General features: G+C 49.0%; 49 non-coding genes across 49 annotated transcripts; all 49 read left to right on the top strand.

Moving 5' to 3' along the window:
* Window positions 1-66954: 66954 nt before the first annotated feature.
* On the top strand, window positions 66955-67027 carry TRNAA-AGC (transfer RNA alanine (anticodon AGC)). The gene has a single exon. It is a non-coding gene; the product is annotated as a tRNA-Ala (tRNA).
* Window positions 67028-67815: 788 nt separating this feature from the next.
* TRNAY-GUA (transfer RNA tyrosine (anticodon GUA)) lies at window positions 67816-67905 on the top strand. Its single transcript is given in 2 exon segments — window positions 67816-67852; window positions 67870-67905. It is a non-coding gene; the product is annotated as a tRNA-Tyr (tRNA).
* Window positions 67906-69032: 1127 nt separating this feature from the next.
* Window positions 69033-69105, top strand: TRNAA-AGC (transfer RNA alanine (anticodon AGC)). Its single transcript has one exon. It is a non-coding gene; the product is annotated as a tRNA-Ala (tRNA).
* Window positions 69106-69893: 788 nt separating this feature from the next.
* On the top strand, window positions 69894-69983 carry TRNAY-GUA (transfer RNA tyrosine (anticodon GUA)). The gene is given in 2 exon segments: window positions 69894-69930; window positions 69948-69983. It is a non-coding gene; the product is annotated as a tRNA-Tyr (tRNA).
* A 1127-nt stretch (window positions 69984-71110) lies between these two features.
* TRNAA-AGC (transfer RNA alanine (anticodon AGC)) lies at window positions 71111-71183 on the top strand. The gene has a single exon. It is a non-coding gene; the product is annotated as a tRNA-Ala (tRNA).
* Window positions 71184-71971: 788 nt separating this feature from the next.
* On the top strand, window positions 71972-72061 carry TRNAY-GUA (transfer RNA tyrosine (anticodon GUA)). Its single transcript is given in 2 exon segments — window positions 71972-72008; window positions 72026-72061. It is a non-coding gene; the product is annotated as a tRNA-Tyr (tRNA).
* A 1127-nt stretch (window positions 72062-73188) lies between these two features.
* TRNAA-AGC (transfer RNA alanine (anticodon AGC)) lies at window positions 73189-73261 on the top strand. The gene has a single exon. It is a non-coding gene; the product is annotated as a tRNA-Ala (tRNA).
* A 788-nt stretch (window positions 73262-74049) lies between these two features.
* TRNAY-GUA (transfer RNA tyrosine (anticodon GUA)) lies at window positions 74050-74139 on the top strand. Its single transcript is given in 2 exon segments — window positions 74050-74086; window positions 74104-74139. It is a non-coding gene; the product is annotated as a tRNA-Tyr (tRNA).
* A 1127-nt stretch (window positions 74140-75266) lies between these two features.
* TRNAA-AGC (transfer RNA alanine (anticodon AGC)) lies at window positions 75267-75339 on the top strand. The gene has a single exon. It is a non-coding gene; the product is annotated as a tRNA-Ala (tRNA).
* A 788-nt stretch (window positions 75340-76127) lies between these two features.
* On the top strand, window positions 76128-76217 carry TRNAY-GUA (transfer RNA tyrosine (anticodon GUA)). Its single transcript is given in 2 exon segments — window positions 76128-76164; window positions 76182-76217. It is a non-coding gene; the product is annotated as a tRNA-Tyr (tRNA).
* Window positions 76218-77344: 1127 nt separating this feature from the next.
* Window positions 77345-77417, top strand: TRNAA-AGC (transfer RNA alanine (anticodon AGC)). Its single transcript has one exon. It is a non-coding gene; the product is annotated as a tRNA-Ala (tRNA).
* A 788-nt stretch (window positions 77418-78205) lies between these two features.
* TRNAY-GUA (transfer RNA tyrosine (anticodon GUA)) lies at window positions 78206-78295 on the top strand. The gene is given in 2 exon segments: window positions 78206-78242; window positions 78260-78295. It is a non-coding gene; the product is annotated as a tRNA-Tyr (tRNA).
* Window positions 78296-79422: 1127 nt separating this feature from the next.
* TRNAA-AGC (transfer RNA alanine (anticodon AGC)) lies at window positions 79423-79495 on the top strand. Its single transcript has one exon. It is a non-coding gene; the product is annotated as a tRNA-Ala (tRNA).
* Window positions 79496-80283: 788 nt separating this feature from the next.
* TRNAY-GUA (transfer RNA tyrosine (anticodon GUA)) lies at window positions 80284-80373 on the top strand. The gene is given in 2 exon segments: window positions 80284-80320; window positions 80338-80373. It is a non-coding gene; the product is annotated as a tRNA-Tyr (tRNA).
* A 1127-nt stretch (window positions 80374-81500) lies between these two features.
* TRNAA-AGC (transfer RNA alanine (anticodon AGC)) lies at window positions 81501-81573 on the top strand. Its single transcript has one exon. It is a non-coding gene; the product is annotated as a tRNA-Ala (tRNA).
* Window positions 81574-82361: 788 nt separating this feature from the next.
* TRNAY-GUA (transfer RNA tyrosine (anticodon GUA)) lies at window positions 82362-82451 on the top strand. Its single transcript is given in 2 exon segments — window positions 82362-82398; window positions 82416-82451. It is a non-coding gene; the product is annotated as a tRNA-Tyr (tRNA).
* Window positions 82452-83578: 1127 nt separating this feature from the next.
* On the top strand, window positions 83579-83651 carry TRNAA-AGC (transfer RNA alanine (anticodon AGC)). Its single transcript has one exon. It is a non-coding gene; the product is annotated as a tRNA-Ala (tRNA).
* Window positions 83652-84439: 788 nt separating this feature from the next.
* TRNAY-GUA (transfer RNA tyrosine (anticodon GUA)) lies at window positions 84440-84529 on the top strand. The gene is given in 2 exon segments: window positions 84440-84476; window positions 84494-84529. It is a non-coding gene; the product is annotated as a tRNA-Tyr (tRNA).
* A 1127-nt stretch (window positions 84530-85656) lies between these two features.
* On the top strand, window positions 85657-85729 carry TRNAA-AGC (transfer RNA alanine (anticodon AGC)). Its single transcript has one exon. It is a non-coding gene; the product is annotated as a tRNA-Ala (tRNA).
* A 788-nt stretch (window positions 85730-86517) lies between these two features.
* On the top strand, window positions 86518-86607 carry TRNAY-GUA (transfer RNA tyrosine (anticodon GUA)). The gene is given in 2 exon segments: window positions 86518-86554; window positions 86572-86607. It is a non-coding gene; the product is annotated as a tRNA-Tyr (tRNA).
* Window positions 86608-87734: 1127 nt separating this feature from the next.
* TRNAA-AGC (transfer RNA alanine (anticodon AGC)) lies at window positions 87735-87807 on the top strand. The gene has a single exon. It is a non-coding gene; the product is annotated as a tRNA-Ala (tRNA).
* Window positions 87808-88595: 788 nt separating this feature from the next.
* On the top strand, window positions 88596-88685 carry TRNAY-GUA (transfer RNA tyrosine (anticodon GUA)). Its single transcript is given in 2 exon segments — window positions 88596-88632; window positions 88650-88685. It is a non-coding gene; the product is annotated as a tRNA-Tyr (tRNA).
* Window positions 88686-89812: 1127 nt separating this feature from the next.
* Window positions 89813-89885, top strand: TRNAA-AGC (transfer RNA alanine (anticodon AGC)). Its single transcript has one exon. It is a non-coding gene; the product is annotated as a tRNA-Ala (tRNA).
* Window positions 89886-90673: 788 nt separating this feature from the next.
* On the top strand, window positions 90674-90763 carry TRNAY-GUA (transfer RNA tyrosine (anticodon GUA)). Its single transcript is given in 2 exon segments — window positions 90674-90710; window positions 90728-90763. It is a non-coding gene; the product is annotated as a tRNA-Tyr (tRNA).
* A 1127-nt stretch (window positions 90764-91890) lies between these two features.
* On the top strand, window positions 91891-91963 carry TRNAA-AGC (transfer RNA alanine (anticodon AGC)). Its single transcript has one exon. It is a non-coding gene; the product is annotated as a tRNA-Ala (tRNA).
* Window positions 91964-92751: 788 nt separating this feature from the next.
* Window positions 92752-92841, top strand: TRNAY-GUA (transfer RNA tyrosine (anticodon GUA)). The gene is given in 2 exon segments: window positions 92752-92788; window positions 92806-92841. It is a non-coding gene; the product is annotated as a tRNA-Tyr (tRNA).
* A 1988-nt stretch (window positions 92842-94829) lies between these two features.
* On the top strand, window positions 94830-94919 carry TRNAY-GUA (transfer RNA tyrosine (anticodon GUA)). Its single transcript is given in 2 exon segments — window positions 94830-94866; window positions 94884-94919. It is a non-coding gene; the product is annotated as a tRNA-Tyr (tRNA).
* Window positions 94920-96046: 1127 nt separating this feature from the next.
* Window positions 96047-96119, top strand: TRNAA-AGC (transfer RNA alanine (anticodon AGC)). The gene has a single exon. It is a non-coding gene; the product is annotated as a tRNA-Ala (tRNA).
* Window positions 96120-96907: 788 nt separating this feature from the next.
* TRNAY-GUA (transfer RNA tyrosine (anticodon GUA)) lies at window positions 96908-96997 on the top strand. The gene is given in 2 exon segments: window positions 96908-96944; window positions 96962-96997. It is a non-coding gene; the product is annotated as a tRNA-Tyr (tRNA).
* Window positions 96998-98124: 1127 nt separating this feature from the next.
* Window positions 98125-98197, top strand: TRNAA-AGC (transfer RNA alanine (anticodon AGC)). The gene has a single exon. It is a non-coding gene; the product is annotated as a tRNA-Ala (tRNA).
* Window positions 98198-98985: 788 nt separating this feature from the next.
* TRNAY-GUA (transfer RNA tyrosine (anticodon GUA)) lies at window positions 98986-99075 on the top strand. The gene is given in 2 exon segments: window positions 98986-99022; window positions 99040-99075. It is a non-coding gene; the product is annotated as a tRNA-Tyr (tRNA).
* A 1127-nt stretch (window positions 99076-100202) lies between these two features.
* TRNAA-AGC (transfer RNA alanine (anticodon AGC)) lies at window positions 100203-100275 on the top strand. The gene has a single exon. It is a non-coding gene; the product is annotated as a tRNA-Ala (tRNA).
* Window positions 100276-101063: 788 nt separating this feature from the next.
* Window positions 101064-101153, top strand: TRNAY-GUA (transfer RNA tyrosine (anticodon GUA)). The gene is given in 2 exon segments: window positions 101064-101100; window positions 101118-101153. It is a non-coding gene; the product is annotated as a tRNA-Tyr (tRNA).
* Window positions 101154-102280: 1127 nt separating this feature from the next.
* TRNAA-AGC (transfer RNA alanine (anticodon AGC)) lies at window positions 102281-102353 on the top strand. Its single transcript has one exon. It is a non-coding gene; the product is annotated as a tRNA-Ala (tRNA).
* A 788-nt stretch (window positions 102354-103141) lies between these two features.
* Window positions 103142-103231, top strand: TRNAY-GUA (transfer RNA tyrosine (anticodon GUA)). The gene is given in 2 exon segments: window positions 103142-103178; window positions 103196-103231. It is a non-coding gene; the product is annotated as a tRNA-Tyr (tRNA).
* Window positions 103232-105219: 1988 nt separating this feature from the next.
* On the top strand, window positions 105220-105309 carry TRNAY-GUA (transfer RNA tyrosine (anticodon GUA)). The gene is given in 2 exon segments: window positions 105220-105256; window positions 105274-105309. It is a non-coding gene; the product is annotated as a tRNA-Tyr (tRNA).
* Window positions 105310-106436: 1127 nt separating this feature from the next.
* Window positions 106437-106509, top strand: TRNAA-AGC (transfer RNA alanine (anticodon AGC)). Its single transcript has one exon. It is a non-coding gene; the product is annotated as a tRNA-Ala (tRNA).
* A 788-nt stretch (window positions 106510-107297) lies between these two features.
* TRNAY-GUA (transfer RNA tyrosine (anticodon GUA)) lies at window positions 107298-107387 on the top strand. The gene is given in 2 exon segments: window positions 107298-107334; window positions 107352-107387. It is a non-coding gene; the product is annotated as a tRNA-Tyr (tRNA).
* A 1127-nt stretch (window positions 107388-108514) lies between these two features.
* Window positions 108515-108587, top strand: TRNAA-AGC (transfer RNA alanine (anticodon AGC)). Its single transcript has one exon. It is a non-coding gene; the product is annotated as a tRNA-Ala (tRNA).
* Window positions 108588-109375: 788 nt separating this feature from the next.
* TRNAY-GUA (transfer RNA tyrosine (anticodon GUA)) lies at window positions 109376-109465 on the top strand. Its single transcript is given in 2 exon segments — window positions 109376-109412; window positions 109430-109465. It is a non-coding gene; the product is annotated as a tRNA-Tyr (tRNA).
* A 1127-nt stretch (window positions 109466-110592) lies between these two features.
* On the top strand, window positions 110593-110665 carry TRNAA-AGC (transfer RNA alanine (anticodon AGC)). Its single transcript has one exon. It is a non-coding gene; the product is annotated as a tRNA-Ala (tRNA).
* A 788-nt stretch (window positions 110666-111453) lies between these two features.
* Window positions 111454-111543, top strand: TRNAY-GUA (transfer RNA tyrosine (anticodon GUA)). The gene is given in 2 exon segments: window positions 111454-111490; window positions 111508-111543. It is a non-coding gene; the product is annotated as a tRNA-Tyr (tRNA).
* Window positions 111544-112670: 1127 nt separating this feature from the next.
* Window positions 112671-112743, top strand: TRNAA-AGC (transfer RNA alanine (anticodon AGC)). Its single transcript has one exon. It is a non-coding gene; the product is annotated as a tRNA-Ala (tRNA).
* Window positions 112744-113531: 788 nt separating this feature from the next.
* Window positions 113532-113621, top strand: TRNAY-GUA (transfer RNA tyrosine (anticodon GUA)). Its single transcript is given in 2 exon segments — window positions 113532-113568; window positions 113586-113621. It is a non-coding gene; the product is annotated as a tRNA-Tyr (tRNA).
* Window positions 113622-114748: 1127 nt separating this feature from the next.
* On the top strand, window positions 114749-114821 carry TRNAA-AGC (transfer RNA alanine (anticodon AGC)). Its single transcript has one exon. It is a non-coding gene; the product is annotated as a tRNA-Ala (tRNA).
* A 788-nt stretch (window positions 114822-115609) lies between these two features.
* On the top strand, window positions 115610-115699 carry TRNAY-GUA (transfer RNA tyrosine (anticodon GUA)). Its single transcript is given in 2 exon segments — window positions 115610-115646; window positions 115664-115699. It is a non-coding gene; the product is annotated as a tRNA-Tyr (tRNA).
* A 1126-nt stretch (window positions 115700-116825) lies between these two features.
* On the top strand, window positions 116826-116898 carry TRNAA-AGC (transfer RNA alanine (anticodon AGC)). The gene has a single exon. It is a non-coding gene; the product is annotated as a tRNA-Ala (tRNA).
* A 788-nt stretch (window positions 116899-117686) lies between these two features.
* Window positions 117687-117776, top strand: TRNAY-GUA (transfer RNA tyrosine (anticodon GUA)). The gene is given in 2 exon segments: window positions 117687-117723; window positions 117741-117776. It is a non-coding gene; the product is annotated as a tRNA-Tyr (tRNA).
* Window positions 117777-118903: 1127 nt separating this feature from the next.
* On the top strand, window positions 118904-118976 carry TRNAA-AGC (transfer RNA alanine (anticodon AGC)). Its single transcript has one exon. It is a non-coding gene; the product is annotated as a tRNA-Ala (tRNA).
* Window positions 118977-134668: the final 15692 nt, after the last annotated feature.

The raw sequence follows: 134668 nt of genomic DNA, 5'->3' as shown, positions 1-134668 counted from the left end.
CTGCTTGTCCCCCATTGTGCACGCTCCTGGTGAAGACCCTACCTGTGCCAATGGGTGTGCATCTCCCATTGGCATAGGCAACCTACCTCCCTGAAAGGCTGTAGCTAGGTTGACAGAAGAATTCTCCTGTCCGCCTAATGCTGTCTAAAGCGGAGGTTAGGTCAGTTCAGAGGTGTGTATGGATTTTTCACACCCCTGTGCAACATAGTTACACTGACCTAGTTTCCTAATAAATTTGTTAAGTCTCTAAGGTGCCACAAGTACTCCTTTTCTTTTTGCGGATACAGACTAACACTGCTGCTACTCTGAAACCTAGTTTCCTAATGTAGAACAGACCTAAGTCTCTGTAACTTTAACTGCAATAGTTATGCAAGGGTTCATAAAAAAGCTAAACCCACCAGTTCCTTCAACTTTTTGTTGAGGGGAGCAAGGAGGTCTTAGCACAGTCAGCTGAATTATTTAGGACTAATTAAATTAGTTGGAGAATAGACACCTTAATGCAGGGGTGGCCAACCTGAGCCTGAGAAGGAGCCAGAATTTAACAATGTACATTGCCAAAGAGCCACAGTAATATGTCAGCAGCCCCCCATCAGCTCCCCCACCCCACTCTTAGTGAATCCCCCCACCAGCAGCCCTGCTGATCAGCACCTCCTCCTCCTTCCCCGCACCTCCTGATCAGCTGTTTTGTGCAGGAGGCTCTGGGGGGGAGAAGAGAGAAGCGAGGGCACTGCAGGCTCAGGGGAGGCGGTGGGAAGGGGTGAAGTGGGGGCAGGGCCTGTGGCAGAGCCAGGGGTTGAGCAGTGAGCACCCCTGGCACACTGGAAAGTTGGTGCCTGTAGGTCCAGCCCTGGAGTTGGTGCCTACACAAGGAGCTGCATATTAACTTCTGAAGAGCCGCATGTGGCTCTGGAGCCACAGGTTGGCCACCCCTGCCTTAATGTTACTTAAATTTTTGTAAGGGTCTGAGTGGCCTACATCTCAAGTTTTTACTTTGGTTGGGTCTACACCTAAAACTTAGGTCCACCTATCTGCGTTACTGAGGGAGCATAAAAAATTCACACCCCTGAGACGTGGTTAAGGTGATCTAAGCCCCAATGTAGACCCTGATAGGTGAACGGAAAAATTCATAGTTGCAGTGCTGCTGTAGCGCATATGTACCCTGTGTTCATCTACAGCCCAGACCAAACCTGTGAAAAAAATGCAGAAATTGGGCTTGTTCTTGGCTTAATTGGCTTGTGAGTTGCTTGTTGGCTAGTTTTTGGCTTGTTGAGCTTGCAGCTTGTTGCTTTTTTTTTTAATCGGCTCCCGGCAAGGGGGGGCAAGCCGGGGAAAGGGTGGGAGAGAGTCAGGGGTGCTCAGTGGGCCCACCACAGTCCCAGACTTCACGCCGGAGGGATCTAGTCACAGAGTGTTATGGTTCTTAGGGATTGGCTTGTTTTGGCCTTGTTTTGAAATGGGATTGATTTTTGGCTTATTGTGAAAGTTGGGGTGCTTATTTACCATGTGAAAATTGGAAACTGCTACATCCTTAGGCAATTTTTCTTCAATTTAAAGTGCTTCAAGTTGGGCCCTTAACTAGGTGGTCTGATTTTTTTTTTAAAGGCATTTGCGGCTCCCAGCACTAAAAAATAGACCACTTCTTTAGGTGTCTAACATCATGTACGCAGGGCTAGAGCTGGTGACTTAGGCATTGCAACACTCACCGTTGTAGTACTTTGCTACCTAGTGAAATCCACTGGCCTGAATTAAGCACCCAGGCTCTTGATATAATGCATGGGGAGAGAGGCCTCTAAAAAAGTTTTCCACTACAGTCAGCAAGGTGAGCAGGGAGCTGCTTCAGCCAGCCAATAGGAAATGGTGAGGAAAGGGTTGGGACCTAAGCTCTGCCCATCGGAGGGGGTTAGACACCTATTTCCACCTGGATTTATAGTCATTAAACCTCCCCTGGAGTTAGGTGCCTGAGCTGTTTTTTATTTTTCAAGAAATACTAGAAGAGGTTGTGATGCCTCCTCATAACTTTTAGCTCAGTGGTTAGAGCACTCACCTGGAATTTGGGAGGCCTATATTCCTCCCTGTTCCAGTGCATATTTAATTATTTATACACAGTGGAATAGCTTAACAGCAGAGATTGAGAGATGCCTCCCCAGAATATCCAATAGCCTAGTGGTTAGAGCACACTTCTGAGAAGCGGGAGACCCAAGGGCAAATCCCTGCTCCACATTAGGCATAGGGGGGAATTGAACCTGAGTCTTCTACATCCCACGTGAGTGCTGTAACTACTAGATTTTAAAAAAAAGTGTGTGGGAGGAGGTGGCACCTCCTGCCCTCGCCATTTTGTGTGGGGTTAGGTTATATTCTGAGTGCCAACCAGATTGGGTTCTACAGGTAAGATAGGCAGGGAAAGGGCCAGTTTGAGGACTTCCACTGAGGCTTAGGCTTGAGCTTGGTACCTGGACCAAGGTGGCTGTACAGGAACTCCTCACTTAACATTGTAGTTATGTTCCTGAAAAATGTGACTTTAAGTGAAACAATGTTAAGTGAATCCAGTTTCCCCATAAGAATGAATGTAAATGTGAGGGTTAGGTTCCAGGGACATGTTTTTTTGCCATAGAGTACCATAGTTGGGAGGTGCCCCCGCCCTACTCCACACAGGCACAGCCCACTGGCACTGGAGACCATGAGGCAGGCAAGGAGGCTGAAGGTGCTGTAGGCTAGGAGAAGCATGTTGCGCAGCAGAAGCAGTGGTAACTTCCCCTACTTTGCAAGCACCAGGGGCAGGGGCTCAACCCTCGGCCCGCCCACTCCACCCCTTTACTCCGCACACCGTGTCTTCGCTCCCCTCCCTTGCCTCCTCAACACCGCAAGCCAGCTGATTGCTGCGGGCAGGAGGGAGGGGGGAGGCTGTGCGCCGAGTCCTCCCTCCTGCCCACGGCAATCAGCTGGCTTGTGGCTTTCAGGGGGAAGGAGGGACGGGGGAGGAGTGAGGACTGTGTGTGCAGCCTCCCCCCTCCCTCTCCTGCCCGTGGCAATCAGCTGGTTTGCAGCGTTCGGGAGGGAGGGGGAGCCTGCGCACTGAGTCTTTGCTCCTCCCCCCTCCCTCCTGAACACCGCAAGCCAGCTGATTGCCACAGGAGGAGGCAGGGGGAAGAGGGGGAAGATGCTGATCCACGGGTCTGCCGGTGGGCGGAAGGTGCTGTGGTGGGGCTGCCAGCTGTGGACAAATTAGGCAGCCAAACGACGTTATAGCGAAGCATTGCACGACTTTAAATGGAGCATGTTCTGTAATTGAGCAGGGATGTAAGATTGAAACAACGTTAAGCGAGAGGACGTTAAGTGGGGAGTTACCGTACTCATGTTCACTGGCAGAATCTTTAGCACCTGCAGAGTTAGATGGCAGTTGAGTAGGGATTTTGAGGATCTCAGTGGTGCCAAGATGTTGAACTTAGGCACTGAACTGCTATTTTAGGTGCCTAAGTCCTTTTGTGGATCTAGACCCAAGTGTGGAGCATTTTGTCCTTCGGATTTACAGTTCTCCACTGCATCATGTTCAAAGATTTGCAGGATACAGCAGCCTACCTCATGATTTTTCTTCATAAATGCCTGCTTTAGGAGGAGGAGTTCTTTTCCCTTTGCATGGGCCTACAGATCAAGATAGTTGTTTTATGTAATATCCTAATGCTAGCAGATTATTGATGATGTCTTCTCGTCTAAAAGCGGAGAATAAATACTAGCTGGTTTTGCCAAACTATTTTGCCCTCATCTTGGTACCTACTAAATCTGTTCAAAATAAATTGAATTTTATTTTGGATTCTATTTTAATAGTGCTAGTAGCTATTGTTTTAAAAATTTAAAGATAGATTGGTTTTTAATCCTCAAATTATGGGCTTTTGCCTCAGTCTCTAGAAATCAGTTTTACTGGTTGAGAATTTGTGTTCCAAGCAGGTTGGCTTTCATATTATTGAGGCTTTTAGTTTTACTGCTGGACTTTATCATTCTGGTGTATCACATTAAGGCTTGGTTAACACTTAAGTTTTGCTGTCACAGCCACGTTGGTTAACTCTGTGTGTGTGTGTGTGTGGGGGGGGGAATGACACTTCTGACTGACATACCTATGCCAGCAAAAGCCCTATGTAGATGCAGTTATATTGGCAAAAAGTCCTTCTGTGGATTGGTATAAGCTATACGAGCAAAAGAAGTCTGGCAGAATAAGATGTGTGCATAGCAGTACTGGCAAACACTTTCTAGTGTAGGCAAGACATCCGTTTCTGCTCCAGTTGCTCTATATGATTAGTCTATTGAGTTTACGTAACCTACAAATTCGAATTTTGATTAGTTAAGTTAGACTGTTCCACAGAATTTCTATTATCACAATTTGCTGTGTTTCTGAAATAGGTACTGAAGACTTAATTCCATATCTGGGCATTTTTGGATGATAAACAGCTCAGTTTTTCTCTAACTTTTTAATTAGGAGCCTATCACAAACCACCTCATGATCTTCAACACATAAGAAATTAATTATGGGAAGAAATAACTGGTGCAAACACTATGGATGCAGTTTAGAAAGGCTGTGTGACAGTACTCCTCATAAAAAATACAAACTTCCTCTTTATAAACATCCTCCATTTTAGAAGTGGAGGATCTAGCATTCGTTTAGAATTGTACAGTCTTGTCTTTTGTACTCTGTTAAGATAATTAAATAAAATTTCAGATTCTCGGTAAAGAAAAACTGCTTAAATGGGCTGCTTCTGTGTTCATTACAGCACACAGACCTAAAATATCATAGGCTAAGAGGCATTTGCTTCACAGTAGTGTTAGATATACTACTTGTTTTTTTATCTTTGTTAGATTGCTTCATTCCCTCCCCCTTCTGAGGCTTCTTTACGTAGTTTCAGGGGAAAGAGTAAGAGCCCAGGATTTGAAATCTTGTTTTCATTTCCTTTCACCAACATCTGTCATCCTGAGCCCTAAATAGAGCTGCTGGAGTGATTATTTGTGGTCTTTGCTGTCACATGTTAAGAGTGATTTTGCGAGGGTGAGAATCCTTAACCCACCAAAAGAATTGTATCTGGAGGTGGGGTGGAGGGAGTTAGTCCTCTTGTGAAGACACTGAATTTTGCAATGGAGAAATTATAATCTAGGGAACTGGGTATTCAAACAGTGTAACGTGATAACCTCTTATTGAATGTTAATAGTGATAATTTGTCAATGAAATTGTTTTAATCCAGATTTAAGAATAAACGAAGATTTCTGGTTTTATTTTACAACAGAACAGACTTAAGTACAATCTTGTTTACAAATGTATTTGGAAGAAATAAGATAGTCAGATGTATTAAAACAGATACAATCCAATTATGTTTACATGCTAATTTACATTATAGTAGTTATTTTTTGCTGTTTTTAATCTTTCATTCTAAAGTAAAGGCCTAGTGATGAAAGTATAGTGTATGTATATGCATACACTACAAATCTAAGAATGCTAAAGTTGCAAAGTCAAGCATTTAAATTAGGAAATGCCAAATTTTAAAGTTGCCCATGCAACCTTAATTTAGCCACCCTTGTGTGTAGACTTTGACAAAGTCTTAGTACATAATCATATGCTATTTTTTCCACAGAACCCTAGCCTCATCAAGTGCAGAGGAGAGACTATTCTCACTGAATGTGTTGCTGGTCGGAAATGTTCCAGCAGAAATTAATTCTTTTACCTTCATGAAGGAAACATTATAATTCAGTGTTTCCAAAACAAAATTCTTGATTCATTGAGAAATTTTGGCAAATTTGGGTTTGTTCCAGTGCAAAATGAACCCAGATTTAAATTCTTATGAACCAAAAATTGTGAGTTTCGCCAGCTCTAGTAACTATTTAATTTTTTTTATCCTCATCATTCTGTATGTGGTCCAATTCCTTACTTATTACATACCATTCAAGCTCTGTATTGAGTACAGAATTAGGCCATGTCTGTACCAGCACTTATATCAGCAAAACTTTTGTCGCTAAGGGGTGTGAACCTCCCGCCCCGAGTGACATAAGTTTTGCTGGCACAAGCGCTCGTGTGCACAGTGCTATGTCGGTGGGAGACGCTCTCCTGCTAACATAGATTCTCCCGCTCATTGAGCTGCTGTTATTATGTTGACAGGAGAGCTCTCTCCCGTCAGCATAACATGACTACATGAGTGCTCTTACAGCATCAAAGCTGTATCGGTACAGTTGTGCCACTGTAAGCTTGTAATTGTAGACGTGGCCTTAGTAATTTCCTCAGGGAGTCTTGTTGGGGCTCACTGTAGCATGAGCATTTCATAATCATAAAAGACATTAATTATACACACCAGTGAATTGAAGTGGTGTTGTTATCCTCATTTTAGACATGTGGAACTTAGGCAACGAGATAAGAAAGGAAAAATTTTGGGTGCCCAATTTGAGAAGCCATGACCTGACTTTTCAGAGTACTTAGCATTTAATAGCACTCTGAAGCATGGCTCCTACTGACTTTAGTTGTAACTATAGGTGTTCACCACTTGTGCAAACCTGGCCCAAGTTTTCTCAAATAGGATACCCAGAAAATGAGGAATACAGTTGCCAGCTGTGAAAATTCAGTTTGTGTGACTTACCCAGCATCGCCTGGGGACTCAGATAGAGGCAGGGATAAAATCTAATTCTCATTGGTAGCATTCACTGCCTTAACCACAAGACCACCCTCTCTCTTTCTGCAGTTCCCTGCCTCATTCAGTTCATATCTTCCAGCTTTTGCAACAAACGAGGCAAGGATCTTACAGACAACAGCCTTCTTTACTACACAACCCTGATTACCCTAAGTACGACCCATCCTGTGTATGAGGCAAGTATCCTGTGGAAAAATGTGGTCATGTAATTGAGGGCTATCCTAATACCTATATACAAGGAATACAAATTAATGTTGCATGGGCAATCATATTTCTTACTGCCAGTTTTTGCCAGTGGTTTTCAGAGATATTTACTGATAGCAGAGAAATAATGTAACTCAAGAATCTTGAGTTTCATTCTAAGTTTTGAAGATGAGTATGTTCAATTGTGTGCTACAGACCCTTCTGTTTGTGTCCCCACTAGCCTCCCCTTTCTTCCCTGTTCTCCAGTGTCTCCTTTTCTCTGTTCCCCTGCTTCTATCCCACCCTGTTCTATCCCCCCTAGCCAGTTCCTGCTTCTTACCCCTCTGTCTCTGAGTCAACTTGCTTTCTCCTCCTCCATGCTGCCTTGGCATCAGCAGGGGAGTACTGGGAACACAGGAGACACACTCTGGCCTGGTCTAAACCTAAAACTGAAGTTGACCTAGCCACGTTCTTCAGAGGTATGAAAAAGTGAAGCGAACCTAAGCAACACTGAAGGCACCACTAGGTTGACAGTAAATTTTTGAGTCAACCTAGGTACCACCTCTCAAGGGGGTGAATTTACTACAGATTTACTACAGTGACCTTTTGGTCATAAAGGGAAAAACCCCTTCTGTCACTCTAACATGTCTATGTTACAGTGGTGTCGCTGTAGCTGTGCGGCTTCAGTGCTTGTAATGTAAGACTTACCTTTCCCGTTCTTAGTTTCATCACCGAGCACAGTAATGGCTTGGCAGTCAGAAAAAATTGCAAAAAACGTCTGCTTCACCCCAGAGCTGAGCAGTGCTCAGTAGAAATGGAATGTTCACAGCATTTGGCTGCCAGCCTTTAACAAACCTCTACTGAGAATATGCAAACAGTGATTTGTATAGGTTTTCAACTCAGAAGTTTGAGTTGATTTTCACAGGGGCAGTATAAAGGAACCTCTCTGGCCACGGGATGATCCTCCTCCACATTTCAAATCCTTGCTCCAAAGCATGGATATGCTAGAGCTTCTCAATTAAATAGTTGTAAGAATTTTAATCCTCATCAAAACAATTTATTTTCTTCTAGTGCACAGAAAGAGCTGAACCATTTTTGCTTTAATGTAAAAATAAAGAAAAAGAGGGGAGGGAACCTGTATTAACACTGTTTTATCATATACCACCACTACAAAATATTAAACTGGACAAGCAACTTTTAGCTTCCTCTTTAAAAAGGAAAAACTAACCTTTAGGAAGTGTATAAATAGGCAGTTAGTGTTACCCAAACAACATCAGTCGTGCCCTTGTATCACATTAAAGGATCCTATCCAGCATACCTTTAAACTTACTTTGTAAGATGTGGTCTAGGTCAGTCGCTTTGGGGGAGAAGGCAAGGAATGGTCTTGTGGTTAGAGCTCAGCTTAATCTTGTGCCCTGAGGTCCATTCCTGGTACTGTCATAGGGCTTTCTTTGCGGCTTTGGTCAAGTCACTTGACCTCTGTTCATCATTTTCTCTGTCTGAAAAATAGTAATTATTCCTTGCTTCTCAGGCTTCTAAGTTCATTCACATTTGTGAGGTATTCAGGTATTGCCATGTTGAGTGCCAAAAAAATGCTTGTAAATAAATACAAGAAAAAATAAATGCATTTTGAAAGTTTAATGAGTTTTCAAAAATCAGCAGTTATCTCAAAACTGGAAAAGAGAATTAGTTTGGTAAAGCTTGCATATAGATTGTAATAAATGTGAAGCACATGTTTTTATACATACACGTGTCTTCAATCCTACAGGTGATTTTTCACCACTACACTACCTTCTGTTCTCACCAAGTAACTTACGTAATTCAGGGCTTGGTATTTAAGTATCTGTAAATACTGTAAACAAGATGGTTATAATTTATGTGTCTAGCAATACTTTCAGATTCAGAGGAAGATGTACCTTTGGTGATCAGCATAGAACAATTTTCCTCTGTGTGCTTTTCGATTATGGAGTGGTTGTGTGTGTTTGCTACTTTGCAGACAGACTGAATTTCCCACATAATATAGGCTAACTTCATAGATTTCATTAAAACATGATTTACTGGAAGTAGAGAAAGTCATATCAAAACAATACAATGGTATGAATGTCTATGTAGCCTTAACTTGGTAAAGTTAATCTAAACAGGGTCTGATGTATAGGTAAGAAATGATAAATTTGAAAATTACCTGCTTGCAACTTTATGGTACTGTGTCAGTCACTTGAGTGTCACTCTGCTAAGCTGCAGCAATGTCCCCTTGTCTTAGGCAGATGTCCCCTATAGACAGAACTTTGGAATGAGACTACATTATCATATTGATGTGTAGTTCACAGGTGCACCTGTCTTGGAGGAAAAAAAACTGGTTCCTTTTGGCCTGGGCAAAATAATGTTTAGTTTCATTTTTCTATAAAGATCATTTGTACTTGTTCCAGCTGAAACTAATTAAAACAAATGGTCATGCAACGCCCTCAGTCAAGTCAATGGAAGCCTAATTAGTATCCAGAAGGATTTCAGCCAGGAAAGATGGAGATGCTTGAGGGGTGGGAGGTGAAAATGGTGTTTTGTTCCCTCACACACCCTTCAACAAAGATACAGTGCTCCTATTTTCTAATAGTTTTCTCTGAAGAATTATTTCTTCTCTATATCAAATATAAATTGTTGGTAGGTGAAGGTTGATCTGTCACAGAAGCCAGGAGCCATGTTGATTTGCCATGAAAACAGAGATGCAATATATTTTTTGCTATATGGTCCTATTCAGTCACTTGTAGGATTATGAAAAAGAGAGCCTAGTAAACTGTGGTGTTAATTTTGGTGGTCACTGATAAAGTGACCCTGTGTTTCACTCTGTGGCTCCTGTAATATTATTGTTTCTGGTTGCTGTTGACAGGTGAAGAATTAAGGTTGCTTTGATGACTAACTGTTTGTCTACATGGTGGTTTTAAACCAGATCAAATTGAGTTTATCTGGTTTGAAAATGCTTGTATAGACATGACCCAATCCATCACTGAGCATTAACACTGTATTTTTCTGGAGTACTCTTACAAATTGGACTTGGATTGCTTCGAATTGAATTAGTTTGGTCTGTTGTTTGTGTGGACGTAACTGCTGCGCATCACTTTTTGCATGCTGTAGTGATCTGATCAGTGAAATTATTTTTAATTGTTCACTTTATTAATATAACTTCATAAGCAAAGTTCTGTGAATGAAACAACATTCATTCTTAAAACCGGTTACCCCAATAACTGGCTAATTGATTTTCACTTTCAATCCAGTTGCTGCTTAAATCGCTGAAACTTATACTCTTTCAACATCGTAACTTCTGCTCACTGATTGCCATTCATTATACTTGTCCATATTGTAACTCAAACTCCAATTTAACTTGTCCCAAACTCCATTTTAAAATGCTCACTCCATTTTGTAAACCCTGCTGCAACCTTCATTTTGCAAAACCCTGATGTAGTGTAGTTTAGATGTGTGAATGAGGTATGTATGGATGATGGAATCAACCTTCAGCACCAGCCTGTTCTGTTGAAATAAAGTGTAAATACCAATGGCTGAAGATGCAGACAACAGCCCTGACAAAGCAAGAAGAGTCCACCCCAAAAAGAAAAGAACAAAAGTACAATTGAAGAAACATCAAAGCCAGGTCCTAGGCTGAAAGTCATGTCTGCAATTGACGGGTGATCAATCACAGCCTGACACAGCAAGACCTATAGACTCTGGATTCAAACTAAAGCCTACAAAAAGGATTGGTGAGATGGAAGACTTTGGAGGGTAACATTCTGCTGCCAACATGGAAGGGCATCGGTGCATGCCCAACAGAGACCCAGCTCTTCCTTGAGCCCGGCTTTCCTGGCTAGTTAGCTGCCGCAAGCTACGAACCCAAGCCACAAACTCAAGGTACATTCAGGACTGGTAACTATCTATCAGCTGCAGAATATTGTGTGTGTGTGTGTACATACATAGGTATTAGTTATTGGTCATAAATCAAATTGTGTTATTATAATAAACGTGACATCTTGTCTTGTCCCCTGAAAAGATCCTGTGTAGTTTCATCTGCATAACTATGCTTCCAACAGTTATCTCACATTGCTTTGCAGGGTGACTTAGAGATGTCTGTTTTCCTGTGTGCCCTCCCCACTCTGATGTCAAGTTCCCAGGATAACTCTACTCCTCCAAGTTTAAAAGCTGGCACAGAGCCAGCTGTGGCCCACTTGCTCCTAATCCCAATCTATCAGCATTCTTGTGATAAAAATGCAATAACATACTGGAAACCCCACAGCATGCCTGGTGCAGCTGCTTGGAGCCTTGCTGACCCCCTGGATCTCATTGCCATCTGGGAGAAGAATCTTTTCAGGAAGCTCTTGTGGCCAGTCTGTGGACATTCCAAAGCAGGTGTCTGTGAGTGGTCACGACTGGGATATTGACCAGTGCTAGGTAAAGAACAAGCAGCTCAGGAGAAAATACATTGAAACAAGGGACAAAGGAGACAGGCCAGCAGGGTACATGTGACCTGTCAGGTTTTTGATGACTTGGACCGTATTCTACACAATTATAGCACAACCCACCCCAGGCACAATTTTGGGCCTTCTGCCCTCACTTCACCCTCACCTGAGGCCAGCTGGCAAAATCCATCAGGGTCTGAGCAGGAGGATGCCAGAGAGGAGCTGTCCTCTGACAACCAGGGTCTTTTTGGGACTCGGGACCCTGACGATGGTCAGCTGGAAAGCCAGCCCTAGACCAGCCCTACTGCATCTGACCCTGATTTCTGCACTGCATCAGCTGAGCCCAAGTCCCAGTGAGAAACTCAGGCTAGGATCATAGAGGCAGATTCCCTGGAAGGAACCGCAACATGTTAGTATCTATCTTTATAATTCATTATTTATTATTATTGTGCAATACTGGCATTGTGGCTTCAGTTCTGGTACCCCAGGACCTAAGTTCCCTCTAAGCTGCACGGTGCTCAGGGCTGTGGCAGAGAGAGATGCCATGGAGCTGCTGCGGTGGGTGGGGAGAGGCACCCCTCCCTGCCAGCCCCAGAACGGACCTGCTGCGGCCGGGAGAGGTGTCGCTCTCGGCCGGCCCCAGCACAGACCTGTCTCAAACTTGCCGCAGCCGGGAGAGAAGAGCCCCTTCCTTGACCCAGGCCCGCTGGAGCTGCTGGGGAGAGGTGCCTTTCCCTCCGGCCCCGAGCTGCTGTGGCGAGAGAGGGATGGGGGAAGTCTTCTCTCCCCGCTGAAGCCCTGGGACAGCCTGCACTCCAAACCCCTCGTCCCCAGCTCCACCCCAGGGCGTTCACCCCTAGACAGAGCCCTCACTCCTTGCATACAACCCTCTGCCCGAGCCCCCTCGCACACGCCAAACCCTCATCCCCAGACCCACTCCAGAACCCTCACCTCCCCCTGCACCCCAACCCTGAGCCCCCTCCCACACGCTGAACCCCTCGGCCCCACCCCCACCACATGAATTTTGTTATGTGCACCAATACGAAGGTGATGTGTCACACATCACCTCCATATTGGTGCACATAACAAAATTCATTCCACACATGGACGTAAAAAATTAGAGGAAACACTGTGCCAGGACCGCTGCCATTGTAGGTGGATGTGAGCAAGGAGCCCTTCAGAGTATCCAGCCCCCACCTCCCTCCCTCAGCCCATGCTGTCTGTTGAGCTCCACCTGTCCCCTGCATGTGTTCAAAATGACAGCTGTTTCACCTGGCAATCAGCCTCTGTGACATGCTAACACCACAGCTATCAAATTGTTTACAGGTATATGGTGTGGAGAACAATTTTGCCCAGCTGGCTGTTTTCCATCATCTGTCCTGAGTGGTGAAACACCCCCTCCCCCTTTCTGCTGTCTCAAAATGGGGCTGCCATCATGGTGTAGCTGCAGTCTTACACCACACCACCATCATCTCCTCCAACAGATTCAAATAACAAAAGCATTAATTTGGGCAAAAGTCAATGGTTTACTGAGACAGTGGTTATGGGAGAAGAAGTTTAGTTAGTGTTCATAGTGTTTGGTTAGTGAGAGAGAAATTCATATTACAGATCTGGGTAAGGGTGTAAACAATACTACTCCCTGCTGAGATATAAATGCCCTGTGACATGCATTCAAGCTGACAATGGTTACAGACTGGCCATGGTAGCATTTTTTATATAGCTACATGTGATTAGCTCCCGGAGACTCTTCCCAGTCTTCGGAGAATCTCTCAGATGGTAAATGATCTACATGTGAGGAGGAGGGTGCTGGGTGCATGGGGATATCTATATATGCTGTTTGGGGGTGAAGGGGTTGGAGTTAAGTGATTTACCCATGAAAGCTTATGCCCAAATAAATCTGTTAGTCTTTAAGGTGCCACCAGACTCCTAATCATTACAGGACCCTGTCTGTTTTTCTCTGCACTTTCTCCATGTTTGCAAGGGAGATTCAGCAGAACTGAAGACTGAGGATTTGCTCCATTTGTTTTGTTTTGCACATGATAGTGCATGGCTGTGTGCCCCCTCTTCGGTATAGCTTGCAAGGCCCTCCCGCATACGTCTAGGAGGCCTATCCTGGTGAAAAACTTCAGTGTATCTTGCTGGTCTGCCTTTTTGAATAAAACCATTCTGTACTTCCTAGTCCCTCACCTCAGCACAACATTGAGAGCCTAAAGGGGATATAGAGGGGATTACTATCCAGTTCATCCCCATACCCCGCCATAAATCCCCTTTAACTTCTCATACCATAAAGTGCTTTTAGTGCACAAACAAAATGGGAACATAACTGCAACCCCTTCACCCTCGAACAGCATATACAGAAATCCCAATGCACCCAGCACCCTCCTCTTCACATGTAGATCATTTACCATCTGAGAGATTCTCCGAAGACTGGGAAGAGTCTCAGAGAGCTAATCACATGTAGCTATATAAAAAATGTTACCATGGCTAGTCTGGAATATGAACAGTAAGCAATTATTTTTTTCCAAACTCCCACAGCACCTGCAATGGCCAGACTCTCAAGGACAGGGTCTCTATGTGTTGCTGAGAGGGTGGCTAACCTGAGGAGGAGAGGGGGGAAGACTTGGGATGAGAAGTTTCCAGAACTCATGGCAGAGTCCCTGAGGAAAACCAGATTGTCTGAGAAGTGGAAGCTGTATATGAGGACCAGGAGGGAGAAAGAAATGCAGTTCTCCCAAGAGATTGTGGCATTGGCCAAGGACAGCATGGAAAAAGACAGGGATGTAGTGGTAACTCGTGGATGCCATTTTCAGCCAGAATATGCTATCCTCCAAAACACGCTCTTGTTTGGCCAGCAGGTCCTGTAATCCTGGACACAGCTGAGTCCATCAGCATATAGGCAATACTGGGTACTGGGACCAGCAGCAACTCTTCCCACCAAACTACCCCCAGCAGTGCTCTTGATGCTGTTCTCCTCTCAGAACCAACCTCTGGGCACCAAGAACACTCCACCTGAAAACGCAGCTCTTTCCCTGCAATGCCCCTGAAATCTTTGAGCGACAACACTTCACTGAAGAACCCTTGCGGAGAAGAAGATCCAGATGGAAGTCATATACACATCTGTAACTTTAACTCCCTTCCTCCCCAGTTTTTTTTCTATTTGCAGTGTTCTTACTGTTGCACTTTCCGTAGTGTTTGTACTGTTGCTTTGATTAAAGGTTGGCTTATAGTTGGTTAATTAGTAGGTTTAAATTTATTTGCAAAATGTATATTTTTTCCATTGGTTTCATAAAACCTTTATTTTGGGTTTTTCGTTCTTTATAATAAAAACAGCTTACAATGCATCTGGGATGAGTCATCATTGCATTTAACTGAAATTTCTTTAAATAAAGCTGAAATAATTCCTAGGCTTTTACAAAAGTACCTAGGGAACGTTTCACTTCCATCATCCAAACACAGCACCCCAGTGCTTGCAATGTATCTTTCCCAACTCTCTCCTCCACATGCTAACATGCTCAGGCATAAGACTCAAAATACAAATGATAGGCATCCCTGTCAGCATTCACCTGGGCGTTAGTATTTTCTGTGGGATGCCTAGCTGGCTGCTTGAATCTCCAAGCAAGTCTCCATACCTCTGCCTCCCACCCACCAAGAACACTTCCTCTCTTGCTCTCACAAATATCCTGTAGAACACAACATGGAGTTATAATGGTCAGAATGTTTGTTTTTTCTGCTGCTTCCAACCTATTTCGTGAACAATACCATCTGCCTTTCCAACAGCCAAATGCATACTTGACCACCATTCTGCAACTTCTCAGGCAATAGTGTTTTTTCCTTCTGTCCACCCCTAGAACTTAATAGGTGTTCACTCCCTGCACTCTGTAACACTCCCCATTAACACATTTTTTTCCTTGGGGACTCTTTAGTTCCTCATCCCCAGAATTGCTCAGTGACTGGAGTCCACTTGGATTATACTAACTGGACTGGGAGAGGACAATGAGAGTGAAGTAGACTGGGGACAGGAATGTGTTCATAATAGATCCAGTTCAGCAAGCTAGTTATGGATGTGCCTAACTTAAGTCCCATTTGACTTCATTGGAACTATTAATATGCTTAGTTAAGCACATGCTTAAGAAGCTTGCTGACTCAAGAACAAAGTGCTGCATAACTGGAAGGTCCCTGCTATGTAATTTAAGTATAACATGCCACACAGAATGTGGGGCTTAGCTTTGAATAGCGCATTCCTAGCAAATCTCATTGGGAAAATTATTGTTGATCTTTACTGATGTCATATATGGTATCTCCTGGATCCATTTTGGCTCTGATGCTATTCAACCCCTATATGATGGTTGCTTACCTGCCTGCTGGAGGTTGCTCACCACAACCTCCTTTCCACCAGGAAGACAAAAGGAGACCAGTGCAGCCCCTATAGGGAGAGGGTATGGTCATGTTGTCCATATTCAGTGCATCCCTTGTCATCATATATGCTAAGGACAACTGAGTAAACTGAAAGCTCTTCCTCATGCAGAAGCATGGCCACTCTCCAAGGTAAATCTTCCTTTAAAACAAGGGATCCAGTTGGCATGGGGAGATAATTTACAGCTTTCTTTTACAGTTTGGATGAATCTAGCCTAACAGGGTAAGGCGCATAAGGAGCGATAATTCTCTCATTATGGGTCCTTGGAACATTCCACAATCCTGATGAAGTTCTGAAGACTTACCAGTGCTGATAGACAAATTGCCTACTGTTAGCTAAATAAGAATGAAACCACTGAACACGAGAACAAAAGCCAAGTATATCTGCTATATTTCACTGATAGTGGTTGGTCAGCCATTTCAGAATCTTTACTCAGCGCAGAGGCCTAACGTGAAATTTAATAAGGATCACGTAAAACTTTAAGCACAGTTGAATTGGTGGAATGGTTATCTCTAGGGCCCTACCAAATTCATGGCTGTGAAAAACGCATCACAAACCATAAAATCAGGTCTCCACTGTGAAATCTGGTCTTCTGTGTACTTTTACCCTTTCCAATACAGATTTCACAGGGGAGACAAGCGTTTCTCAAATTAGGAGTCCCGACCCAAAAGGCGGTTGCGGGGGGATTGCAAGGTGTCAGGGTTCCTTCCCCACTCTGAACTCTAGGGTACAGATGTGGGGACCCACATGAAAAACCCCCTAAGCTTATCCTTACCACCTTAGGTTAAAAACTTCCCCAAGGTACAAACTTTGCCTTGTCCTTGAACAGTATACTGCCACCACCAAGCATTTTAAACAAAGAACAGGGAAAGAGATCACTTGGAGACGTCTTCCCCCAAAATATCCCCCCAAGCCCTACACCCCCTTTCCTGGGGAAGGCTTGATAATAATCCTCACCAGTTTGTACAGGTGAACACATACCCAAATCCTTGGATCTTAAGAACAATGAAAAATCAATCAGGTTCTTAAAAGAAGAATTTTAATTAAAGAAAAGGTAAAAATCACCTCTGTAAAATCAGGATGGAAAATACTTTACAGGGTATTCAGATTCAAAACAGAGGATCCCCCTCTGGGCAAAACCTTAAAGTTACAGAAAACAGGAATAAACCTCGCTCTTAACACAGGGAAAATTCACATGAAACAAAAGATAAACTAATCCGCCTTGCCTGGCTTACCTATACTGGTTGCAATATTGGAGACTTGGATTAGGATGGGATGGAGAAGATGAATTACTGTCTGGCCTCTCTCAGTCCCAAGAGAGAACCAACACGTAAGCAAAGAGCACAAACAAAAGCCTGCCCCCCCCCCTCCAAGATTTGAAAGTATCTTGTTCCCTTATTGGTCCTTTGGGTCAGGTGCCAGCCAGGTTAGCTGAGCTTCTTAACCCTTTACAGGTAACAGGATGTTGCCTCTGGCCAGGAGGGATTTTATAGCACTGTATATAGAAAGGTGGTTACCCTTCCCTTTATATTTATGACGCAAGGTTATTGTAGGGGAGTTGTAGTATTACCACCCTTTCTTCTGCACTGCCTTCGAAGCTGGGTGGCTGGAGAGTGGTGGCTGCTGGCCGAATGCCCAGCTCTGCAGGCAGCAGCGCAGAAGTAAGGGTGGCAATACCATACCAGGCCACCCTTTCTTTTGCACTGCTGCTGGCAGTGGCGCTGCCTTCTGAGCTGGGCTCCCAGCCAGCAGCTGCTGCTGTCCAGCTACCCAGCTCTGAAGGCAGCACCGCCACCAGCAGCAGCACAGAAGTAAGGGTGGCCATACCACCATCCCCCTACAATAACCTTGTGATACCCCCCCACACACACTAGCCCTTTTTGCATTAGGACCCCTACAGTTACAATACCGTGACATTTCAGATTTAAGTATCTGAAATGAAATTATTTTTAAATTCCTATGACCATGAAATTGACCAAAATGCACCATGAATTTGGTAGGGCCCTAGTTATCTCTAAACAGTTAAGATTTTCCTTGTATCAAAAATGTTATGACTTGTGAATTTACTTATTTCTCGATCATTTTAGATTTCAATGGAAATAATTAAATTGGTTAATACTTTATTAATGTAGATTTCCCTTTCTGCCCCATAGGAAGTGGGACTGTGAGTATTAATGTTTATATGGTGAAGTTTACTAAATACAATTTAATCCTTGAAAATGATAAATACAGATCAGACCCTATAATTTGGTTTGGAAAACATTTGTTTTAAATTTGTGTCCAAAGTGTGCTAATTCTGGATTTGTATTTCAGGTTTTTTGCTCTTTGTTTGTTAGTCTAGTCATTTGAAAACACAGGTAATACTTGATTTAGAAAATCAAGTCTAGGCATTCAGATGTGTTGCACTGTTAAGCTCAGGTACTGCAAGTTCTTTCTTTGCCCTCTTCTAGTTTTTCCTCTCTTAACTAGTTGCAGTGCAATACCATGTGCTAAAAATACTATTATGAAAGCTAAAAGGCTGAGGAACTGTGCCAGAGAGATAAGCAAGGAACTGTGGCTTTCACAAGGGAGTGTCAGTTACCTTAAACTGAGTGTATATGGCTGATAATGCTTTGTACTTTTGGTAGCCTACTTAGTTCAGACATGCTTTTCAGTGGCAGATAATCTTTTGGGTAGTGCAGTCCCAAATTCCAAGTAATATTTTTTAAAAAATAATAATCTAGGAGGAAAAAAAACCCTCAAAGCTATATATTTGTGGAAATTCTCGTGGCCAACAGCCAAAGCAGTCACTTCACTTACAAAACAGACCTTAAAACAGGGTACTCCTCAACCATTCAAAACGTTGTACTTCTGTTTCCTTAACAAAGGTCAGGAGCGATACAAAGAAGTCATTTTGGAAATAGCAAAAGAGGAGAAATCCTCTCCCTGTCCCACAAATAGTCATGATGCAGAGGAGAAAGACAGTGGTGAGAAGTTACTTTATGGGTCTCAAACCATAGCTGGCAAAAACATTTCCCCAAAGAACAATTTTAATAAAGCATGTCAAGGGTGTGTGCATGTAAAACTCTGGTGAATTTTAGATTACTGTGAAGTACTTACTACTGTGTGTGTGTCTGCCACTGCCCTCTACCAGCTAGAATTAGAACTGCTGAGTTGTGTGTCATATGCCTTATACTTCTAACAGCTAAGGAATTTTCTCCTCAAGCTCAAACTGTAAGAGTATGTGTTTTGGAGCAGAGTACTATGCCTGGTGTTCCTGGGAAGATTTCAGTAGCCATAATATGCCTCACAGTGACTGACAACTGGGAAATCCTAGATGGCCACAGCTTTGTTACAGTATTTTTGATACAAATATCAGGGCTTCAAAATTGATACAATTTTCTGTCTGATAAAGATCTCATGGAGCAGACCAACAGAATTAAAACAAAATATCCACTAAATCACACATTATTTGCCCGTGAGGTTACATTAATAAGTGAAGTTTCACCATAATGATATAACGTAAAAAAACAAAGCCACGCAACATGTGCTGACACTGCCAAAATATATGCAGACAACAGTGATAAAGAGATCTCAGAAGCTTTGGCATTTGTGAATGGGTTGGGTAATCATTCAGCAGCACAGATGCTTATATGAATCTATAGCAATCCTCACCATGCCCCATGGTTCTGACACACAGCCACCTTGCCCCGCAACAGTCACTCTTTGCAGTAGGAAAACTGCTGGGCAGATGCCTTCCTCAGGCATTAGGGACAGGCAACAGACTTACTCCCCTCCAGCGGCTTTGATAGTCCCATCACCCTGCTGCCACCTCTCCGAGGTTTTTCTATCTCACTTTGCTACTCAAATTGGCCTGCAGTATGGACAGTGCCTTACAGATATGTGGAGTGAAAACCTCTGGGCCCTGATTCTTCTCTGTGACATGGAGCAGTGTCGCTCCACTGACTTCAATGGATCTAGTCTCAGTTTATACCAGTGTGAGAGGAGAATTGGTCCCTTGGAGCTAAGTCTGGGTCTCATTCTGTTGCCTGCTGTAGCTTACTCAGGATCTTCCAGCTGCTGCTCTGAGCTAATGTTTACCTGAATGTAACTGCTTAGGTAAAGCTAATGAGCTAGTAAGGCACAAGCAATCTGACCTAGGTAAGTAACTACTATAGTTAGCAATCAATTCCAAATTCATCATGATTTCTTAATCTGGGCCAGAACATTGACATTGTGCAAACTGTGCCAGAGAGATAAGCAAGGAACTGTGGCTTTCACAAGGGAGTGTCAGTTACCTTAAACTGAGTGTATATGGCTGATAATGCTTTGTACTTTTGGTAGCCTACTTAGTTCAGACAAGTGTCAACGCACCTTAAGAGAGGACTCAAAACCTGCTCAGTGCAACAGATTTAGTTCAAACAAGAATACTGTAAAATCTTAATGTAGATCAGTGGCTCTCAACCTTTCCAGACTACTGTACCCCTTTCAGGAGTCTGATTTCTTTTTTATACCCCCAAGTTTCACCTAATTCAAAAACTACTTGCTTACAAAATCAGACATAAAAATACAGAAGTGCCACAGCACACTGTTGCTGAAAAACTGCTTTCTTTCTTATTTTTACCATATAATTATAAAATAAATCACTTGGAATATAGATATTCTCCGTACATTTCAATGTATAGTATATAGAGCAGTATAAACAAGTTGTATGAAATTTTAGTTTGTACTGACTTCGCTAATGCTTTTTATGTAGTCTGGTGTAAAACTAGATGAGTTGATGTACCCCCTGGAAGACCTCTGTGTACCTTCAAGGGTATACGTATCCCTGGTTGAGAACCACTGATATAGATGATATCCTGAGCTTCTCAAAGGAAAAACTGTTCCATTCTGAACTCGACTACAGAGGAAAGCAGACTTCTTACCTAAGTAGAATCCATCTTTATGAGTGATAGAGGGCTCTGAACCTGCCCAGGAAGCTAGTTGGCAGCCATCTTGTAAGTGGTAAAAACAATGCAAACAAGCCATACCAAGTGTGCCTAGAGGAAACCAAACATTAAAGGGACAGTAATGTTTAATTTCTATATGTTGGAACAATTAAACCTGGATAGAAAAGAAAATGAGAGAGAAAAAAAGGATAAATTACAATTCAGTAATTTCAATACAAAAACAGAATGCAAAAACCATAAATCAGACAATAAAAAGAAACTGAAGGGGAAACTGAGAGCAGCAGGGCTCACATCATATTTGACACACTGAACAATGGATTCAGTATTTTGAAAACTGCTGGAGAGCACCAAACTTTCGAGATGATTCCAGAAAGTGAGCTATGTAATGCAGCAGTCACTCAGGTCTTTGCTAGACCTGAAACTGGAAATGAATATGCAATACCTCGGTAAAGTGCAGTTGGAAAAGGAGGTGATTACACCTTTGGAGATTTCCTCTATATGGTGGAAGTTCTCTGCTGGTATCTCTAGTTGCTTTAAAGCCACTTTGTGTCACAAACATGAAGCAAAATGGCCTCAGTGGAGTGGAGCATCCGGCCCACTGGAATTACTATTGATCCGCTGTTTCAGTGGTACCCAGAACCTTCTCAACAGCACTGAGAAAGTCAAAGGCTTCCAAATAAAGCTACCCACTAATGCCAGTATACTACCAGTCACATCAAGCCACCTGATTCCATTTCAAAATGTGGAACAAAAAGCTTGAATATACTGAAGAAATGGAGATCACGGAAAAAGTAAATGGACATACATTGTGCGTAGCTCAGATTTGTTATTTAACAAATACTACTACATTGCAGTAGTGCCTAGAGTTCAAAGAAGTAGAATGAAAAGTCATTGAAGCAGGGAGACTGGATCTCCTACATTTTCGGTAAATGCTCTAACCATCAGGCACCTATAGAGTCATTTTAATTCTCATGCTGAGTCATTTGGGCAAGAGAGAGACAGAGCAAGAGCACAAGCATGAGAATGATTGTATAGCCTTGTGTTTAGAGCATTCAGGGTTATGGGAGACCCACGATCCAGTCCCCCAGCTCCAATGACTCATTATTTATCCAGAGTGCAACAGCTTCAACAGGAGAGACTAAGGGAGGCTCACATCAGAATATCTCATAGCCCAGTGGTTAGAGCACTTTATTAAGAGGCATCTAATCCCTGTTCAAATCCATTCTCCCCATCAGGCAGAGGGGGGACTTGGACCACAGTGCTTTGTTAGGCACTGTGACACTTAGTGTCACAATGTCTAACTCCTTTTGTGCACGCAGGTCTTACTGTCTAGAAGAGTAAGTGCAAAACTCAAGAAACTCAGAACATGTGTGGGCATGAGTCTCCCTAAAACTGTAGTTCTCTAGTAGTGGTATATCTCATCCATAGAACTACACTTTTCTTCAATCTTGAGCACAATTCTGGACATCACCAGCTGGAGCTTGCACCAGCATCAAGATATTTATTGGTCTTCAACTATGCACAGGGCTCACTGTCAGCATCTGCTCTGCTGCTGAAGTGTTCCAGAACACAGTGCAGCCTGTTGTGCAAGGCAACCCTGCAATAAAAACATTTCAACAATGACAACATACATGGCATGATAAGTTGTGAGGCCAATGACAAATAATTTAAAGCAGAGTTTAAGAGACTTCAGCAGACAAACTTCACTCTAAATCAAGATACATATGAGTTCCTTAAAACCTCAGAGTTTTTTGACCTTATGTTTTTCTGCAGCTGGCACAGCACCAGATACTAACAAGATAGCGGCCACCAAAAGCTTGTTAGCAGCACCCAGAATTCCAATGAAGTACGCAGCCTCCTGTAATGCTCAACTATTTTCCACACTTCATTCGTGACTGTGTGACTCTAGTTCACACAGTGGCTGAGCCATCTCCTGGATATCCTCTATGAATGCTCATGTGACTCAGGGTACAACTTGCCTCACCTACTTCTTCAAAAAAGGTTATCCCATTACTTGGCAAACTATTCTCTTTATCTTGGAGGTCATCTCTGTTTATGCACCGCCATTTCTCTGCCAAGATTTTGCAAACTTTGCCCAGGGTTTCGAGTTCCATAACGGGAACATGATTTCTGATTGGCCCCCAGTAAATGTGGAAGCTGAGCACTTCACGAACATTTTACAAAAAAGCCACCAGTTTCTGTATTAGAAGGAAAACCTGGAAACAGAATTATACAGGTTTCAGAGTAACAGTCATGTTAGTCTGTATTCTCAAAAAGAAAAGGAGTACTTATGGCACCTTAGAGACTAACCAATTTATTTGAGCATAAGCTTTCGTGAGCTCTGTAGCTCACGAAAGCTTATGCTCAAATAAATTGGTTAGTCTCTAAGGTGCCACAAGTACTCCTTTTCTTTTTGAGAATTATACAAGTTTCTCTGAAACACGTTTTCTGTTGGACAGTCATTATGCATCAGACTGCCAAACCTTGCATCTCAGCCAAAAGCTGCACTGCTTGGACACTATGGGCGCAGTATAAGAACCTGATTAGAATAGAATACCATCGCAATGGCCTTCTCTATGCTGGGAAGATGCATTGTATTAAAAACATGTTAATTAGCACAAGTTTGACTTTACAGTGTACAAAGACAGTCATGTTTATGTAGCCTTTGTGCCAGGTGCCAAGGGTGGCAACAAGGGCTGTGTTCAATCTGTCTGGGGGTCCTTTTTCTACAATAAATAAAACAATGGCCCGAGCCCCCATCCAGAGTTCTACTCCTACTTCTGGCTTTGGGAAACTAAACATGAAGCTCCTTGTGATCACTGTTGCAGGTGGTTCTTCCCCACTTGCAAGCACTGAGAGTTCTTGGGAACATGGATTCACAAGGACCTTTTATTTGGGGGAAAAAGACACAAGAAACAGAATAACCGTATAATTATAATGATTAAACTCAGTCCGTGTACCAGGAGTACAGCTAACTCCACAGTTCTGACAATTAACAATCTGATTTTTTTAGGTCCTGAACTCAATCACACAGCAATCCCTACTCACCTAAAACCCCACTCACAGATCCATTCAGACTCAGTGTAGTCAGGGGTGCCTCTCTTCTGCGTGTCTGCTCCAGTCTAGGGATGAGCTTGCCAACAAGGCCCACTCTGATGTGTAGCTACTGGGTCCAGTTCTGTGACATTAGTCCTGTTGCTGCTGGTGTGGTTAGGTCCCATTGTAAAGTTCAGCTCTGCACTCTTACTTGTCAGGATGCTGGGAAGTCAGCATTATACCACTGCTGCTGGGCTAGTCAGGTTCTTGCTAGGAAGTCGGCACTAGCACTGCCATTGCCATTGCCAGAGTCCTGCAGAATCACTCCACACAGTTTAGAATCTACAGGTGGGAAAGCTAGCATAACTCAGGACCCTTGGACAGAATTCTTACTCCTCAGATTAGAGCTCCTGGTCTCTAGAACAGAGCCATCTACCCTAGACTCTTGTTGAACTTGAATTCCATTCCCAAATCAGAGTCCGCTACCTGTAAAGTCAGGGTGACCCACGTACTCCAGCACATGTCTTGCAGTATTCCTATGTTCTTTCATGAGTATTGTTACAGATTTGTACAAGCTGTTCTGGATTTGATTTTGACAAATAGGGAGAAACTGGTTGAGAATTTGAAAGTGGAAGGCAGCTTGGGTGAAAGTCATCATGAAATGGGAAAGTTCGTGATTCTGACAATGGTAGGAGGGAAAACAGCAAAAAAGATAATGGATTTCAAGAATGAGGACAAAAGCAAACTCACGGAGTTAGTAGGTAAGATCCCATGGGAAGCAAGTCTAAAGGGAAAAACAGTTTAGAGAGTTGGCAGTTTTTCAAAGAGACATTATTATGGGCACAAGAGAAACTATTGCTCTGCATAGGAAAGAGAGGAAGTATGGCAAGAGACAACCCTGGCTTAACCAGGAGATCTTCAATGGGAACTATGTCAAATGACAAAGGATGAATATAAACAACACAAGTATGTAGGGACAAAATTAGAATAAACTAGCTAGAGACATTAATGGTAAAAAGAAAACATTCACAAATACATTAGAAGGAAGAGGAAGATGAAGGACAGGGTAGAGCCATTACTCAATGAGGTGGGAGAAACAGTAACAGAAAACGTGGAAATGGCAGAAGTGCTAAATAACTTTTTTGTTTTAGTTTTCACCAAAAAGGTTAGTCATGATCGGATGTCTAACACAGTGAATGCCAGTGAAAATGGGGTAGGATCAGAGGTTAAAATAGGGAAAGAACAAGTTAAAAATTACTTAGACAAGTTAGATGTCTTCGAGTCACCAGGGCCAGATGAAATACATCCTAGAATACTCAATGAGCTGACTGAGGAGATATCTGAGCCATTAGCGATTATCTTTGAAAAGTCATGGAAGACGGGAGAGATTCCAGAGGACTGGAAAAGGGCAAATATAGTGTCAATCTATAAAAAGGGAAATAAGGATAACCTGGGGAATACAGATCAGTCAGCTTAACTTCAGTACCCGGAAAGATAATGGAGCAAATAATTAAGCAATAAATTTGCAAACACCCTAGAAGATAATTAGGTAATAAGTAACAGTCAGCATGGATTTGTCAAGAACAAATCAGGTCAAATTGACCTAATAGCTTTCTTTAACAGGGTAACAAGCCTTGTGGATGGCGGGGAGCAGTAGATCTGGTATATTTTGACTTTAGTAAGGCTTTTGAAACCATCTCACATGACTTTTCAAAAACAAACTAGGGAAATACAACCCAGATGGAGCTACTACAAGGTAGGTACATAACTTGTCAGAAAACCATTCCCAAAGAGTAGTTATCAGTGGTTTGCAGTCAAGCTGAAAGGGCAAATTGAGGGGGTCCAACAGGGATCAGTTCTGGGTCCAGTTCTGTTCAATATCTTCATCAATGATTTAGATAATGGCATAGAGGCTACACTTATAAAGTTTGCAGACAACACCAAGATAGGCGGGGTTGCAAGTACTTTGGAGGATAGGATTAAAATTAAAAATGATCTGGACAAACTGTAGAAATGGTCTGAAGTAAATGGGATGAAATTCAGTAAGGACAAATGCAAAGTACTCCACTTAGGAAGGAACAGTCAGTTGCACACATGCAAAATGGGAAATGACTGCCTAGGAAGGAGTACTGCGGAAGGGGATTTGGGCGTCATAGTGGATCACAAGCTAAATATGAGTGAACAGTGTAACACTGTTGCAAAAAAAACCAATCATCATTGGGATGTATTAGCAGGAGTGTGGTAAGCAAGACATGAGAAGTAATTCTTCTGCTCTTCTCCATGCTGATTAGGCTTCAACTGGAGTATTGTGTCCAGTTCTGGGCACCACACTTCAGGCAAGAGGTGGACAAATTGCAGAAAGTTCAAAAAAGAGCAAAAATAAAAAATTATTAAAGGTCTAGAAAGCATGACCTATGAGGGAAGATTGAAAAAATTGGGTTTGTTTAGTCTGGAGAAGAGAAGACTGAGAGGGGACGTGATAACAGTTTTCAAGTACATAAAAGGTTGCTACAAGGAATAGGAAGAAAAATTGTTCCCCTTAACCTCTGAAGACAGGACAAAAGGCAATGGGCTTAAATTGCAGCAAGGGAGGTTTAGTTTGGACATTAGGAAAAACTTCTTAACTATCAGGGTGGTTAAGCACTGGAATCAATTGTCTAGGGATGTTGTGGAATCTCCATCACTGGAGATTTTTAACAGCAGGTTAGACAAACACCTGTCAAGGATGGTCTAGATAATATTTAGTCCTGCCATGAATTCAGGGCACTGGACTGGATGACCTTTCGAGGTCCCTTCCAGTCCTATGATGCTCCTGTTTCTGTAAACCTACACTGGAGTTGGACAGTGGATCTGCCAAATGAATGACAATGCAAACTTGGAGAAATGGACTGCCAACCTGCATGGTGAAAATGACAGAACTACCATTAGCCTATGGTCTTCTGGCATCATATCAAACTTAGGAGGGTACCTTTACTCAAAGCCTTTAATACTTCCTTGTATCTCTTCATGTCCTCTGAAATATTTTCTCTGCTATTTTGTGTTTTTTTATAAATGTACTAGGTGGTTATGTATTCCCACCTTGCCTTCAACAAAAAGATAGATATATTCAGGGCCCTTGTTTGTGCCATAGCAGCTGAGATTCTGAGGCACACTGGGGATACAAAAACTCTGGGCCTCATGTGACTCAGTGGAAAGAACAAATATTGAAGGAGATAGACAGGAAAATCAGACGGGTGCTGAGGTGGGTGACAGGCAAAGGAGATAGAAGTCTGGTACACGACGGAGAGAAACCACTTCTGCTGATAAACAAACAGATTAGAAAATGCTTCATCAGTAAAAGTTGCTCTGGCTACTGCACAGTACTGTCTGGATTACAATGACATGAGGTGCTATCAATCAGAATACAGAGAGAGAGTGACAATAACACACAACTGTACAAGAGAGAATACGAACACTTGAAGTTAATTAGCCAGCAGAACTATTTTTTGTAGATGAGTAATGTGTTAGGACAGCAGTGTTCTTATTGGGATGGGTACTTTTGGACTAGAACGCTGGATTGTTTTTTATTCAGTTGTCTCATTTTCTCCTTTGATCTTTGCACCACTGACTTTAAGTAGGACATTAGAATCAACAGCTTTTGGAAACCCATGTAGCTCATGTTCTATCCCTTGCTCTGCTTACCCATGGCAGTGGCAACCACAGAGGAAAAAAGGTGAAGCTTGCAAGAATTCTGCTCAGGCTTTGTGGTGACTTTTGCAGGGATTTTCCCCAGATCTTAAGAACTTTGTTTATTTTATACTTTTGCAACACATCACCCTTGCCCCGTGCTGAGAAAATGCCTTGTAATCGGCCTGGTCTGCATTTAAAAGTTTTATAATATAACTATTTAGGTTAAGGATGTGATTATTTCCCCTGTCTATTGCAGGGGTCTCTTGCAGCTTCCTCAGAAGTATCCGTGTCAGGATACTAGACTACATGGACCACACATCTCTCTTATTGCTTTTGTTTTACTCCCTCTCTCCCCGCAACTCCCTCCCCTTAGAAAAATGTTTACAGTCACCATAAACACAGTGATTTAGAAAGATGAAGGGCCAGATCCTGGCTCCATCCCCTGTGCACTTCTCCAGCAGTTCAAAGAGGGAAGGAGAGCTAGTATGCCAGGGAATTCTCTTGGTGAGGTGGACTGTCCAGATGGCGTAAGGCTGCTGTAGCCAGCTCTCTGCAACTGAGTCCGATTCCCCCTCCCCGTTGTGTAGGGTGTGGGTTGGGGACAGGCCAAGGGAATGAGGTGGGCAGAGAGTGGATATCGATCCCTGAGCACTCGAGGGGATCTAAGAAACAGACACTACTTGAAACACAAGGACATAACATATAAAAAATAAAAGAAGTACTTGTGGCACCTTAGACTAACCAATTTATTTGAGCATAAGCTTTCGTGAGCTACAGCTCACTTCATCGGATGCCTTCCTGTAGCTGTAGCTCATGAAAGCTTATGCTCAAATAAATTGGTTAGTCTCTAAGGTGCCACAAGTCCTCCTTTTCTTTTTGCGAATACAGACTAACACAGCTGCTACTCTGAAACATATAAAAAATAATTACAAGTAGAAGGACTATGTGGTTGCAGGTAACCCCCATCCACCCACTACAATCTTGCTGAATCCCTTGAGGGCAAGTTAAATCGAGACCCTTGAATGATATTCTAGCTTTGTCACTCACCATCAACACCGCAAGTCTTTGAGAGGGGACATTCATTGCAAATGTTGTCCCTTTCTCATCAAATACATATTTGCAACCCATGTTCCATTATGTAGCTAGCTCTGGTCATTAAGGACAAATTAGCTAGCTTAGTAACAAGCAAACCAACCCAAACAGATGCTTCAAGACTATCATTGCTTTCAGCTGCCCATTTTATTCTGAAATACTGTCCATTTGCATATATGAAAAAGAGCTATAAAGTTTCATTGCTGCAGCATTCACCCTGTGAAGCTTTGCTATTTCTTTGTCATCCACACACTGGAGTGATGTGCTATACTACATATACAATGAGATACTTTTAAAAAAGATACAGCTAAGAGAAATGCATTGTAATGCTGCACATTCTGAAGGAGCAGTATTATTGTAGCTGTATAGTCGGTTCGTTTCCACCAGAGAGCAGTCACATAATTTGGAGCTGCCAAGGAAACACAAAGGAGAAAACTGCAAAGTGAACAGACTGCAACGTTACCACCTCTAGAATCCTCAGACTGTTTTCTTGGTATCAGTTCCACAGTGGTGCTGTGAAGACTACTTACTTGTTTCTATAGCATTTTGGATATGTAAAGTGCTGTAGAAGGGCTGGGTGCTAGTTCCACAGATATTCAGTTCAAGGGGAAGGAGGCCTCTTTTCTTTCCAATTCCAGAAGAAGATGTTTCCTGCAAACTTTGCTTTATTAAATGGTCCCTTCCCTCTGTCCAATATTTTGTTACAAGGTCTGTGGGCATCTGGAAATTACATATCCTCGAGCATTATCCTTTTTTCCTTTGGGAGATGCTCATAAAAAGGCCCCATCCATAGCTTTCCTCTTCAAGGAGTTACATTTTAAAAACACTTTCTAGATAGAGTGGTTGGATTATATTTTCCTTGGCTTCTTGCCACAGTTATCACCTTTCAATGAAAGGTCATTTATAGCCTTTTGGTTATTGTGATGGCTTCCCTCTTCTACCTTGACTTTCTGAGCTGTTGCAGAAAGTAAAAAATGCAGGTCTTTGCATGGTTTCTTCTTAATCTGCCCTATATCCAGGACAACTGAAATCATATACAGCATTTTTCTTCCAGAAAGCGCTTTTTAAATCATGTACTAACTAATCCTCACAGCACTTCTGAGAAGTAGATAGTGTTGTTGTCTCCATTTTGAAGATGGGGAAACTAAGGCAGAGATATTAAGTGACATGTTAGGCCACAAAGGGAATTAGCAGTGGAGCCAAAATTAGATCTAAGAAGTCCCTTGCTCCCAGTTAGGATGACAAGCTGTGTGTTATTTGGTGCAGAATGTCCCATATCAAGTCAATATAGCATATACTATATTTCAGCAATAATCATGAAAAGGATCATATACTGGGATACAAATACATGATTTTATGCAATGCATAATTTTGTATCTCAATTAAAACTTCCAGAGGTTCTGTCCCTTAAAAATAAGCTTTGCACTGTTTTTTCCCCCACAGAGTTGTCCTCTTTTCTTGACATGTAGACGATAAACCTGTGCTCAGATGAACAGACCACAGTGCAGACTTAGCTTCATTATTAATTCATTTGTAGAATAGAAGAGGGCACTTTATGAACAAGTACTTGGTGGGAAGTAAAGGCACCATTCAGCACCCCTCACACAGCATCTGACCCATAACCCATTCAAGCCAATGGAAGTTATTGAACTTAAAAAGAAAATTAATGTACACAGACACACTTTGGAATTCCAGCATTTAAGGAGAATGGCTAAATACAAAGGTCAGTGAGTGTCCCTATGTCTTTTTGAAAAGGGCTGAAACAGTCAAGGCACTATATACTCATTCACAGTTGTGTCTGCCACACTTCCTACAAATTATTACATGCTACAGTGCTGTACATGGTCCATTTTCTTGGCTATTCATACAAAACCCTTCCTTTAGGGATGAATGAATTTTCAACTGGGGGGTCATGAGCACTCTAGAGAGGTTGTGAACCCCCCTTCTGTTCTTTATAATTAGATAGCAGGTGGTGAGGGGAGGAAAAATTGTTTCCTAATGTAACATAGGGTCATAGTATGGAAAGGCTGAGAACCACTATATACCGTGTATTCTTAAGGTATGCCTACACTTCAAGCTAGGGGTGTGATTCCCAGCCTGTGGAGACATACCTGCACTAGCTCTGATGGAGACAGCATGCTAAAAATAGAGTTTAACCATGGCAGTACAAGCAGGGGGAGGGTCTAGTAGCCCAAGTACAATCCCAGCCAAGCTGCCTGTAGACATACCCTTAATTGTCAGGACAACTCATTAAAAACAACTAACCTTCTTAGTCTCCCAGCTCTGCCCTTTGAGTCTTTCAGTTATTTTCAGCATTAAAAGTGCATCTGCTAACAAAATAAACTCCTCTGCTCCTTACTGGCCTTTTCACTAGGCCCAAGTGTCAGTTTTGTATCTGATGCATCCTCTGTTTGAGGACTATGTCCTGCCTCTGCAGGAGAATGGAATCAGTGGGCTGATAGGTAGTTTCCATCTCTAGCTGTTATAATTCCTACCCTTTCTACGTTAGCTTGAACTACAGCCAGAAAGAAGTGGCCAGCAGCAGCGCCAAGTTGCAACTCCCAGGCATTACCACTGCTGCTATTTATAATTCCACCTCAGTCTGTGCCATGTTGATGAGATAATAGGATTGCTGTTTTGCTATGCAAGCCTTATTTTTTGCCACAAATATCTCTCGCCTTGTCATCATTTCCCTGCTTTAATACTAAGCCTTTTTTTTTTTTTGAGCTGCTGCACTTATTTGTATAAATAAGGGGAAAAGTGAGGCAGGTGTTAGAGTGAGCTAATATGTTTGTAATGAAATTCACTATTTCAGAAGTAATTTAATAATCAATTACTTTGACTAGCACTAGTGCTGAGGATACTAGCAATTCTGTGGCTGTCTCTTAGTAGCATGCTCAGTGTCTGATCTTGCAAGGTGCTAAGCACACTACAGTGATTTCCATGGGACTCCTCACATGCTTAAAGCTAAGCACATGCTTGCTTTGCTAGAGTGGAGGCAAAGTGCTCAGCACCTTGCAGAAATAAACCCTTAATCCATAAGGAAAAGCCTTATAATTGAACAGGGATAAAACCAATAAGGTTCTATGGCATGAAATAGGGCTTCAGACATTTCTCTAAAATCCAATAGGATTAAACAGAGAATTAGATCCTTTCAACAGAAATTTTAGAGGATCCTGTAGACATGTAGACAGGTAGAGATTTATATCCCTGCCACAGAATATGTTGGCTTAGAAATTCCATAGGTTGGTTATCATTCTCTCTTCATTTCAACGGGTCTTTTCCATCATGGTTTTCTGTTGTACAAGTTACGTACAGTAACTGATATTCTGGGAACTAAGGTGCAAATATATCAGGTCAGTGATGACTTTGAGAAGCACTGAGAATCCAGAGCTTCCACTGAAAGCTCAGCACCTCTGAAAATCAGGCCCCGAGTTACCTGTCTAAAGGTAAGCCAGGGAGTCTGGCTCAGAGCCAGGAACTGAACCCAGATCAGTTCCACAAGGCCATTCTTCCTCTCTGAAGGGTATTCAGGTGAGATTGAACCACAAACTCCCCTAAGACTCTGGGGAACTTCTGAACTGGATCTGAAATTTGCTACTGTCCCCCAGGTTCTCTAAATCTCAGATCTGAACATCTTGGAACCTGAGGGAAGATCTGATCTCAGGTGGTTTGGATCAGAGGTTCAACTCTTGGCCCATCCCTACTACTACTAATTGAGTCACAGCCAAATTAAAATTTATATTATGAAGAGGCAACAGGTGCTTCCCAGGTCAGGCTGTCACTTGCCCTCCATTATGTTCCCAATTTCTCCTACTCCCCATAATTTTTTTAAAAAGGTCCTTTCTGCTTCAGGTTGTGTTGTAGAAGTGTGGGTGGGTGGCGGCCCTCAGACAACTTATTGTCCAACTATAATGTGAAGTAGAAAAGCGGATTTTGAGATCTGGGACTTTTGAAAAGGGTATTAATCATGCTTGGAAAATTCTTCCTAACACACTTTTGCCCTCTTATGTCCTACACCAGGCAGATGCCTGCAGGGGTCTAGAACTGTACATTAAAACAAAGCAAAACCTCTCTACTCCCTCCCTGATCTCAGTGCACATTCTGGCCTTTATACTCTTGTCTTCTATTTATTTTTCTCCAAAAAGTTGTTGTTACACATTGAGTTCAAATTTTAGACACTCGTGGGCTCCCTTTGCCCCTGAGTGCTTCATGTCTTTCAAAGATTGCAACATCTGCAACAGATGGCAGGGTGGGGGAGGAAGTCTTTCAGACCAGTTGGGATTCCTCCTGCTGCGCTGAATGATAGTGTGTGTGGAGGGGATGGCTAGATGTCCTAATGACTCTCCCTTCAGGTCCGTTGGAATTTCTGCTGGGCCCCTCATTGATCTGTCTGTCCTTTTAGCCATGTATTTCAAAATGTTCACACTTTTAAATCCAGAGCAAACCTCAGAGTGCTTGCCTGGACAGCACTCAAAATCTGATTATCAGATTTGCAAATAACTGCATCCGTGTGCTTTTACTATCCATACACTCTCTTCTGTTCTATATAGGTTCTTGTGCCTCCCTCATCACCGTAGTAACCGAGTGCATTCCAATGGTGCAGTGAGACTAACATCTGTCACAGGGTCATTCTCTCACCCTCTTCATGGGTAGCATTGCGTGTGCAATGGAGGGTCCTGTTTTGTTGTGTTAATATACATGCTACTCATGTTTATGTCACAGAAAGCAGGTCAAAGAAATGCACCTTGCACTTGGAGCAGAAGTTGGTAGTGAGGTTTGCAATGGGCCTTAATTTCTGTGCGAGCCAGACCCCAAGAAAGTTCTGTCTCTTGAACAGATGAGAGTTATCCTTGTGGTATAAAGTTCCATTGTGCCTGAGCAGAGGAATTACTGGACACGGTCTTCATCTCAGAGCTTCAGGCAGTCTTTTAGATATCCTGGGCTCACACAGTGGGACACCTGGAAGAAAAGGCCTGAGCCCTTGAACTTGACGCAATATTCTATGGGAAGCCAGGGCAGAAAGCAGAGGTTTGATGTGCTTGCAGCAACCTGTGTGGCTGAAGAGTTGTGCTGCAGGGTTCTGTACTAGTCTGAGTTTCTTAAGGCCCAGTGGCTTTGTGCTCAGGTCTGTCACATTACTGTAGTCCACATGGAAGGTAGTGAAGATGTATATAACTGAGGCCAGGTCTTCGTCTTCTAGGATAGGATGGCATCTCCTAGCCAGGGAGATGTCTCAGTGTTCTCAGTGTCAAGCCCACAACCCTTCTCTCACCCTCTGACAAGACATCCCCCAAGACAATCCTAAAATCCCCTTCTCAGTCTCCCCGTGCTGACAAACCTACATCCACCTTCCTGTCACTAAGAAGGCCACATCCCCTTTCCAGTCCCCCAGAACAAATGAGCAACCCCCATCACAACACTCCGGCTGACAAACCCATGGTCACTGTCTGGATTTCCCCTTCCACCCCGATAAACCCACAACCTCCTTCTCACGCAGACAAGTTAGATACCTTCTACTCACAAAGCTGCCATACCCTCCTGGATCCTGTCAGCCAGCTACAATGTGACAAAGACAAAAGGCAAGCTGACACCCCAGCCAGGTGTCAACAAAGCTGATGAGCCATCACCGACCAAGTGGCCATTCTTTGGCAAGAAAGAGGGGCAGGGATAGAGCTCTGCAGCTTAGCAAAGAATCATCATCAAGTCTCCTTCCTCCACCAGATTCCCTGTCTCTTGGATCTCAGCTGGAAATGCTTTTCAAAGAGGCACACACTATAAAAAGGAGGGGCAAACACTCCAAGACCCCTCCTCCAGGGGCAGCAGGTTTGTATAATTTTTGACGGTGCCCAGAACGGGTCCAAGTTGTGCCCCCCCGCCCCACCTCCCTAAGGGTCTGGGAGGAAGTTTGGGTGTGGGAGGGGGGAGCTGTCAGGCTCTGAGAGGGTGTTTGGGTGCGGGCTCTAGGCTGGGGCAGGGGGTGGGCTCTGGAAAGGCATTTGGTTGCAGGGGGTAGGCTCTGGGAGGGAGTTGGGGTGTGGGGCCTGGGCTGGGGCAGGCAGTTGGGGCACAGGGGATGGGCTCTGGGAGGGAGTTGGGGTGTGGGGTCTGGGCTAGGGCAGGAAGAGTGGGTGTGGGGGATGTGCTCTGAAAGGGCGTTTGGGTGAGGGGTCTGGGCTGGGGCAGGGGTGCAGGAGGGGGCTCAGGGCTGGGGGTTGGGGGCACAGGCTCTGGCATGTGGCAGGGCCAGGGAAGAGGAGCTTGGGGTGCAGGCAGGCAGCCTCGGGGCTAAGGCCAGAGAGGAGGAATCCCCCCAACCCTCTCCCCCACTGCTGCTCCCCCTCACCATAGCCTCTGTGGGTGGGGGATGGGGCTGCCCCTTGCCCAGCGTGGGGAAGAAGCAGTGACTGTGGGTGGAGGAATGCAGGGTGTCACTACACTCACCCAAGCCCCAGCTGCTCAGGTCCAGGAAGCCTCCTCACCTCCCCTGTGGTGGGTGGGTGCTGGGGGGGGGGCTTCCATTACATGTGGTTTCCTCCCCTTCTGCAGCTCACTGCCCCACACCGTAGCCTCACAGGCAGGGCTGCCCCTTGCCCCATGGCTGTAGGGTGGGGGCAGGATCACAGGGTCAGACACTCAAGGAAGCCCCAGCAGCTGCTCTGTGAGTGAGGTCCAGAGGTCTCTTCCAGCATCTTCTCCCAGTGGGTTCTGGGGGAGGGGAGGGCTACCAATCATGTATGCACCTCCTCCCCTTCTCCGGTGCAGCAGCAGCCAGCTGCCTCAGCCTGCTCTTGTAGCTTAGCTTAGCCTTAGGTGGCAGCGCAGGCAAAGGAGAGCAGCATGGAGCGGCAGGGCAGCCACATGCTTTTAATCAGAGAGGGATGCTCTGGGGGGGGGGGGGGGGAGCAGTGACAGCAGGCGGGGCCGGAGGACGCTCCAGGCAGGGCTGGGGCAGAGACCCAGCTCCGAACATTGGTGGAGCTGGGCTCCCGGCCCTGAATATTGCTGGAGCCTGGGCACCACAGGCCCATGTAACTCACTGCCCCTGCCCTCCTCCCCGCCCCTCTCACCCTTTGCACCTGAGAAGACAAAAGCAGCAGCCCTGGACTGTGGGGGAGGGGTCCTGATGTGAAGGACTTGGTCAGTAATGCTGCTGGAAGCATATGGTGAGAAACTGCTTTGAATCTAAAATAGTTTGTTAGATTAGGCACTAGACAGCATTTTATCTTTATTTTTCTTGTAACCATTTCTGACTCTTATGCCTCATTTCTTGTACTCACTTAAAATCTACCTCTTTCTAGTTAATGAACTTGTTTTATTATATTATGTAATACAGTGTGTTTAAGCTGAAGTGTCTGGGTAACTCCATTTAAGGCAACAAGCTAGTGTATATTATTTCCTTAAAGGAATAATGGACTTAATACATTTGAAACTGTCCAGGAGAGGGCTGGACAGTACAAGACATACGTTTTTTGTGGGGGAAATCTGGGACTGGGAGTGTGCTGGGGTCACCCTGCAGAGGTAACCACGGCTGGTAAAAGTGGGGCTGGCAGGCTGCGGTTATACTCAGACACCCAGGGTCTGGCTTGCATGCTGGCAGGCTGTTTGTCAGTGCCCCAGATGGGAGCCACTGCAGCAGGGTATTGTAAGGCATCCCAAGGTTGCAGGGAAGTGTGACACAGCCCTCACTGGTCTGGATTGCACCCTAGTATGTCACATCCATACACACATCTCAATGATTATGAGTATCAATAAGTTACAAGACTTCAGTAGAGACTACACATGCTAGCCTTTATGGATAAATACCATGAAAGTGGTGTATTGGGTGTAGTGAGTTTGTCAGGTCTGAAACAGGAGTTTTTTGTAATGAACATTGAACCCTTTGCCCATGGGCACCAATAGGCCTAAGTGTCACAGTTGTGTCTTCCAATGTGGCCAGTGTAGTAGAGAGAGAGAGAGCTGGAGCACTGGGCCTGGTGTACGGTCTGAGGCCTGAACCAGAGGCTGTGAAGCAAAGTCAGGCCATGTATTAAAGCAGATGCTTACAAGTTCACTGTTCAGTACATGAACTTGGCAAAGCTGTTGAAAGTGTACTAGGCACTAGATATTTACCTAAATATATTCCAGGTAGTACAGATACATCTCAATCTAGTACAAGATAAGATGGTTTGACAAAACAATGATTAGGGATGTTTTGTCCAAGATATCCGGAACGAGGGTAAGTAACAAACAGATGTCATGAAATACATAAGGTGGTGTGTAAGTTTTGTAGGTTAGTTGTTTGTTTTAGCCTATAAATGTAGAGATACTTTGCCTTAATTCTTTGTTGGCCAAGAGGGCAGCAGAAAGTTCCACCACTGACTGAGTCGTTCCTTGCCACAGGGCACTCATGTGTTAGCATACCTGTAACCATGGAGCCAGGGCACTAGGATGGTAAATAAAGAGCAATAAACCTGGCTGAGTGCCTTTGCCACTAAACTATGCCTGTGGTCTTCCTTTATGAGTAACATCAAAATCTGCTAAACTAATATACCGTGCTATCTACTAATAATGTTGAAGCTTCAAGGACAGAAGCACTGAGCAGCCTAAACAGCGCTACTGAGGCAACAAGATTTCAGCTGAACCAGCTATCTGCATAGAGCTGGGAAAGCACATGGGAAGAACACAAACACGCAAGCCCACTAACAGCCAGATACTAGAGCAGATTTAAACAGTTAAGGGAATACTTCATCTGGTGCTTTAACTCTGTGTGTGCGCCTTGCATTTGGCCATGGTTGAGGCTTGAACAAGAACCTTTGTGGTGGTAGCTGAGCCAAAAAAGTAAGTCTTGCCATGGCTGAACCAATAGGAACTCTGCTAAACCTGTTGCTGCTGGAAATCATTCATGTACCTTCCATTGATCCTATCATACTGGGCAAGGTGACAAAACATCCTGCAACATTTATTTTGAAAATCGGGATGGAAATGGAAATTATTGAGAGATTTGATTGTACTTTAATTGGACAGGAAAAAGAACATGGGTAATATTTCCACTTATCTAACCTCCCTGCATAACAAACCAACACACCTCATCAACATCACTTCACTTTATTAATGAAAAAATTGTATTTGGAGCGTGAAGTCCATAATAAATATCTCTGAAGGACTAACTACTATTCTTCAGTTTCTTGCAGCCATCTTTACCACTCCCTTATTTATTTCTTGAATTCCAACGTGCTTAGAGTTGTAAAGAATGTGAAATAGACCTGGTCCCTGCCCAAGGAGCTTACAATATAAAATGGCTAACAACAGACCACAATACAGACAACATGTAACCTTTAGGTGACCAGGTGATGACTCCTTATACAGAGGTGAAGAATATATATATATATATTATAGGGGAGAGCCAGCTCCACTATAGTTTTGGTTGAGCAGCGCTTTATGTTTAAAAGAAGACTCATTTAAGTGCTCTAAAATCTACATGCTTACTTAGATTATTTTGAAATGCACTGTGCTTCATGGGGGAGATTGGCAGTGTCACTGCTCCAAATTTGGGGTAATTTGAGCAATGGGTCTAGAGTTACAACCCTACCCCCAAAAAAAGTATTTGACAGAATCAACTATGTATATAATTATATAAAATAGGTATGTGCCAAACACTCACATGCCAAAGAAATTGAAACATGCATGTTCAGCAAGACGAGGGCAAGCAATTTGAGGCAGCCTGTTATCACATTACAAGGGTGGCTCAAGTGAATATGCTGGGCCCATTGAATCTGAGCTAAACTCATGCACTGTAAATCTGAACAACCCTAACTTTGAGAGAAGTCTGTAGGCATATTGTTACTATCTGCCTCTGCTAAGGAGTTATTATGGTTTTATGAAATGTGTTCTACTAATTTGTACAGCTATTTTAGAAGGAGCTCTAACTATTTTCTGAAAGATAATAAATTACACATGTTCTATGCACATGAGAGAATGATTGCTCTGCATATGGCTACTTTTCCCACCTGTGAGATTATTACAGTGGAGCATCAGCTCTAGGGTTGACAACTTTCTGATTACAGAAAGCCAAACACCCTTGCCCCACCCCCTACCCAGAGGCCCTGCCCTGCCCCTTTTCCAAGGCCCCACCCCCACTCACTCCATCCCTCTCCCGCTGAACTCACTCTCCCACATCCTTGCTCACTCATTCATTTTCAAAGGGCTGGGGCAAGGGGTTGGGGTGTGGAAAGGGGTGAGGGCTCCAGGTGGAGGTGCAGGCTATGGGGTGGTGCTGGGGATAAGGGGGTTAGGGTGATGGAGGGGGCTCTGGCCTGGGGCCAAGGCGTGCGGCATGTGGGAGGAGGTGCAGGCTCTGGGAGGGAATTTGGGTGTAGGAGGGGGCTAAGGGTTGGGGCAGGGGGTTGGGATGCAGGAGGGGGTTCAGGCTCTGGGTGGCACTTCCCTTAGGCATCTCCTGAAAGTGCCCAGCATTCCCCTCTGGCTTCTCGGCACAGGGGTGGGCAGGGGACAATGGGAGCTGTGGAGATGACACTCAGGGTGGGGGCAGCGCACAGAGCTTCCCTGATTGCACCTGTGCCTAGGGGCCGCAGGGACATGCCGGCCGCTTCTGGGAGCCGCATGGAGCTGGGGCAGGGAGGGAATCTGCCTTAGCCGCACTGCGCTACCAAATGGACTTTTAATGGCCCAGTCAGCAGTGCTGACCAGAGCCAACAGGGTCCCTTTTCAACCTGGTGTTCTGGTCAAAAACCGGCTGCCTGGCAATCCTAATCAGCATTGATTAACTAGAGGGAAGCTGAAAGTTCCCTTCCCCATATACTAGACCCAAATCTGGGGTAGGGACTCTGCCTATCCACTCTCCCACCCCTTCCTGCCTCCAGCTAGTATACATACTCCTCTTAGTGCTGCACCTTAACAGGTGCATGGTAGTGGGGGGAAAGGTGAGGAGGGGACTTGGGGCAATGGGCATGATGGAGGAATTGGAGCAATGGAAGGGGAGTCTGAAAAATCTGGGGGCATATGGGGGTTGGAGCAGCAAGAGGGAGTGTTGGAACAACACAGGGAAAGTGGGATGGAAAGGACAGTACAGTGGGGGATGTTGGGGAGGCTTCATCTGTTCCCCTAAAGCCCTCACAGCCATAAAATCAATCAGTAATGGATACTTATATGGCACGCATTAGTGTAGTGTCTGAGCACCTCACAATCTTTAATGTATTTATCCTCATAACACCCCTGTAAGGCAAGGCAGTGCTATTATCTGTGTTTACAGATGGGGAACTGAGGCACAAAGATGTGACTTGCCCATGGTCACACAGGAAGTCTGCTGAAGATCAGGGAACTGAATCCAGGTTTCCCAAGCCTTGGTCCTATCCACAGGACCACCCTTCCTCTCATGCCTCCCTCCAAAAATTTCCCCACTGACCCATGCTAGTCTCTGCAGAATTCATACATCCTCTCCCCAGTTTCTCAACCTCTGTGTCCCATGCCGATGCCTGCCTCTCCATGGGGTGAACAGCTGGGGAGAGAGAACCAGGCTGTGCTGGACCAGCAGAGAAAAGGCAGTGAGGAGATGATGAAGAGGCAGTGAAGTGGCCATCATACAGCCAGTCCATTTGGTGGTTAATCATTGGCAAAGAGCAGAGGCAGCAGAGGGGGAGAACTGGGCTGTGGTGCATAGGGCTGCAGAGAATTAAAAAAAAAAAAATCGAGGAAATTAAATGCCCCCAAAATTTAATTAACAGAGAGTGAAGGTTGCCCAGTTGTGCCTAGTGGTCTTCCAGAATGTGGAGTGTAGCTAAACTTCAACCTCTGAAAATCAAGAAATACAAAGTTAAAGTAACTCCATCCCCATGTGGGGTTAGGGCAAGCCAGAGTTGGGAATGGAGGGAGCCAGCTTGGAGCAGGGTTAGATTGGGTAGGCCAGGAACATGGCTGGGGAGGCCTGACCAGAGTGAGGGCAACGGGCCAACTGGGGGTGGATAGTAGGGGAGCGGTGCCTGGGTTGGTGTACAGGCCAGCCTACATAACCAAGGAAGTGTGTAATCCTTCAGCAAGCTGCTGTCTGTGACACGTGTACAGAGCAGCAGTGGGCACCAACCAGAGAGAACAACTTTATACATGCTAATGGCTTCTAAAGTGCTAGTAACTTCATGAGGTGGGAAGAGGAAGGTTAACAAAAAATCTTAAAAGAGGGGCTCTATGTTTGAGGGGATGGCGGAGGAGGAAGGTGGAGAGAGAGAGAAAGAGAGACCCATCTTCTCTCACATGTTTAGTTACTGTAACTAACATGGAATAAAACTGTCAAGATTTTGGGACATAGGCCATAGCTGAGATTTCTCTTCCTGCCGTCAGCAACTTCAGCTTCCAAACATTTCAAAGCATGACCATAACTATAAACAGTGTACAGGAGGAGCGGGGGGGGGGAGGGGGCACTGAGGAATCACATAGCATCCTTTACCTTCTTTAGCTAACCACATCAGTGCCTCAGCTGTAAACCTATGTGATAACTACTATTGCCTAAATAAAGACTGTATCCAGTTTAGGTTAATCCAATTTTAAGTGAACTAAGCTAAACTGCATGAAAGCATTCTTAGTGTGGAATATAAATGTCCACAGGGAGTTAGTGCTGAATAGCCACTGCACTTCAAATTCCCACTCTAGGTTATTCTGGATTAACTTGCCTTTGTAGACAAGACCTAACTCCTACAAAAAAATGTTTCTTTCTGTTAAAAATACTGGGAAATTCACTGACAAAAAACTTCTTTAATGTAAGAGCTCAAGTTGCCTCGTGCTCCTTTCAGAATGTCGAGTTCAGCAAAATTGAAACCTCTGAAAATCAGGAAATACAGGAGCTAAGGTACATACCAATGCAACCTTCACTCTGCCTTCTTTGAGTGATACCCCATAACACCCAGACTCATACTGTGCCTTTGCAGAGAGTGCAGACCACGCAGTGAAAGAGCACATGACAACTTTAGCATACAGTGTAATTCCTTCTCTTTGTTAAGGCAACACTTGTGTTTAGGCGTTCAGCTGTACTGAACAAGTGCTACCTATACATGCCCTACACTCAAATAATTAGTCCACTCTCCAGAAATATCACCACACCTGCTACATTTTAGGATATCTTCATCTTTTTTTACAACCCCTTCACCCTTAGGCACACGTTGCCATCTAACACTATACTTTCACTTACTCATCATTACACCTACAGATCATTCTTATATTCTACCTTGCTGCTGACAATCCTCATGGTAAGAAGACCCCTGTGAACTGCTTCTGACACAACCTACAAAACTCAGCACCAAGATAAGGTCTACAGGACCCTTAAAGGTATATGTGCATGTCTTTCCTTTGAACACACAAAGAAGGGGAGGGGAGGGAATAGAGCTCAGACCCCTCAAATGGCAGGGTCCCCCAGATCATTTCAAATCACAATCACAGCTCTTGACAAGATGCTCCAGTAATCCCTCCACCATTCAATACAGCTACACCTACCATAGTGACTGCAGCTGGAGTGTATGTAAATAATTCCTAGCGGCTATTGCCAGTTCCAAGGAGCAGAGTTAAGATTGCATTGATGTGTACCTTAACACTGCATTTCCAGCTGTGAATGGGGAGCCCAGGACTTCATCTGACCTTAATTTGGTTAGCTTCAGGGTAAGCTAGAAAATCTGTGGGTCACCTCCTCAGTAGATGAGAATCAGAGTAGCTCTCTGAAGTCAATGGTTCTATTCTAATTTACAGCAGCTGAGGATCTGGCCCCAGTTGTTTAGACGTTTGATGGTTTATAACCAGAGTAAGAGCTGGGTTTTTTTATTATATCCCATTGATTTGCAATGGATTGCATTTAACTCACCTTTCCTGGTAATAGGAACCAATATAAATGTCTACATACAGTTGCAAAGGAAAATGTACATGGTTGTTGCGCGTTCGGGCTGAAATGCCTTAGAGAGTTCAGTTTTCAGCTCATCACTGTCTTCTTTTGTATGTTTTGAAGAATCTTGTCACAGTACTAACCACTTTGTGTTCATTATGTAACCCTTCTGCCCATCAGAGTTGGTAGTAACAAGGGCCGGGTTCAGTATATAGGGGTTCCATTCCAATAACACAATGCAAAACCATCTCAAGCCCCCACCCAGTGACCTGGGACAAATATATACCACCCTCGCTAGGGCACCTCTAAGAGGCAATACTTCCCTCTTGCAAGCACAGAGTCTGAGTGTGGCAAAAAAATTTTAATAACAGAGAGAAACAATGTGGCATTATGTTGGGGAAACACCACCAACAGGCTTCATAAAACAACCCATGAGCAAAAAACTCTCCCCAAGAAAATTGGGCCGTGTCCTTTCCCTTTGGTTCTCGAGTCCAGCAACCCAAAAGTCACCCAAAGTCCAACAACCCAAAAGTCTCTGCCCCTGGTCAGTGCAGCCCCAGAGTTCAAAAGTTTATCTGCAGAGTTTTACCTCCCAACCTGGGTGGAGATGGGGGGTTAAGGGGCACCTTACGTGGTCCAAAGCCGATTGCCCCACCTCTCCGTGGGGCTCTGCTCCACTCCACCAGCCATCCCACGAATCGCTCTGCTCTGCCAGCCACCCCATGAGCTGCTCCAGCCATCCCGCAAACTGCTCCACTCCACCAGCTGCTCTGCTCTGCCAGCCATCCCATGAGCTGCTCCAGCCATCCCGTGAGCTGCTCTGCAATATATCTTCAGGTCCCCCCCCGACTACTTAACATAACACTCAGAGATTTTAAGCTCTTTTGTGATTTCAGTTTGTAGTACGGGAGCCTCAGTGCTGGTGCACCATTGGCACAAAGTGAATTCAGCTCAACAGCCTGTAATTAAACTCCTAATAGAATCAAAATTAGCTCTGATATTCCACAGTGGAGAGAGGAGGCGGTGCAATTGGCATGTAGGGCTCTCACCACCAGGTATTAATACCTGTCCCCAGCCTCTCTCAATTCACTGAGTTTTGGAACCCATGTTCCTTGCCTAGCGAGTGCTACTTAGTTGATGGCAAGTCCCTCCATCATAACAAAAGGCCAAGTACAGTTCCACTGTCCTTGATTCACATAATCAGGATAATAACAATTTATTCTTCCTGCCCTAATGACAGAGAAACTGGGGATCCCACAGCAGCCAAAGTGACATTTTGGGCAGCTATGGGCTCATGTGAGGCGGGGTGGGTGTGCCTATGCAAATGAGATCAGCCCCTGAAGTTCTTTTCCACAACTTGCCAAACTCACCACCAGATGTCAGAGTGGAGCTCATCCTGACTCTGCTTACATCTACAATGGGCTGACATTAACCAGCGCGTCTTTTTCTTCTTCATGCATGGCACCTTAGCTGACTCATAGTCCCAATGACAATACTCCATGGCCTGACATGGGAGGTCTGTTTCAGGAATTACCTCTGGTTTTTCTGTCTGTATACAGGTTGTGGAGGGTGTCTGGGAAGCCTGGATGGGTACTGCTGCTCCCACTCAAGCCCTTCCGACATTTGTTGAAGTGGGAGTTGTATTAGTACCAGCATAGGGGATCCTCTTTTCCTGCCCTTCAGCTTTTTGGGCATTTGAAACTAAAGGATCTTTGGATTTTGGCCAAACATCTTATTTGATCTGGGTAGGTGGGGACAATGTTTGTAGAAGAGTCCTAAAGGTAATAGAAGATGGTGGGGTCTGCTGGTCTCTCAGTGCATTCATCAGCACTGTAGTAACTGGGCCTAGTCTGAGCAAAGCCAAGCTAGCAGTGATTGTTAGGGTCCTCTCTGATAACTCCCTCTGGTAAAGGATCCAGCTGGCATGACTTCTCGCTCCTTCTGACCAGTGGGGGAGAAGAGGGACCAGGAAGGAAAGCTAGCTCACCCCTGCTGTCTTCCCAGCCATATTGAAGGTATAAGATCAGTAGAGGAAAAGGAGGAGAGGTTTCTGAAAAGTTGATTGGTTTGAATAGAGGACAGTGGCCAATGGCCTGAAGAATTTTATTTAAACTAAACAAAGCTGGTTTGAGTTAGAAATGCAAAAGCGCAGCTGAAACCTAATATCTAGTCATTTCTTCCACACTCTTAACTACAATCTGGACACACTTTCTTTCTTTTTTTTTAAATTAGCCCCAGGGCTGAGATTTTTAGCAAAATGTTATGCCTAGTCTATAAAAGTTTACCAGGTGAGCAGCACTGCTAAGAACTGTTGAAATGAGTGTGACTTTTATGACACTGTCTCTGATAAGAGCATCCTGCACACCTAACTAGAATACATCTGTCATAAATATTAAAAGTCTTGAAGGGTAAACCCCTTTGAAATCCCTCCTGGCCAGGGGAAAGCTCCTCTCACCTGTAAAGGGTTAAGAAGCTAAAGGTAACCTTGCTGGCACCTGACCAAAATGACCAATGAGGAGACAAGATACTTTCAAAAGCTGGGAGGAGGGAGAGAAACAAAGGGTCTGTGTCAGTCTGTATGCTGGGTCTTTGCCAGGGATAGACCAGGAATGGAGTCTTAGAACTTTTAGTAAGTAATCTAGCTAGGTATGTGTTAGATTATGATTTCTTTAAATGGCTGAGAAAAGAATTGTGCTGAATAGAATAACTATTTCTGTCTGTGTATCTTTTTTGTAACTTAAGGCTTTGCCTAGAGGGGTTCTCTATGTTTTTGAGTCTAATTACCCTGTAAGATATCTACCATCCTGATTTTACAGGGGGGATTTCTTTATTTCTATTTACTTCTATTTTTATTAAAAGTCTTCTTGTAAGAAAACTGAATGCTTTTTCATTGTTCTCAGATCCAAGGGTTTGGGTCTGTGGTCACCTATGGAAATTGGTGAGGCTTTTTATCCAACATTTCCCAGGAAAGGGGGGGTGCAAGTGTTGGGAGGATTGTTCATTGTTCTTAAGATCCAAGGGTCTGGGTCTGTAGTCACCTAGGCAAATTGGTGAGGCTTTTTACCAAACCTTGTCCAGGAAGTGGGGTGCAAGGTTTTGGGAAGTATTTTGGGGGGAAGGACGCGTCCAAACAGCTCTTCCCCAGTAACCAGTATTAGTTTGGTGGTGGTAGCGGCCAGTCCAAGGACAACGGGGGAAATATTTTGTACCTTGGGGAAGTTTTTGACCTAAGCTGGTAAAGATAAGCTTAGGAGGTTTTTCATGCAGGTCCCCACATCTGTACCCTAGAGTTCAGAGTGGGGGAGGAACCTTGACAACATCCATTATATGTGTCTTTTGTATCACACTTAGAACATCCATGTTGTATGGCCCCAAGGTGAATGCTAGAATGAACAATGAAATATATTTGCTACAATATTTTAAGAATGAAGAGATACCAGGCTATGATCATCTTCCATTAAGATATAAACAGATGAAATACCTTATAATTTATGGTTTCCGTATTAAAATTATATTTTGTACAAGTTGCTGAGCTAGATGTTTTAAGATCAGGTGTCAGGCAGCAGCACACAAAACAGTTTATAGCAGGCATCAGAGATAAGATCTTCTAGGAATGCTTAAAGGCAGGAATGCCTCCTTCCTTTCTCCTCTGCCATGATGCCTATAATAAACTTCCCCCTATTTTTGGATGAAGTTTGGTGTAGTGTAGTGCTCTTTGGCAAAATCCTGGCCCAATTAAGACAAAGGAAGCTTTGCCATTGACATCAATGGGGCTGGAATGTCACCCATGGGATCATATTTGCCCGCTACTTTGGGGTATGCTCATTTATTAGGGTAACTCTTCTGTGGGGGAGGTGTTTCTGTAATTCTATCAATGTGCTGCTTGTGTCACTTGTGTTTTCATATGGAGCTCTACTTCTCCCTTCTGCAAGTTCCCTCCAATGGAGCTATCCTGTGGGACCTAGGTTCCCCAGGGCTGGGTTCCTCCAGCCCCAGATGAACACACACAGTGTGTCTGAGCGGACTGGGTTAATCAGCACTTCCAAGCTGTCACCCTTATATGCCATGGGCACCGCACCGGCATAGAGTATGCCTGAGCAGGCTGGGTCGAGCAGCACTTCCAAGCAGCCACCCTCCTATGCCACAGATTCAGCACGTCCCTATCCCCACTTTCACATTACAATTGTTCTGGTAGTAACCCACTTGAAGAGCAAATCCCGTAGGATTTTTGGGCACTACAGGGATCTTTAGCTTAGATAAGAGGAGCATTGCTGCAAAGCGAATAGGGAAGTCAAAAAACACAGAGAAAGAGAAAAACAACCAGCTTAACCATAAAAGTTATTTATTGCCAGGTAATAACCATACAAGGAGAGCCAAACAAACAAAACAGTTACAATATTAAATCTAGCTTAAATTTGATTACAAAAATCAGGTTTAGAAAACTATACCTGATCACACAAGTCAGGGTTAGAAAGCTATACCTAGAGTAGAAAAAAAAAAAAAAAAAAAGAGAGAGAGAAATGGATTCTCACCACTCTGTGAAGCTTCAATCGGTCAGGGTTCCCACATGGTGGTGGTAGCTGAGGGTCCAGAATGCTGGAGACAGGCAGAGCCCCCAGCACGATCAGTCAGGAAAAGATGAAGTCCCAATGGAACTGATGCAGATTTTGGATCCAGGCATCAGGCTGGATACTGTGCCCTGGTTCCCCAAGAACACAGAGCTGACAGGTAACACCCCTTTATCTTCAAGGGACTCAATGGTCTGGGCCCAGGATACTTAAAAGATCGCCTGAAGCTCCAGGATGAGGACCATGGTCAACAACAATGGAGCTGTCCACAACCAGCGTAAATCTCCCTGCACAGGAGACCGAGCTTTCTTTGGGTCAGTTCTAGCCTGTGGAACATACTCCCACAGGATAAAAGAACCAAATCCAACACCAACACTTTCCATTCTAAGGGTAAGAAGTACTTTGACGTGGCCTTCAATAACAGACACACACAGCACAGCCCACGTAAAATCAAACAACCTCTCAATTTTCCCCTTGGTGAGAAAAAGGGAGAAGAGAGAATCACACGTGACAGATGTTAGCCACAGTGTTTAATACACTAGTGGAAGACTCGCAGGTACTTCCGTGATTAGGGTGTCATAAGAACCTGAATAGAATAGTGTGCAGGATAATCACATAATTAAAAAAAGCTATGACACTTTGTATGAAGATACAGCAGGGAGGTATGGCAACCATTCTCCTTAGTTGTTTCATTAGCAAAGAGTGAAGCTGAAAACACATTAAGATGAACAAATGGAACTTTATTAAACCCTTTGCTCTAGTCTGTCCATGTGGCTAAGTTGCTTCCAGCCTAATTCCATGTGTTCCCTGGGTGTCCCAGCAACAACAGTCCCTCCAGGGAACATGGGCCCTTTGATTCCTATTCCACTGCTCATGAGACACATGGGGAAAAAACACACATTACCTTATACGTGGACTAGAAGCTATGTTAGTAGGTAAATTACATTGGAACATTGATGTTTCAAAGGAATGCCACTATACTGCTTTGCAGCAAGCAGGAGGTTAAAATTCCTATGTGGGGGAACGATAGCAAATATAGAGATACAATTCTTGCACTTTATAAATAATTGTCAGCCTAATTAAAACCTGGTGATTAGAAAGGTCATTCTCTTTATTCTTTAATTATGAGGTAGCACTTTATTTCTGCCCTCAGAAATAACCCTGGAATTACGTTGTAAAATTACTCAGTTATTACATATTGATGCTGCAGATGCAGTTGAATATCTGGCTAGAGCCTTTGAGAACTGACTCTCTGGCCGGTCAGAAGGAGATGCAAGAGGCAGTGTGGAACACTTAGAAAGAAGCAGGCTACTCTCCACCTTTACCACTTGCAAGTACCATGACAGTGACATAAGACAGTGTAGTGTAAAGCTGCAGATGAATTTTCACATCTTTGATTTTACGAGCTCCAGGACAGCATTAGGAAAATGTATTGCCTTATTAAATTAAAAAGATAGGCATGATTTTCAAATGAAGGCAGATTCAGAAGCTGACAAGCCATGTCTGTTATACATAGCCACTTTAGGACTAGAAGATTATATATAGTCTTTTGGTGTAAAGTTACTCAGCATAATGATCTCCATAGATTCCAGCTCTCACCATGGAACACTGGGAAAGCTACTCTGATTCTACGAAAAGAAAAAGGAGTACTTGTGGCACCTTAGCGACTAACAAATTTATTTGAGCATAAGCTTTCGTGAGCTACAGCTCACTTCATCGGATGCATACTGTATGCATCCAATGAAGTGAGCTGTAGCTCACGAAAGCTTATGCTCAAATAAATTTGTTAGTCTCTAAGGTGCCACAAGTACTCTTTTACTTTTTACTAATACAGACTAACACGGCTGCTACTCTGAAATCTGATTCTACACTACAGTCAGGTTCCTTCCTGTATCAGATTAGCAACTATATGGTCACTTACCCAATGGGCCTTAGGTATCTGAGGCTCTGCAGCTGCACTGGGGCCAAAGTAAAGAACTGAATCTTATTGGTGAAAACTTACGGGAGGCTGCCAAACAGTTCTCAAGCACCTGTCCTGCTGTGGATCAGGAGTTCAGATTCCTCTATGGTGAGAGGATGTGTAAGGGCCTTCCCCTCAGCTTCAGTTCTCAGTCTCCTGCAGAGACTCCTTAGGGCCTCAGGGTATGTTTACACTACATAATTAAGATGATCTTATAGATTTTTAGAAATTGATTTTATACAGTCAATTGCGTATGTCCATACTAAGCGCATTAAGTTAGCGGGGTGCATCCACAGTACCGAGGCTAGCGTTGACTTTTGGAGCGTTGCACTGTGGGTATCTATCCCACAGTTCCCGCAGTCTCTGCTGCCCGTTGGAATTCTGGGTTGAGCTCCCAGTGCCTGATAGGGCAAAAACATTGTTGCGGGTGTTTTGGGTACATGTCATCAGTCACCCCTCCCTCTGTGAAAGCAATGGCAGACAATCATTTCTCACCTTTTTTCCGTGCAGATGCCATACTGTGGCGTCAGTTCAATGGTACGGCGTCAGCAGACAGTGCAGTAGGACTGCAAACCGTCGTCATCCACCTCTTCCGCTGCAACTCTGCTCTGCTGCTCTTGTCTCAATAGCAAATTTCTCCATGTTGTCTGTCATGTGCTCCTGGGTACCTGTGTTCTTGCTTGGGAAATGTGCGTGGTGCTAACCGTCGTCCTCTACTGCTTTCACTGCAACTCTGCTCTCCTGGTGCCATGAATCCACCTCGCAGGTCCTCTTGTCATTCTGTATAATCATGTATTCTTGTGGTATCTGTGGTCATCCACCACTTCCGCTGCAACTCTGCTCTCCTGCAGATGCCATACCACGGCAAACATGGAGCCCACTCATCTCACTGCTGCTGTTGTGAGCATTGCAAACACCTCACGCATTATTCTGCGGTACGTACAGAACCTGCAAAAGCAGGCGAGGAGGCAACGACAGCGCGATCACAATAGCGATGAGGACGTGGACACCGACTTCTCTCAAAGCACGGGTACTGGCAATTTGGATATCACGGTGGTAATGGGGCTGGTTCGTCCCACGGAACGCCAATTCTGGGCCTGGGAAACCCCAAGCACAGACTGGTGGGACTTCATCATGTTGCAGGTCTGGGATGATTCCCAGTGGCTGCGAAACTTTCAGGGCACTTTCATGGAACTTTGTGACTTGCTTTCCCCTGCCCTGAAGCGCATGAATCCAAGATGAGAGCAGCCCTCACAGTTGAGAAGTGAGTGGTGATAGCCCTCTGGAAGCTTGCAATGCCAAACAGCCACCCGTCAGTCGAGAATCAATTTGGAGTGGGTAAATCTGCTGTGGGGGCTGCTGTGATCCAAGTAGCGAATGCAATCACTGTGCTGCTGCTATCAAGGGTAGTGACTCTGGGAAATGTGCAGGTCATAGTGAATGGCTTTGCTGCAATAGGATTCCTTAACTGTGGTGGGGTGATAGATGGAACCCACATCCCTATTTTGGGTCTGGAACACCTTGGCAGCCAGTACGTAAACCACAAGGGGTATTTTTCAATGGCGCTGCAAGCACTGGTGGATCACAAGGGACGTTTCACTGACATCAACTTAGGATGGCCAGGAAAGGTGCATGACGCTTGCCTCTTCCAGAACTCTGGTCTGTTTAAACAGCTGCAGGAAGGAACTTCCCTGATGAGAAAATAACCATTGGGGATGGTGAAATGGCTATAGTTATCTTTGAGGACCCAGCTTACCCCTTAATGCCATGGCTCATAAAGCCATACACAGGCACCCTGGACAGTAGTAAGGAGCAGTTCAACTATAGTCTGAGCAAGTGCAGAATGGTGGTAGAAAGAAAAGGAGTACTTGTGGCACCTTAGAGACTAACCAATTTATTTGAGCATGAGCTTTCGTGAGCTACAGCTCACTTCATCAGATGCATACCGTGGAAACTGCAGCAGACTTTATATATACACAGAGAATATGAAACAATACCTCCTCCCACCCCACTGTCCTGCTGGTAATAGCTTATCTAAAGTAATCATCAGGTTAGGCCATTTCCAGCACAAATCCAGGTTTTCTCACCCTCCACCCCCCCACACAAATTCACTCTCCTGCTGGTGATAGCCCATCCAAAGTGACAACTCTTTACACAATGTGCATGATAATCAAGTTAGGCCATTTCCTGCACAAATCCAGGTTCTCTCACTCCCTCACCCCCCTCCAAAAACCCACCCCCATACACACACAGACTCACTCTCCTGCTGGTAATAGCTCATCCAAACTGACCACTCTCCAAGTTTAAATCCAAGTTAAACCAGAACATCTGGGGGGGGGGGTAGGAAAAAACCAAGAGGAAATAGGCTACCTTGCATAATGACTTAGCCACTCCCAGTCTCTATTTAAGCCTAAATTAATAGCATCCAATTTGCAAATGAATTCCAATTCAGCAGATGTTTAAAAGCTTGCTGGCACAGTTTACTGACTCGGTTAGACCTCAGGAAAACCAATATTCCCATTGTTATTGCCGCTTGCTGTGTGCTCCACAAGATCTATGAGAGTAAGGGTGGGGGGGAGGGAGAAAGACATTTATGGTGGGGTGGGAGGTTGAGGCAAATCGTCTGGCCGCCAATTATGCACAGCTAGACACCAGGGCGATTAGAAGAGCATAGCTGGGCACCCTGTGCATCAGAGAAGCTTTGAAAACCAGCTTCATGGCTGGCCAGGCTACGGTGTGACAGTTCTGTTTGTTTCTCCTTGATGAAAACCCACCCCCTTGGTTGACTACTTCCCTGTAAGCCAACTGACCTCCCCCCTTTGATCATCTCTTGCAGAGGCAATAAAGTCATTGTTTCAAAATCATGCATTCTTTATTAATTCATCACAAATGGGGGAAACTCGCAAGGTAGCCCAGGAGGAGTGAAGCACCTGGTGGGGTGGTGGATGAGCAGAGGAGGGAAGGACAAGGCCACACTACAGTTAAACTTATGGAATGCCAGCCTTCTGTTGCTTGGGCAATCCTCTGGGTTGGAGTGGCTGGGTGCCCGTGGCCTCCCCCATGTTTTTGGGCATCTGGCTGAGGAGGCTATGGAACTTGGGGAGGAGGGCAGGTGGTTATACAGGGGCTGCAGCGGCAGTCTGTGCTCCTGCTGCCTTTCCTGCAGCTCTACCAGATGCCTGAGCATGTCAGTTTGCTCCCCCCTTAGACTCAGCATTGCATCCTGCCTCCTTTCATCGTGCTCCTCCCTCCTCTTATCATGTTCATTTAATGCTTTCCTGGTCTCTGCCATTGTTTTCCTCCACGCAGTCTGCTGAGCTTTCAGTGTGGGAGGACTGCATGAGCTCTGACAACATTTCATCGTGAGTGCATTTTTTCCCACCTTCTAATCTGCGCTAGCCTCTGTGATGGAGATAAGGGGAGCATAGAAAAATTTGCAGCTGCGGGAGGGAAAAAAAGGGAGAGTAGTATTCAAAAAGATACATTTTAGAGAACAAAGGGAAGACTATTTCACACTGAGTCAGTTTCACATTACATAGCACATGTGCTTTTGGTACAAGGTTGCATTTTGCCTCTTATATTGAGTGCCTGCCGGTTTGGTGCGAGACATCACACACACTCTGCTGGGCAACAGAATTCGGCTTGCAGGCAGCCATGGTAAGGCAAAGGGTGTCAGCTTCAACCTCCATAACGTGTGGGAATGGTTTCAAACAGCAGCGATCTCCTTTCCCATACCAAGCAAAGCCCTTTGGGTTGGCCATTTAAAAGGAGGGGCTGTGGTTTTAGGGTGAATGTGCAGCACAACCCAACCCCCCCCACAATTCTCTGGGATGATCACATGGCCAGTATCAGCAAAGAGCCCTGTCAGCCAAACGCAAACAGCTCAGCATGAACGGGCCTCCCGCCACCACGTGGCTAACAGCAGGGATGATTACTTTTCAGCCAAAGGCAAACAGCCCAGCAGGAACGGGCACCTCTGAATGTCCCCTTAAACAAATTTCCCATATTTGAACCAGGTGACCATGAATAATATCACTTTCTTGAGGCTAACACAAAGAGATAAAGAACAGATGTTGATTGAAAGCCTGGGCCCATTTGCTGCAATGTTTTGTTCTGCAATGATTCCAGACTTGCTAGGTGTGGCAAAAGTGTACTACCCCAGGGGACGGAATAAGGCTGACCTCCCCAGAAACCTTCTTCAAAGGGTTTTAGAGTACCTCCAGGAGAGCTTCATGGAGATGTCCATGGAGGATTTCTGCTCCATCCCCAGACATGTTAACACACTTTTCTAGTAGCTATACTGGCCGTGAATGCATCCCAAGTCTCGAGGGCAAATCAATCATTAAACACGCTTGCTTTTAAACCCTTTATTATATTTACAAAATGTGCACTCAGAGGTGCCTTCTCTGGCTTCATGGTCTGGGAGTCCACCTTGGGAGGGTATTGGCGCCAGGGTGATGAACAGTTCCTGGCTGCTGGGATGAAGGGATTCTCCACTTGCCTGCTGTACGCTATCCTTAACCTCCTCCTCATCCACAAAAATCCTCATCCCTGTTGCGTGAGACTCCCCCCTTGCAGGTGGCCACAGACAGTGGTGGGGTAGTGGTAGGGGCACTCCCTAGAATTGCATGCAGCTCATCATATAAGTGGCATGTATAGGGCTCTGACCCGGAGCGACCGTTTGCATCCTTTGTTTTTTGGTAGGCTTGCCTCAACTCCTTAACTTTCAAGCGGCACTGCTGTGTGTCCCTCTTGTAGCCTCTGTCCATCATGCCCTTGGAGATTTTGGCAAATATACTGGCATTTAGTCTTTTGGAAATGAGTTCTGCCTGTATGGATTCTTCTCCCCATACAGCGATCAGATCCAGTGTCTCCCATTTGGTCCATGCTGGAGCTCTTTTGCAATTCTGGGACTTCATGGTCACCTGTGCTGATGAGCTCTGCATGATCACACTGTTCTGATCAGCTTGCCACGCTGACCAAACAGGAAATGAAATTCAAAAGTTCCCAGGGCTTTTCCTGTGTACCTGGCCAGTGCATGAGTTGAGAGTGCTGTCCAGAGCAGTCACAATGGAGCACTCAGAGATAGCTCCTGGAGGCCAATACCATCAAATTGCATCCACACTACCCCAAATTCATCCCAGTGAGGTAGATTTTAGTGCTACTCCCCTCACCGAGGAGTACAGAAATAGATTTTTAAGAGCCCTTTAAGTCGACAAAACAGGCTTGGTCATGTGGACAGGTGCAGGGTTAAATCAACCTAATGCTGCTAAATTCAACCTAAACTCGTAGTGTAGACCAAGGCTCAGTAAGTTCACTCTTCTTGGAAGGGTAGATTTCAACTCAGATGCTATTCCCCGCCCCCAAATGCCCCTCTCCAGGCAGCTATTGCAGATGCTGGCTTCCCTACAGGCCTCCTCTGTACAAACCTTTAAACCAGTTTGGGAACAGAGTACAAACACCCTTCAAGGTGAACCAGTTTCTAATGTGGTTTGGCCAGCCACTATGCATGGAGGACTGAAGCATGTGAGACCTCTTTTAAATCCCTAAATCCGTATTGCAGCCTAGCCGATTAGGAATCAAGACTCAGTGGTTTCTTATCTGACTTAGTGTTGTAAAATGCATCCCCATTACAGTAGTGCTACTTCCATCATAAACTGGATAGCAAAATACAAAAAATTGGCTAAAAGTTCAGCCAAGAAGCAAAACATTTTTTAAATGAGTTGAGCTGGGCAAATTAATTTTAAGGGTATAAGACAATTATAAAGCATTGGTCTCTGGTGTTTTATAGGGCGGTCGATTAATTTTTTTTGTTAATTACGTGAATTAAGTGTGATTAATTGCAGTTTTAATTAACTAGAATACCAACTGAAATTAAATATTTTTGGAGGTTTTTCTACATTTTCAAATACGCCTCTACCCCGATATAACGCGGTCCTTGGGAGACCAAAACCAAAAAAATCTCACCGCACTATAGGTGAAATGTTATATCAAACTTGCTTTGGTCCCCCATTCCTTGTTCCCTGACCACCTCCTCCAGAGACCCCTGTCCCTAATCACCCCCAGGACCCAACACCCTACCTAACCCCCCTGCTCCCTGTCCCCTGACTGATCAGACCCCTATCCACCCCCCCACCCCCCAGGACAGGCACTCACCAGCAGCGGCCGGAAGCGGAGCAACAGGGCCCCAGCCCACTCCACTCCACCACCTCCCCGATGCGGTGCTCCGCTTCCCGCCACCAGTGAGTGCGGGTAAGTTGTGGAAAGGACGCCCCCCCCCTCGTATTCACCTGCAGCGGGAAGCAGAGCGACGCGGCCCCAGCCCGCTCCAATTTCCTTGCTCTGGTCCCAGCCGTGTTGCTGGGGGGCGGGGGAGGTGGGTTGGGAAAGGTCCCGCGCTCACCTGTGGCGGGAAGCGGAGCGCCACTGCTGGGAGCTGGCGGAGTGGAGCAGGCTGGGGCCGGGCTGCTCCGCTTCTGCTGGTGAGTACGGGGGGAATCCCTTCCCCAAGCCCTCTCCTCCGACAGACACGGCTGGGGCCGGAGCGAGGGAAGTGGAGCTGGCTGCTCCCGCCCCCACTAATCCCCCAGGCCACTCTGGCACTGCGTGGCCACCCCAAAAGTGCCCCCACACAGCTCCTGCCTCCCAGATCCAGGGGTGGGGTGAGGGGAGCCTCTGACTGCCCCCGAGACTCTCGGCCCCTTATCCAATCCCTGGGCCCCAGCCCGGCCCAGCACCCTTAACGTGCTGCTCAGAGCCAGGTGTTGGAGCTTTACCGCGTTGTATATGAACCCACATTATATTGGGGTAGAGGTGTATATTGATTTCAATAACAATAGAATACAAAGTTTACAGTGCTCATATTATTTTGATTACAAATATTTGTATCGTAAAAATGATAAAATAGTATTTTTAAATTCAGCTCATACAAGTACCATAGTGCAATCTCTATCATGAAAGCGCAACTTAGAAATGTTGGTTTTTTGTTACATAACTGCACTAAAAGCAAAACAATGTAAAACTTTAGAACCTACAAGTCCACTCAGTCCTACTTCTTGTGCAGCCAATTGCTAAGAGAAACAAGTTTGTTTACATTTATGTGAGATAATGCTGCCTGCTTCTTATTTACAGTGTCACCTGAAATAGACCAGATGTTCGCATGGCACTTTTGTAGCTGGCATTGCAAGGTATTTATGTGCCAGATATACTAAACATTCATATGCTCCTTCATGCTTGGCCACCATTGGTTACACAAGTCAAACTGTTTGTTTACTGATTTTGATTTATAAAATAAAACTGTATCTGTGACAGTTATGGGGCTGCTTGCACCTTAGTTCCCTTCCTGGTGTCTGAGTGCCACTGCCCCCCTGCCACGCCACCAGCTGTCAGGCCTCGTGCCTGAACCTGTTTAAGTGAGAAAACTGCAAAATTTCACCAGAGTGGGATGTGTATAGCACCCCACCTATGCCAATAGCTTATTACCACACAGGTCCAACTGGACACTTCCCTTTGGGAGCCTGTGACCAATGCTATAATGAAAAGCAGCCCACCTAAAACAAATACGTTTATTAGCAAATAGAACAAAAATGGGAACAGGGAATGGGGGTAAGGAAATGGGAATCATGTTTTGCTAAGGGCAGGAATGGGAACAGGGACACAAGTGCAAGGCTCTGGTGTCAGAGCTGGGAAGGAGGATACTAAGGAAGGAAACTGGAATCATGCTTGCTGGAAGTTCACCCCAATAAACATTGAATTGTTTGCACCTTTGGACTTTGGGTATTGTTGCTCTCTGTTCATGCGAGAAGGACCAGGGAAGTAAGTGGGTGAAGGAATAAGCCCCCTAACATCTTGGTGCCGGTGACTCGGATGCATCGCATTGGATAGGTGAGTGGCAGCCTGTAAGTCCCCCTCCCCAACAGTCCGCGCAGCTGCTTGGAGGGGGTATCGCGAACTCTCGTGATGGCAGTTGCGGGTTCTGGCAAGCTAGGGGAAAGGATTTTTTGAATAAATGGATAAGGAAGAACCAGGGCCCATACCAGGTGCAGGGGTCAACCTGGGATGAGATTAAAAAGGAGATGGAGAAAGTGTTAGGGGACCCAGAGGGATGGGGGGTGGCTGAGGAGCCCACCCTCCTTGGTATATGGGTAGTGGAAGAAGGTCCCTGCCCATGGGGACTGAATGTCTTGTGGGGAAAGGAGGCACTTCAGTCTGCTTGTGAGAGGTTTGAAGTAAGGGCAGCATTATGGGAAGCTGCCAGTAATCTTTCAAGTTTGGTGCTGCTTCAGCAAGGGCTGCTGAAGGGTTGTAAATTAGTTAGGGGTAGTTAAACCCTGTTGTGCCAAATCATCTTTAAAGTCAAAAGCAGAGTTACCAGACTACCTTTAGAGACTGGAGCTGGTACTTGGTCCTGGAGGAGTGGAGAGAAAGGGGAAGAAAAAAAAAGTTGCAAAGTGCAACCTGCCTTTCCACTCTCTTGTTTTTCTGAAGTTTTAATGGAGGGTACTTTGGATACTTATGTGAGATGTCAAGAAGAAAGTTTGTTTAATGATAAAATGCAGTTATATAAATGTAACTGTATGTGCAACTCTGTGCAGTCACATTGGATGGAAGCTTGGTAATTAAATTATCCAAGGGGGTCACATAAAGTGGTTACTACCACCACTATGCTTCTGTCCCCAGAAGCCTTTACAGCTATTCTGAGGGAAAATGGGCCCTTTTCCCACAGAAATGGTCTATAAGGGACTGCTGCAAGCAGAGAGAGAATCTGATCAAAATTATTTGACTATAGGTTAACGTAATCAAAATCACTGAAGGATGTAAGGGGTTTCTATTGGAACTTAACTTGGCTGCCCCTGGTTGTGTCTAGTTGTACAAGATGGAAGTGTAATCGGGATACAGTTGTGTAAAAAAGAGTAATCACAGTGCAAGAAATGTTAGGCAAAAGAGAATTGTGTGGTAAAAGAAAAGGAAAGGGGGAGGAATGATGGGAACACTGAGCCTTGGGGTGGCTCTGGGGGGGATCAGATTGTTGCTTTGGTGGGTGTGCATGAAAACTCTGTGGGCATGGGGGAGGCAGTTACACCTTGTGTAAAATTAATATGGCTAATATAATGTTATGGAGGTTAAACTATATGGAAGGAATGTGTATTTTCCCAGGACGTGTGCAGTGTATATTGGAGAAGGGGTAAAAGAAATGCAAATAAAACATGGTACTTAATTAAAATCCTATTAGGGTTCCAAAAGGGGCCACGATAGGTTGTGCTTTCTTTTTCAGATCTGTGTGTGTTTTGGAGCAGGAGATGAAAGTGGAAAGTAATCAGAACTCTAGTGGAAGTGGAATGTTTCCCTTTTAAGACTCTCTAAACAGCTAACAGCTTTGGATCCAAAAGCAAGCTAGTAAGCCTCTGTGTGTAAATGAAAATTACCTAGCTGATGGGCACAAAGGAGCTGCAAATAATGAATACATCTGGTCAGCAAACAAGCTGCTGGAAGACTCAAATTATGGCCCTCCAGGAAAGGGAGGTGAAAAAACAAGTCAAGCCTGAAAATAAGGGGGACAGGTTAACCTTAAGGGTGTGTGTGTACACACAGTGCTAAAGTCTGAAGCTGTGTCTCAGCTATTACCTGAGAATAAACTTAAAGCTTGGTACAGCAGAGAAACTATTGCAAACATGGTCTGTTGTACAAGAGGGGAAACTGAGGTACACCACCTCATGAATTTCATAAATGACCAGTGAGTGGGGTAATTCACTAGCCTGACTATAGAACAAAATAAGGACAGCCTGGAGGTAATTCTTCTGTTTTTCCTGCAATTAGCAAGGAAGTTTGTAAAAGAAAGTGGTATTATTATTAAGCAATAGTCTGTCCCCACCATGGGGGTGGAAACTGTTTCTTTTGTTTTTCAGACACTCTACAAGCAAGCTGGCGCCAGTGGAAGAATAACTCAGAATACCATGGATCTATGTTTTGTGTTGTTTGTCTGTGGTGTTTGTCTTGTTGCTAGCATTGTTGTGTTTTAATGAACAGAAAACCTCATGACATGGGTGGGGGATGGCTTCAAAAGGCTGACCCTGGGTGAAGATGTGTATGGGAATGCAAAATGCTCAACTAGGAGGCCAGCACCTGAGTAATAGCTACCATGGTACCTGGAAATGGAATGGCAACTAAGGTGGCCCCCACAAGCCCTATGGAACTAATGAGAAGGGGAAGAGCTCACTGGGAATCAATGGAGGGGTGTGTAAAATAGTGTAAATCAATAGAAGATGTTTGGATGTGCCCCTCTCCTATGACTATAGAGGAGCAGGATCAATGGCCTATGCAAGGGGTGGACAATTGGGTGTCCTGTGTATAAGGTGTTTTGCTGGGAATGTACATAGTACTGGGGGCACAATTACACCAGCCCATAACCAAACTACACACATCTACATGCTGCTATCTGGACTTTGGTGCACAAATGGATCTGTGAATCTTATTGCTGTGAATAATCTAACCAGGGCATACTGCCTGATTCCATACCAAGTGGTCAAGCTGGTTTGGACAATATCCCATTTCTCTGTGAACATTCAATGGACTTATTATATGGACAAAAGCATGCAAAACTTGCAGTAGCAGCTTGTTGCAACTACCAGCAATTGGACACGTAAGATTGTGACTCCGTCGAAGGAGGAGAGGCAGTGTTTTGGGGGTGTCTCGGATGTTGGATCATACTGCTGTGGTCAGGACTCGGTGTTGCTGTGGATTTTGTATTGTTAACTGTACTTGTGTTATGTTGCATAGGGAGATAACCTATAAGTAATGTAATAAGCCCTCCAAACCCTGCAGTGTACTAGACAACCCGGACCCAACCTTCTCAGGCCCACTATAATGGGAAGTCTGGAACACTAATTGGAATAGGTGTGGTATGCCCGTATGAGAGAAGGTGCAGGGCATGGTACTACACAAGGGGCACTGGGACAAATGGAATATCGACACCTTCCACCTTGATGCCTGGCCCTATCAGGAAATGTGTTGCCATATGTCCTATGCTTTTCCAGGGATACCTGGGCAGGAGGATCCCAAAAGAAAAAGAAAAAAAAGGGGTGGAGTGTTAGGATATAGATATTCAGGTCTGTCTGTAAAGGCCTATACTCTAAGAATTTAGGTGTATTCTTATCAATTGTCTAGTTATAGAGGTATAAAAGAAAGAAGCAAAATCACTGTCTGCCAGTGTAAGGGCCTTCTCTTACTGTGACAGAGTGAGGCCCTGTTCTTAAGCTAAGGCCTTTGGCTAAGCAACGGAGGCAGCCATAAGCTGGGAAGCCAACGGTCACATCCTCACATTCCAAACTAGTCACATTGAAAGAAGATGCTATTGGGCTGTTAGGAATACAATCCTGTCCTGATAATGCCTATCGCCTCCAGAGAAAGGGAAGTGCCTAGAAAATGTAAAAGGAAACTTAGTTTGATAGCATCCTGTCAAAGATGGCAAGAACTCACTTATCAATAGCTGGGATGTGAAATCCTCACTTCTGTATTGTTTTGTCATTATAGTTCCCACTTTGCTACTGTTTGTATAATCTCTGTCTGGTTCTGTGATTGTTTCTGTCTACTGTATAATTAATTTTGCTGGGTGTAAATTAATTAAGGTGGTGGGATATAATTGGTTACATAATCATGTTACAATGTTAGGATTGGTTAGTTAAATTTCAGGAAAATGATTGGTTAGGTATAGCTAAGCAGAACTCAAGTTTTACTATATAGTCTGCAGTCAATCAGGAAGTAAATGAGTGGGTGGGGTTGGGAGGGGAAAATGGGAACAGGGAATGGGGTAAGGAAACTGGAATCATGTTTTGATGAGGGCAGGAATGGGAACAGGGACACAGGTGCAAGGCTCTGTGGTGTCAGAGCTGGGAAGGAGGATACTAAGGAAGGAAACTGGAATCATGCTTGCTGGAAGTTCACCCCAATAAACAAATTGTTTGCACCTTTGGACTTTGGGTATTGTTGCTCTCTGTTCATGCAAGAAGGACCAGGGAAGTAAGTGGGTGAAGGAATAAGCCCCCTAACAGCATAAGAGATTTTTTTTAAAAACAGCCAGCCTATGTGTATGTTTAGACTCATTTAATTGGATGCCTTGCTACAGGTATGTTAGGTGGGCTTCCCTCAAGTTACAGGAATGGAACAGACTCAACTTGTGTTCTTTTGGGAAGCCAAGGAGCTCTTGGGACCCATTTGGGTCTCTGTTTACCTTCTTTAGAGAGATGTTCCCAAGCTGCTCCCCCTTCTCAGGGAAGCACCCTGTTCTCAACATTCCACCCTCCCTGGGTGTGCCTGAACCTAGTTACCCTCCTGACCAACTGTTTTTGTTTGAGGACCTCTGAAGTCTTTTCCAGTTGGCCAGCCAGGTCACCTAAGATGGTAGTTCCATTGTTTGACAGTTAGACCCATTCAGCTGTACTGGCCTCCAGCCTCTGGTCTGTGATGGTGGGAGGAGTACGCTGAAACTTTGCTGCCCTTGACATCCTACCCCTCCATTTCAGGGGACCTATATCAGTTGGGGCTCCAGATCAACAGTCATGTCCATTCATTACGGCACCTCTCAAGTGCTCAGCACCTTTACCAGCTATTTGAAATCAAGTTCTTATAAACAGTGGCCCTGGCTTTCCAATGCCCAGAGAATGTGTCCATTCTGTGTCACTTGTGGGACATAAAATAGATGAGTTCTGACTGTAGCTGGCCAGGGGAAACATCCCCTGATGAAGGACAGCTCTCTGTTGATAAAGGCCCAGCAGAGGAAGCAGAACCAGCTCCTGTGCAGTCACCCCTCTGGTGTTCAGGGAAGGAATCAGACATGGCAGGATTGCTTTGGGGTATGTGTGAAGGAGTGGAGTTCCACTGTACCAATCCTTCCTCCAGCTAACTTAACTTCCTCTGTGACTGTGCAACACAGGTTCCTGCTGCACCCCTTTAACCTTCCTGCAGAGCTGGAACATGATGGAGAATAGAGCCTCTGGTGAGTCATTTACACCAGTGCAAGTGAGTTGCACTTTGAGTGTAAAACTCCACCCATCTGATTTAGTAGCATTTGACACCCACTTTGCACAGGGCACAGTACATCTAGTCTCACTCACATTACCAGAAAGAGCCACCTGAAAACTATGCCATCCTCCTCCAAAGATCCACCCTCACCACATGCCTCCTTCCCCCAGAAAGGAAAGAAATAGATTGGCTTTGCAATACTTATGCCTAATTTAAACCAAAACAATGGGCAAAACACATTATACCAGTGTGGTACATCTGCTAAACAGGGGACTACTATTCCCAGCAGCACTCCTTTCCCCACTACACACCTCTCTTCCTCCTGGCCAGGGAAGGAAAAGGTCCTGACCAAGGAAAGGATTAGGTCCTGTGATAGGGTCTTCAGTGGCCAGGTGGCCTAGTGTCTAGATTACTGGTCAGAGAAGGTGGTGGGGGGGGAGGGAAATCTGGGCCCTCCCTCTCCACCAGGTCCCAGCCCAGGGACCTGTGTAGTTCAATCCCTAAGCAGGGGAGATGGGTCAAGACCAGTTTCTCTGGGCTACTTCCTACTAAAGTCTCTATAGTTGGCCATGCTAGTCCAGTTGCCCCACAGTTGGGACTCATCTACAGACTCCTCTTGGCAGGGGAAAGCTTACTTGCCTCCAGTGGCTACATTGTCTGGCAGGTTGCTGATCCACTTCTTCAGGCAGGCCAACAGAGAGCTCCTGCTTCCTCACAAATCAGTCCTCAACTGAGCCAGGCTCCCCTCTTTTCTCCCCCCTCCAGGCCTGGCATTGGCTGCAGGTATAATGGGGTGGGGCTAGCTGAACCCAACGGTTTTCTTTAACTCCTGCTGTGCCAGGCAGCAGTTTCCCTGCCCCATCACAAACTGTTTTAGGAAGTAGCAGCTGCATGGTGAGCTAGGAGTTGCAGAGAAGCAAGATGCAGAGAGGAACTCCTGGAACTGTATGTAGAGCTGCTTGTAGAACTGTCTGTGAGTGCCAGACATCACAGCTAGGTGCAAATCAGTGTGGGACTTATAGGGGAGCAGCAGCAGCTGGGCAGGGAGCCAGTGCAGAGGAGCCCCAATGAGAGACCTAACTGAGTCTGGCCTGGAAACCCACAAGCTCCTATTTGCTTGAATAGAGACTGGACTGGAGTGACACCCCAAGCACTGAAGAGCCATGACTCTGGATTAGACTGCCCCAGGAGCCCAAACAAGAGCCACTATTGCTCACTTTGAATTGTAGCTGTTGAAGCTTCTGTATCTCAGGTCTTTGCAATCTTTTCCTTTCCTGCCAGCCCTAGTAAAATACCCTTTCCCTTAGCCATACGTCTGAGTGGCTATTGGGACCCACCAGGGCTAATGTCTACAAGGCCTTGCTGCTGAGACACCTACAGTGCTTGCCTCTGATTCATGGAACATGAGGCATACTTGTGGCACTCCACGCATTCCAGCAGGGAGCAGTCCCAGTAATTACATCAGGTTAAAGAAGGAAGAAATCATGCACTAGCCCAGGAAGAAATCTAAGGCAAAGTCAACTACAAACCATGGTTTGGCCTCTCCATACTGTCTGGTCTCCACTGGGCCACAGCCATGTTTAAATTCTCCAGCACAGGGATTAAACATGAATTTTTGTCTTATGAGAACGGGTCTCTAATTGGTATAAATTCTATTCTTTAAATCAGATGGAGCTGCAGTTGGGACAGGGCTTTGGTCACCAACCAAGCTTTTCCCAGCAAGACAAATTTTGTTGGGACCTGGTCGAGACCTCCTCTGATTCCTGGGTGCTGGGGGTGACGAGTGAGAATAGCACCTGCACCTGGAGTGCCTTTTGGGCCCCAGGCTCTCAGCTCATAAATTCTCCTTCCATTCCCCTGAAGGCAGGTACCTGAGGTGAAACTCCTGATGTCTGCTGTGCACCAGCAAGGACCTGAGACAAACTGCACCCTCTGCAGAGCCTCTGCCAGGCTGTGACAGTCACCAGCCCCACAATTCCAGTGACTTTTGTATGCCCCACCGCTTTTGTTTTTTAAATTGAGCCATTTACCAAGTTTAGTGGCTATTAAATGGTCATTAATTGTTCATAAAAATAGTCATTTGATCTTCACTTACGAGTCATATTCACTACATAGCCATAGGGCTTTCCTGCAGTATATCATTCATTATGTTCATTTATTATGCAGTGCCCCGAGATACTGAAGAAATTAGTGAATGATTTATGGAACAGTTTAAGTGGTTGCAGTTTTTCTCCACTGACATGGCTGCAAACTTGGTCTACCATTCTGACTTGTGCTGTGACCGGGTAAGTGACAGAAACCTGGGCCATTATCAAATCATCACATTATAAACTGTGGAAATCAAATTGTTGGGCCAAATTCTGCTCTAGGTTACATCACTGTAAATCTGGATTTACTCCACTGATTTCTATAGAATCACTCCAGATTTACGCTGGTGTGATCCAGAGCTGAATTTGGCTCTCTGTATATAAAGTGAGCTAAACTTCCCGTTTCCCTCCTCCCCAGTTCTAGTGAATGGTCGCCCTCTCCAGTTCTTAGGATGCTCATGCACAGACTCGGCAGGATTTTGATTGTGCACTGGTAAGGTAAGCAAAGGGATTTCCTGAAACATTGTATTAGACCTTGAAGGAAGGTGTATGTCTTTTAGAGAAAAAAATGCTAGTAGGGGAAAAGCATTTCTATGCCATTCACCGTTGAGGAAATGTGGTATGAAAATAGCAAAGCCAAAGAACACCAAACTGTCCACTATCACACAGGCATCGTCTCACACTGTGCTTCAGAGCTGATGGATTGTGGGGAAAGTGCAAAGCCTCCCCGGGGCTTCCATGTTCGTGTCTTCAAAGCCCTTTCCAGCTCTGCCCTAACCCTCATCTCAGATCTGGTCTCCTGTAGTGCCTCCCCCGCTCAATGCCTCCACTCTGCCTTTGATGCCAGTCTCGTTGCCCCATGTGAGTGTGGGGAGTGACCCCATACATTGCTGGGGGAAGCTCTGCAGTGGCTGCTTATCCGCTGTGTGCCAAGAAAAAACCTGCTTTTAATAAACTGGGCCAAACTCAGGTTTCGTGAGTGCCAGCAGGTGCCACTCCAACACTGGGTCTGCATTAGGCCCTGTGTGTTTTCCTTTAGAAACAGAAAGGCTCCAATTTCTCAGGCAGTTGAAAAGCTAGGAAGTAACCATACCCAGAGCCCTTTGCTGCTGTTGTGTAGCATTATCTTTCATTTCTTCTTTCCATACCTTCACAATCAGCAATAATTGGCAGCCCTGTCAGAAAGACCAAGAAGTGAATGGACATGGAGACTGAATTGCCGTCTCATCCGCAGATGTGGCTAGTCCTTTCAAATCAGAATTTAGGTATATTGGCAGGGCAGAGGTGAACACATTACCTCTGCATGTTCTGTAGCTAAACAGAGGACTTAATTTTCTGGGGCTGTCAATCCAGCTGCTTGTATGAGCATTACATTTATTTCTTATGGCTGGGATTTCCAAAGAAGCCTAAGGGAGCTAAGTGCCTGATTCCCATTGACTTTTAATGAGGGAAGGGTGCCTAACACCCAGAGGTCCCTTCTTGAATCCCAGTAAAAAGCGTTTGTGATTCTTTTTTATGTTAAGCCTTTAACATACAAGATGTGGCGGGGGAGCCCCACGCTCTGTGTGGCATGTGAGGATGAGCATTTTCAGAGCAGTGCATGGAATTTTAGTTCCATGACTCTCAGTGACTTCTTTTAATGGGGAGTCATGTGGCTCAAATTCAGCTTGGAAAATTCAGGGTGGCGGGAGGTGTTACAGATTGCAGTCACATGTCAATATACAGAAATGGAAACACTAATAGTTTAGCATCAGTAGGTGGCAAACCTGAATCACAGTGTTAGATTCCCTTCCAACCACAGTAATTTAGCAGGGATTTCTGACCAGGAAATAACAAAAAGTACTTGCACAACTGAAAAGCTTTTGTGCAGAATGAAAATGTTTATAATAATTTAGAAGGCTTGTTATATAGATGAGGCTTAGAAAACTCTTAGTGTAAAAATTACATGCAGCAAGCTGTAATAGGCATAAAGATTGCAGAATAAAAGAAACAGAAGCAGTTCACTTGACAAATGTGAAAACTCTCTTGGTATTATAGAAAGCCTAAATGATCTTAATCATATAAACTACTGGCTTGCAGCCAGAATCTTTCTGAAAGGTATGAACACTATACTAAATTATGCACAACTTTAAAATCCTCCATAAGACTAAATAGGGTTCAGGTATTCTTTTTTTTTTAAGAGATGAAAGTTATCGCCAGCATATTGTTGCCATGTTCGATTTAGTTTCAAATATGAAACACTCGGTGGGTTCAAAATGCATCCAGGTTTGTACAAATTACAAGTAGGTAATTGGTTTATGGTTAATAATGATCTCAAACACATGGCACACTTCTTTTGCATAGTCTTATCCATCCAAAGAAAAGTATTTCAGTGCTTCAGATACCGTTAGTTTATGGGATCTATGACAAATCATGCCTTTGAAGGAAAAATGGTTGAGTGGGAGAGGGATACACAGAGGTCTGGTGTGTATAGAGTGGGCAAGGCTAAGGTTTTCAGAAGTGGCAACTGATTAGGTGTGCTGCCTAAGACACATTGGGCTTGCATTTCTGAATTGCTGAGCACTTACCACTCCATCTTATGTCAATGGAAGCTGAAAGTACTCAGCAATTCTGAAAATCTGGCCCATGCACTCACCAACTGAGCTCTCAGAATTACAATCTGCTTTTGAAAATGTTACCCTAGGGCAGTAAGCTGTTGCTGTTCTTGGCCTGTGCACGGAATAGGCGGGCAGGGAGGCAACTCATCCCCTTTACTTGGCAGTTTTTGCTCTTCTTGTTGTCATGAAGGGAGGCGTTAGGTATGTGTGGGTGTGCAAGGCACGGGCGTGTGTGACTTTCTCTGATGGTCTCTGGACAGGTGTATTTTGTTTAAAGGCAAGAAAGGGAAGCAGCGTTGTTTGCTATGTCACGTGTCCTTGCTGAGTCCTTTCCCAGGTTCTGGGCAAGTGTAAAGGTAATTTGTTTTGCGGGGTGAAGAGCTCTCTGGAGGGGGTTTGTGCTGAGTTAACAGCGGGTGGCGGAGGGGGTGGGGCACCTTGGAGGTAGAGGGGGAATTAGCTCAAATGGTAGAGCGCTCGCTTAGCATGTGAGAGGTAGCGGGATCGATACCCGCATTCTCCAAGCTGCTGCTGTTGGTGCAGCTGCTCTTTCCCTCCCATCGCTCTCTTTTTTTCATCCCCACCCGCTTGCACCCACGTACACCCTTGACGTCTGCGCAGAAAGGAGCGTTCCGGTCCACTCTGGGCTTTGCGGCTAGCCTTTTGTCCTCAGGCAGCCAAAGGGGCAGCTTCTCTTTCAGGAGCGTGTGTGTCTGAGTTCTTTTCTTTTGGGAGTCTCTTTGTGTTTGTTTTTCCTGAGGGAGGCGTGGGAGGCCGAGTCGGGTGTGAAAGGGTGGGAGTGGGAATGTGTCAATTATTGACGAAGGGGAAGGGAAATGGGCTGAGAAAAAGTTGTGTTTTCAAAGGCCCCTTTCGAGCCAGGCAGGAAGCTCCGGCGTCGGAGGGGTTTTCCCTTGCACCACCGTCCCTATTCTGGGTGGGAATCAGGGCTGGGGTCCCAGCGGTGTGCTGCGCGTGCTTGTGGGTCAGCGGGAGGATGCGGCGTCCCGGCTAGCAGGCAGGGCTAGCGTCGCGCCCCCGGCGTTCCGTTCTTCCCTTGCGGCGTTGTCTTCGTGCCGTGCCTGTTAGGGAGCCTTTGAGCGGTATATGTGTGCGGGCTTCCCGTTGGGTGAATTGAGGGTAGACGAGGCGGCTACCCAGCAACCGGGGCAGCCGTGAGGATGAAGGGATAGGTGTGTGTGGCTTCTTCCTTTCAAGGGCTGGGCACGGGCAAGCCTATAATTAGTCGTTAGTGCCAGTGGCACTTCTGCCTGACACCTTGAGTCACTGTGGGCTCTTTGTTCCTGTCTTCCTTCGATAGCTCAGCTGGTAGAGCGGAGGACTGTAGGTTTAATTCTCCTGGGAATCCTTAGGTCGCTGGTTCAACTCCGGCTCGAAGGAACTGGCTTTTGTTTCCTTTGTTACACGCTCTTCTTTAGCGCTCCCACTCTGCCCATTGCCCTGTTTTACTCCATTCGTGCGAGACAGGCCGATGGAAATCTGCTGCATTTAAAGCACCACTTGCCACTACTTTCCTCTACCACACCTGCTTCCAAGGATCTAGGCCACGGTTTACGCCTTCATAGGCAGAGTTCCTTTTTCTTCGCCCTCCCGCACTCACAGCGTAGACATGGAGCTATCGATGTCAGGCTTCGGAAGTGCCATTTGTCACCCTGGTAGCGGGGCGCCTCTGTCATAAAATGGACTGGCCGAAGCTATGTCCCCAAGCTGTCCTCGGTGTTTTTTGCGTGGGGCAGAGGTGCCGGGGGGACTTAGTTTCTGGTGGCAGGGAGGAGGAGAACGTAGGGGGAAAAGAAAAGGCCCTTTAGTCGCTGAGAGTCCCTTGTCCTTCAGGCTCAACCGATCGTGTGCGCTGCTGACGGCGGGCTATTCTGCTCATGGTTGTAGCAACGTGTGCGTTTCCATGGTTTGCTCTCCCTTTGTCCATGGTTCCTCTGCGTCATAAAGGTCATTTTATGGAGGAGTGTGAGGGCGCGGTTCCATTTCTTTCCTTTTGGGGCTTTGGTCCATCACATTTGTAGAGCTGGGATTTCTTCTGGGGCAACCGTGATTGCAGAGAGTGTGTAAAAGGCTTCTGGCGGAGAATTGCTAGAAGCGCGATCTGGCGGAATTTCTGTCAAGGAGCTGCCGGGCTATCCGTAGGTTATCTGAAGCTTTGCTGTCCTTGGCCTGTGCACGGAATAGGCGGGCAGGGAGGCAACTCGTCCCCTTTACTTGGCAGTTTTTGCTCTTCTTGTTGTCATGAAGGGAGGCGTTAGGTATGTGTGGGTGTGCAAGGCACGGGCGTGTGTGACTTTCTCTGATGGTCTCTGGACAGATGTATTTTGTTTAAAGGCAAGAAAGGGAAGCAGCGTTGTTTGCTATGTCACGTGTCCTTGCTGAGTCCTTTCCAAGGTTCTGGGCAAGTGTAAAGGTAATTTGTTTTGCGGGGTGAAGAGCTCTCTGGAGGGGGTTTGTGCTGAGTTAACAGCGGGTGGCGGAGGGGGTGGGGCACCTTGGAGGTAGAGGGGGAATTAGCTCAAATGGTAGAGCGCTCGCTTAGCATGTGAGAGGTAGCGGGATCGATACCCGCATTCTCCAAGCTGCTGCTGTTGGTGCAGCTGCTCTTTCCCTCCCATCGCTCTCTTTTTTTCATCCCCACCCGCTTGCACCCACGTACACCCTTGACGTCTGCGCAGAAAGGAGCGTTCCGGTCCACTCTGGGCTTTGCGGCTAGCCTTTTGTCCTCAGGCAGCCAAAGGGGCAGCTTCTCTTTCAGGAGCGTGTGTGTCTGAGTTCTTTTCTTTTGGGAGTCTCTTTGTGTTTGTTTTTCCTGAGGGAGGCGTGGGAGGCCGAGTCGGGTGTGAAAGGGTGGGAGTGGGAATGTGTCAATTATTGACGAAGGGGAAGGGAAATGGGCTGAGAAAAAGTTGTGTTTTCAAAGGCCCCTTTCGAGCCAGGCAGGAAGCTCCGGCGTCGGAGGGGTTTTCCCTTGCACCACCGTCCCTATTCTGGGTGGGAATCAGGGCTGGGGTCCCAGCGGTGTGCTGCGCGTGCTTGTGGGTCAGCGGGAGGATGCGGCGTCCCGGCTAGCAGGCAGGGCTAGCGTCGCGCCCCCGGCGTTCCGTTCTTCCCTTGCGGCGTTGTCTTCGTGCCGTGCCTGTTAGGGAGCCTTTGAGCGGTATATGTGTGCGGGCTTCCCGTTGGGTGAATTGAGGGTAGACGAGGCGGCTACCCAGCAACCGGAGCAGCCGTGAGGATGAAGGGATAGGTGTGTGTGGCTTCTTCCTTTCAAGGGCTGGGCACGGGCAAGCCTATAATTAGTCGTTAGTGCCAGTGGCACTTCTGCCTGACACCTTGAGTCACTGTGGGCTCTTTGTTCCTGTCTTCCTTCGATAGCTCAGCTGGTAGAGCGGAGGACTGTAGGTTTAATTCTCCTGGGAATCCTTAGGTCGCTGGTTCAACTCCGGCTCGAAGGAACTGGCTTTTGTTTCCTTTGTTACACGCTCTTCTTTAGCGCTCCCACTCTGCCCATTGCCCTGTTTTACTCCATTCGTGCGAGACAGGCCGATGGAAATCTGCTGCATTTAAAGCACCACTTGCCACTACTTTCCTCTACCACACCTGCTTCCAAGGATCTAGGCCACGGTTTACGCCTTCATAGGCAGAGTTCCTTTTTCTTCGCCCTCCCGCACTCACAGCGTAGACATGGAGCTATCGATGTCAGGCTTCGGAAGTGCCATTTGTCACCCTGGTAGCGGGGCGCCTCTGTCATAAAATGGACTGGCCGAAGCTATGTCCCCAAGCTGTCCTCGGTGTTTTTTGCGTGGGGCAGAGGTGCCGGGGGGACTTAGTTTCTGGTGGCAGGGAGGAGGAGAACGTAGGGGGAAAAGAAAAGGCCCTTTAGTCGCTGAGAGTCCCTTGTCCTTCAGGCTCAACCGATCGTGTGCGCTGCTGACGGCGGGCTATTCTGCTCATGGTTGTAGCAACGTGTGCGTTTCCATGGTTTGCTCTCCCTTTGTCCATGGTTCCTCTGCGTCATAAAGGTCATTTTATGGAGGAGTGTGAGGGCGCGGTTCCATTTCTTTCCTTTTGGGGCTTTGGTCCATCACATTTGTAGAGCTGGGATTTCTTCTGGGGCAACCGTGATTGCAGAGAGTGTGTAAAAGGCTTCTGGCGGAGAATTGCTAGAAGCGCGATCTGGCGGAATTTCTGTCAAGGAGCTGCCGGGCTATCCGTAGATTATCTGAAGCTTTGCTGTCCTTGGCCTGTGCACGGAATAGGCGGGCAGGGAGGCAACTCGTCCCCTTTACTTGGCAGTTTTTGCTCTTCTTGTTGTCATGAAGGGAGGCGTTAGGTATGTGTGGGTGTGCAAGGCACGGGCGTGTGTGACTTTCTCTGATGGTCTCTGGACAGGTGTATTTTGTTTAAAGGCAAGAAAGGGAAGCAGCGTTGTTTGCTATGTCACGTGTCCTTGCTGAGTCCTTTCCAAGGTTCTGGGCAAGTGTAAAGGTAATTTGTTTTGCGGGGTGAAGAGCTCTCTGGAGGGGGTTTGTGCTGAGTTAACAGCGGGTGGCGGAGGGGGTGGGGCACCTTGGAGGTAGAGGGGGAATTAGCTCAAATGGTAGAGCGCTCGCTTAGCATGTGAGAGGTAGCGGGATCGATACCCGCATTCTCCAAGCTGCTGCTGTTGGTGCAGCTGCTCTTTCCCTCCCATCGCTCTCTTTTTTTCATCCCCACCCGCTTGCACCCACGTACACCCTTGACGTCTGCGCAGAAAGGAGCGTTCCGGTCCACTCTGGGCTTTGCGGCTAGCCTTTTGTCCTCAGGCAGCCAAAGGGGCAGCTTCTCTTTCAGGAGCGTGTGTGTCTGAGTTCTTTTCTTTTGGGAGTCTCTTTGTGTTTGTTTTTCCTGAGGGAGGCGTGGGAGGCCGAGTCGGGTGTGAAAGGGTGGGAGTGGGAATGTGTCAATTATTGACGAAGGGGAAGGGAAATGGGCTGAGAAAAAGTTGTGTTTTCAAAGGCCCCTTTCGAGCCAGGCAGGAAGCTCCGGCGTCGGAGGGGTTTTCCCTTGCACCACCGTCCCTATTCTGGGTGGGAATCAGGGCTGGGGTCCCAGCGGTGTGCTGCGCGTGCTTGTGGGTCAGCGGGAGGATGCGGCGTCCCGGCTAGCAGGCAGGGCTAGCGTCGCGCCCCCGGCGTTCCGTTCTTCCCTTGCGGCGTTGTCTTCGTGCCGTGCCTGTTAGGGAGCCTTTGAGCGGTATATGTGTGCGGGCTTCCCGTTGGGTGAATTGAGGGTAGACGAGGCGGCTACCCAGCAACCGGAGCAGCCGTGAGGATGAAGGGATAGGTGTGTGTGGCTTCTTCCTTTCAAGGGCTGGGCACGGGCAAGCCTATAATTAGTCGTTAGTGCCAGTGGCACTTCTGCCTGACACCTTGAGTCACTGTGGGCTCTTTGTTCCTGTCTTCCTTCGATAGCTCAGCTGGTAGAGCGGAGGACTGTAGGTTTAATTCTCCTGGGAATCCTTAGGTCGCTGGTTCAACTCCGGCTCGAAGGAACTGGCTTTTGTTTCCTTTGTTACACTCTCTTCTTTAGCGCTCCCACTCTGCCCATTGCCCTGTTTTACTCCATTCGTGCGAGACAGGCCGATGGAAATCTGCTGCATTTAAAGCACCACTTGCCACTACTTTCCTCTACCACACCTGCTTCCAAGGATCTAGGCCACGGTTCACGCCTTCATAGGCAGAGTTCCTTTTTCTTCGCCCTCCCGCACTCACAGCGTAGACATGGAGCTATCGATGTCAGGCTTCGGAAGTGCCATTTGTCACCCTGGTAGCGGGGCGCCTCTGTCATAAAATGGACTGGCCGAAGCTATGTCCCCAAGCTGTCCTCGGTGTTTTTTGCGTGGGGCAGAGGTGCCGGGGGGACTTAGTTTCTGGTGGCAGGGAGGAGGAGAACGTAGGGGGAAAAGAAAAGGCCCTTTAGTCGCTGAGAGTCCCTTGTCCTTCAGGCTCAACCGATCGTGTGCGCTGCTGACGGCGGGCTATTCTGCTCATGGTTGTAGCAACGTGTGCGTTTCCATGGTTTGCTCTCCCTTTGTCCATGGTTCCTCTGCGTCATAAAGGTCATTTTATGGAGGAGTGTGAGGGCGCGGTTCCATTTCTTTCCTTTTGGGGCTTTGGTCCATCACATTTGTAGAGCTGGGATTTCTTCTGGGGCAACCGTGATTGCAGAGAGTGTGTAAAAGGCTTCTGGCGGAGAATTGCTAGAAGCGCGATCTGGCGGAATTTCTGTCAAGGAGCTGCCGGGCTATCCGTAGGTTATCTGAAGCTTTGCTGTCCTTGGCCTGTGCACGGAATAGGCGGGCAGGGAGGCAACTCGTCCCCTTTACTTGGCAGTTTTTGCTCTTCTTGTTGTCATGAAGGGAGGCGTTAGGTATGTGTGGGTGTGCAAGGCACGGGCGTGTGTGACTTTCTCTGATGGTCTCTGGACAGGTGTATTTTGTTTAAAGGCAAGAAAGGGAAGCAGCGTTGTTTGCTATGTCACGTGTCCTTGCTGAGTCCTTTCCAAGGTTCTGGGCAAGTGTAAAGGTAATTTGTTTTGCGGGGTGAAGAGCTCTCTGGAGGGGGTTTGTGCTGAGTTAACAGCGGGTGGCGGAGGGGGTGGGGCACCTTGGAGGTAGAGGGGGAATTAGCTCAAATGGTAGAGCGCTCGCTTAGCATGTGAGAGGTAGCGGGATCGATACCCGCATTCTCCAAGCTGCTGCTGTTGGTGCAGCTGCTCTTTCCCTCCCATCGCTCTCTTTTTTTCATCCCCACCCGCTTGCACCCACGTACACCCTTGACGTCTGCGCAGAAAGGAGCGTTCCGGTCCACTCTGGGCTTTGCGGCTAGCCTTTTGTCCTCAGGCAGCCAAAGGGGCAGCTTCTCTTTCAGGAGCGTGTGTGTCTGAGTTCTTTTCTTTTGGGAGTCTCTTTGTGTTTGTTTTTCCTGAGGGAGGCGTGGGAGGCCGAGTCGGGTGTGAAAGGGTGGGAGTGGGAATGTGTCAATTATTGACGAAGGGGAAGGGAAATGGGCTGAGAAAAAGTTGTGTTTTCAAAGGCCCCTTTCGAGCCAGGCAGGAAGCTCCGGCGTCGGAGGGGTTTTCCCTTGCACCACCGTCCCTATTCTGGGTGGGAATCAGGGCTGGGGTCCCAGCGGTGTGCTGCGCGTGCTTGTGGGTCAGCGGGAGGATGCGGCGTCCCGGCTAGCAGGCAGGGCTAGCGTCGCGCCCCCGGCGTTCCGTTCTTCCCTTGCGGCGTTGTCTTCGTGCCGTGCCTGTTAGGGAGCCTTTGAGCGGTATATGTGTGCGGGCTTCCCGTTGGGTGAATTGAGGGTAGACGAGGCGGCTACCCAGCAACCGGAGCAGCCGTGAGGATGAAGGGATAGGTGTGTGTGGCTTCTTCCTTTCAAGGGCTGGGCACGGGCAAGCCTATAATTAGTCGTTAGTGCCAGTGGCACTTCTGCCTGACACCTTGAGTCACTGTGGGCTCTTTGTTCCTGTCTTCCTTCGATAGCTCAGCTGGTAGAGCGGAGGACTGTAGGTTTAATTCTCCTGGGAATCCTTAGGTCGCTGGTTCAACTCCGGCTCGAAGGAACTGGCTTTTGTTTCCTTTGTTACACTCTCTTCTTTAGCGCTCCCACTCTGCCCATTGCCCTGTTTTACTCCATTCGTGCGAGACAGGCCGATGGAAATCTGCTGCATTTAAAGCACCACTTGCCACTACTTTCCTCTACCACACCTGCTTCCAAGGATCTAGGCCACGGTTCACGCCTTCATAGGCAGAGTTCCTTTTTCTTCGCCCTCCCGCACTCACAGCGTAGACATGGAGCTATCGATGTCAGGCTTCGGAAGTGCCATTTGTCACCCTGGTAGCGGGGCGCCTCTGTCATAAAATGGACTGGCCGAAGCTATGTCCCCAAGCTGTCCTCGGTGTTTTTTGCGTGGGGCAGAGGTGCCGGGGGGACTTAGTTTCTGGTGGCAGGGAGGAGGAGAACGTAGGGGGAAAAGAAAAGGCCCTTTAGTCGCTGAGAGTCCCTTGTCCTTCAGGCTCAACCGATCGTGTGCGCTGCTGACGGCGGGCTATTCTGCTCATGGTTGTAGCAACGTGTGCGTTTCCATGGTTTGCTCTCCCTTTGTCCATGGTTCCTCTGCGTCATAAAGGTCATTTTATGGAGGAGTGTGAGGGCGCGGTTCCATTTCTTTCCTTTTGGGGCTTTGGTCCATCACATTTGTAGAGCTGGGATTTCTTCTGGGGCAACCGTGATTGCAGAGAGTGTGTAAAAGGCTTCTGGCGGAGAATTGCTAGAAGCGCGATCTGGCGGAATTTCTGTCAAGGAGCTGCCGGGCTATCCGTAGGTTATCTGAAGCTTTGCTGTCCTTGGCCTGTGCACGGAATAGGCGGGCAGGGAGGCAACTCGTCCCCTTTACTTGGCAGTTTTTGCTCTTCTTGTTGTCATGAAGGGAGGCGTTAGGTATGTGTGGGTGTGCAAGGCACGGGCGTGTGTGACTTTCTCTGATGGTCTCTGGACAGATGTATTTTGTTTAAAGGCAAGAAAGGGAAGCAGCGTTGTTTGCTATGTCACGTGTCCTTGCTGAGTCCTTTCCAAGGTTCTGGGCAAGTGTAAAGGTAATTTGTTTTGCGGGGTGAAGAGCTCTCTGGAGGGGGTTTGTGCTGAGTTAACAGCGGGTGGCGGAGGGGGTGGGGCACCTTGGAGGTAGAGGGGGAATTAGCTCAAATGGTAGAGCGCTCGCTTAGCATGTGAGAGGTAGCGGGATCGATACCCGCATTCTCCAAGCTGCTGCTGTTGGTGCAGCTGCTCTTTCCCTCCCATCGCTCTCTTTTTTTCATCCCCACCCGCTTGCACCCACGTACACCCTTGACGTCTGCGCAGAAAGGAGCGTTCCGGTCCACTCTGGGCTTTGCGGCTAGCCTTTTGTCCTCAGGCAGCCAAAGGGGCAGCTTCTCTTTCAGGAGCGTGTGTGTCTGAGTTCTTTTCTTTTGGGAGTCTCTTTGTGTTTGTTTTTCCTGAGGGAGGCGTGGGAGGCCGAGTCGGGTGTGAAAGGGTGGGAGTGGGAATGTGTCAATTATTGACGAAGGGGAAGGGAAATGGGCTGAGAAAAAGTTGTGTTTTCAAAGGCCCCTTTCGAGCCAGGCAGGAAGCTCCGGCGTCGGAGGGGTTTTCCCTTGCACCACCGTCCCTATTCTGGGTGGGAATCAGGGCTGGGGTCCCAGCGGTGTGCTGCGCGTGCTTGTGGGTCAGCGGGAGGATGCGGCGTCCCGGCTAGCAGGCAGGGCTAGCGTCGCGCCCCCGGTGTTCCGTTCTTCCCTTGCGGCGTTGTCTTCGTGCCGTGCCTGTTAGGGAGCCTTTGAGCGGTATATGTGTGCGGGCTTCCCGTTGGGTGAATTGAGGGTAGACGAGGCGGCTACCCAGCAACCGGAGCAGCCGTGAGGATGAAGGGATAGGTGTGTGTGGCTTCTTCCTTTCAAGGGCTGGGCACGGGCAAGCCTATAATTAGTCGTTAGTGCCAGTGGCACTTCTGCCTGACACCTTGAGTCACTGTGGGCTCTTTGTTCCTGTCTTCCTTCGATAGCTCAGCTGGTAGAGCGGAGGACTGTAGGTTTAATTCTCCTGGGAATCCTTAGGTCGCTGGTTCAACTCCGGCTCGAAGGAACTGGCTTTTGTTTCCTTTGTTACACGCTCTTCTTTAGCGCTCCCACTCTGCCCATTGCCCTGTTTTACTCCATTCGTGCGAGACAGGCCGATGGAAATCTGCTGCATTTAAAGCACCACTTGCCACTACTTTCCTCTACCACACCTGCTTCCAAGGATCTAGGCCACGGTTTACGCCTTCATAGGCAGAGTTCCTTTTTCTTCGCCCTCCCGCACTCACAGCGTAGACATGGAGCTATCGATGTCAGGCTTCGGAAGTGCCATTTGTCACCCTGGTAGCGGGGCGCCTCTGTCATAAAATGGACTGGCCGAAGCTATGTCCCCAAGCTGTCCTCGGTGTTTTTTGCGTGGGGCAGAGGTGCCGGGGGGACTTAGTTTCTGGTGGCAGGGAGGAGGAGAACGTAGGGGGAAAAGAAAAGGCCCTTTAGTCGCTGAGAGTCCCTTGTCCTTCAGGCTCAACCGATCGTGTGCGCTGCTGACGGCGGGCTATTCTGCTCATGGTTGTAGCAACGTGTGCGTTTCCATGGTTTGCTCTCCCTTTGTCCATGGTTCCTCTGCGTCATAAAGGTCATTTTATGGAGGAGTGTGAGGGCGCGGTTCCATTTCTTTCCTTTTGGGGCTTTGGTCCATCACATTTGTAGAGCTGGGATTTCTTCTGGGGCAACCGTGATTGCAGAGAGTGTGTAAAAGGCTTCTGGCGGAGAATTGCTAGAAGCGCGATCTGGCGGAATTTCTGTCAAGGAGCTGCCGGGCTATCCGTAGGTTATCTGAAGCTTTGCTGTCCTTGGCCTGTGCACGGAATAGGCGGGCAGGGAGGCAACTCGTCCCCTTTACTTGGCAGTTTTTGCTCTTCTTGTTGTCATGAAGGGAGGCGTTAGGTATGTGTGGGTGTGCAAGGCACGGGCGTGTGTGACTTTCTCTGATGGTCTCTGGACAGGTGTATTTTGTTTAAAGGCAAGAAAGGGAAGCAGCGTTGTTTGCTATGTCACGTGTCCTTGCTGAGTCCTTTCCAAGGTTCTGGGCAAGTGTAAAGGTAATTTGTTTTGCGGGGTGAAGAGCTCTCTGGAGGGGGTTTGTGCTGAGTTAACAGCGGGTGGCGGAGGGGGTGGGGCACCTTGGAGGTAGAGGGGGAATTAGCTCAAATGGTAGAGCGCTCGCTTAGCATGTGAGAGGTAGCGGGATCGATACCCGCATTCTCCAAGCTGCTGCTGTTGGTGCAGCTGCTCTTTCCCTCCCATCGCTCTCTTTTTTTCATCCCCACCCGCTTGCACCCACGTACACCCTTGACGTCTGCGCAGAAAGGAGCGTTCCGGTCCACTCTGGGCTTTGCGGCTAGCCTTTTGTCCTCAGGCAGCCAAAGGGGCAGCTTCTCTTTCAGGAGCGTGTGTGTCTGAGTTCTTTTCTTTTGGGAGTCTCTTTGTGTTTGTTTTTCCTGAGGGAGGCGTGGGAGGCCGAGTCGGGTGTGAAAGGGTGGGAGTGGGAATGTGTCAATTATTGACGAAGGGGAAGGGAAATGGGCTGAGAAAAAGTTGTGTTTTCAAAGGCCCCTTTCGAGCCAGGCAGGAAGCTCCGGCGTCGGAGGGGTTTTCCCTTGCACCACCGTCCCTATTCTGGGTGGGAATCAGGGCTGGGGTCCCAGCGGTGTGCTGCGCGTGCTTGTGGGTCAGCGGGAGGATGCGGCGTCCCGGCTAGCAGGCAGGGCTAGCGTCGCGCCCCCGGCGTTCCGTTCTTCCCTTGTGGCGTTGTCTTCGTGCCGTGCCTGTTAGGGAGCCTTTGAGCGGTATATGTGTGCGGGCTTCCCGTTGGGTGAATTGAGGGTAGACGAGGCGGCTACCCAGCAACCGGAGCAGCCGTGAGGATGAAGGGATAGGTGTGTGTGGCTTCTTCCTTTCAAGGGCTGGGCACGGGCAAGCCTATAATTAGTCGTTAGTGCCAGTGGCACTTCTGCCTGACACCTTGAGTCACTGTGGGCTCTTTGTTCCTGTCTTCCTTCGATAGCTCAGCTGGTAGAGCGGAGGACTGTAGGTTTAATTCTCCTGGGAATCCTTAGGTCGCTGGTTCAACTCCGGCTCGAAGGAACTGGCTTTTGTTTCCTTTGTTACACTCTCTTCTTTAGCGCTCCCACTCTGCCCATTGCCCTGTTTTACTCCATTCGTGCGAGACAGGCCGATGGAAATCTGCTGCATTTAAAGCACCACTTGCCACTACTTTCCTCTACCACACCTGCTTCCAAGGATCTAGGCCACGGTTTACGCCTTCATAGGCAGAGTTCCTTTTTCTTCGCCCTCCCGCACTCACAGCGTAGACATGGAGCTATCGATGTCAGGCTTCGGAAGTGCCATTTGTCACCCTGGTAGCGGGGCGCCTCTGTCATAAAATGGACTGGCCGAAGCTATGTCCCCAAGCTGTCCTCGGTGTTTTTTGCGTGGGGCAGAGGTGCCGGGGGGACTTAGTTTCTGGTGGCAGGGAGGAGGAGAACGTAGGGGGAAAAGAAAAGGCCCTTTAGTCGCTGAGAGTCCCTTGTCCTTCAGGCTCAACCGATCGTGTGCGCTGCTGACGGCGGGCTATTCTGCTCATGGTTGTAGCAACGTGTGCGTTTCCATGGTTTGCTCTCCCTTTGTCCATGGTTCCTCTGCGTCATAAAGGTCATTTTATGGAGGAGTGTGAGGGCGCGGTTCCATTTCTTTCCTTTTGGGGCTTTGGTCCATCACATTTGTAGAGCTGGGATTTCTTCTGGGGCAACCGTGATTGCAGAGAGTGTGTAAAAGGCTTCTGGCGGAGAATTGCTAGAAGCGCGATCTGGCGGAATTTCTGTCAAGGAGCTGCCGGGCTATCCGTAGGTTATCTGAAGCTTTGCTGTCCTTGGCCTGTGCACGGAATAGGCGGGCAGGGAGGCAACTCGTCCCCTTTACTTGGCAGTTTTTGCTCTTCTTGTTGTCATGAAGGGAGGCGTTAGGTATGTGTGGGTGTGCAAGGCACGGGCGTGTGTGACTTTCTCTGATGGTCTCTGGACAGATGTATTTTGTTTAAAGGCAAGAAAGGGAAGCAGCGTTGTTTGCTATGTCACGTGTCCTTGCTGAGTCCTTTCCAAGGTTCTGGGCAAGTGTAAAGGTAATTTGTTTTGCGGGGTGAAGAGCTCTCTGGAGGGGGTTTGTGCTGAGTTAACAGCGGGTGGCGGAGGGGGTGGGGCACCTTGGAGGTAGAGGGGGAATTAGCTCAAATGGTAGAGCGCTCGCTTAGCATGTGAGAGGTAGCGGGATCGATACCCGCATTCTCCAAGCTGCTGCTGTTGGTGCAGCTGCTCTTTCCCTCCCATCGCTCTCTTTTTTTCATCCCCACCCGCTTGCACCCACGTACACCCTTGACGTCTGCGCAGAAAGGAGCGTTCCGGTCCACTCTGGGCTTTGCGGCTAGCCTTTTGTCCTCAGGCAGCCAAAGGGGCAGCTTCTCTTTCAGGAGCGTGTGTGTCTGAGTTCTTTTCTTTTGGGAGTCTCTTTGTGTTTGTTTTTCCTGAGGGAGGCGTGGGAGGCCGAGTCGGGTGTGAAAGGGTGGGAGTGGGAATGTGTCAATTATTGACGAAGGGGAAGGGAAATGGGCTGAGAAAAAGTTGTGTTTTCAAAGGCCCCTTTCGAGCCAGGCAGGAAGCTCCGGCGTCGGAGGGGTTTTCCCTTGCACCACCGTCCCTATTCTGGGTGGGAATCAGGGCTGGGGTCCCAGCGGTGTGCTGCGCGTGCTTCTGGGTCAGCGGGAGGATGCGGCGTCCCGGCTAGCAGGCAGGGCTAGCGTCGCGCCCCCGGCGTTCCGTTCTTCCCTTGCGGCGTTGTCTGCGTGCCGTGCCTGTTAGGGAGCCTTTGAGCGGTATATGTGTGCGGGCTTCCCGTTGGGTGAATTGAGGGTAGACGAGGCGGCTACCCAGCAACCGGAGCAGCCGTGAGGATGAAGGGATAGGTGTGTGTGGCTTCTTCCTTTCAAGGGCTGGGCACGGGCAAGCCTATAATTAGTCGTTAGTGCCAGTGGCACTTCTGCCTGACACCTTGAGTCACTGTGGGCTCTTTGTTCCTGTCTTCCTTCGATAGCTCAGCTGGTAGAGCGGAGGACTGTAGGTTTAATTCTCCTGGGAATCCTTAGGTCGCTGGTTCAACTCCAGCTCGAAGGAACTGGCTTTTGTTTCCTTTGTTACACGCTCTTCTTTAGCGCTCCCACTCTGCCCATTGCCCTGTTTTACTCCATTCGTGCGAGACAGGCCGATGGAAATCTGCTGCATTTAAAGCACCACTTGCCACTACTTTCCTCTACCACACCTGCTTCCAAGGATCTAGGCCACGGTTTACGCCTTCATAGGCAGAGTTCCTTTTTCTTCGCCCTCCCGCACTCACAGCGTAGACATGGAGCTATCGATGTCAGGCTTCGGAAGTGCCATTTGTCACCCTGGTAGCGGGGCGCCTCTGTCATAAAATGGACTGGCCGAAGCTATGTCCCCAAGCTGTCCTCGGTGTTTTTTGCGTGGGGCAGAGGTGCCGGGGGGACTTAGTTTCTGGTGGCAGGGAGGAGGAGAACGTAGGGGGAAAAGAAAAGGCCCTTTAGTCGCTGAGAGTCCCTTGTCCTTCAGGCTCAACCGATCGTGTGCGCTGCTGACGGCGGGCTATTCTGCTCATGGTTGTAGCAACGTGTGCGTTTCCATGGTTTGCTCTCCCTTTGTCCATGGTTCCTCTGCGTCATAAAGGTCATTTTATGGAGGAGTGTGAGGGCGCGGTTCCATTTCTTTCCTTTTGGGGCTTTGGTCCATCACATTTGTAGAGCTGGGATTTCTTCTGGGGCAACCGTGATTGCAGAGAGTGTGTAAAAGGCTTCTGGCGGAGAATTGCTAGAAGCGCGATCTGGCGGAATTTCTGTCAAGGAGCTGCCGGGCTATCCGTAGGTTATCTGAAGCTTTGCTGTCCTTGGCCTGTGCACGGAATAGGCGGGCAGGGAGGCAACTCGTCCCCTTTACTTGGCAGTTTTTTCTCTTCTTGTTGTCATGAAGGGAGGCGTTAGGTATGTGTGGGTGTGCAAGGCACGGGCGTGTGTGACTTTCTCTGATGGTCTCTGGACAGATGTATTTTGTTTAAAGGCAAGAAAGGGAAGCAGCGTTGTTTGCTATGTCACGTGTCCTTGCTGAGTCCTTTCCAAGGTTCTGGGCAAGTGTAAAGGTAATTTGTTTTGCGGGGTGAAGAGCTCTCTGGAGGGGGTTTGTGCTGAGTTAACAGCGGGTGGCGGAGGGGGTGGGGCACCTTGGAGGTAGAGGGGGAATTAGCTCAAATGGTAGAGCGCTCGCTTAGCATGTGAGAGGTAGCGGGATCGATACCCGCATTCTCCAAGCTGCTGCTGTTGGTGCAGCTGCTCTTTCCCTCCCATCGCTCTCTTTTTTTCATCCCCACCCGCTTGCACCCACGTACACCCTTGACGTCTGCGCAGAAAGGAGCGTTCCGGTCCACTCTGGGCTTTGCGGCTAGCCTTTTGTCCTCAGGCAGCCAAAGGGGCAGCTTCTCTTTCAGGAGCGTGTGTGTCTGAGTTCTTTTCTTTTGGGAGTCTCTTTGTGTTTGTTTTTCCTGAGGGAGGCGTGGGAGGCCGAGTCGGGTGTGAAAGGGTGGGAGTGGGAATGTGTCAATTATTGACGAAGGGGAAGGGAAATGGGCTGAGAAAAAGTTGTGTTTTCAAAGGCCCCTTTCGAGCCAGGCAGGAAGCTCCGGCGTCGGAGGGGTTTTCCCTTGCACCACCGTCCCTATTCTGGGTGGGAATCAGGGCTGGGGTCCCAGCGGTGTGCTGCGCGTGCTTGTGGGTCAGCGGGAGGATGCGGCGTCCCGGCTAGCAGGCAGGGCTAGCGTCGCGCCCCCGGCGTTCCGTTCTTCCCTTGCGGCGTTGTCTTCGTGCCGTGCCTGTTAGGGAGCCTTTGAGCGGTATATGTGTGCGGGCTTCCCGTTGGGTGAATTGAGGGTAGACGAGGCGGCTACCCAGCAACCGGAGCAGCCGTGAGGATGAAGGGATAGGTGTGTGTGGCTTCTTCCTTTCAAGGGCTGGGCACGGGCAAGCCTATAATTAGTCGTTAGTGCCAGTGGCACTTCTGCCTGACACCTTGAGTCACTGTGGGCTCTTTGTTCCTGTCTTCCTTCGATAGCTCAGCTGGTAGAGCGGAGGACTGTAGGTTTAATTCTCCTGGGAATCCTTAGGTCGCTGGTTCAACTCCGGCTCGAAGGAACTGGCTTTTGTTTCCTTTGTTACACGCTCTTCTTTAGCGCTCCCACTCTGCCCATTGCCCTGTTTTACTCCATTCGTGCGAGACAGGCCGATGGAAATCTGCTGCATTTAAAGCACCACTTGCCACTACTTTCCTCTACCACACCTGCTTCCAAGGATCTAGGCCACGGTTTACGCCTTCATAGGCAGAGTTCCTTTTTCTTCGCCCTCCCGCACTCACAGCGTAGACATGGAGCTATCGATGTCAGGCTTCGGAAGTGCCATTTGTCACCCTGGTAGCGGGGCGCCTCTGTCATAAAATGGACTGGCCGAAGCTATGTCCCCAAGCTGTCCTCGGTGTTTTTTGCGTGGGGCAGAGGTGCCGGGGGGACTTAGTTTCTGGTGGCAGGGAGGAGGAGAACGTAGGGGGAAAAGAAAAGGCCCTTTAGTCGCTGAGAGTCCCTTGTCCTTCAGGCTCAACCGATCGTGTGCGCTGCTGACGGCGGGCTATTCTGCTCATGGTTGTAGCAACGTGTGCGTTTCCATGGTTTGCTCTCCCTTTGTCCATGGTTCCTCTGCGTCATAAAGGTCATTTTATGGAGGAGTGTGAGGGCGCGGTTCCATTTCTTTCCTTTTGGGGCTTTGGTCCATCACATTTGTAGAGCTGGGATTTCTTCTGGGGCAACCGTGATTGCAGAGAGTGTGTAAAAGGCTTCTGGCGGAGAATTGCTAGAAGCGCGATCTGGCGGAATTTCTGTCAAGGAGCTGCCGGGCTATCCGTAGATTATCTGAAGCTTTGCTGTCCTTGGCCTGTGCACGGAATAGGCGGGCAGGGAGGCAACTCGTCCCCTTTACTTGGCAGTTTTTGCTCTTCTTGTTGTCATGAAGGGAGGCGTTAGGTATGTGTGGGTGTGCAAGGCACGGGCGTGTGTGACTTTCTCTGATGGTCTCTGGACAGGTGTATTTTGTTTAAAGGCAAGAAAGGGAAGCAGCGTTGTTTGCTATGTCACGTGTCCTTGCTGAGTCCTTTCCAAGGTTCTGGGCAAGTGTAAAGGTAATTTGTTTTGCGGGGTGAAGAGCTCTCTGGAGGGGGTTTGTGCTGAGTTAACAGCGGGTGGCGGAGGGGGTGGGGCACCTTGGAGGTAGAGGGGGAATTAGCTCAAATGGTAGAGCGCTCGCTTAGCATGTGAGAGGTAGCGGGATCGATACCCGCATTCTCCAAGCTGCTGCTGTTGGTGCAGCTGCTCTTTCCCTCCCATCGCTCTCTTTTTTTCATCCCCACCCGCTTGCACCCACGTACACCCTTGACGTCTGCGCAGAAAGGAGCGTTCCGGTCCACTCTGGGCTTTGCGGCTAGCCTTTTGTCCTCAGGCAGCCAAAGGGGCAGCTTCTCTTTCAGGAGCGTGTGTGTCTGAGTTCTTTTCTTTTGGGAGTCTCTTTGTGTTTGTTTTTCCTGAGGGAGGCGTGGGAGGCCGAGTCGGGTGTGAAAGGGTGGGAGTGGGAATGTGTCAATTATTGACGAAGGGGAAGGGAAATGGGCTGAGAAAAAGTTGTGTTTTCAAAGGCCCCTTTCGAGCCAGGCAGGAAGCTCCGGCGTCGGAGGGGTTTTCCCTTGCACCACCGTCCCTATTCTGGGTGGGAATCAGGGCTGGGGTCCCAGCGGTGTGCTGCGCGTGCTTGTGGGTCAGCGGGAGGATGCGGCGTCCCGGCTAGCAGGCAGGGCTAGCGTCGCGCCCCCGGCGTTCCGTTCTTCCCTTGCGGCGTTGTCTTCGTGCCGTGCCTGTTAGGGAGCCTTTGAGCGGTATATGTGTGCGGGCTTCCCGTTGGGTGAATTGAGGGTAGACGAGGCGGCTACCCAGCAACCGGAGCAGCCGTGAGGATGAAGGGATAGGTGTGTGTGGCTTCTTCCTTTCAAGGGCTGGGCACGGGCAAGCCTATAATTAGTCGTTAGTGCCAGTGGCACTTCTGCCTGACACCTTGAGTCACTGTGGGCTCTTTGTTCCTGTCTTCCTTCGATAGCTCAGCTGGTAGAGCGGAGGACTGTAGGTTTAATTCTCCTGGGAATCCTTAGGTCGCTGGTTCAACTCCGGCTCGAAGGAACTGGCTTTTGTTTCCTTTGTTACACTCTCTTCTTTAGCGCTCCCACTCTGCCCATTGCCCTGTTTTACTCCATTCGTGCGAGACAGGCCGATGGAAATCTGCTGCATTTAAAGCACCACTTGCCACTACTTTCCTCTACCACACCTGCTTCCAAGGATCTAGGCCACGGTTTACGCCTTCATAGGCAGAGTTCCTTTTTCTTCGCCCTCCCGCACTCACAGCGTAGACATGGAGCTATCGATGTCAGGCTTCGGAAGTGCCATTTGTCACCCTGGTAGCGGGGCGCCTCTGTCATAAAATGGACTGGCCGAAGCTATGTCCCCAAGCTGTCCTCGGTGTTTTTTGCGTGGGGCAGAGGTGCCGGGGGGACTTAGTTTCTGGTGGCAGGGAGGAGGAGAACGTAGGGGGAAAAGAAAAGGCCCTTTAGTCGCTGAGAGTCCCTTGTCCTTCAGGCTCAACCGATCGTGTGCGCTGCTGACAGCGGGCTATTCTGCTCATGGTTGTAGCAACGTGTGCGTTTCCATGGTTTGCTCTCCCTTTGTCCATGGTTCCTCTGCGTCATAAAGGTCATTTTATGGAGGAGTGTGAGGGCGCGGTTCCATTTCTTTCCTTTTGGGGCTTTGGTCCATCACATTTGTAGAGCTGGGATTTCTTCTGGGGCAACCGTGATTGCAGAGAGTGTGTAAAAGGCTTCTGGCGGAGAATTGCTAGAAGCGCGATCTGGCGGAATTTCTGTCAAGGAGCTGCCGGGCTATCCGTAGGTTATCTGAAGCTTTGCTGTCCTTGGCCTGTGCACGGAATAGGCGGGCAGGGAGGCAACTCGTCCCCTTTACTTGGCAGTTTTTGCTCTTCTTGTTGTCATGAAGGGAGGCGTTAGGTATGTGTGGGTGTGCAAGGCACGGGCGTGTGTGACTTTCTCTGATGGTCTCTGGACAGGTGTATTTTGTTTAAAGGCAAGAAAGGGAAGCAGCGTTGTTTGCTATGTCACGTGTCCTTGCTGAGTCCTTTCCAAGGTTCTGGGCAAGTGTAAAGGTAATTTGTTTTGCGGGGTGAAGAGCTCTCTGGAGGGGGTTTGTGCTGAGTTAACAGCGGGTGGCGGAGGGGGTGGGGCACCTTGGAGGTAGAGGGGGAATTAGCTCAAATGGTAGAGCGCTCGCTTAGCATGTGAGAGGTAGCGGGATCGATACCCGCATTCTCCAAGCTGCTGCTGTTGGTGCAGCTGCTCTTTCCCTCCCATCGCTCTCTTTTTTTCATCCCCACCCGCTTGCACCCACGTACACCCTTGACGTCTGCGCAGAAAGGAGCGTTCCGGTCCACTCTGGGCTTTGCGGCTAGCCTTTTGTCCTCAGGCAGCCAAAGGGGCAGCTTCTCTTTCAGGAGCGTGTGTGTCTGAGTTCTTTTCTTTTGGGAGTCTCTTTGTGTTTGTTTTTCCTGAGGGAGGCGTGGGAGGCCGAGTCGGGTGTGAAAGGGTGGGAGTGGGAATGTGTCAATTATTGACGAAGGGGAAGGGAAATGGGCTGAGAAAAAGTTGTGTTTTCAAAGGCCCCTTTCGAGCCAGGCAGGAAGCTCCGGCGTCGGAGGGGTTTTCCCTTGCACCACCGTCCCTATTCTGGGTGGGAATCAGGGCTGGGGTCCCAGCGGTGTGCTGCGCGTGCTTGTGGGTCAGCGGGAGGATGCGGCGTCCCGGCTAGCAGGCAGGGCTAGCGTCGCGCCCCCGGCGTTCCGTTCTTCCCTTGCGGCGTTGTCTTCGTGCCGTGCCTGTTAGGGAGCCTTTGAGCGGTATATGTGTGCGGGCTTCCCGTTGGGTGAATTGAGGGTAGACGAGGCGGCTACCCAGCAACCGGAGCAGCCGTGAGGATGAAGGGATAGGTGTGTGTGGCTTCTTCCTTTCAAGGGCTGGGCACGGGCAAGCCTATAATTAGTCGTTAGTGCCAGTGGCACTTCTGCCTGACACCTTGAGTCACTGTGGGCTCTTTGTTCCTGTCTTCCTTCGATAGCTCAGCTGGTAGAGCGGAGGACTGTAGGTTTAATTCTCCTGGGAATCCTTAGGTCGCTGGTTCAACTCCGGCTCGAAGGAACTGGCTTTTGTTTCCTTTGTTACACGCTCTTCTTTAGCGCTCCCACTCTGCCCATTGCCCTGTTTTACTCCATTCGTGCGAGACAGGCCGATGGAAATCTGCTGCATTTAAAGCACCACTTGCCACTACTTTCCTCTACCACACCTGCTTCCAAGGATCTAGGCCACGGTTTACGCCTTCATAGGCAGAGTTCCTTTTTCTTCGCCCTCCCGCACTCACAGCGTAGACATGGAGCTATCGATGTCAGGCTTCGGAAGTGCCATTTGTCACCCTGGTAGCGGGGCGCCTCTGTCATAAAATGGACTGGCCGAAGCTATGTCCCCAAGCTGTCCTCGGTGTTTTTTGCGTGGGGCAGAGGTGCCGGGGGGACTTAGTTTCTGGTGGCAGGGAGGAGGAGAACGTAGGGGGAAAAGAAAAGGCCCTTTAGTCGCTGAGAGTCCCTTGTCCTTCAGGCTCAACCGATCGTGTGCGCTGCTGACGGCGGGCTATTCTGCTCATGGTTGTAGCAACGTGTGCGTTTCCATGGTTTGCTCTCCCTTTGTCCATGGTTCCTCTGCGTCATAAAGGTCATTTTATGGAGGAGTGTGAGGGCGCGGTTCCATTTCTTTCCTTTTGGGGCTTTGGTCCATCACATTTGTAGAGCTGGGATTTCTTCTGGGGCAACCGTGATTGCAGAGAGTGTGTAAAAGGCTTCTGGCGGAGAATTGCTAGAAGCGCGATCTGGCGGAATTTCTGTCAAGGAGCTGCCGGGCTATCCGTAGATTATCTGAAGCTTTGCTGTCCTTGGCCTGTGCACGGAATAGGCGGGCAGGGAGGCAACTCGTCCCCTTTACTTGGCAGTTTTTGCTCTTCTTGTTGTCATGAAGGGAGGCGTTAGGTATGTGTGGGTGTGCAAGGCACGGGCGTGTGTGACTTTCTCTGATGGTCTCTGGACAGGTGTATTTTGTTTAAAGGCAAGAAAGGGAAGCAGCGTTGTTTGCTATGTCACGTGTCCTTGCTGAGTCCTTTCCAAGGTTCTGGGCAAGTGTAAAGGTAATTTGTTTTGCGGGGTGAAGAGCTCTCTGGAGGGGGTTTGTGCTGAGTTAACAGCGGGTGGCGGAGGGGGTGGGGCACCTTGGAGGTAGAGGGGGAATTAGCTCAAATGGTAGAGCGCTCGCTTAGCATGTGAGAGGTAGCGGGATCGATACCCGCATTCTCCAAGCTGCTGCTGTTGGTGCAGCTGCTCTTTCCCTCCCATCGCTCTCTTTTTTTCATCCCCACCCGCTTGCACCCACGTACACCCTTGACGTCTGCGCAGAAAGGAGCGTTCCGGTCCACTCTGGGCTTTGCGGCTAGCCTTTTGTCCTCAGGCAGCCAAAGGGGCAGCTTCTCTTTCAGGAGCGTGTGTGTCTGAGTTCTTTTCTTTTGGGAGTCTCTTTGTGTTTGTTTTTCCTGAGGGAGGCGTGGGAGGCCGAGTCGGGTGTGAAAGGGTGGGAGTGGGAATGTGTCAATTATTGACGAAGGGGAAGGGAAATGGGCTGAGAAAAAGTTGTGTTTTCAAAGGCCCCTTTCGAGCCAGGCAGGAAGCTCCGGCGTCGGAGGGGTTTTCCCTTGCACCACCGTCCCTATTCTGGGTGGGAATCAGGGCTGGGGTCCCAGCGGTGTGCTGCGCGTGCTTGTGGGTCAGCGGGAGGATGCGGCGTCCCGGCTAGCAGGCAGGGCTAGCGTCGCGCCCCCGGCGTTCCGTTCTTCCCTTGCGGCGTTGTCTTCGTGCCGTGCCTGTTAGGGAGCCTTTGAGCGGTATATGTGTGCGGGCTTCCCGTTGGGTGAATTGAGGGTAGACGAGGCGGCTACCCAGCAACCGGAGCAGCCGTGAGGATGAAGGGATAGGTGTGTGTGGCTTCTTCCTTTCAAGGGCTGGGCACGGGCAAGCCTATAATTAGTCGTTAGTGCCAGTGGCACTTCTGCCTGACACCTTGAGTCACTGTGGGCTCTTTGTTCCTGTCTTCCTTCGATAGCTCAGCTGGTAGAGCGGAGGACTGTAGGTTTAATTCTCCTGGGAATCCTTAGGTCGCTGGTTCAACTCCGGCTCGAAGGAACTGGCTTTTGTTTCCTTTGTTACACGCTCTTCTTTAGCGCTCCCACTCTGCCCATTGCCCTGTTTTACTCCATTCGTGCGAGACAGGCCGATGGAAATCTGCTGCATTTAAAGCACCACTTGCCACTACTTTCCTCTACCACACCTGCTTCCAAGGATCTAGGCCACGGTTTACGCCTTCATAGGCAGAGTTCCTTTTTCTTCGCCCTCCCGCACTCACAGCGTAGACATGGAGCTATCGATGTCAGGCTTCGGAAGTGCCATTTGTCACCCTGGTAGCGGGGCGCCTCTGTCATAAAATGGACTGGCCGAAGCTATGTCCCCAAGCTGTCCTCGGTGTTTTTTGCGTGGGGCAGAGGTGCCGGGGGGACTTAGTTTCTGGTGGCAGGGAGGAGGAGAACGTAGGGGGAAAAGAAAAGGCCCTTTAGTCGCTGAGAGTCCCTTGTCCTTCAGGCTCAACCGATCGTGTGCGCTGCTGACGGCGGGCTATTCTGCTCATGGTTGTAGCAACGTGTGCGTTTCCATGGTTTGCTCTCCCTTTGTCCATGGTTCCTCTGCGTCATAAAGGTCATTTTATGGAGGAGTGTGAGGGCGCGGTTCCATTTCTTTCCTTTTGGGGCTTTGGTCCATCACATTTGTAGAGCTGGGATTTCTTCTGGGGCAACCGTGATTGCAGAGAGTGTGTAAAAGGCTTCTGGCGGAGAATTGCTAGAAGCGCGATCTGGCGGAATTTCTGTCAAGGAGCTGCCGGGCTATCCGTAGATTATCTGAAGCTTTGCTGTCCTTGGCCTGTGCACGGAATAGGCGGGCAGGGAGGCAACTCGTCCCCTTTACTTGGCAGTTTTTGCTCTTCTTGTTGTCATGAAGGGAGGCGTTAGGTATGTGTGGGTGTGCAAGGCACGGGCGTGTGTGACTTTCTCTGATGGTCTCTGGACAGGTGTATTTTGTTTAAAGGCAAGAAAGGGAAGCAGCGTTGTTTGCTATGTCACGTGTCCTTGCTGAGTCCTTTCCAAGGTTCTGGGCAAGTGTAAAGGTAATTTGTTTTGCGGGGTGAAGAGCTCTCTGGAGGGGGTTTGTGCTGAGTTAACAGCGGGTGGCGGAGGGGGTGGGGCACCTTGGAGGTAGAGGGGGAATTAGCTCAAATGGTAGAGCGCTCGCTTAGCATGTGAGAGGTAGCGGGATCGATACCCGCATTCTCCAAGCTGCTGCTGTTGGTGCAGCTGCTCTTTCCCTCCCATCGCTCTCTTTTTTTCATCCCCACCCGCTTGCACCCACGTACACCCTTGACGTCTGCGCAGAAAGGAGCGTTCCGGTCCACTCTGGGCTTTGCGGCTAGCCTTTTGTCCTCAGGCAGCCAAAGGGGCAGCTTCTCTTTCAGGAGCGTGTGTGTCTGAGTTCTTTTCTTTTGGGAGTCTCTTTGTGTTTGTTTTTCCTGAGGGAGGCGTGGGAGGCCGAGTCGGGTGTGAAAGGGTGGGAGTGGGAATGTGTCAATTATTGACGAAGGGGAAGGGAAATGGGCTGAGAAAAAGTTGTGTTTTCAAAGGCCCCTTTCGAGCCAGGCAGGAAGCTCCGGCGTCGGAGGGGTTTTCCCTTGCACCACCGTCCCTATTCTGGGTGGGAATCAGGGCTGGGGTCCCAGCGGTGTGCTGCGCGTGCTTGTGGGTCAGCGGGAGGATGCGGCGTCCCGGCTAGCAGGCAGGGCTAGCGTCGCGCCCCCGGCGTTCTGTTCTTCCCTTGCGGCGTTGTCTTCGTGCCGTGCCTGTTAGGGAGCCTTTGAGCGGTATATGTGTGCGGGCTTCCCGTTGGGTGAATTGAGGGTAGACGAGGCGGCTACCCAGCAACCGGAGCAGCCGTGAGGATGAAGGGATAGGTGTGTGTGGCTTCTTCCTTTCAAGGGCTGGGCACGGGCAAGCCTATAATTAGTCGTTAGTGCCAGTGGCACTTCTGCCTGACACCTTGAGTCACTGTGGGCTCTTTGTTCCTGTCTTCCTTCGATAGCTCAGCTGGTAGAGCGGAGGACTGTAGGTTTAATTCTCCTGGGAATCCTTAGGTCGCTGGTTCAACTCCGGCTCGAAGGAACTGGCTTTTGTTTCCTTTGTTACACGCTCTTCTTTAGCGCTCCCACTCTGCCCATTGCCCTGTTTTACTCCATTCGTGCGAGACAGGCCGATGGAAATCTGCTGCATTTAAAGCACCACTTGCCACTACTTTCCTCTACCACACCTGCTTCCAAGGATCTAGGCCACGGTTTACGCCTTCATAGGCGGAGTTCCTTTTTCTTCGCCCTCCCGCACTCACAGCGTAGACATGGAGCTATCGATGTCAGGCTTCGGAAGTGCCATTTGTCACCCTGGTAGCGGGGCGCCTCTGTCATAAAATGGACTGGCCGAAGCTATGTCCCCAAGCTGTCCTCGGTGTTTTTTGCGTGGGGCAGAGGTGCCGGGGGGAGTTAGTTTCTGGTGGCAGGGAGGAGGAGAACATAGGGGGAAAAGAAAAGGCCCTTTAGTCGCTGAGAGTCCCTTGTCCTTCAGGCTCAACCGATCGTGTGCGCTGCTGACGGCGGGCTATTCTGCTCATGGTTGTAGCAACGTGTGCGTTTCCATGGTTTGCTCTCCCTTTGTCCATGGTTCCTCTGCGTCATAAAGGTCATTTTATGGAGGAGTGTGAGGGCGCGGTTCCATTTCTTTCCTTTTGGGGCTTTGGTCCATCACATTTGTAGAGCTGGGATTTCTTCTGGGGCAACCGTGATTGCAGAGAGTGTGTAAAAGGCTTCTGGCGGAGAATTGCTAGAAGCGCGATCTGGCGGAATTTCTGTCAAGGAGCTGCCGGGCTATCCGTAGATTATCTGAAGCTTTGCTGTCCTTGGCCTGTGCACGGAATAGGCGGGCAGGGAGGCAACTCGTCCCCTTTACTTGGCAGTTTTTGCTCTTCTTGTTGTCATGAAGGGAGGCGTTAGGTATGTGTGGGTGTGCAAGGCACGGGCGTGTGTGACTTTCTCTGATGGTCTCTGGACAGGTGTATTTTGTTTAAAGGCAAGAAAGGGAAGCAGCGTTGTTTGCTATGTCACGTGTCCTTGCTGAGTCCTTTCCCAGGTTCTGGGCAAGTGTAAAGGTAATTTGTTTTGCGGGGTGAAGAGATCTCTGGAGGGGGTTTGTGCTGAGTTAACAGCGGGTGGCGGAGGGGGTGGGGCACCTTGGAGGTAGAGGGGGAATTAGCTCAAATGGTAGAGCGCTCGCTTAGCATGTGAGAGGTAGCGGGATCGATACCCGCATTCTCCAAGCTGCTGCTGTTGGTGCAGCTGCTCTTTCCCTCCCATCGCTCTCTTTTTTTCATCCCCACCCGCTTGCACCCACGTACACCCTTGACGTCTGCGCAGAAAGGAGCGTTCCGGTCCACTCTGGGCTTTGCGGCTAGCCTTTTGTCCTCAGGCAGCCAAAGGGGCAGCTTCTCTTTCAGGAGCGTGTGTGTCTGAGTTCTTTTCTTTTGGGAGTCTCTTTGTGTTTGTTTTTCCTGAGGGAGGCGTGGGAGGCCGAGTCGGGTGTGAAAGGGTGGGAGTGGGAATGTGTCAATTATTGACGAAGGGGAAGGGAAATGGGCTGAGAAAAAGTTGTGTTTTCAAAGGCCCCTTTCGAGCCAGGCAGGAAGCTCCGGCGTCGGAGGGGTTTTCCCTTGCACCACCGTCCCTATTCTGGGTGGGAATCAGGGCTGGGGTCCCAGCGGTGTGCTGCGCGTGCTTGTGGGTCAGCGGGAGGATGCGGCGTCCCGGCTAGCAGGCAGGGCTAGCGTCGCGCCCCCGGCGTTCCGTTCTTCCCTTGCGGCGTTGTCTTCGTGCCGTGCCTGTTAGGGAGCCTTTGAGCGGTATATGTGTGCGGGCTTCCCGTTGGGTGAATTGAGGGTAGACGAGGCGGCTACCCAGCAACCGGAGCAGCCGTGAGGATGAAGGGATAGGTGTGTGTGGCTTCTTCCTTTCAAGGGCTGGGCACGGGCAAGCCTATAATTAGTCGTTAGTGCCAGTGGCACTTCTGCCTGACACCTTGAGTCACTGTGGGCTCTTTGTTCCTGTCTTCCTTCGATAGCTCAGCTGGTAGAGCGGAGGACTGTAGGTTTAATTCTCCTGGGAATCCTTAGGTCGCTGGTTCAACTCCGGCTCGAAGGAACTGGCTTTTGTTTCCTTTGTTACACGCTCTTCTTTAGCGCTCCCACTCTGCCCATTGCCCTGTTTTACTCCATTCGTGCGAGACAGGCCGATGGAAATCTGCTGCATTTAAAGCACCACTTGCCACTACTTTCCTCTACCACACCTGCTTCCAAGGATCTAGGCCACGGTTTACGCCTTCATAGGCGGAGTTCCTTTTTCTTCGCCCTCCCGCACTCACAGCGTAGACATGGAGCTATCGATGTCAGGCTTCGGAAGTGCCATTTGTCACCCTGGTAGCGGGGCGCCTCTGTCATAAAATGGACTGGCCGAAGCTATGTCCCCAAGCTGTCCTCGGTGTTTTTTGCGTGGGGCAGAGGTGCCGGGGGGAGTTAGTTTCTGGTGGCAGGGAGGAGGAGAACATAGGGGGAAAAGAAAAGGCCCTTTAGTCGCTGAGAGTCCCTTGTCCTTCAGGCTCAACCGATCGTGTGCGCTGCTGACGGCGGGCTATTCTGCTCATGGTTGTAGCAACGTGTGCGTTTCCATGGTTTGCTCTCCCTTTGTCCATGGTTCCTCTGCGTCATAAAGGTCATTTTATGGAGGAGTGTGAGGGCGCGGTTCCATTTCTTTCCTTTTGGGGCTTTGGTCCATCACATTTGTAGAGCTGGGATTTCTTCTGGGGCAACCGTGATTGCAGAGAGTGTGTAAAAGGCTTCTGGCGGAGAATTGCTAGAAGCGCGATCTGGCGGAATTTCTGTCAAGGAGCTGCCGGGCTATCCGTAGGTTATCTGAAGCTTTGCTGTCCTTGGCCTGTGCACGGAATAGGCGGGCAGGGAGGCAACTCGTCCCCTTTACTTGGCAGTTTTTGCTCTTCTTGTTGTCATGAAGGGAGGCGTTAGGTATGTGTGGGTGTGCAAGGCACGGGCGTGTGTGACTTTCTCTGATGGTCTCTGGACAGATGTATTTTGTTTAAAGGCAAGAAAGGGAAGCAGCGTTGTTTGCTATGTCACGTGTCCTTGCTGAGTCCTTTCCAAGGTTCTGGGCAAGTGTAAAGGTAATTTGTTTTGCGGGGTGAAGAGCTCTCTGGAGGGGGTTTGTGCTGAGTTAACAGTGGGTGGCGGAGGGGGTGGGGCACCTTGGAGGTAGAGGGGGAATTAGCTCAAATGGTAGAGCGCTCGCTTAGCATGTGAGAGGTAGCGGGATCGATACCCACATTCTCCAAGCTGCTGCTGTTGGTGCAGCTGCTCTTTCCCTCCCATCGCTCTCTTTTTTTCATCCCCACCCGCTTGCACCCACGTACACCCTTGACGTCTGCGCAGAAAGGAGCGTTCCGGTCCACTCTGGGCTTTGCGGCTAGCCTTTTGTCCTCAGGCAGCCAAAGGGGCAGCTTCTCTTTCAGGAGCGTGTGTGTCTGAGTTCTTTTCTTTTGGGAGTCTCTTTGTGTTTGTTTTTCCTGAGGGAGGCGTGGGAGGCCGAGTCGGGTGTGAAAGGGTGGGAGTGGGAATGTGTCAATTATTGACGAAGGGGAAGGGAAATGGGCTGAGAAAAAGTTGTGTTTTCAAAGGCCCCTTTCGAGCCAGGCAGGAAGCTCCGGCGTCGGAGGGGTTTTCCCTTGCACCACCGTCCCTATTCTGGGTGGGAATCAGGGCTGGGGTCCCAGCGGTGTGCTGCGCGTGCTTGTGGGTCAGCGGGAGGATGCGGCGTCCCGGCTAGCAGGCAGGGCTAGCGTCGCGCCCCCGGCGTTCCGTTCTTCCCTTGCGGCGTTGTCTTCGTGCCGTGCCTGTTAGGGAGCCTTTGAGCGGTATATGTGTGCGGGCTTCCCGTTGGGTGAATTGAGGGTAGACGAGGCGGCTACCCAGCAACCGGGGCAGCCGTGAGGATGAAGGGATAGGTGTGTGTGGCTTCTTCCTTTCAAGGGCTGGGCACGGGCAAGCGTATAATTAGTCGTTAGTGCCAGTGGCACTTCTGCCTGACACCTTGAGTGACTGTGGGCTCTTTGTTCCTGTCTTCCTTCGATAGCTCAGCTGGTAGAGCGGAGGACTGTAGGTTTAATTCTCCTGGGAATCCTTAGGTCGCTGGTTCAACTCCGGCTCGAAGGAACTGGCTTTTGTTTCCTTTGTTACACGCTCTTCTTTAGCGCTCCCACTCTGCCCATTGCCCTGTTTTACTCCATTCGCGCGAGACAGGCCGATGGAAATCTGCTGCATTTAAAGCACCACTTGCCACTACTTTCCTCTACCACACCTGCTTCCAAGGATCTAGGCCACGGTTTACGCCTTCATAGGCAGAGTTCCTTTTTCTTCGCCCTCCCGCACTCACAGCGTAGACATGGAGCTATCGATGTCAGGCTTCGGAAGTGCCATTTGTCACCCTGGTAGCGGGGCGCCTCTGTCATAAAATGGACTGGCCGAAGCTATGTCCCCAAGCTGTCCTCGGTGTTTTTTGCGTGGGGCAGAGGTGCCGGGGGGACTTAGTTTCTGGTGGCAGGGAGGAGGAGAACGTAGGGGGAAAAGAAAAGGCCCTTTAGTCGCTGAGAGTCCCTTGTCCTTCAGGCTCAACCGATCGTGTGCGCTGCTGACGGCGGGCTATTCTGCTCATGGTTGTAGCAACGTGTGCGTTTCCATGGTTTGCTCTCCCTTTGTCCATGGTTCCTCTGCGTCATAAAGGTCATTTTATGGAGGAGTGTGAGGGCGCGGTTCCATTTCTTTCCTTTTGGGGCTTTGGTCCATCACATTTGTAGAGCTGGGATTTCTTCTGGGGCAACCGTGATTGCAGAGAGTGTGTAAAAGGCTTCTGGCGGAGAATTGCTAGAAGCGCGATCTGGCGGAATTTCTGTCAAGGAGCTGCCGGGCTATCCGTAGGTTATCTGAAGCTTTGCTGTCCTTGGCCTGTGCACGGAATAGGCGGGCAGGGAGGCAACTCGTCCCCTTTACTTGGCAGTTTTTGCTCTTCTTGTTGTCATGAAGGGAGGCGTTAGGTATGTGTGGGTGTGCAAGGCACGGGCGTGTGTGACTTTCTCTGATGGTCTCTGGACAGATGTATTTTGTTTAAAGGCAAGAAAGGGAAGCAGCGTTGTTTGCTATGTCACGTGTCCTTGCTGAGTCCTTTCCAAGGTTCTGGGCAAGTGTAAAGGTAATTTGTTTTGCGGGGTGAAGAGCTCTCTGGAGGGGGTTTGTGCTGAGTTAACAGCGGGTGGCGGAGGGGGTGGGGCACCTTGGAGGTAGAGGGGGAATTAGCTCAAATGGTAGAGCGCTCGCTTAGCATGTGAGAGGTAGCGGGATCGATACCCGCATTCTCCAAGCTGCTTTTGTTGGTGCAGCTGCTCTTTCCCTCCCATCGCTCTCTTTTTTTCATCCCCACCCGCTTGCACCCACGTACACCCTTGACGTCTGCGCAGAAAGGAGCGTTCCGGTCCACTCTGGGCTTTGCGGCTAGCCTTTTGTCCTCAGGCAGCCAAAGGGGCAGCTTCTCTTTCAGGAGCGTGTGTGTCTGAGTTCTTTTCTTTTGGGAGTCTCTTTGTGTTTGTTTTTCCTGAGGGAGGCGTGGGAGGCCGAGTCGGGTGTGAAAGGGTGGGAGTGGGAATGTGTCAATTATTGACGAAGGGGAAGGGAAATGGGCTGAGAAAAAGTTGTGTTTTCAAAGGCCCCTTTCGAGCCAGGCAGGAAGCTCCGGCGTCGGAGGGGTTTTCCCTTGCACCACCGTCCCTATTCTGGGTGGGAATCAGGGCTGGGGTCCCAGCGGTGTGCTGCGCGTGCTTGTGGGTCAGCGGGAGGATGCGGCGTCCCGGCTAGCAGGCAGGGCTAGCGTCGCGCCCCCGGCGTTCCGTTCTTCCCTTGCGGCGTTGTCTTCGTGCCGTGCCTGTTAGGGAGCCTTTGAGCGGTATATGTGTGCGGGCTTCCCGTTGGGTGAATTGAGGGTAGACGAGGCGGCTACCCAGCAACCGGGGCAGCCGTGAGGATGAAGGGATAGGTGTGTGTGGCTTCTTCCTTTCAAGGGCTGGGCACGGGCAAGCGTATAATTAGTCGTTAGTGCCAGTGGCACTTCTGCCTGACACCTTGAGTGACTGTGGGCTCTTTGTTCCTGTCTTCCTTCGATAGCTCAGCTGGTAGAGCGGAGGACTGTAGGTTTAATTCTCCTGGGAATCCTTAGGTCGCTGGTTCAACTCCGGCTCGAAGGAACTGGCTTTTGTTTCCTTTGTTACACGCTCTTCTTTAGCGCTCCCACTCTGCCCATTGCCCTGTTTTACTCCATTCGCGCGAGACAGGCCGATGGAAATCTGCTGCATTTAAAGCACCACTTGCCACTACTTTCCTCTACCACACCTGCTTCCAAGGATCTAGGCCACGGTTTACGCCTTCATAGGCAGAGTTCCTTTTTCTTCGCCCTCCCGCACTCACAGCGTAGACATGGAGCTATCGATGTCAGGCTTCGGAAGTGCCATTTGTCACCCTGGTAGCGGGGCGCCTCTGTCATAAAATGGACTGGCCGAAGCTATGTCCCCAAGCTGTCCTCGGTGTTTTTTGCGTGGGGCAGAGGTGCCGGGGGGACTTAGTTTCTGGTGGCAGGGAGGAGGAGAACGTAGGGGGAAAAGAAAAGGCCCTTTAGTCGCTGAGAGTCCCTTGTCCTTCAGGCTCAACCGATCGTGTGCGCTGCTGACGGCGGGCTATTCTGCTCATGGTTGTAGCAACGTGTGCGTTTCCATGGTTTGCTCTCCCTTTGTCCATGGTTCCTCTGCGTCATAAAGGTCATTTTATGGAGGAGTGTGAGGGCGCGGTTCCATTTCTTTCCTTTTGGGGCTTTGGTCCATCACATTTGTAGAGCTGGGATTTCTTCTGGGGCAACCGTGATTGCAGAGAGTGTGTAAAAGGCTTCTGGCGGAGAATTGCTAGAAGCGCGATCTGGCGGAATTTCTGTCAAGGAGCTGCCGGGCTATCCGTAGGTTATCTGAAGCTTTGCTGTCCTTGGCCTGTGCACGGAATAGGCGGGCAGGGAGGCAACTCGTCCCCTTTACTTGGCAGTTTTTGCTCTTCTTGTTGTCATGAAGGGAGGCGTTAGGTATGTGTGGGTGTGCAAGGCACGGGCGTGTGTGACTTTCTCTGATGGTCTCTGGACAGATGTATTTTGTTTAAAGGCAAGAAAGGGAAGCAGCGTTGTTTGCTATGTCACGTGTCCTTGCTGAGTCCTTTCCAAGGTTCTGGGCAAGTGTAAAGGTAATTTGTTTTGCGGGGTGAAGAGCTCTCTGGAGGGGGTTTGTGCTGAGTTAACAGCGGGTGGCGGAGGGGGTGGGGCACCTTGGAGGTAGAGGGGGAATTAGCTCAAATGGTAGAGCGCTCGCTTAGCATGTGAGAGGTAGCGGGATCGATACCCGCATTCTCCAAGCTGCTGCTGTTGGTGCAGCTGCTCTTTCCCTCCCATCGCTCTCTTTTTTTCATCCCCACCCGCTTGCACCCACGTACACCCTTGACGTCTGCGCAGAAAGGAGCGTTCCGGTCCACTCTGGGCTTTGCGGCTAGCCTTTTGTCCTCAGGCAGCCAAAGGGGCAGCTTCTCTTTCAGGAGCGTGTGTGTCTGAGTTCTTTTCTTTTGGGAGTCTCTTTGTGTTTGTTTTTCCTGAGGGAGGCGTGGGAGGCCGAGTCGGGTGTGAAAGGGTGGGAGTGGGAATGTGTCAATTATTGACGAAGGGGAAGGGAAATGGGCTGAGAAAAAGTTGTGTTTTCAAAGGCCCCTTTCGAGCCAGGCAGGAAGCTCCGGCGTCGGAGGGGTTTTCCCTTGCACCACCGTCCCTATTCTGGGTGGGAATCAGGGCTGGGGTCCCAGCGGTGTGCTGCGCGTGCTTGTGGGTCAGCGGGAGGATGCGGCGTCCCGGCTAGCAGGCAGGGCTAGCGTCGCGCCCCCGGCGTTCCGTTCTTCCCTTGCGGCGTTGTCTTCGTGCCGTGCCTGTTAGGGAGCCTTTGAGCGGTATATGTGTGCGGGCTTCCCGTTGGGTGAATTGAGGGTAGACGAGGCGGCTACCCAGCAACCGGAGCAGCCGTGAGGATGAAGGGATAGGTGTGTGTGGCTTCTTCCTTTCAAGGGCTGGGCACGGGCAAGCCTATAATTAGTCGTTAGTGCCAGTGGCACTTCTGCCTGACACCTTGAGTCACTGTGGGCTCTTTGTTCCTGTCTTCCTTCGATAGCTCAGCTGGTAGAGCGGAGGACTGTAGGTTTAATTCTCCTGGGAATCCTTAGGTCGCTGGTTCAACTCCGGCTCGAAGGAACTGGCTTTTGTTTCCTTTGTTACACGCTCTTCTTTAGCGCTCCCACTCTGCCCATTGCCCTGTTTTACTCCATTCGCGCGAGACAGGCCGATGGAAATCTGCTGCATTTAAAGCACCACTTGCCACTACTTTCCTCTACCACACCTGCTTCCAAGGATCTAGGCCACGGTTTACGCCTTCATAGGCAGAGTTCCTTTTTCTTCGCCCTCCCGCACTCACAGCGTAGACATGGAGCTATCGATGTCAGGCTTCGGAAGTGCCATTTGTCACCCTGGTAGCGGGGCGCCTCTGTCATAAAATGGACTGGCCGAAGCTATGTCCCCAAGCTGTCCTCGGTGTTTTTTGCGTGGGGCAGAGGTGCCGGGGGGACTTAGTTTCTGGTGGCAGGGAGGAGGAGAACGTAGGGGGAAAAGAAAAGGCCCTTTAGTCGCTGAGAGTCCCTTGTCCTTCAGGCTCAACCGATCGTGTGCGCTGCTGACGGCGGGCTATTCTGCTCATGGTTGTAGCAACGTGTGCGTTTCCATGGTTTGCTCTCCCTTTGTCCATGGTTCCTCTGCGTCATAAAGGTCATTTTATGGAGGAGTGTGAGGGCGCGGTTCCATTTCTTTCCTTTTGGGGCTTTGGTCCATCACATTTGTAGAGCTGGGATTTCTTCTGGGGCAACCGTGATTGCAGAGAGTGTGTAAAAGGCTTCTGGCGGAGAATTGCTAGAAGCGCGATCTGGCGGAATTTCTGTCAAGGAGCTGCCGGGCTATCCGTAGGTTATCTGAAGCTTTGCTGTCCTTGGCCTGTGCACGGAATAGGCGGGCAGGGAGGCAACTCGTCCCCTTTACTTGGCAGTTTTTGCTCTTCTTGTTGTCATGAAGGGAGGCGTTAGGTATGTGTGGGTGTGCAAGGCACGGGCGTGTGTGACTTTCTCTGATGGTCTCTGGACAGATGTATTTTGTTTAAAGGCAAGAAAGGGAAGCAGCGTTGTTTGCTATGTCACGTGTCCTTGCTGAGTCCTTTCCAAGGTTCTGGGCAAGTGTAAAGGTAATTTGTTTTGCGGGGTGAAGAGCTCTCTGGAGGGGGTTTGTGCTGAGTTAACAGCGGGTGGCGGAGGGGGTGGGGCACCTTGGAGGTAGAGGGGGAATTAGCTCAAATGGTAGAGCGCTCGCTTAGCATGTGAGAGGTAGCGGGATCGATACCCGCATTCTCCAAGCTGCTGCTGTTGGTGCAGCTGCTCTTTCCCTCCCATCGCTCTCTTTTTTTCATCCCCACCCGCTTGCACCCACGTACACCCTTGACGTCTGCGCAGAAAGGAGCGTTCCGGTCCACTCTGGGCTTTGCGGCTAGCCTTTTGTCCTCAGGCAGCCAAAGGGGCAGCTTCTCTTTCAGGAGCGTGTGTGTCTGAGTTCTTTTCTTTTGGGAGTCTCTTTGTGTTTGTTTTTCCTGAGGGAGGCGTGGGAGGCCGAGTCGGGTGTGAAAGGGTGGGAGTGGGAATGTGTCAATTATTGACGAAGGGGAAGGGAAATGGGCTGAGAAAAAGTTGTGTTTTCAAAGGCCCCTTTCGAGCCAGGCAGGAAGCTCCGGCGTCGGAGGGGTTTTCCCTTGCACCACCGTCCCTATTCTGGGTGGGAATCAGGGCTGGGGTCCCAGCGGTGTGCTGCGCGTGCTTGTGGGTCAGCGGGAGGATGCGGCGTCCCGGCTAGCAGGCAGGGCTAGCGTCGCGCCCCCGGCGTTCCGTTCTTCCCTTGCGGCGTTGTCTTCGTGCCGTGCCTGTTAGGGAGCCTTTGAGCGGTATATGTGTGCGGGCTTCCCGTTGGGTGAATTGAGGGTAGACGAGGCGGCTACCCAGCAACCGGAGCAGCCGTGAGGATGAAGGGATAGGTGTGTGTGGCTTCTTCCTTTCAAGGGCTGGGCACGGGCAAGCCTATAATTAGTCGTTAGTGCCAGTGGCACTTCTGCCTGACACCTTGAGTCACTGTGGGCTCTTTGTTCCTGTCTTCCTTCGATAGCTCAGCTGGTAGAGCGGAGGACTGTAGGTTTAATTCTCCTGGGAATCCTTAGGTCGCTGGTTCAACTCCGGCTCGAAGGAACTGGCTTTTGTTTCCTTTGTTACACGCTCTTCTTTAGCGCTCCCACTCTGCCCATTGCCCTGTTTTACTCCATTCGCGCGAGACAGGCCGATGGAAATCTGCTGCATTTAAAGCACCACTTGCCACTACTTTCCTCTACCACACCTGCTTCCAAGGATCTAGGCCACGGTTTACGCCTTCATAGGCAGAGTTCCTTTTTCTTCGCCCTCCCGCACTCACAGCGTAGACATGGAGCTATCGATGTCAGGCTTCGGAAGTGCCATTTGTCACCCTGGTAGCGGGGCGCCTCTGTCATAAAATGGACTGGCCGAAGCTATGTCCCCAAGCTGTCCTCGGTGTTTTTTGCGTGGGGCAGAGGTGCCGGGGGGACTTAGTTTCTGGTGGCAGGGAGGAGGAGAACGTAGGGGGAAAAGAAAAGGCCCTTTAGTCGCTGAGAGTCCCTTGTCCTTCAGGCTCAACCGATCGTGTGCGCTGCTGACGGCGGGCTATTCTGCTCATGGTTGTAGCAACGTGTGCGTTTCCATGGTTTGCTCTCCCTTTGTCCATGGTTCCTCTGCGTCATAAAGGTCATTTTATGGAGGAGTGTGAGGGCGCGGTTCCATTTCTTTCCTTTTGGGGCTTTGGTCCATCACATTTGTAGAGCTGGGATTTCTTCTGGGGCAACCGTGATTGCAGAGAGTGTGTAAAAGGCTTCTGGCGGAGAATTGCTAGAAGCGCGATCTGGCGGAATTTCTGTCAAGGAGCTGCCGGGCTATCCGTAGATTATCTGAAGCTTTGCTGTCCTTGGCCTGTGCACGGAATAGGCGGGCAGGGAGGCAACTCGTCCCCTTTACTTGGCAGTTTTTGCTCTTCTTGTTGTCATGAAGGGAGTCGTTAGGTATGTGTGGGTGTGCAAGGCACGGGCGTGTGTGACTTTCTCTGATGGTCTCTGGACAGGTGTATTTTGTTTAAAGGCAAGAAAGGGAAGCAGCGTTGTTTGCTATGTCACGTGTCCTTGCTGAGTCCTTTCCAAGGTTCTGGGCAAGTGTAAAGGTAATTTGTTTTGCGGGGTGAAGAGCTCTCTGGAGGGGGTTTGTGCTGAGTTAACAGCGGGTGGCGGAGGGGGTGGGGCACCTTGGAGGTAGAGGGGGAATTAGCTCAAATGGTAGAGCGCTCGCTTAGCATGTGAGAGGTAGCGGGATCGATACCCGCATTCTCCAAGCTGCTTTAGTTGGTGCAGCTGCTCTTTCCCTCCCATCGCTCTCTTTTTTTCATCCCCACCCGCTTGCACCCACGTACACCCTTGACGTCTGCGCAGAAAGGAGCGTTCCGGTCCACTCTGGGCTTTGCGGCTAGCCTTTTGTCCTCAGGCAGCCAAAGGGGCAGCTTCTCTTTCAGGAGCGTGTGTGTCTGAGTTCTTTTCTTTTGGGAGTCTCTTTGTGTTTGTTTTTCCTGAGGGAGGCGTGGGAGGCCGAGTCGGGTGTGAAAGGGTGGGAGTGGGAATGTGTCAATTATTGACGAAGGGGAAGGGAAATGGGCTGAGAAAAAGTTGTGTTTTCAAAGGCCCCTTTCGAGCCAGGCAGGAAGCTCCGGCGTCGGAGGGGTTTTCCCTTGCACCACCATCCCTATTCTGGGTGGGAATCAGGGCTGGGGTCCCAGCGGTGTGCTGCGCGTGCTTGTGGGTCAGCGGGAGGATGCGGCGTCCCGGCTAGCAGGCAGGGCTAGCGTCGCGCCCCCGGCGTTCCGTTCTTCCCTTGCGGCATTGTCTTCGTGCCGTGCCTGTTAGGGAGCCTTTGAGCGGTATATGTGTGCGGGCTTCCCGTTGGGTGAATTGAGGGTAGACGAGGCGGCTACCCAGCAACCGGAGCAGCCATGAGGATGAAGGGATAGGTGTGTGTGGCTTCTTCCTTTCAAGGGCTGGGCACGGGCAAGCCTATAATTAGTCGTTAGTGCCAGTGGCACTACTGCCTGACACCTTGAGTCACTGTGGGCTCTTTGTTCCTGTCTTCCTTCGATAGCTCAGCTGGTAGAGCGGAGGACTGTAGGTTTAATTCTCCTGGGAATCCTTAGGTCGCTGGTTCAACTCCGGCTCGAAGGAACTGGCTTTTGTTTCCTTTGTTACACGCTCTTCTTTAGCGCTCCCACTCTGCCCATTGCCCTGTTTTACTCCATTCGTGCGAGACAGGCCGATGGAAATCTGCTGCATTTAAAGCACCACTTGCCACTACTTTCCTCTACCACACCTGCTTCCAAGGATCTAGGCCACGGTTTACGCCTTCATAGGCAGAGTTCCTTTTTCTTCGCCCTCCCGCACTCACAGCGTAGACATGGAGCTATCGATGTCAGGCTTCGGAAGTGCCATTTGTCACCCTGGTAGCGGGGCGCCTCTGTCATAAAATGGACTGGCCGAAGCTATGTCCCCAAGCTGTCCTCGGTGTTTTTTGCGTGGGGCAGAGGTGCCGGGGGGAGTTAGTTTCTGGTGGCAGGGAGGAGGAGAACGTAGGGGGAAAAGAAAAGGCCCTTTAGTCGCTGAGAGTCCCTTGTCCTTCAGGCTCAACCGATCGTGTGCGCTGCTGACGGCGGGCTATTCTGCTCATGGTTGTAGCAACGTGTGCGTTTCCATGGTTTGCTCTCCCTTTGTCCATGGTTCCTCTGCGTCATAAAGGTCATTTTATGGAGGAGTGTGAGGGCGCGGTTCCATTTCTTTCCTTTTGGGGCTTTGGTCCATCACATTTGTAGAGCTGGGATTTCTTCTGGGGCAACCGTGATTGCAGAGAGTGTGTAAAAGGCTTCTGGCGGAGAATTGCTAGAAGCGCGATCTGGCGGAATTTCTGTCAAGGAGCTGCCGGGCTATCCGTAGATTATCTGAAGCTTTGCTGTCCTTGGCCTGTGCACGGAATAGGCGGGCAGGGAGGCAACTCGTCCCCTTTACTTGGCAGTTTTTGCTCTTCTTGTTGTCATGAAGGGAGGCGTTAGGTATGTGTGGGTGTGCAAGGCACGGGCGTGTGTGACTTTCTCTGATGGTCTCTGGACAGGTGTATTTTGTTTAAAGGCAAGAAAGGGAAGCAGCGTTGTTTGCTATGTCACGTGTCCTTGCTGAGTCCTTTCCCAGGTTCTGGGCAAGTGTAAAGGTAATTTGTTTTGCGGGGTGAAGAGCTCTCTGGAGGGGGTTTGTGCTGAGTTAACAGCGGGTGGCGGAGGGGGTGGGGCACCTTGGAGGTAGAGGGGGAATTAGCTCAAATGGTAGAGCGCTCGCTTAGCATGTGAGAGGTAGCGGGATCGATACCCGCGTTCTCCAAGCTGCTGCTGTTGGTGCAGCTGCTCTTTCCCTCCCATCGCTCTCTTTTTTTCATCCCCACCCGCTTGCACCCACGTACACCCTTGACGTCTGCGCAGAAAGGAGCGTTCCGGTCCACTCTGGGCTTTGCGGCTAGCCTTTTGTCCTCAGGCAGCCAAAGGGGCAGCTTCTCTTTCAGGAGCGTGTGTGTCTGAGTTCTTTTCTTTTGGGAGTCTCTTTGTGTTTGTTTTTCCTGAGGGAGGCGTGGGAGGCCGAGTCGGGTGTTGAAGGGTGGGAGTGGGAATGTGTCAATTATTGACGAAGGGGAAGGGAAATGGGCTGAGAAAAAGTTGTGTTTTCAAAGGCCCCTTTCGAGCCATGCAGGAAGCTCCGGCGTCGGAGGGGTTTTCCCTTGCACCACCGTCCCTATTCTGGGTGGGAATCAGGGCTGGGGTCCCAGCGGTGTGCTGCGCGTGCTTGTGGGTCAGCGGGAGGATGCGGCGTCCCGGCTAGCAGGCAGGGCTAGCGTCGCGCCCCCGGCGTTCCGTTCTTCCCTTGCGGCGTTGTCTTCGTGCCGTGCCTGTTAGGGAGCCTTTGAGCGGTATATGTGTGCGGGCTTCCCGTTGGGTGAATTGAGGGTAGACGAGGCGGCTACCCAGCAACCGGGGCAGCCGTGAGGATGAAGGGATAGGTGTGTGTGGCTTCTTCCTTTCAAGGGCTGGGCACGGGCAAGCCTATAATTAGTCGTTAGTGCCAGTGGCACTTCTGCCTGACACCTTGAGTGACTGTGGGCTCTTTGTTCCTGTCTTCCTTCGATAGCTCAGCTGGTAGAGCGGAGGACTGTAGGTTTAATTCTCCTGGGAATCCTTAGGTCGCTGGTTCAACTCCGGCTCGAAGGAACTGGCTTTTGTTTCCTTTGTTACACGCTCTTCTTTAGCGCTCCCACTCTGCCCATTGCCCTGTTTTACTCCATTCGCGCGAGACAGGCCGATGGAAATCTGCTGCATTTAAAGCACCACTTGCCACTACTTTCCTCTACCACACCTGCTTCCAAGGATCTAGGCCACGGTTTACGCCTTCATAGGCAGAGTTCCTTTTTCTTCGCCCTCCCGCACTCACAGCGTAGACATGGAGCTATCGATGTCAGGCTTCGGAAGTGCCATTTGTCACCCTGGTAGCGGGGCGCCTCTGTCATAAAATGGACTGGCCGAAGCTATGTCCCCAAGCTGTCCTCGGTGTTTTTTGCGTGGGGCAGAGGTGCCGGGGGGACTTAGTTTCTGGTGGCAGGGAGGAGGAGAACGTAGGGGGAAAAGAAAAGGCCCTTTAGTCGCTGAGAGTCCCTTGTCCTTCAGGCTCAACCGATCGTGTGCGCTGCTGACGGCGGGCTATTCTGCTCATGGTTGTAGCAACGTGTGCGTTTCCATGGTTTGCTCTCCCTTTGTCCATGGTTCCTCTGCGTCATAAAGGTCATTTTATGGAGGAGTGTGAGGGCGCGGTTCCATTTCTTTCCTTTTGGGGCTTTGGTCCATCACATTTGTAGAGCTGGGATTTCTTCTGGGGCAACCGTGATTGCAGAGAGTGTGTAAAAGGCTTCTGGCGGAGAATTGCTAGAAGCGCGATCTGGCGGAATTTCTGTCAAGGAGCTGCCGGGCTATCCGTAGGTTATCTGAAGCTTTGCTGTCCTTGGCCTGTGCACGGAATAGGCGGGCAGGGAGGCAACTCGTCCCCTTTACTTGGCAGTTTTTGCTCTTCTTGTTGTCATGAAGGGAGGCGTTAGGTATGTGTGGGTGTGCAAGGCACGGGCGTGTGTGACTTTCTCTGATGGTCTCTGGACAGATGTATTTTGTTTAAAGGCAAGAAAGGGAAGCAGCGTTGTTTGCTATGTCACGTGTCCTTGCTGAGTCCTTTCCAAGGTTCTGGGCAAGTGTAAAGGTAATTTGTTTTGCGGGGTGAAGAGCTCTCTGGAGGGGGTTTGTGCTGAGTTAACAGCGGGTGGCGGAGGGGGTGGGGCACCTTGGAGGTAGAGGGGGAATTAGCTCAAATGGTAGAGCGCTCGCTTAGCATGTGAGAGGTAGCGGGATCGATACCCGCATTCTCCAAGCTGCTGCTGTTGGTGCAGCTGCTCTTTCCCTCCCATCGCTCTCTTTTTTTCATCCCCACCCGCTTGCACCCACGTACACCCTTGACGTCTGCGCAGAAAGGAGCGTTCCGGTCCACTCTGGGCTTTGCGGCTAGCCTTTTGTCCTCAGGCAGCCAAAGGGGCAGCTTCTCTTTCAGGAGCGTGTGTGTCTGAGTTCTTTTCTTTTGGGAGTCTCTTTGTGTTTGTTTTTCCTGAGGGAGGCGTGGGAGGCCGAGTCGGGTGTGAAAGGGTGGGAGTGGGAATGTGTCAATTATTGACGAAGGGGAAGGGAAATGGGCTGAGAAAAAGTTGTGTTTTCAAAGGCCCCTTTCGAGCCAGGCAGGAAGCTCCGGCGTCGGAGGGGTTTTCCCTTGCACCACCGTCCCTATTCTGGGTGGGAATCAGGGCTGGGGTCCCAGCGGTGTGCTGCGCGTGCTTGTGGGTCAGCGGGAGGATGCGGCGTCCCGGCTAGCAGGCAGGGCTAGCGTCGCGCCCCCGGCGTTCCGTTCTTCCCTTGCGGCGTTGTCTTCGTGCCGTGCCTGTTAGGGAGCCTTTGAGCGGTATATGTGTGCGGGCTTCCCGTTGGGTGAATTGAGGGTAGACGAGGCGGCTACCCAGCAACCGGAGCAGCCGTGAGGATGAAGGGATAGGTGTGTGTGGCTTCTTCCTTTCAAGGGCTGGGCACGGGCAAGCCTATAATTAGTCGTTAGTGCCAGTGGCACTTCTGCCTGACACCTTGAGTCACTGTGGGCTCTTTGTTCCTGTCTTCCTTCGATAGCTCAGCTGGTAGAGCGGAGGACTGTAGGTTTAATTCTCCTGGGAATCCTTAGGTCGCTGGTTCAACTCCGGCTCGAAGGAACTGGCTTTTGTTTCCTTTGTTACACGCTCTTCTTTAGCGCTCCCACTCTGCCCATTGCCCTGTTTTACTCCATTCGTGCGAGACAGGCCGATGGAAATCTGCTGCATTTAAAGCACCACTTGCCACTACTTTCCTCTACCACACCTGCTTCCAAGGATCTAGGCCACGGTTTACGCCTTCATAGGCAGAGTTCCTTTTTCTTCGCCCTCCCGCACTCACAGCGTAGACATGGAGCTATCGATGTCAGGCTTCGGAAGTGCCATTTGTCACCCTGGTAGCGGGGCGCCTCTGTCATAAAATGGACTGGCCGAAGCTATGTCCCCAAGCTGTCCTCGGTGTTTTTTGCGTGGGGCAGAGGTGCCGGGGGGACTTAGTTTCTGGTGGCAGGGAGGAGGAGAACGTAGGGGGAAAAGAAAAGGCCCTTTAGTCGCTGAGAGTCCCTTGTCCTTCAGGCTCAACCGATCGTGTGCGCTGCTGACGGCGGGCTATTCTGCTCATGGTTGTAGCAACGTGTGCGTTTCCATGGTTTGCTCTCCCTTTGTCCATGGTTCCTCTGCGTCATAAAGGTCATTTTATGGAGGAGTGTGAGGGCGCGGTTCCATTTCTTTCCTTTTGGGGCTTTGGTCCATCACATTTGTAGAGCTGGGATTTCTTCTGGGGCAACCGTGATTGCAGAGAGTGTGTAAAAGGCTTCTGGCGGAGAATTGCTAGAAGCGCGATCTGGCGGAATTTCTGTCAAGGAGCTGCCGGGCTATCCGTAGGTTATCTGAAGCTTTGCTGTCCTTGGCCTGTGCACGGAATAGGCGGGCAGGGAGGCAACTCGTCCCCTTTACTTGGCAGTTTTTGCTCTTCTTGTTGTCATGAAGGGAGGCGTTAGGTATGTGTGGGTGTGCAAGGCACGGGCGTGTGTGACTTTCTCTGATGGTCTCTGGACAGATGTATTTTGTTTAAAGGCAAGAAAGGGAAGCAGCGTTGTTTGCTATGTCACGTGTCCTTGCTGAGTCCTTTCCAAGGTTCTGGGCAAGTGTAAAGGTAATTTGTTTTGCGGGGTGAAGAGCTCTCTGGAGGGGGTTTGTGCTGAGTTAACAGCGGGTGGCGGAGGGGGTGGGGCACCTTGGAGGTAGAGGGGGAATTAGCTCAAATGGTAGAGCGCTCGCTTAGCATGTGAGAGGTAGCGGGATCGATACCCGCATTCTCCAAGCTGCTGCTGTTGGTGCAGCTGCTCTTTCCCTCCCATCGCTCTCTTTTTTTCATCCCCACCCGCTTGCACCCACGTACACCCTTGACGTCTGCGCAGAAAGGAGCGTTCCGGTCCACTCTGGGCTTTGCGGCTAGCCTTTTGTCCTCAGGCAGCCAAAGGGGCAGCTTCTCTTTCAGGAGCGTGTGTGTCTGAGTTCTTTTCTTTTGGGAGTCTCTTTGTGTTTGTTTTTCCTGAGGGAGGCGTGGGAGGCCGAGTCGGGTGTGAAAGGGTGGGAGTGGGAATGTGTCAATTATTGACGAAGGGGAAGGGAAATGGGCTGAGAAAAAGTTGTGTTTTCAAAGGCCCCTTTCGAGCCAGGCAGGAAGCTCCGGCGTCGGAGGGGTTTTCCCTTGCACCACCGTCCCTATTCTGGGTGGGAATCAGGGCTGGGGTCCCAGCGGTGTGCTGCGCGTGCTTGTGGGTCAGCGGGAGGATGCGGCGTCCCGGCTAGCAGGCAGGGCTAGCGTCGCGCCCCCGGCGTTCCGTTCTTCCCTTGCGGCGTTGTCTTCGTGCCGTGCCTGTTAGGGAGCCTTTGAGCGGTATATGTGTGCGGGCTTCCCGTTGGGTGAATTGAGGGTAGACGAGGCGGCTACCCAGCAACCGGAGCAGCCGTGAGGATGAAGGGATAGGTGTGTGTGGCTTCTTCCTTTCAAGGGCTGGGCACGGGCAAGCCTATAATTAGTCGTTAGTGCCAGTGGCACTTCTGCCTGACACCTTGAGTCACTGTGGGCTCTTTGTTCCTGTCTTCCTTCGATAGCTCAGCTGGTAGAGCGGAGGACTGTAGGTTTAATTCTCCTGGGAATCCTTAGGTCGCTGGTTCAACTCCGGCTCGAAGGAACTGGCTTTTGTTTCCTTTGTTACACGCTCTTCTTTAGCGCTCCCACTCTGCCCATTGCCCTGTTTTACTCCATTCGTGCGAGACAGGCCGATGGAAATCTGCTGCATTTAAAGCACCACTTGCCACTACTTTCCTCTACCACACCTGCTTCCAAGGATCTAGGCCACGGTTTACGCCTTCATAGGCAGAGTTCCTTTTTCTTCGCCCTCCCGCACTCACAGCGTAGACATGGAGCTATCGATGTCAGGCTTCGGAAGTGCCATTTGTCACCCTGGTAGCGGGGCGCCTCTGTCATAAAATGGACTGGCCGAAGCTATGTCCCCAAGCTGTCCTCGGTGTTTTTTGCGTGGGGCAGAGGTGCCGGGGGGACTTAGTTTCTGGTGGCAGGGAGGAGGAGAACGTAGGGGGAAAAGAAAAGGCCCTTTAGTCGCTGAGAGTCCCTTGTCCTTCAGGCTCAACCGATCGTGTGCGCTGCTGACGGCGGGCTATTCTGCTCATGGTTGTAGCAACGTGTGCGTTTCCATGGTTTGCTCTCCCTTTGTCCATGGTTCCTCTGCGTCATAAAGGTCATTTTATGGAGGAGTGTGAGGGCGCGGTTCCATTTCTTTCCTTTTGGGGCTTTGGTCCATCACATTTGTAGAGCTGGGATTTCTTCTGGGGCAACCGTGATTGCAGAGAGTGTGTAAAAGGCTTCTGGCGGAGAATTGCTAGAAGCGCGATCTGGCGGAATTTCTGTCAAGGAGCTGCCGGGCTATCCGTAGGTTATCTGAAGCTTTGCTGTCCTTGGCCTGTGCACGGAATAGGCGGGCAGGGAGGCAACTCGTCCCCTTTACTTGGCAGTTTTTGCTCTTCTTGTTGTCATGAAGGGAGGCGTTAGGTATGTGTGGGTGTGCAAGGCACGGGCGTGTGTGACTTTCTCTGATGGTCTCTGGACAGATGTATTTTGTTTAAAGGCAAGAAAGGGAAGCAGCGTTGTTTGCTATGTCACGTGTCCTTGCTGAGTCCTTTCCAAGGTTCTGGGCAAGTGTAAAGGTAATTTGTTTTGCGGGGTGAAGAGCTCTCTGGAGGGGGTTTGTGCTGAGTTAACAGCGGGTGGCGGAGGGGGTGGGGCACCTTGGAGGTAGAGGGGGAATTAGCTCAAATGGTAGAGCGCTCGCTTAGCATGTGAGAGGTAGCGGGATCGATACCCGCATTCTCCAAGCTGCTGCTGTTGGTGCAGCTGCTCTTTCCCTCCCATCGCTCTCTTTTTTTCATCCCCACCCGCTTGCACCCACGTACACCCTTGACGTCTGCGCAGAAAGGAGCGTTCCGGTCCACTCTGGGCTTTGCGGCTAGCCTTTTGTCCTCAGGCAGCCAAAGGGGCAGCTTCTCTTTCAGGAGCGTGTGTGTCTGAGTTCTTTTCTTTTGGGAGTCTCTTTGTGTTTGTTTTTCCTGAGGGAGGCGTGGGAGGCCGAGTCGGGTGTGAAAGGGTGGGAGTGGGAATGTGTCAATTATTGACGAAGGGGAAGGGAAATGGGCTGAGAAAAAGTTGTGTTTTCAAAGGCCCCTTTCGAGCCAGGCAGGAAGCTCCGGCGTCGGAGGGGTTTTCCCTTGCACCACCGTCCCTATTCTGGGTGGGAATCAGGGCTGGGGTCCCAGCGGTGTGCTGCGCGTGCTTGTGGGTCAGCGGGAGGATGCGGCGTCCCGGCTAGCAGGCAGGGCTAGCGTCGCGCCCCCGGCGTTCCGTTCTTCCCTTGCGGCGTTGTCTTCGTGCCGTGCCTGTTAGGGAGCCTTTGAGCGGTATATGTGTGCGGGCTTCCCGTTGGGTGAATTGAGGGTAGACGAGGCGGCTACCCAGCAACCGGGGCAGCCGTGAGGATGAAGGGATAGGTGTGTGTGGCTTCTTCCTTTCAAGGGCTGGGCACGGGCAAGCGTATAATTAGTCGTTAGTGCCAGTGGCACTTCTGCCTGACACCTTGAGTGACTGTGGGCTCTTTGTTCCTGTCTTCCTTCGATAGCTCAGCTGGTAGAGCGGAGGACTGTAGGTTTAATTCTCCTGGGAATCCTTAGGTCGCTGGTTCAACTCCGGCTCGAAGGAACTGGCTTTTGTTTCCTTTGTTACACGCTCTTCTTTAGCGCTCCCACTCTGCCCATTGCCCTGTTTTACTCCATTCGCGCGAGACAGGCCGATGGAAATCTGCTGCATTTAAAGCACCACTTGCCACTACTTTCCTCTACCACACCTGCTTCCAAGGATCTAGGCCACGGTTTACGCCTTCATAGGCAGAGTTCCTTTTTCTTCGCCCTCCCGCACTCACAGCGTAGACATGGAGCTATCGATGTCAGGCTTCGGAAGTGCCATTTGTCACCCTGGTAGCGGGGCGCCTCTGTCATAAAATGGACTGGCCGAAGCTATGTCCCCAAGCTGTCCTCGGTGTTTTTTGCGTGGGGCAGAGGTGCCGGGGGGACTTAGTTTCTGGTGGCAGGGAGGAGGAGAACGTAGGGGGAAAAGAAAAGGCCCTTTAGTCGCTGAGAGTCCCTTGTCCTTCAGGCTCAACCGATCGTGTGCGCTGCTGACGGCGGGCTATTCTGCTCATGGTTGTAGCAACGTGTGCGTTTCCATGGTTTGCTCTCCCTTTGTCCATGGTTCCTCTGCGTCATAAAGGTCATTTTATGGAGGAGTGTGAGGGCGCGGTTCCATTTCTTTCCTTTTGGGGCTTTGGTCCATCACATTTGTAGAGCTGGGATTTCTTCTGGGGCAACCGTGATTGCAGAGAGTGTGTAAAAGGCTTCTGGCGGAGAATTGCTAGAAGCGCGATCTGGCGGAATTTCTGTCAAGGAGCTGCCGGGCTATCCGTAGGTTATCTGAAGCTTTGCTGTCCTTGGCCTGTGCACGGAATAGGCGGGCAGGGAGGCAACTCGTCCCCTTTACTTGGCAGTTTTTGCTCTTCTTGTTGTCATGAAGGGAGGCGTTAGGTATGTGTGGGTGTGCAAGGCACGGGCGTGTGTGACTTTCTCTGATGGTCTCTGGACAGATGTATTTTGTTTAAAGGCAAGAAAGGGAAGCAGCGTTGTTTGCTATGTCACGTGTCCTTGCTGAGTCCTTTCCAAGGTTCTGGGCAAGTGTAAAGGTAATTTGTTTTGCGGGGTGAAGAGCTCTCTGGAGGGGGTTTGTGCTGAGTTAACAGCGGGTGGCGGAGGGGGTGGGGCACCTTGGAGGTAGAGGGGGAATTAGCTCAAATGGTAGAGCGCTCGCTTAGCATGTGAGAGGTAGCGGGATCGATACCCGCATTCTCCAAGCTGCTTTTGTTGGTGCAGCTGCTCTTTCCCTCCCATCGCTCTCTTTTTTTCATCCCCACCCGCTTGCACCCACGTACACCCTTGACGTCTGCGCAGAAAGGAGCGTTCCGGTCCACTCTGGGCTTTGCGGCTAGCCTTTTGTCCTCAGGCAGCCAAAGGGGCAGCTTCTCTTTCAGGAGCGTGTGTGTCTGAGTTCTTTTCTTTTGGGAGTCTCTTTGTGTTTGTTTTTCCTGAGGGAGGCGTGGGAGGCCGAGTCGGGTGTGAAAGGGTGGGAGTGGGAATGTGTCAATTATTGACGAAGGGGAAGGGAAATGGGCTGAGAAAAAGTTGTGTTTTCAAAGGCCCCTTTCGAGCCAGGCAGGAAGCTCCGGCGTCGGAGGGGTTTTCCCTTGCACCACCATCCCTATTCTGGGTGGGAATCAGGGCTGGGGTCCCAGCGGTGTGCTGCGCGTGCTTGTGGGTCAGCGGGAGGATGCGGCGTCCCGGCTAGCAGGCAGGGCTAGCGTCGCGCCCCCGGCGTTCCGTTCTTCCCTTGCGGCATTGTCTTCGTGCCGTGCCTGTTAGGGAGCCTTTGAGCGGTATATGTGTGCGGGCTTCCCGTTGGGTGAATTGAGGGTAGACGAGGCGGCTACCCAGCAACCGGAGCAGCCATGAGGATGAAGGGATAGGTGTGTGTGGCTTCTTCCTTTCAAGGGCTGGGCACGGGCAAGCCTATAATTAGTCGTTAGTGCCAGTGGCACTACTGCCTGACACCTTGAGTCACTGTGGGCTCTTTGTTCCTGTCTTCCTTCGATAGCTCAGCTGGTAGAGCGGAGGACTGTAGGTTTAATTCTCCTGGGAATCCTTAGGTCGCTGGTTCAACTCCGGCTCGAAGGAACTGGCTTTTGTTTCCTTTGTTACACGCTCTTCTTTAGCGCTCCCACTCTGCCCATTGCCCTGTTTTACTCCATTCGTGCGAGACAGGCCGATGGAAATCTGCTGCATTTAAAGCACCACTTGCCACTACTTTCCTCTACCACACCTGCTTCCAAGGATCTAGGCCACGGTTTACGCCTTCATAGGCAGAGTTCCTTTTTCTTCGCCCTCCCGCACTCACAGCGTAGACATGGAGCTATCGATGTCAGGCTTCGGAAGTGCCATTTGTCACCCTGGTAGCGGGGCGCCTCTGTCATAAAATGGACTGGCCGAAGCTATGTCCCCAAGCTGTCCTCGGTGTTTTTTGCGTGGGGCAGAGGTGCCGGGGGGAGTTAGTTTCTGGTGGCAGGGAGGAGGAGAACGTAGGGGGAAAAGAAAAGGCCCTTTAGTCGCTGAGAGTCCCTTGTCCTTCAGGCTCAACCGATCGTGTGCGCTGCTGACGGCGGGCTATTCTGCTCATGGTTGTAGCAACGTGTGCGTTTCCATGGTTTGCTCTCCCTTTGTCCATGGTTCCTCTGCGTCATAAAGGTCATTTTATGGAGGAGTGTGAGGGCGCGGTTCCATTTCTTTCCTTTTGGGGCTTTGGTCCATCACATTTGTAGAGCTGGGATTTCTTCTGGGGCAACCGTGATTGCAGAGAGTGTGTAAAAGGCTTCTGGCGGAGAATTGCTAGAAGCGCGATCTGGCGGAATTTCTGTCAAGGAGCTGCCGGGCTATCCGTAGATTATCTGAAGCTTTGCTGTCCTTGGCCTGTGCACGGAATAGGCGGGCAGGGAGGCAACTCGTCCCCTTTACTTGGCAGTTTTTGCTCTTCTTGTTGTCATGAAGGGAGGCGTTAGGTATGTGTGGGTGTGCAAGGCACGGGCGTGTGTGACTTTCTCTGATGGTCTCTGGACAGGTGTATTTTGTTTAAAGGCAAGAAAGGGAAGCAGCGTTGTTTGCTATGTCACGTGTCCTTGCTGAGTCCTTTCCCAGGTTCTGGGCAAGTGTAAAGGTAATTTGTTTTGCGGGGTGAAGAGCTCTCTGGAGGGGGTTTGTGCTGAGTTAACAGCGGGTGGCGGAGGGGGTGGGGCACCTTGGAGGTAGAGGGGGAATTAGCTCAAATGGTAGAGCGCTCGCTTAGCATGTGAGAGGTAGCGGGATCGATACCCGCATTCTCCAAGCTGCTGCTGTTGGTGCAGCTGCTCTTTCCCTCCCATCGCTCTCTTTTTTTCATCCCCACCCGCTTGCACCCACGTACACCCTTGACGTCTGCGCAGAAAGGAGCGTTCCGGTCCACTCTGGGCTTTGCGGCTAGCCTTTTGTCCTCAGGCAGCCAAAGGGGCAGCTTCTCTTTCAGGAGCGTGTGTGTCTGAGTTCTTTTCTTTTGGGAGTCTCTTTGTGTTTGTTTTTCCTGAGGGAGGCGTGGGAGGCCGAGTCGGGTGTGAAAGGGTGGGAGTGGGAATGTGTCAATTATTGACGAAGGGGAAGGGAAATGGGCTGAGAAAAAGTTGTGTTTTCAAAGGCCCCTTTCGAGCCAGGCAGGAAGCTCCGGCGTCGGAGGGGTTTTCCCTTGCACCACCGTCCCTATTCTGGGTGGGAATCAGGGCTGGGGTCCCAGCGGTGTGCTGCGCGTGCTTGTGGGTCAGCGGGAGGATGCGGCGTCCCGGCTAGCAGGCAGGGCTAGCGTCGCGCCCCCGGCGTTCCGTTCTTCCCTTGCGGCGTTGTCTTCGTGCCGTGCCTGTTAGGGAGCCTTTGAGCGGTATATGTGTGCGGGCTTCCCGTTGGGTGAATTGAGGGTAGACGAGGCGGCTACCCAGCAACCGGAGCAGCCGTGAGGATGAAGGGATAGGTGTGTGTGGCTTCTTCCTTTCAAGGGCTGGGCACGGGCAAGCCTATAATTAGTCGTTAGTGCCAGTGGCACTTCTGCCTGACACCTTGAGTCACTGTGGGCTCTTTGTTCCTGTCTTCCTTCGATAGCTCAGCTGGTAGAGCGGAGGACTGTAGGTTTAATTCTCCTGGGAATCCTTAGGTCGCTGGTTCAACTCCGGCTCGAAGGAACTGGCTTTTGTTTCCTTTGTTACACGCTCTTCTTTAGCGCTCCCACTCTGCCCATTGCCCTGTTTTACTCCATTCGTGCGAGACAGGCCGATGGAAATCTGCTGCATTTAAAGCACCACTTGCCACTACTTTCCTCTACCACACCTGCTTCCAAGGATCTAGGCCACGGTTTACGCCTTCATAGGCGGAGTTCCTTTTTCTTCGCCCTCCCGCACTCACAGCGTAGACATGGAGCTATCGATGTCAGGCTTCGGAAGTGCCATTTGTCACCCTGGTAGCGGGGCGCCTCTGTCATAAAATGGACTGGCCGAAGCTATGTCCCCAAGCTGTCCTCGGTGTTTTTTGCGTGGGGCAGAGGTGCCGGGGGGAGTTAGTTTCTGGTGGCAGGGAGGAGGAGAACATGGGGGAAAAGAAAAGGCCCTTTAGTCGCTGAGAGTCCCTTGTCCTTCAGGCTCAACCGATCGTGTGCGCTGCTGACGGTGGGCTATTCTGCTCATGGTTGTAGCAACGTGTGCGTTTCCATGGTTTGCTCTCCCTTTGTCCATGGTTCCTCTGCGTCATAAAGGTCATTTTATGGAGGAGTGTGAGGGCGCGGTTCCATTTCTTTCCTTTTGGGGCTTTGGTCCATCACATTTGTAGAGCTGGGATTTCTTCTGGGGCAACCGTGATTGCAGAGAGTGTGTAAAAGGCTTCTGGCGGAGAATTGCTAGAAGCGCGATCTGGCGGAATTTCTGTCAAGGAGCTGCCGGGCTATCCGTAGATTATCTGAAGCTTTGCTGTCCTTGGCCTGTGCACGGAATAGGCGGGCAGGGAGGCAACTCGTCCCCTTTACTTGGCAGTTTTTGCTCTTCTTGTTGTCATGAAGGGAGGCGTTAGGTATGTGTGGGTGTGCAAGGCACGGGCGTGTGTGACTTTCTCTGATGGTCTCTGGACAGATGTATTTTGTTTAAAGGCAAGAAAGGGAAGCAGCGTTGTTTGCTATGTCACGTGTCCTTGCTGAGTCCTTTCCAAGGTTCTGGGCAAGTGTAAAGGTAATTTGTTTTGCGGGGTGAAGAGATCTCTGGAGGGGGTTTGTGCTGAGTTAACAGCGGGTGGCGGAGGGGGTGGGGCACCTTGGAGGTAAAGGGGGAATTAGCTCAAATGGTAGAGCGCTCGCTTAGCATGTGAGAGGTAGCGGGATCGATACCCGCATTCTCCAAGCTGCTGCTGTTGGTGCAGCTGCTCTTTCCCTCCCATCGCTCTCTTTTTTTCATCCCCACCCGCTTGAACCCACGCACACCCTTGATGTCTGCGCAGAAAGGAGCGTTCCGGTCCACTCTGGGCTTTGCGGGAAGCCTTTTGTCCTCAGGCAGCCAAAGGGGCAGCTTCTCTTTCAGGAGCGTGTGTGTCTGAGTTCTTTTCTTTTGGGAGTCTCTTTGTGTTTGTTTTTCCTGAGGGAGGCGTGGGAGGCCGAGTCGGGTGTGAAAGGGTGGGAGTGGGAATGTGTCAATTATTGACGAAGGGGAAGGGAAATGGGCTGAGAAAAAGTTGTGTTTTCAAAGGCCCCTTTCGAGCCAGGCAGGAAGCTCCGGCGTCGGAGGGGTTTTCCCTTGCACCACCGTCCCTATTCTGGGTGGGAATCAGGGCTGGGGTCCCAGCGGTGTGCTGCGCGTGCTTGTGGGTCAGCGGGAGGATGCGGCGTCCCGGCTCGCAGGCAGGGCTAGCGTCGTGCCCCCGGAGTTCCGTTCTTCCCTTGCGGCGTTGTCTTCGTGCCGTGCCTGTTAGGGAGCCTTTGAGCGGTATATGTGTGCGGGCTTCCTGTTGGGTGAATTGAGGGTAGACGAGGCGGCTACCCAGCAACCGGGGCAGCCGTGAGGATGAAGGGATAGGTGTGTGTGGCTTCTTCCTTTCAAGGGCTGGGCACGGGCAAGCCTATAATTAGCCGTTAGTGCCAGTGGCACTTCTGCCTGACACCTTGAGTCACTGTGGGCTCTTTGTTCCTGTCTTCCTTCGATAGCTCAGCTGGTAGAGCGGAGGACTGTAGGTTTAATTCTCCTGGGAATCCTTAGGTCGCTGGTTGAACTCCGGCTCGAAGGAACTGCCTTTTGTTTCCTTTGTTACACGCTCTTCTTTAGCGCTCCCACTCTGCCCATTGCCCTGTTTTACTGCATTTGTGCGAGACAGGCCGATGGAAGTCTGCTGCATTTAAAGCACCACTTGCCACTACTTTCCTCTACCACACCTGCTTCCAAGGATCTAGGCCACGGTTTACGCCTTCATAGGCAGAGTTCCTTTTTCTTCGCCCTCCCGCACTCACAGCGTAGACATGGAGCTATCGATGTCAGGCTTCGGAAGTGCCATTTGTCACCCTGGTAGCGGGGCGCCTCTGTCATAAAATGGACTGGCCGAAGCTATGTCCCCAAGCTGTCCTCGGTGTTTTTTGCGTGGGGCAGAGGTGCCGGGGGGACTTAGTTTCTGGTGGCAGGGAGGAGGAGAACGTAGGGGGAAAAGAAAAGGCCCTTTAGTCGCTGAGAGTCCCTTGTCCTTCAGGCTCAACCGATCGTGTGCGCTGCTGATGGCGGGCTATTCTGCTCATGGTTGTAGCAACGTGTGCGTTTCCATGGTTTGCTCTCCCTTTGTCCATGGTTCCTCTGCGTCATAAAGGTCATTTTATGGAGGAGTGTGAGGGCGCGGTTCCATTTCTTTCCTTTTGGGGCTTTGGTCCATCACATTTGTAGAGCTGGGATTTGTTCTGGGGCAACCGTGATTGCAGAGAGTGTGTAAAAGGCTTCTGGCGGAGAATTGCTAGAAGCGCGATCTGGCGGAATTTCTGTCAAGGAGCTGCCGGGCTATCCGTAGGTTATCTGAAGCTTTGCTGTCCTTGACCTGTGCACGGAATAGGCGGGCAGGGAGGCAACTCGTCCCCTTTACTTGGCAGTTTTTGCTCTTCTTGTTGTCATGAAGGGAGGCGTTAGGTATGTGTGGGTGTGCAAGGCACGGGCGTGTGTGACTTTCTCTGATGGTCTCTGGACAGGTGTATTTTGTTTAAAGGCAAGAAAGGGAAGCAGCGTTGTTTGCTATGTCACGTGTCCTTGCTGAGTCCTTTCCCAGGTTCTGGGCAAGTGTAAAGGTAATTTGTTTTGCGGGGTGAAGAGATCTCTGGAGGGGGTTTGTGCTGAGTTAACAGCGGGTGGCGGAGGGGGTGGGGCACCTTGGAGGTAAAGGGGGAATTAGCTCAAATGGTAGAGCGCTCGCTTAGCATGTGAGAGGTAGCGGGATCGATACCCGCATTCTCCAAGCTGCTGCTGTTGGTGCAGCTGCTCTTTCCCTCCCATCGCTCTCTTTTTTTCATCCCCACCTGCTTGCACCCACGTACACCCTTGATGTCTGCCTGGAAAGGAGCATTCTGGTCCACTCTGGGCTTTGCGGCAAGCCTTTTGTCCTCAGGCAGCCGAAGCGGTATCTGCGAGTCCCTTGTCCTTCAGTCTCAGCCTGATCCGGCCTTTGGGAAAATAGCATCCTGTATGTTCCTCTACGCTCCATAATATTAATACAGATATGCGCTTGATCTGAATATGGCATAACTGAGATATGTTTTATGCAAGATGGGACATGTGAGGTATCACTGGAAAGGTTATGACATTCTGAATAGTATTATCCATTCTATTTATGTATCATTTTTGTATGACTAGTTAGATTTATTCACTTGGTAACAATTACTACCGTTTTTTCACCTGGGGAATGCCCACCACACAGATGCAATTAGTCTGGATTGGGACGTTAGGGAGAATAATAGGAATTTGAGGATAATAGGACTTTAATAATAGGACTTTGAGGATAGTGACCTTCGTCCTTCCTTAGAAGTTTCCTAGTATGCTTCTAAGGGCATGTCTACACTTTCAGAGTTACAGCACCGACAATTACAGTGCCGCTCAGACAGCGCCGAAGGAAAACCGCTGTTGTGTGTTCACACTGACAGCTGCCTGTGCAACAGCATGTTCAGACTTGTGGCACTTGTGGCACTGTTCGGAGCGGTGCACTCTGGGAAGCTACCCCACAGAACACCTCTTTCTCTTTTGCCGTTAAGACTTGTGGGAAGATGGAAGGGGTCAAGGGGCATCCTGGGTCCTGTTCCAATGCCCCGTGATACATTGGTTTTCATCCCAGCAATCCCTGTGCTTCCGTTTGCATTTGGCGCCATATTTCAACGGTTTGTGTACTGCACACCCTGCCCTGTCTCTTTCGGGCTGCAGGAATGGATCCCAAGCTGTTGACCAGTATACTGTTCACACTGACCAACACCTCATGAATGGCAGCGGAGTTATTCCTTAAACTACAAACGAAAGAGGTGTCCGACATGGATCTTGCCACGTGGAGTAGCTACGACGTGAGATTGCTTGTGGCATTCATGGAGGTGCTGACCATGGTGGAATGCCGCTTTTGGGCTTGGGAAACAAGCACTGAGTGCTGGGATCACATCGTGCTGCACGTTTGGGATGACAAGCAGTGGCTGTTGAACTTTCACATGAGAAAAGCCACAATCATGGGACTGTGTGATGAGCTCGCCCCAGCTCTGCGGTGCAAAGACACAAAAATGAGAGCTGCCCTGTCACTGGAGAAGCGCATGGCAATTGCACTGTGGAAGCTGGCTACTCCAGACTGCTACCGGTCGGTCACTAACCAGTTCGGAGTGGGAAAGTCGACCTTTGGACTCGTGTTGATGGAAGTGTGCAGGGCCATTAATTGCATCCTGCTCTGGAAGGCTGTGACTCTGGGCAACGTGTGTGACATTGTGGATGCCTTTGCACAAATGGGCTTCCCTAACTGCGGAGGGGCGATCAATGGCACGTACATTCCAATTCTGGCACCAAACCACCTAGCCACTGAGTACACTAATCAGAAGGGGTATTTCTCAATGGTTCTCCAGGTGCTTGTGGATCACCGTGGGCATTTCACAGAAATTAATACAGGCTCATGCATCTTTCATAACACTGGCCTATTCAAGAAGCTGCAAGCAGGGACTTTCGTCCCAGACCAGAAGATCAGCGTAGGGGAAGTCGAAATGCCCAATGTGATCCTGGGAGACCCCACCTACCTCTTAATGCTGTGGCTCATGAAGCCATACATGGGGCAACTTGACAGCAGCAAGGAGCAGTTCAACAACAGGCTGAGCAAGTGCAGAATGACTGTGAAGTGTGCATTTGGCCATTTAAAAGCCCACTGGCAATGCCTGTATGGGAAGTTGGACATGGCCAATGGTTATATTCCTGTGGTTATAGCCGTGTGCTGTATGCTCCATAATATTTGTGAAAGGAAGGGTGAAAGCTTCACTGAGGGCTGGACCGCAGAGGCTTAGTGCCTAGAGGCTGAGTTTCAACAGCCAGAGACCAGGGTTATTAAAGGGGCACAGCGTGGGGCCATAAATAAAGATCAGGGATTCTTTGAGGCAGCAATTTGAAGCTGAAAGCAACTAATATTTGTTGCTGTGCTTGGGATGGCAGTGCTTGTAATGCTAGGAGGTGATTCATAGAATCATAGAATATCAGAGTTGGAAGGGACCTCTGGAGGTCATCTAGTCCAACCCCCTACCCAGAGCAGGACCAATCCCCAACTAAATAATCCCAGCCAGGGCTTTGTCAAGCCTGACCTTAAAAACTTCTAAGGAAGGGGATTCCACCACCTCCCTAGGTAATGCATTCCAGTGTTTCACCACCCTCCTAGTGAAAAAGTTTTTCCTAATATCCAACCTAAACCTCCCCCACTGCAACTTGAGACCATTACTCCTTGTCCTGTCATCTGGTATCACTGAGAATAGTCTAGATCCATCCTCTTTGGATCCACCTTTCAGGTAGTTAAAAGCAGCTATCAAATCCCCCCTCATTCTTCTCTTCCGTAGACTAAACAATCCCAGTTCCCCCAGCCTCTCCTCATAAGTCATGTGTTCCAGACCCCTAATCATTTTTGTTGCCCTTCGCTGGACTCTCTCCAATTTCTCCACATCCTTCTTGTACTGTGGGGCCCAAAATTGGACACAGTACTCCAGATGAGGCCTCACCAATGTCGAATAGAGGGGAACGATCACATCCCTCGATCTGCTGGCAATGCCCCTACTTATACACCCCAAAATGCCATTGGCCTTCTTGGCAACAAGGGCACACTGTTGACTCATATCTAGCTTCTCGTCCACTGTAACCCCTAGGTCCTTCTCTGCAGAACTGCTGCCTAGCCATTCGGTCCCTAGTCTGTAGTGGTACATTGGATTCTTCCGTCCTAAGTGCAGGACTCTGCACTTGTCCTTGTTGAACCTCATGAGATTTCTTTTGGCCCAATCCTCCAATTTGTCTAGGTCCCTCTGTATCCTATCCCTACCCTCCAGCGTATCTACCACTCCTCCCAGTTTAGTGTCATCCGCAAACTTGCTGAGGGTGCAATCCACACCATGCTCCAGATCATTTATGAAGATATTGAACAAAACTAGCCCGAGGACCGACCCTTGGGGCACTCCGCTAGATACTGCCTGCCAACTAGACATGGAGCCATTGATCACTACCTGTTGAGCCCGACAATCTAGCCAACTTTCTACCCACCTTGTAGTGCATCCATCCAGCCCATACTTCTTTAACTTGCTTATAAGAATACTGTGGGAGACCGTGTCAAAAGCTTTGCTAAAGTCAAGGAATAACACGTCCACTGCTTTCCCTTCATCCACAGAACCAGTTATCTCATCATAGAAGGCAATTAGATTAGTCAGGCATGACTTTCCCTTGGTGAATCCATGCTGACTGTTCCTGATCACTTTCCTCTCCTCTAAGTGGTTCAGAATTGATTCCTTGAGGACCTGCTTCATGATTTTTCCAGGGACCGAGGTGAGGCTGACTGGCCTGTAGTTCCCAGGATCCTCCTTCTTCCCTTTTTTAAAGATTGGCACTACATTAGCCTTTTTCCAGTCTTCCGGGACTTCCCCCGATGGCCATGAGTTTTCAAAGATAATGGCCAATGGCTCTGCAATCACATCCGACAATTCCTTTAACACTCTCGGATGCAGCACATCCGGCCCCATGGACTTGTGCACGTCCAGCTTTTCTAAATAGTCCCGAACCACTTCTTTCTCCACAGAGGGCTGGCCACCTCCTCCCCATGCTGTGCTGCCCAGTGCAGTAGTTTGGGAGCTGACCCTGTTTGTGAAGACAGAGGCAAAAAAAGCGTTGAGTACATAAGCTTTTTCCACATCCTCTGTCACTAGGTTGCCTCCCTCATTCATTAAGGGGCCCACACTTTCCTTGGCTTTCTTCTTTTTGCCAACATACCTGAAGAAGTCCTTCTTGTTACTGTTAACATCTCTCGCTAGCTGCAACTCCAGGTCTGATTTAGCCTTCCTGATTTCATTCCTACATGCCCGAGCAATATTTTTATACTCATCCCTGGTCATTTGTCCAATCTTCCACTTCTTGTAAGCCTCTTTTTTGTTTTTAAGATCAGCAAGGATTTCACTGTTAAGCCAAGCTGGTCGCCTGTCATATTTACTATTCTTTCTACACATCGGGATGGTTTGTCCCTTTAACCACAATAAGGATTCTTTAAAATACAGCCAGCTCTCCTGGACTCCTTTCCCCCTCATGTTATTCTCCCAAGGGATCCTGTCCATCAGTTCCCGGAGGGAGTCAAAGTCTGCTTTTCTGAAGTCCAGGGTCCGTATTCTGCTGCTTTCCTTTCTTCCTTGTGTCAGGATCCTGAACTCGACCATCTCATGGTCACTGACTCCCAGGTTCCCATCCACTTTTGCTTCCCCTACTAATTCTTCCCGGTTTGTGACCAGCAGGTCAAGAAGAGCTCCGCCCCTAGTTGGTTCCTCCAGCACTTGCACCAGGAAATTGTCCCCTACAGTTTCCAAAAACTTCCACAAGGCACAGGATGGTGCACATGATGCAAGAAGGGGCCTTAACATAATTGTATATTACTTTGCAGTGCTCTTTTTGCTTTCACTTAATAGAATAAAGATGTCTTTCAATAAAAGAATTGTATTTCTTTGAAAGCATACAACCAGAGGAGAGAGTCAAATGAAAAAAATTGTCAGCAGGGAGGGGGGTGGGGGAAGGGAAGGTCTCAAGAGGAGGAGGGGTCCCGGGATCATACCCAACGTTCTCCTTTGGAGAATGATGCAACGAGTGCTGTACTTCAGCAGGGCCAAATTGCAGAGGGATGGGTGTTGAGTGCAGTGAGTAGTGGGAATCCGCACTGCTGGACTCTGAGGAGGGAAGAGTGGAATGCTGCGGGTAGAGAGTGGAGCCAGGAGGTTGATAAGAGTGTGTTGGTGGTGTGTGTGTGTGGGGGGGAGGTGCATGGGAAAGAGTTTTGCGACAGCGGCTGCAGGGGAGGGCGGGCACGGAGCTGCTCGGTTTGAAGAGCTAGTATCGCCTGGTGCGTGTCCGCTTGGTGCTCCATAACTGTTAACAGCCACTCCGTGGCTTCTTTCTGGTGTGCCGCATTGTCCTTTCGGTCCCCCTTCTCGCTGTCCCTCCTTCAATTCTTTTTTCTCGGCTGCAGAGTGCATCATAACCTCACACAGAAAGTCCTCCTTAGTTCTTCTTGGCCGCTTTCTAATTCTGCGCAGTCGTTCTGTCGCCAATAACAAAGAGGGAGGCTGTGCTCCCAAGATCATCTCTGTGAAGTTTAAATGCAACATTTTACAGAAGCAGTACTGTTTGCAACACAGACAACACTGTTTCAATGCTTTAAAACACAGCCAGTACTCACACACCTGTCACTAACTGGCTGACCCCAGGCAAGCACACATGAGGCACAAGACCCCCCAAAAGGTGAGTAGCCTCATGGGCAGGGTAAATCACTGTTCCTGGACCCTGCTGTACACTGGGCACGTGGCTCTTGGGCCCTTGGGGAGAGCCAGCATTGTAGGATGGGCCTGATAATCATTCCTGTCCCCACGCTTTTCACAGGAGATGATCATTATGGAAGATATCGCACTGATGAGGATGAGCAGGGAATCAAGGGAGGGTCTTCTCCAAGCCTGCAGCTTCCGCCCTGGCGCCTATGTGGCTAGCCTGTATGCAGCAATGGTCCATCCATCCGTCACGGCAAAGTGGCATGGGAAAGTTACTGTTAAAGGGCAAGAAACAAAGCAGCTCTGCCAAGGAACCTGCGGCAGCGGATTGCCACGAGAGTTTCCTGGATATCTCTGAGGGAGATTCCCGTGAAGTGAGGGAGTGTATCAACAGCCTGTTCTGCCGCTCAGACTAGGCATGTGGTGGAAGACGAGCTGGCTTTCTGCAGCCCTCCTGCCCCTAACAACTCACTTCAGCAATTCCCAAAATCAGATCCACTTACCAGGGGCCTCCTTTCCTGTTTGTGCTTTGCCAAGATCCGACTGCTGTGTCTGGCTAGGCTCCTCTGGGATAGAAAAGAGCTCCTGGCTGCATGCCTCTCTGGCCTCTGAGTCATCATCTGCCCATGGGTCTCCCTCCCCGTCTTTGTCCAAGATTGCCTCATCCTGACTCGGTCCACTCTCGACTGGCAAGCAAGCCACCGAAGTATCCACAGGGTCCTTTGCAGTGGAGGTGGGATTGCCACCGAGTATCATATCCAGCTCTTTGTAGAACCAGCAGCTCGTGGGCGCAGCACCGAAGCAGCAGTTTGCCTCCTGTGCCTTGTGGTAGGTGTTCTGCAGCTCCTTCACTTTGACCCCGCATTGCATTGTGTCCCAGTCATGCATCGAGAAATCTGTCTGTAGGTATCATAATTCCGACGGCTGGAGTGCAGCTGTGTCTGCACTGCCTCCTCTCCCCAAATGTCGATGAGGTCCAGCAGCTTGGCATTGCTCCAAGCTGGGGAAAGCCTGGCTCGTGGAGCAGGCTTGGCCACCTGGAAAGATGCGCTGAGACCACTGAACACATCACCGAGCAAACAGGAAGGGGACTTTCAAATTTGCAAAGGAATGTACAGGGTGGGGCTGACGGTTGGTCACCTGAGGGCAGGGCAGTAGAGTTCAAACCAATGGCTGGAGAGGTGAGGAGAGGCATTGTGGGACACCTCCCAGAGGCCAGTCGCTGCACTGTAATCACCACAGTGTCTACACTGGCACCGGAATGCTGTAGCCCCGGTGCAGAAAGCTCTCTGCCTCTCGTTGGGATGGTTTTTTTAGAGGGCTGCATCTGCGTAGTTTCTGTGCACTAAGTGGCTTGGCAGTGTGTACACCTCGGGAGTTAGAGCGCTCAAAGCTGCTTTACTGCGCACAAACTTGCCAGTGTAGATGGGGCCTAAGACACTGCAGGGTCATGTGATCATGTCACCTGGTAGTGGACACCATCTTGGACTGCTGTTATTTTTCCACTATGAGAGGGTGGGGGTCAAACCGGGAAACAAAAGATTCCTGCCATATGCAAATCCTATTTAAGGCTGGGGAGTGAGTGAGTGAGTTAATCTGTGTTCTTCTCCACTGCCTTCCCACCCAAGAAGGAAGATGCTGAAAACACCTGACTAAACAAAGGAACTAAGCTGGGGGTGGTGGGCTGAACCCAGGTGAGAAAGGTCTAGCCTGTGAAAGGAATATCTGTATATTTTAGGTGCAATGTGTGCAGTTTACCTTCAAGAAACTCTGCAACCTGCATAAAACAACATTTAGGGTGAAAATGTGCTATTATTAACCAGTTAATTTAGTGTATTAAGTGTAGTTTGCGTGTTTTGTTTTATTTGCTCAGTAATTTGCTATCCCTTATAATCACTTAAAATTTATCCTTTGTAGTTAATAAACTTGTTTTGTTTTCTAAAACCCAGTTTGCGCAATTCATATCGGGGGGGGGGGGCAAAAAGCTCTGCATATCTTGTTCCACACTGAGGGATGAAGTGAATTGCATGAGGTTATTCTGTATAGATTTCTGTGCAGTGCAAGACAATATCATTTGGGTTTACATCCTGGGGGGGGGGGGGGACACACGTCACACTAGGAAAACCTGTATTTTGGCACCCCTGGCCCCAGCTGCCTTCCTAGATTCCCCTCCGCACCCCACCCTGATCACCCCAGCCCAGTTACCTCTCTCCCCACCACCCCAAACTCCCTTCCATGACCTCACACTCCAGGCCCACCCTGCTTCTTGCCTCTTAATCACAGCACCCCCCTGACCACATCACCCACCGGTAGGGCTGGTCTTGCCTTGCAGTGACTCAGATCTGGATGCCATGGTGATGGGCATCATAGGAAACCCCCCAGCAGTCACTTTGACCCCCCAGCCAGTGCTACAGGGAACCATCATCTGATCATTGAGCAGGACAGCCAAGACGATGTAGCAAGCAATCTGCTTCACTCTGACATGGTGAGCAGGCACTGGGGCAAAGTTGTACCTCTCCTGCACCTCCCAACCTCTTCCACTCAGCATGGCATCCATCTTCTCTGCCAGAGCCTCAGAGGGTCAGCAGCCCTAGGGGAGGCGCAGTGACAGGAGGGAAACAAAGGACTGTGGTGGCAGGGGCACATGGTGACCTGAGGGCCCCAGAAAGGGACATTGGTGTGGGGATAACAGTGACATGGGGGCTCCAGAAGGGCATGTCTCTCCTCACACCCCAATACTGAGCATCCCCAATATTTAAGTGCCCCTCCCCAGTCCCAGGAAAGGTGGATTACTGGGGCAGGGGGAGGTTAAAATGCTCCAGCACACTGAAGGTAGTTAGGGTGGGTAGAGATGGTGGAAGGTTCACTCCTGAAATATCCCCAACCCTCTGCACTAACATCTCCTTTTGCAATGAGTAAGAAAAAGGGGGAGCCCCTGACATCTGGGGAGCATGGGGAACTGTGGGGTCAGAGTGTGGCATGCAGGAGGGGGACCTCAAAGATGTGAGGGACACCCTGAGAACTGAGGAGAATGGGGGGCCCCTGAGAACTGGGCGGCTGGGACATGTGGGGCAGAAGGAGGGGCCTCCTGGGAGCTGTGTGGGCATGGAGGGGGGCTGGGAACTGAGGGCACAGGGAGGGGTCCCCTGGGAGCTGGCAGGGAGGGGCTGGGAGCTGGGTCATGGGGTCAGGACCCTGTAAGACTTACTGGTCTCTTTGCCCAGCAGTTTTAGTTCCCAGTCCCTTCCCCTCCCAACCTGGAAGAGGCCGGCAACTTCCAGCTCCCATTGGCTGGCTGAGACACCACACTCACCTTCCATTGGGTGGCATGGCTTTCATTCAGCTGCCCATGGAAAGAGGAACGGCAGGGCTGGGACAGTTTGGGGGGAGGAGGGGGAAAGAGCCCACCGCTGGCAGCCGCAGAGTGCAGAGGCAGGGCTTGGAGCCGGGCTGACAGACCAGGTGAGGTGGCGAGAAGGGACCTTCTGCTAGGAGCAGAGAAGTGGATGCTCCTGCCATGCCAGGCTGCACCCTACAGGCAGAGAGGGGAAGGCTGAGCCCTTGGCCTCTGCACCACAGTGCCCCCTGGCTTCAGCGGGCGCCCAGGTTGCCCGGCCCTAAGGCCAGTCCTGCACCCTAGGCTTGATATGGGGCTTTCAGGGCTCCTCTACTTGGTGGAGAGGGGCATGGGAAGGGAGGAGGATCTCACCCTGTGCATTTTGATCTCCAGGAAAGTTGCATTATAAGTGGGAAAAGCCTAGCAAGCTACATGGTACATTGGTATTCTGTGAACAGAACTTCTGAGGTAATAAATATCCCTTCTGGAGGTTAGTTACTTATTCCATTTTTATAGATGAGAATTAAACGAACTTTATAAGGATGAGATTTATTCTAATCTTTAATGTCTCTATATGTTCTTATTTGTTTTAAACCAATTAAAGCTCAGTAAAACATAGTGTACAACAACATAAAGGATGAGTAGAGACTGACACTAAACAGTATACAGAGGGCATGAAAGAGAACACGTGGTCTGGGAGTACTATCAGAGACAAACTCTAATATCATCATGTGGGCAGTTCAGGCCTTGTTCCAAAGTCCAGCAAAGTCAATGGGAGGCCATTCTTAGAGAAAACAGAGTGAAGTAACAATCTGAATAACTCAAGAGGAGGGCTGATTAGATGCTGCATTTATATGGCTAATGGGAACACAGCAGAGGCAGATTAAGATTTACGGGGGCCCCGGGCACAAAGAACACGTGGGCCTCCCACATCCTGGGGGTTGAGGGGCATCAGAACCAGGCGGGGACATGGGCCGGGGCTGCTCTCTGGCACCTGGGCCCCCACCCGGGACAGGCGGAGGGTCCAAGAATCCCCACAGCAGCCCAGGCTCCCTGGACGGCTCTTACCATGGCCTGGCTCCAGCTTCTTGCCTGGCCTGGAGCAGGGCCTCAGCGGGAAGAAGAGGAGCAGGGTACATGGATACAGTTCTGGCACTGGTGCCCCCCTCCACACTTCTACCCAGGTTCTAGCACTCCTGCAGGGCCCCCATCTTGACTGGAGTCCCTGGGCACGGGTCCCATGGGCCCGTGCATTAATCCACCACTGGAACATAGAGTGACAGTCGTGAGGTTTAAAAAATAAATAGATCTCATAAGCCAATGATCTGAGCCATTGTGTTAGTTCCCATGCCCCTAAAAGAGTGTTCACAGACATAAGTTGAATTCCATATTGCCTTTGTGACCTGCTGTTGATCAAGTTGGGAGGGGTTACAAGCTCTTTTGGAGCCCAGGATTAGAATTCAAATTGACCTTGACAAATTTGAGAATTGGTCTGAAATCAACAAGATGCCATTCAATAGAGACAAGTGCAAAGTACTTCACTTAGGTAGGAAAAAAAATCGAACATACACACTTCAAAATGGGGAATAAGTGGCTAGGCTGTAGTACTGCAGAAGAGGATCTGGGGTTATAGTGGATCAGTGATTGAATATGAGTCAACAGTGATGCAGTTGTGAAAAGGGCAAAATAATTCTGGTGTGTTTTAACAGAAGTGTAATATGTAAGACGCGGAAGGTAATGGCCCCACTCTACTTGACAGTGGTGGGGCCTCAGCTGGAGCAGTGTGTCCATTTCTGGGTTCCACACTTTAGGAAATATGTGAATAAACTGGAGAGCCTCCAGAGGAGAGCAACAAAAATGAGAAGTAGTTTAGGAAATACGACTTGTGAGGAAAGGTTGAAAGAACTGGCCATGTTTAATCTAGACAAGGGAAGGCTGAAGGGGGAAATCTGTTAAAAGTCTTCAAATATGTAAAAGGTGAGGCTGGTGACCAACTCTTCTCCATGTCAACTTAAAGTAGGACAAGAAGTATTGGGCTTAATCTACAGCAAAGGAGATTTAGGTTAGAGATTAGGAAAATCTTGTGTTGATTCCTATTATGGATTTCAGTCCCTTTGTTTTACAGTCATTAATTAAAGTATTGGGTGTCTGTGTGCAAATACATTAAAACAAACAAACAAACCCTGGGAATTAATGTAGGGCCTTGAACAGCTAATTAATTTATTTTTTCCTCCCTTCCTTTTGAAAATGGAGAGAGTTGACATTTGAGCTTTATATTACATATTATATTATACTATGAGAGAAGGATTCCCAGGTGAAATAAGTAGTTGCCTCATGGTTTTTGTGAACATCTCCCATTTATTAAAATATATTAGTTATGACTAGCTCTGAGGAGTAAATCCATAATTTCATTGCTTAAGGGTCAGAGATTTCATTAGAGTATAATTAAGTTTAGTGTCAAGTAACAATATGACATGAGTATAAGATAGGTTTCAGAGTAACAGCCGTGTTAGTCTGTATTTGCAAAAAGAAAAGGAGTACTTGTGGCACCTTAGAGACTAACCAATTTATTTGAGCATGAGCTTTCGTGAGCTACAGCTCACTTCATCAGATGGATAGAATTCCAAGTAAAAATATTTTCCCATGCAGTGTCATAGAGCAAAGAGAATATAAAATTTATTATGCTTTTCATAGCTGTGACATGTCTCGGGGTGCCCGGGACTGTGAGTCACCTGGTTGCTCTGTGCCACCAAGGAAAAAGGGAGACTTGCTTGTGCTTAACTGGGTGTCAGCTCTCTGACACCATCAGCCTATTAGCCACCCAAACAATCTCCTCTGGGCTATGTCAGCCCTTACTTTGCTTTGTTTGCAAATCTCTCAAGATATTTAGACAAACTTATGTGTAGTGCTGAGGAGGAGACAGTGGTCATCGTACGCATAGGTACCAATGACATAGAGAAGGATAGGAGAGAGGTCCTGGAGGCCAAGTTTAGGCTGCTAGGTAAGAGATTGAAGTCCAGGACCTCCATGGTAGCATTCTCTGAAATGCTTCCAGTTCCACGTACTGGGCCAGTTAAACAGGCAGAATTATGGGGTCTCAATGCGTGGATGAGATGATGGTGTAGGGAGAAGGGCTTTAGATTTATTAAGAATGTAGAAATCTTTTGGGAAAGGAGGAGCCTATACAGGAAGGATGGGCTCCACCTAAACCAAAATGGGACCAGATTGCTGGCACATAAAATTAAAAAGGTCATACAGGAATTAAAAAACTAAGGGCTGAGGGAAAGCTAACGTGTGGAGGAGCATATGGTTAGGTCAGAGACATCTTTTAGGGGAGGATCTATTAATGGGGATTCTCTATATCCTAGTAAGGAGGAGAGGATGGAAGATGATAAAGTACAGGTAGGAGCTGACAAGAAATAGTCAAATGAAAAGGAGTCCAGCCAGCTAAAAAGTGACAACTTTTATAAGTGCTTATATACAAATGCTAGAAGTCTAAATACTAAGATGGGTCAACTTGAGTGCCTCATATTAAATAAGATATAATAGGCATCACAGAAACTATGTGAAAAGATGATAATCAATGGGACAGGGTAATACCAGGGTACAAAATATATAGAAATGACAGAATAGTAACCAAATATAGTAACAATCTTAAATAAACCAAACTGTACCATAGAATCTTTATGGATAGAAATTCCATGCTTGAACAATAAGAATAGGGATATACTACCAACCACCTGACCAGGATTTTGATGGTGACTGTGAAATGCTCAGGGAGATTAGACAGGCTATAAAAATAGAACACTCAATAATAATGGGGGATTTTAACTATCCCCATATTGACATGTTGCCTCAGGACAGGATGCAAAGATAAAGTTTTTTGACATCATAAATGACTGCTTCTTGGAGCAGCTAGTCCTGGAACCCACTAGAGGAGAGACAATTCTTGATTTAGCCCTAAGTGGAGCACAGGATCTGATCCAAGCGGTGAGTATATCTGAACCACTTGGTCATAGCGAACATAATATAATTAAATTTAATAACCCTGTGAGAGGAACACCAAAAAAGCCCACCACAGTAGCATTTAACTTCAGAAAGGGGAACTACACAAAAATGAGGAAGCTAGTTAAATGGAAACTAAAAGAGAAAACTGGATGCAGTACTCCATTTGTGACCTCACCAGTGCCGACTAGAGGGGGTTAATCACTTCCCTCTATCTGCTGGCAATGCTCCAACTAACGCAACCCAATATGCCGTTAACCTTCTTGGCAACAAGGGAACACTGTTGACTCATATCCAACTTCTCATCCACTGTAATCCCCAGGTCCTTTTCTGCAGAACTGCCATTTAGCCAGTCAGTCTCCAGCCTGTAGCAGTGCATCGGATTTTTCTGTCCTAAGTGCAGGACTCTGAGCTTGTCCTTGTTGAACCTCATCAGAATTCTTTTGGCCCAATCCTCAATTTGTCTAGGTTACTCTGGACCCTAACCCTACCCTCCGGCGTATCTACCTCTCCCCTCAGCTTAGTGTGTGACGTTTCACTCCATATTCTTCATGAAGATATGCTTATGATATGAATGTGACATAACTGAGATGTACTTTATGCAAGATGGCTCATGTAAGGTATCACTGGAAAGGTTATGATTTACTGAATGTGTTTATCTGAAGCTGGGAATATTGACCATGTCTCTGTATTTCAAATGTGGTACGTTGGATGAGGCCAAACACTGTTAGTGGTTTATTGAAGAAATGAACACAAGCATAAGGATCAGCCCAGGAACTGTGTGTGTGACAAAGCTCTGTCCTTGTCTCCATGGGTCCCGTGCTTCCTGGCGGATTTCACTAGCCTCAGAGGCTCACTGTGACCCTCCAAGTAGCCCTTCTCTCTCTAGAGGCAAGGGTCACAGCCTACAGACACATTTTCATCATAAGCCAGCAAGGGTGATGAGGAGAAGCTACTCTCCCTTGCACAGTCTCTGTTGTCTCCCAGTCTCAGTGATTACTTTTGGGGGAGAAAGAGGGGAGCCTGGGCCCGCCCTCTACTCTGGGCTCCATCCCAGGACCCTAATAGTATCAGCTATATAGCTGACCTTTTGGAAACAGGACACATACAGCTTCCTGGGCCACTTCCCCACAGCAGCCCCCGTTTCCTCAATAGCTACTTCACCCTACCTCAGGGCCTCTTCCTTGTGTCTGATATGGTTTGTACTGCTCAGTTTCTCCCACAGCATGGCTTCCTCCTACAACTCCTGACACACACACACACCATCCCACCCCCCCACACCTGACTAACTGGGAGGCTTTTAACTAGTTTTAGCCAGCCCCTGAATGGCTTCGGGTGTCCCAATCAACCTAGCTGTCTTCCCTGCCTTCTGGAAAGATCTTAATTGGCCCCAGGTGTCTTAATTGACCTGGAGCAGCTGCTATTTGCTTATCCTGGTAACAGGGATTTGCTAATATATCTGTCTCCCACTACTTTACTATAGCCATCTAACCTTGCCCCATCACATGTGCAATAGAAACCTCTCAGAGATAGCTCTACACAATGGGAACTGTTTGACTCGGGTCAGATAGCTCAATACCAGTGGTTCTCAAACTTTTATACTGGTGACCCCTTTCACGTAGCAAGCCTCTGAGTGCAACCCCCCTTATAAATTAAAAAAACTTTAAAATATATTTAACACCATTATAAATGCAGGAGGAAAAGCGGGGTTTGAGTTGGAGGTTGACAGCTCGCGACCCCCCCCCCATATAATAACCTTGCAAACCCTGAGGGGTCCTGACCCCCAGTTTGAGAACCCCTGCCCTATACAATGGGAACTGTTTGACCCAGGTCACAGCAAAAAAGCTTTTCAGCAAGTGAGAGAAAGATATAAAAGAGGGACAATGACAACATGAGGGGTCCTCACTCTCTATTTGACAACACACCTGAAAACACCTGAGGAACAAAGACTGAACTGTGAGAAGTGATGGTCCCAGGCTAAGATCTTTAGCCTCTGTAAGAAAACCTGGGAAAGCCAAGACAACTTATGCCTTAAGAACCTGCCAGCCTGTTTAATCACTCAGGGTGAGAATTTGTTAATTTGTATCTTACCTATCTAGTATGTTAAGCTCAGTCTCAGCTTTTGTTTATTTACTAAGGTAATCTGCTTTGTTCTCTTTGCTATCCTTTGAACCACTTTAAATATACCTTTCGTAGTTAATAAACTTATTTATTGTTTATAATATAACCCAGTTTATGTCATTTCTAACTGGGGGGGCAAGAAGTCATGCACATCTCTCTTCACACTGAAGAAGAGAGTGGATTTTTATGAGCTTGTGCTGTACAGATATTTCTATACAGTGCAAGACAGCATTATCTTGGGTTTGTCTCCCAAAAGGGGTGGACACATGAGTGCTGGGGGGAGTCCTCTCACACAGATCTGACTTCAGTCTGTGTCTGCAGCAGGGTGTGGCCCTGTGTGTGCTGCAAGAGGCCGGAGAGCCTAATTCAGCAAAGCAGGGAGAGGGAACCCAGCTGATTGAGCAAGGGAGGCTCAGTTAAACCCCAGCACATCGGGTGGCATCCCAGAAGTGGGGGTCCAACCTGTCATATAGTGTCATCTGCAAATTTATTGAGGGTGCTATCCATCCCATCATCCAAATCATTAATGAAGATGTTGAACAAAACCAGTCTCAGGACCAACCCTTGGGGGACTCCACTTAATACCAGTTGCCAACTAGACATTGAGCCATTGATAACTACCCGTTGAGCCAGACGATCTAGTCAGCTTTCTATCCACCTTATAGTCCATTCATCCAATCCATACTT

The sequence above is a fragment of the Eretmochelys imbricata genome, chromosome 2, assembly GCF_965152235.1.
Source record: "Eretmochelys imbricata isolate rEreImb1 chromosome 2, rEreImb1.hap1, whole genome shotgun sequence".
NCBI classification, from domain to species: Eukaryota; Metazoa; Chordata; order Testudines; family Cheloniidae; genus Eretmochelys; species Eretmochelys imbricata.
The sequence above is the reverse complement of the archived record's forward strand: the minus strand, read 5'-3'. Positions and strand labels throughout refer to the sequence as shown.